The sequence below is a fragment of the Ovis canadensis genome, chromosome 22, assembly GCF_042477335.2.
Source record: "Ovis canadensis isolate MfBH-ARS-UI-01 breed Bighorn chromosome 22, ARS-UI_OviCan_v2, whole genome shotgun sequence".
In the NCBI taxonomy this organism is placed as follows: domain Eukaryota; kingdom Metazoa; phylum Chordata; class Mammalia; order Artiodactyla; family Bovidae; genus Ovis; species Ovis canadensis.
In genome coordinates this window covers 56,056,071-56,200,249 of record NC_091266.1, presented here as the reverse complement: position 1 = coordinate 56,200,249, position 144,179 = coordinate 56,056,071, and the positions used below count along the sequence as shown (strand labels likewise).

Sequence of the window (144,179 nt, the reverse complement as noted above, 5' to 3'; positions counted from 1 at the left end):
GATCAAATTGCCAACATCTGTTTTATCATTGAAAAAGCAAGAGAGTTCCAGAAAAAATCTACTTCTACTTCACTGACTACATCAAAGTCTTTGACTATGTGGACCACAACAACCTGTGAAAAATTCTTCAAGAGATGGGAATGCCAGACCACCTTACCTTCCTCCTGAGAAATCTGTATGCAGGTCAGGAAGCAACAGTTAGAACTGGACATGGAACAACAGACTGGTTCCAAGTTGGGAAAGGAGTACATCAAGGCTGTATATTATCACCCTGCTTATTTAATTTATATGCAGAGTACATCATGCGAAATGCTGGGCTGGATGAAGCACAGGCTAGAATCAAGATTGCCGGAAGAAATATCAATAACTTCAGATATGCAGATGACACCACCCTTATGGCAGAAAGTGAAGAACTAAAGAGTCTCTTGATGAAAGTGAAAGAGGAAAGTGAAAAAGTAGGCTTAAAACTCAGCATTGAGAAATCTAAGATCATGGCATCTGGTCCCATCACTTCATGGCAAATAGATGAGGAAACAATGAAAACAGTGAGAGACTTTATTTTGGGGGGCTCCAAAATCACTGCAGATGGTGACTGCAGCCATGAAATTAAAAGATGCTTACTCCTTGGAAGAAAAGTTATGACCAACCTAGACAACATACTAAAAGGCAGAGACATTACTTTGCCAACAAAGGTCTGTCTAGTCAAGGCCATGGTTTTTCCAGTGGTCATGTATGGATGTGACAGTTGGACCATAACAAAAGCTGAGCACCAAAGAATTGATGCTTCTGAACTGTGGTGTTGGGGAAGACTCTTGAGAGTCCCTTGGACTGCAAGGAGATCCAACCAGTCAGTCCTAAAGCAAATCAGTCCTGAATATTCATTGGAACGACTGATGCTGAAGCTGAAGCTCCAGTGCTTTGGCCACCTGATGCAAAGAACTAACTCATTGGAAAAGACCCTGATGCTAAGAAAGATTGAAGGCAGGAGGAGAAGGGGATGACAGAGGATGAGAGGGTTGGATGGCATCACCGACCCAGTGGACATGAATTTGAGTAAGCTCCAGGAGTTGGTGATGGACAGGGAAGCCTGGTGTGCTGCAGTCCATGGGGCTGCAAAGAGTCGGACACGACTGAGCAACTGAACTGAACTGAGCGCGGTCGTCTTTTGTTACGGCAGCCCTATGAAACTGATTGTTGTTGTCATTTAGTTGTTCAGTTGTGTCTGACTCTGTGACCCCATGGACTGTAGCCCGCCAGGCTCCTCTGTCTGTGGATTTTCCAGGCAAAAATACTGGAGTGAGTTGCCATTTCCTCCTCTAGGGAATCTCCCCAACCCAAGGGTCAAACCTGTGTCTCCTGCATTGGCAGGTGGATACACTACCTAAAGAGTAAACTGTAAGGCCACGCACACCTTTCAGAATGACAAGAAAGAAGGAAAATGAGCAGACAATTCCAAGTGTTGGGAAGGAAGCAGGGCAACTGGAATTCTCATGCAGTCCTGGGGGGAACCACAGTGGTGCAGCCACTCTGTAAAACAGTTTGGCCGTTTCTTATAAAGTTAAATATACCCACGTGACCCATCCATTCTACTCTTAGGCTTTTACCCAAGTTAAGCAAAACTTACATCCACATAAAACCTTGAACATAAATGTTTATAGCAGCTTGATTCACCATTACCCCCAAATGGAAATAACCCAAATGTCTTCCACCTGGTTAAAATTCTGTACCAGTCTCTGGTACATCCATACTATTGAAGGCTATGCAATAATAAAAAGGAGGGGGTGATTGGTTCATGATGTCTTCGATGGATCTTAAATGCATGATGCTAAGTAGAAGGGGACAGCAGAGGATAAAACAGTTGGATGTGACTTAATGGACATGAACTTGAGAAAACTCCAGGAGATAGTGAAGGACAGGGAAGCCTGATGTGCTGCAGTCCATGGGGTCAGAAAGAGTCGCACACATCTGAGCAACTGAACAACAAGAGGAAGGAGCCAGACTTTAAAGGCTATACATAATACGAGATTCCATTCACATAAACATCCATTTATGCAACATATAATCATACTATATGATTCCATGCATTAACATTGAAGAAAAGGCAAAGTTAAAGAAATAGGACAGACCAGTGGCTGCCAGAAGTTGGGAATGGGGAGAGGGGTTGGTTACAAAAGAGAAACCCGATAAAATATTTTAAGATGTTACACCCATTCTGTATCTTGATTATGAAAGTAGCTACATGATTCCACCATAAAGTTGCATTTAATTGTTTGTCAATTTTTTAAGTGAATGAAAAGAATGTAAGGTTGACATCAGCTCCCTTCATCTGTGTGGTGCTTAACAGTTTGCTAAGCCTTTTCTATGCACTCTCTTTTTGATCTTCTAGAACGCTGTCAGTCAGGGCACTGACTAGAACTGCTTCACTTTATAACTGTGGTTCAACGACCAATCTCAGGATTGGTAGCATGGCAATTCTAACCCAGCCCCTCTCACTCAGCCCCATTCTCTTCATCAAGGCAGACCTGGCACCCCCATCTCAGGCCCTGGGAGAGACATGGAAGACAGAGGGGGTGGGACTGTGCCTGGGATAACCTACTCCTCTCAGGGAGGGGCTTATATGAGGCTGCTGGACCCTCGGCTATGCTCAGTGGTCATAGGCTGGGTATAAAACTGCATAATCATGGTTCATCTGGGTCTTTATGGACTCGGGCAAGTATTTTCTGGAGCCAGGAGTTAAATTGTTTTGCACGGTCACAGGTCTCTGTTAGTATGCATTGTCTCTGTATTGTTTAGGATAGGAACAATAAAGTGTGTTGGTTTCAATAACAGCAATACTTACCTCATGGGATCGTTGGGGAAGTTATGTAGCAAATGTGTTTAGCACAGCCTCTACTCAGTTATTAGTTTGAAGGAGGTGGGAAATAACCAGAGCCACAGATGAGAAAGCAATTTGAATAAGTTGCTCCCGTTGGTCAAAGACTGAGGATGTTTCAGAGATGCGGAATTTTCAGTTTTATCACTCAGACAACCTCCACTCCCACCCTCCCCCCAGCCCCTGGTAATTAATTGCCATTCTACCTTCTGTTTCTATGAATTTCACTATTCATGGTTCCTCATGTAAGTGGAATTATTTAGCTTTGTGGGTTTGAGACTTAGCATCATGTCTTCAAGCTTCTGGGTTCCCTGGTGTCTGAGTGGTTAAGAATTTGCCTGCCAGTGCAGGAGACGTGGGTTCCATCCCTGGGTCAGGAAGATCCCCTGGAGAAGGAAATAGCAACCCACTCCAGTATTCTTGGCTAGGAAATCTCAAGGACAGAGGAGCCTGGCTGGCTATCGTCCATGGGGTTGCAAAAGAGTCAGACATGACTTAACAACTAAATAACAACACCCCTCAAACTTCATCCACATACCATCTGCCTATGTCAGAATTCTACTCCTTTTTAGGACTTAGTAATATTCCATTGTATGAATACACCACTTTCGTTTATCCCTTCATCCCTTGCTGAACACTTGGGTTGCTTCCACCTCTTGGCTGTTATGAATAATACTGTCATCAACATGGACATCCTTAAGCACCTGAAGTGTTGAACAATGTTGCAGAGTAGAATGGGGGGCCCTTAGTGGGTAGGGAGTAAAGCTTCCAGAGTGGCAAAGCTCTATCCTTCAGAACCTTTGCCAGCATCCCGCTTTGCAGCCTCTGCTGAGGATGCTAAGACGGCCCTTTGGAAGCAGCCCAGCTCCTCTCAGAGACCTCTGAACTGGAAAGAAAGAAGCCCCCAGAGGATCAAGCTGCCAGGGAGCCCGAGATTCTACACCAATTAGAGGTACCCTTGGAGTAACTAGCAAAGCTCCATCTCTTGCTCTCATACCTCTCTCCTGTTCAAAGGGAAAAAAACTGAGCCTGAATGGAAAAATGCCCAGAAAAGGGGTTAAAAATCAAGCAACTGGGTTCAAAGTTAGGACTCCCCTTTTCCCCGCACCCCACCACTTACTGATCTTTGATGCTAAATGCTGAGCTGGCTCCTCCCATGCCTTCCCACCACTGCCCTCCGAGGGATGTATTACTACCTCCACCGTGCACACCCGGAAATTAAGGTTGGGAGGGGTTAAGGGAGGTCGTTCAGGCAGGAAAGGACAGGGGGCTGGGATTCCAGGTTGGGTTTGTCAAGAGAGCCCAGAGGCCTTTCTTCTCAGCCTCCTAAGTATGAGCCGTCAACTGCTGGGTGATCAGATCTCCAAGATTAACAAGTCAACAGGCTCTCAAGCCGATATCTGAAGGTAAACAAGTCAGTATCACCTCCTGAGGAGGGTTTGCAAGTGACATTTTCCCTCTTCAGAGACAAAGGTGGAAATCTACACCTAATCCAGCCCAGGGCAGGGGCTCAGGTTTCTCTCGAGCAGAGAGCCTTTGCTGCCAGTCCCTTGGAGATCCTGGCCGGGCGCTGTTTCCAGGAGGGTCTCCCCTTCAGCAGAGAAACTAGAGCAGAAGTCACAGAAACTCCAGATAGAGAGCCTTGGCAGGGGGCGGGGGAGGGCACTCGGCTTAAGCCATGTCTGAACTATTTCCCTCTATCTCGCTCCCCAGGCATGTGGGCCCCCTGCAAGGCCCTAACTATACTGATCTTATCTCTTCCTTCGGAATTTTCCCACAGGGAGGCGAGAAAGGTCAGCAGTGTGTCCTGGGAGTCCTGGAGCAGGCTCAGTCCCTTCTGCTGTAGAGGGGCCGTGGCAGAGGCCGAAGAACCCACACACACAGGCGCTCCACAGGTCCCAGCGTCCTTCTAAGACACAGTAAGACTCTCTGAGTAGGGACCATGATGCCTGGCCTTCAAGACAGCTGAAAGTCAAACGCATTGGCAGGTTATAATAAGCTCCCATATGATGGGGTTTAAAACTGACCCAATCTGGGCATGGGGCAAAGGGTCAGAAACTCCATCAGTGAATCTCACAAACAGAATGCTGAGTAAAAGAAGGTGGGCCTGGGGAATTTCATTTATTTGACAGATGGAAAAAACAGGCAAATCTAACATGCGTGATCAAAAGCCAGGAGAGTAGCCACACTTTGGGAAAGGGGGCAGTGATTAGAAAGGGACAGGCAGGAGGGGCTTCTGTTGTTGTTCAGTTGCTAAGTTGTGTCCAGCGCTTTGTGACCCAATGGACTGCAGCACTCCAGGCATCCCTATCCTTCACGGAGCTTGCTCAAACTCATGTCCATGGAGTCAGTGATACCACCCAACCATCTCATCCTCTGTCATCCCCTTCTCCTCCTGCCTTCAATCTTTCTTAGCATCAGGGTCTTTTCCAATGAGTCAGTTCTTCACATCAGGTAGCCAAAGTACTGGAGCTTCAGCTTCAGCATCAGTCCTTCCAATGAATATTCAGGACTGATTTGCTTTAGGATGGACTGGTTGGATCTGCTTGCAGTCCAAGGGACTCTCAAGAGTCTTCTCCAACACCACAGTTCAAAAGCATCAATTCTTGGGCGCTCAGCTTTCTTTATGGTCCAACTTTCACATCCATACATGACTACTGGAAGAACCATAAGATACTATCTATTAAATCCTGGGGAGAAGCCAGGGTCTGCTAGGGCTACTGCTGGGGTGGTCAAGAAGGTGTCACAGGTGCCCAAGAGGGGTCAAAGTCCTGTTCCTCTTCATCAGAAGTTTTGGGGGAGAATTACTCTCATTGTGTGATTTCAGGGTTGTCCAAGCACTTGGGAAAACTTGAAGGAGGTGACTTATTCCCAGCCCCAGGTAAATGATTAAAATGAGCTAAGTGTAGAGAGTCGGGGGTTGGGGCAGGGGGCAGAGACAGTTGTGGGCTGGGACGGGTGGGCAGGCAAGAGGATGGGCAATGGGGGACCAGCAGAAGTCCCAGTCCAAGGCCTCGGTGCTGAGGATGAGCCAAGTGGGTGCTGGGAGGAGTCTGGGGATGCCCGAGTGCCAACTACTGGCAGAAGGAGGAGACACACAAAGGATACTAGACTGGCAGGGCCCTCGCCCCCAGTGTCGGGCTCTGGGCTATGTACCCATCCAGACCTCAGGTCTAGTCTAGAATGGAAGCCAATGCCTTTACCTTCCCGGCTCGAGGTGATCCTGGGGAAAAGATCCAGGTCCTTAAGTTGGGACCACCTAGGCATCCCCCATTCTCCCTAGATTTTCAGGGGCCCCTGGGAACTTACAGGATGCATCTGCCTGCTCTTTCACCCAAAGCTTGGTCTTCAAAGGTGACCCCAGGACCCCAACCTCACCCACGGAAGCTGACCCACACAGTCGAGCCCAGGAAAACCTCCCAATCTGCCACCCCCCACCCTCAAAGGCTGAGCCAGAGCTTCCCGGGCGCCTCCACAGGCACCTAGGGGGCCTCCATGGGCTGCTTTAGTATTAAGCGTTAATGATTAAATCCGGGTTCTCCATTAACCTCGCCGCCGGCCTTTGTCTCCAGCCGCCTCGGAGCCTCCTCCTTTGAAATGCCACATAAAAATGATAGATGCCCTTTCCTCCCTCGATGGGATCGACGGGTCCTGTTTCCCTTTAAAGTCTGCGTGGGCCGCACAGGGCGTGCCCCGCTTAAAGTCGTGAGCCAGCGGCTGGCCTGGGTTGCAGTTGCCATCCCATGAGATAAGTGCACGGCCCTGGGGTGCGGGGATGGGGCGAGGGGCGCAGCGGGGGCCACCGACTCCCGCTGGCCAGCCCAGTGCACTGAGGGCAGCGGAGGATTTGGAAGGACTTTTGGCGAGGATCACGTGAATGGAGTTAGCGGCATCAACGGCGAGAAGGATGTTTCGGCTTGTGCACAGGGCGAAGCTTGCAAATGAGACTTGAGTGAGAAGGGATGTGGGCATGGTTTGTAAATTCCAAATTCTGTCGCCTCCACTACCCAGAGCCGGTGCCTGGACCAGAAGCATCCCCCTCACCTGGGAACTTGTTAGAAATGCGGAATCTCAGGCACACTGGGTCAGAATATGCACTTTGTTTAGACTTCCCAGGTGACTCACGTGCACATTAGAGTTTGAGAAGTCTGGTCTACATAACCAGTGGCTCTGGTAATAATAGTGACAATCTTGGCTGATGTGTACTGAGTGCTTATCATGATCCAGCATGGTTTCAAGCACCTGATATGACTGTCCTGTTTAACTCTTACAACCTGCCAGGTGTACCATTTTGTAGATGAAAAGGTTGAGGTCCAGGGAGATACTGGTGCCTTGCCAGATGTCACACGTGTAGGGATTAGAAGCCCAGGTGGGATCAGCTTCACATACAAGCACCTTCTAGGTTAGCTTTGGTGGTTAGGCATGCAACAGGCTGGGGACTGTCCTCTGGAATAACCAGGGGCCAACTTTCCCTGGTGGTTTGATGAGCACCCAGCTGAGATGGGCTAGTAGCAAGCACGCTTGATGGGCCTCTCCTGTCGCCCACCTCCATCTGCTGGAGATAACCCGACACGTCTAGCCCCCACCCTCCAGCTTTTAGGAAGAAATACTGGCGCTGAATATAAGCAACCGCGACTGAACACATAGCCCCAGGTCCTCTGTGGCACCATGAAAGGGTTAAGTTAGGGCTCAGCCACTACATAAATCTGTGTTTATCTGCTGCAAAGTAAGCTATTTAGGTTTCTGATTTACAGTCCTTGGTTTTCATAAAAGTCAGTCATTCCCAGTAAAAGAATGTGGGTTAGATTTATAGGATCTGCGTTAGTCTTTAAAGCCCAAAGCTGGTCTATGACTCACCCTTCGTAATGTTTTTGCTCTAGTCCGGAGATACTCGTGCGCAAAGAGAAAGATTCAGATCTCTGCCCTTAAAATAAGACTTTGGGGGGGAACTAATTATAATGGCGTCAATTGTACTATGCTTGTAAATTTGCCGTCCTTGGAGCCCCCTAGAGCCTGTTTTCCAGGGTTTTTATTCCTCAATAAAAGGCTCTCTGGTTTGCAGCTTGGCATATAAGACCTCCACTGGTATGAATGAATGTTTTTTCCTACCAAAGTATTAGAAATAAACAGCCCACCAGTGGGAAGGCAGAAAAAAATTATAAGTAACGAAAATAAATCTCGGAATGTTTGCACTTGGTGACTTCAATAAAATCGGTCACTTAGTCCAACAGCTCAACTGGCTACATGGAGCCAGCCTGGTATTTTTATTTTAATTTGCGTTTGTGTTCTGCCAGTGTGAAATGGGGTCAAGGCAAGACACCGTGGAAAAAGACTTTGATGTTTCCTTGAAAAATATTTTGCACTGTGACTTATGGTATTTAGTGTCCTTCCCCCTTCCAAACACTGGCCCCCAACAAGCTGCATGTCTAACCCATGACCATCACACGTGATAAAATATAGCCATCATCAACAGTCCTCCTTTCAACTCTCCCCGCTTCCTCGATGAAGTCAGAATTCAAGGTAGAATGTCTTAACAATGCAAAGTAAATGTGCTGATCAAGATAATTGAGAATGATTAAAGGGGTCAGAGAAAACCAAACTTTTAAACTTTCTCCAAGACAAAGTCAAGGTGAGGGGCCGAAGTGCAAGGAGGGTGGGGGGAGAAGGTCCTCTGGGCTGGGCTGGCAGTCAGTTCAAGTAGAACTGGGTTAGGAGGGAAAGGTTTGCCAGCTGGGTAAGAAGCAGAGAAGGATGGACTGAAAAGGATAGCAGAGAGCAATGAACCCAGAGTGAAACTGAGTTCTTCTTCACCAAATATGAGAAAGACTTGGTTATGTTTGCAAGAGCTTTAATTCCGTCTCAACACAGTCTGAGATTGTGCACGGGAGAGTGAAAGAGTCAGTTAGGAGAGGTTTGCTGTGGACCTACCAGGTGCAAGCTGAGCCCCACCCCCAAGCCGGGACAGACAGATGAATAGGATTGGCTCTTGACCTTTTCCCAGACACGGGCATCTTTATTAATTCATCATCACCTTCACCTCAGTGCAGGGTATGATGATAAGAAGGTCTTTGGGGGCTTTCAAAAATGAACAGAATGCGGTCTCTGCCTCCAGAGTTCAATGGCACAGAGAAGAACTATACAGACGGCTCCAATGTGCCATATATACAGGGACTAGGGCAGTAAAGCAATCAAGGAAGGCTTCGGGGAGGAGGTGGTGTTTCTGTGGCTCTTGAAGACTCAGTAGTAATTTGACATATAGAGATAAGGAACAGGGATAATCCAGAGAGAAAGAAAAATGAAAAAAAAAATGTTTAGGAGGGTGTTGGTCTGTGTGGAAAGAGGCAGGAGCCTTGTGGATGCTTCATGGCACATGAGACAAGAGGTATAGGCCCGGTATGGGCAACCTTGAACCCTTACTCAGGAATCTAGCTTGATCCTTCAAGTAATGGAGGCCTTCCCTGACCCACCAAGTCTGAGGTCTGTGGTCCTTTTGTGGCCCAAGGCACACACAGCCCCTCTTCCTATTACAGCACTTTTTCACCCTTACAATTTAGCTTCATGGTTCTCTCCTCCATCAGGTCATGAGCCCCAAGAGTCTTGTTCACTGTTGCAATCCCAGCCACTAACACAATGCCTGACACATAATAGATAGTTAAGAAACACTGGATGCAAAATAAACGAGATAACGGTTTTCACAAAAATAAATTAAAAGCAAATAAATTAAAAGCTTGTAGCGAGGACAGACAGCTTGGAGGCAGGCTTCAGAGAATTTGGATTTGGGGTCTAGGGTAGACTGGAATCCAGAGAACCAGTAGGCAGAGATTCTGAGAATTGGCAGGCAGCTGGGGGTACGGTCTGCTAGGGGTGGGGAAATGGAACGGATAGGGGAGCCAGGATGCTGAGAAGTTTAGAAATGATAAGAGAAGCATGGCAAAGGAATGAATCAATGGATGAGTTCCATCAGAGATATACTGCACTTGAAGTATGCTGTTGACTCCAAATGGAGGGTTTGCAGCCATCAGGTAGAAACGTAGCACAGAAACATCTGCACAGCGAGTTCCAAAAGAGACAACGCAGAGAGAAAGCCAAAACTGCAGCCTGAGAGGTTGCCTATTTTTAGGAGCTGGTACATCAGACACTAAACCTGAAATTCCCTTTTCTACAATCTCTATCTTCTCTGCCTGTTTTAGTTGAAATCACTTTGGACTCACAGTGCGTCTGCCCGTTTTCCCCCTGACCTTGTTTTGATCTTAAAGCCTCATAAATCGGAGGCCTCTCTAGGCATGCACCCCTCCTCCAGCAACTTGGGAAACAGCCTGGCTGGCAGCATCCTTGAACTTTGTATCGCATTGTGATAAACGGTCCTGGACAATGAACTGCCCTTCCCTTCCCTCGCCTTAGCTCTTCTGCTGTCCCTGGACACAAATTATCTGCTGAGAGAGCAGGTGTTTTCAGCTCACACATTGGAGCTGGCTGGGAGGATCCTTGTGTCATGAAATAAGGCATTGGCCTCATAGCCTGGGAGCAAGGAAACAGAAATGTAACTGACCAAGGTCAGAGATGACAGTGAGGGAGAAGAATGATGGCCGGGATGGAGAGATGGCCAGGAAGTGAACGTCCTAAACTGGGAGAGATTGGCCTGAATTTGAGTGTTCATGAAAGAAGAGTATTTGTGTGGATCACAAATGTGAGGATAAGGAAGGAGGGATGACAGAGGGGGCAGTGCCTGGGGAACCATGTCAGCCTGCAGCCGGGGCCTCCACCTGCACAACCAGCCAGGAAGGGCCTTTGGCGGGGTAGGGAGAGAGTGAGGGGAGTTCAGGGGTCCCACGTGACTAGAAGAAAATACAGAGCTGGACTCTGGGCCAGTGGCAGCTTCCTAACCTCTGCCAAGCTACGTCTCCAGCAATATAATCATTTCTCTGGGCAGAGTGTTCGGGGTAGTTTGGGAACACTGGAACACTCACCGCCCCCCCACCTCCTGCCACCCCTGAAGGCCAACACAAAACAGAAGGTCCTCAGCTCCCCAGTGGAGCTGTCAGAAGTGCCTATGGTGGCCTTAGGTGGTCCCCAGCACTGCTCAAAAAGCTCCTGTAATCTGTGCCTCACGCTCCCTGCTGTGGTCTCCATGCCATGCTCTGGTCAGCAGAGGCTGCTGAGAGGAACTGACCTTCATTCGCAGAGAATTTATTTGCATTTCTAGAAGCAGGCATGCTCTTACAGGAAGGATCCTCCCACGGGTAAAAACAGCAGTTGCTCTCGTAATGTGTAGGATCAGCCGAGACTTAGGGTCCAGTTGTAGAAATGGCGACACCTTGGTGGAATTGTCAGAGTCTGGGGGCTTAGTCCTGGCAGGAGTCTTACAGCACATTTAAGGTAATTTTAAAAGAAACTCTTGTACATGTGGTATGAAACAACATTTAAGCCATTTTGATGTGTATGACTCGGTGGCATTCGGTCCATCCGCAGTGCTGTGCAGCTATCATCACTATCAAATTCTAGAATATTTTTATCGCCCAAAAGGAAACCATGTGTCCATTAAGCAGTTCTCCCCAATCTCACCTCCCCTGAGCTCCTCGCAACCACTGATCTGTTTTCTGTCTCTGTGGATTTATCTATTCTGGATATTTTATATAAATGAAACCTTACAGTATGTGGCCATCTCATTGGACTTCTTTCACTTTGTATAATTTTTCAAGGTTCATGCATACTGTAGCTTGTAGCAGGACTTCATTCCTTTTTATTGCCAAATAATATCCACTGTATGCATATATATTATTTTGTTTATCCACCTATCCATTGATGTGCATTTGAATTCTTTCCACCTTTTGGTTATTGTGAATGATGCTGCTTATGAACATTCACGTGCAAGTTTTTATTTGAGCACCTGGTTTTTTTTTTTTTTTGGTCTATACCTAAGAATATAATTGTTAGATTGTATAGTAATTCTGTGTTTAACTTACTAAGGAACCGCCAAAATGTTTTATGCAATGGCTACACCGTTTTACATTTCCACCAGTAGTGGAGGAGGGTGCCACTTTCTCTACATCCTCACCAATACTTGTTATTTTCACTTTTGTTTCCTTTGTTGCCATCCTAGTTTGTGCGAGGGGAATCTTATTGTGTTTTCATTTCCATCTCCCTATTGACTAAGAAGGTTAAGTATCTTCAAGTGCTTGTTTGTTATTTGTATATCTTCTTTGGAGAAATGCCCGTTTAACCCCTTTGCCCATTTATAAGTTATTTATTAATTGGGTTGTTTGCCTTTATTATTGAGTTGTATGCATATACCACATGCATTCTTTATATATATATATATATACACACACACATACATATATATAGTGTGTGTGTATGAGAGAGAGGGAGACAGAGAAAGACTTGAAGATGCTACTGCCTTGAACATGGAGGAAGAGACCACGAGCCAAACAATGCAGGAGGCTTCTAGAAACTGGAAGCGGCCATGAAACAGATTCTCCCCTAGAGCCTGTGGAAGGAGGACAGTCCAGAGGACTTCCTCATTTTAACCTAATGAGCCCTGTTTTGCACTTATGCCCTCTAGAACTGTAAGATAATAAACCTGTTAGGATTTAAGCCATGGAATATGTGGTAATTCATTGCAGCATTGTGTGTGTGCTAAGCTGCCTCAGTCGTGTCCAACTCTTTTTGACCCCATGGACTGTAGCCCACCAGGCTCCTCTGTCCATGGGATTCTCCAGGCAAGAATACTGGAAGGGATTGCCATTTCCCTCTCCAGGGGATCTTCCCGACCCAGGGATAGAACCCGCAGCTCTTATGCCTCCTGCATCAGCAGATGGGCTCTTTACTAGCGCCCCGCCCCCCACCAGGGAAGCCCAGTTACAGTCCCAGCAGGAACCTAACACAGGAGGAGCAGGTGGAAGAACCCCCTACCTCCCTCTGCATGGGGAAACCTGGGGTTAGATCTAAGAAGAACTTTGTGTGACCACATTTGCTGTCTCTAGGAAGACCACCTTTCAGAAATCCCAGGTTTCTCTAGATGGGGAGGTAGCATAATTGCCTTGTGATTTACTGTCCAGGATTCACTCAGAGAAGGAGAATCAGGGATTTATTGTAAGAACTGAGTGTTACCCAATACTGGAAACTGGTAGGACATTCTCTGAAAGGCTGTTGCCTCTGGCGTCAAGTCTGAGGTTGATTAGGTTTGCAGAGCAGCAGGTTCGAAAAGGCGGCTGTTGTGAAGCAGAGGAGAGCAAGGGTCAGTTGGGATCTGCCTGGGAACTGGAACCGAAAGCTATCTCCTGTGCAACCTTGATGACGTAGGTGACCTGCTGGAGAAACCGTGTCCTGTGCCATAGAAGTCATAGGCACCTGGCCCAGGACTTGGAGAACTTGAAGCAGGAGACCCAGCAGAGCTGCTGAAGCTTCTGGTACACGTGCTGCTGTGTCAACAAAGTGGGTCTGAAGCAGTGCCACAGACATGGGCTGCCACCGTTCCCTGGACCAACCTTCAAAGCCTGAAATGGCCACTGCACCACCTGTGCTTTGCAGTAGCTGTTTCATGCTCTGCAGGTCAGTCTAGGGAACGGTGGCAGCTCACCCATACACTGGTATATCCATGCAATGAAATACTACTCAGGCATAAAAAAAGAATAAAGCCCTGACATACGACAATGTGGGTGAACCTTGAAAACATTGTAAATGTAAGAACCAGTTTCCTATTATATGATTCAACTGATACGAACACTTAAAATAGGCAAATGCATAGAGACAGCAAGCAGATGAGAGATTTATTAGAGCTGCTGCTGCTGCTCAGACACTTCAGTCATGTCCAACCCTTGTGAACCCTTGGACAATGACCCACCAGGCTCCTCTGTCCATGGGATTTCCCAGGCAAGAATACTGGAGTGGGTTGCTGTGCCCTTCTCCAGGGGATCCTCCCAACCCAGGGATCAAACCCAGGTCTCCTGTGTCTCCTGCATTGCCGCAGAATTCTTTACCACTGAGCCTCTGGGGAAGCCCTTCTTAAGGCTAAATGGTGAAGAATAAAAGGAGAGTGACTGCTAATGGACCTAGAGTTTCTCTTTTGGTGTAATAACAATGTTCTACAATTGACTGTAGTAATGATTGTGCAACTCTGTGAATGTACCAGCAACCACTGAACTGTAGGTACAAAGTATAGGATCACATTGCATGGTGTGTGTATGACACTTCAATAAGCTGTTAAAAAATCATGCCACTAGTAAAGAGTAAAGCACATGGTCCTGCTAGGGTGTATTTTTTGACTCCCAAGCCATCTCCCTCCTTAGTATTAGCAGATCCCCAACCTCACAAGGTAGAAGAATCACATGATGAATTTGTGAAACATACAGATTCCCTGGTCCCCGTCCCAGAGTCCAGTTCAGTAAAGGCAGTGAGGTTCAGGGAATCTTTGCGCTCCACAAGATCCATGTGAGTTGAGTGCAGGTGGTCTGAGAAACCGATATCCTCTGCTTGAAATAGTGACAGTACCGGCATCTTAGAGCCAAACATGCCTCCCAACAGTCAATAAGATTAGAGAAAGTGGAACTCCCAGAGGTCAGGTTTTTTAGTGGTTTTTTGTTGTTTTGTTTTCCAGAGGCTGGGTAGACGTAAAGGAGGGACGGAAAAAGGGAGGGACACGGATGCTCGTAGACCAGGAGATTGTACTGGAAGAAGATACTGAGTCAGAGGGCTTCCCAGGTGGTGCTAGTGGTAAAGAACACACCTGCTAATGCAGCGGTACCCCACTCCAGAACTCTTCTCTGGAAAATCCCATGGATGGAGGAGCCTGGTGGGCTGCTGTCCGTGGGGTCGCTAAGAGTCGACACGACTGAGCGACTTCACTTTTGCTTTTCACTTTCATGCACTGGAGAAGGAAATGGCAACCCACTCCAGCGTTCTTGCCTGGAGAATCCCAGGGACGGGGGAGCCTGGTGGGCTGCCGTCTCTGGGGTCGCACAGAGTCGGACACGACTGAGGCGACTCAGCAGCAGCAGCAGCAGTCGATGCAGGAGACGTAAGAGACACATATTCGATCCCTGGGTCGGGAAGATCCCATGGAGGAGGGCATGCCCACCTGCTCCAGTATTCTTGCCTGGAGAATCCCATGGACAGAGGAGCCTGGTGGGCTACAACCCATAGGGTCGCAAAGAGTCAGACACAACTGAAACAATTTAGACACACGCAAGCACTGAGTCAGAAACCCATCCGAGGGGAGGCATACCAGAGAAGAAAGGAGTGCCAACAGCATGTGGAAATTACCCCAAAGAGGTGAGAGAAAGCAAATACTCACACACTAGCCAAGTTGACCACCTGCCTGAGGCTTTTAGAAGACTGGCTTCAAATTCAAGTATAATCCTTGAGAGAAAGAGAATTTCAGTGAACTTGAGGTAACGTCAGTTCTCTGGGGCTTCTTTTTGAAGAACTAATCTGAACAAGTTTGGAAAGCACCCAGCGGTGGAGGTTAAATTTCAATCTTTTTGTGCACTTACGTCTCTGTTCTCTTTACCTCTGCCTTGAAGTGGAAATGATTGATGCCTAAGTAACTTCAACTAGTGAGTAATGTTTACTCAGACTGCAGGGGAACAAGATAGGGCTTAAAAATGAGGTGGACATTTTTCCTTTGAATGGCGCAAGTTGAGCCTTTGAAAGTCAAGTGTATTCCCCATTGCTCAGTAGAATAAAGAGCAAGGGGCCAGCAGGCGAAAGGTCTCCTGCAAATGATCAATGTACAGTAGTTAAGTGGAACTCAAATAGTCTCAGAAAGCCACCTGAGTTGAGGCCCCAGATGATAAATATTGACTCATTTGGGGGAATATCTTAGGTCTTGTGGTGAGCCCTTTTGACCCAGGAACTGGAGGGCTTTGTAAATAAGCTTCTAAATTTCTGAGGAAAGAGGCAAGTCATGTTCCCGTATTCTAAACTCTCTCTAGATAACGCCCATGCCCCCTCAGAGGCGAGGGAGCCTGGCTAGGAAAGGGAACCTCCCTCGACACCAGTGATGGGGTGATTGCCGCTAGGGAGTCCAGTCTGTCCTATGCGTGGGCCGCTTCCTCCCAGTTGGTGCGTGTTGACCTGTAGAAGTCAACAGAACTCAGACCAATCCAAAACACACCCAATGATTAGGCTGCGTACACTATGATTCAGTCTGAAAACACACAAGCAACAACAGGAGGGACTTCCCTGGTGGCTCAGATGGTAAGGCGTCTGCCTACAATGCAGGAGACCTGGGTTCAATCCCTGGGTCAGGAAGATCTCCTGGAGAAGGAGATGGCAACCCACTCCAGTCTTCTTGCCTGGAAAATCCCATGGATGGAGGAACCTGGTAGGCTACAGTCAATGGGGTCGCAAAGAGTCAGACACGACTGAGCAACTTCACTTTCTTTCTTTCGTTTGCAAGGATATTCTAACAATTGACTTGGTCATCTTTGAACCTATGGATTGAAGATTGGGCAAAGGACCTACACTCTCCTGGGAAGTAAAGTTATAATTCTTTGGGCTCTGAGTGATAGGTCCAGCAGGGTGAGGAATTAGCCCTCTCTTCTCCGTCTGTGTGGTGAGTTTGGAAGAAGAGCTGGGGGGTCTCTGTTCACACTGTCTCCCACCTACCTTCCAATGGTCTCTGGATTCGGAGGGCAAGAAGGTGGCAATCTATACTGAGAGGACTAATGAGTTCATTGCCACCATTCTCATCACACCGTGACCAGCTGGTGCTCGGTCCTAATGTGAAAGGGAAGGAGGGATGGAGGAGACTCCCAGAGCTTCTAAAGGGGGCTTCAGTGTTGGTTTTCTTAGATGGAGCTGAGTGGGTGGGAAGGACTCCAGATCCATGAGTTAGCTTGTACCTCTGGCTGTTATACAGCAAGGAATCTCAGCTCCAGAACACTTCCATCTTTAACTCCTTCATATTTTATGCATTTATATTTTTATTCCCTACTCTACTCCTGTTAAAATTTTTAATAAAGTTATCTTTGAAAAATCTTAATCGTTTCCTTCGAGTTAAGCAACAGGACGATTTTCCCCTTGCTTGAGCATATGGTGCCAGCAGAAAACAAGAGAGATAAAGTACCATATCTTTCTCTGGTATTATACTACCATGTGCAAAGATGATTTATAATGGACGGGGTCAAGTTTCAAATGATGGGCTCATTCTTCATGATCACTGATCATAAAAGTTGGGAAAAAAGCTTTATATGTTGCTGTAAAAATTTGATATTGTGTGAGTTTCTTAAGATCACACCACTTGTAGGTGGCAGAATCATGATCTCCATTTGGGAGAAAGGAAAGATGGATGTGTTCTGAGACATCTAGTAAAGATGTCTATATTTGTCAGAGTTTGTTAAACTCTGCAGTAACAAAGATCCTCAAATCTTATTGGCTTTCAGCAACAAGAGCTTCACTCTCACTCGTGTTGAGAGCTGCAAGGCAGCCGCTCTGATTCCACTCCATGTCTTTTCATCCTGGGACATGTCCTGAGAGGGGACAACCATACTTGGGATATTGTGTCCTTTTGGCAAAGGGGAAAGAACAAGAGACCAGGTCAAGCCACGTAACTACCTTTAATGCTGCTTAGATGTGGCTTCTGTCTTACCCATTCACATTCCATCGGCCACAGCAAGTCACACAGCCAAACCTGGAAGCAGGGCAGGGAAGAATCCCCTGCAGTCGGTCACATTTCAATGAATCGGGATGTGGGTTCTCCTACAGGGAAGGCAGTAGATGGGAACATTAATATCATCAACCATAGCTTCCAGAAGGCAAAGTAGTTACTTACAATCTGTAAGCCTTGGACTACTGGCAACCATTTCTTCATTTAACAGGTTTCTACTAAACATCCCCTAAATGCCAAGGCACTAGGGAGCAAAAACAAGTATGTTTTCTGTCCTCATGGAGTTTACAGTTGAGAGAGAAAGACAGAGATTAATTATAGAAGTACATAAATCATGATGGAATTCTAACAAATGTATGTGGTGTGTGTGTATACAGACCTAGTCAAGGGAGCCAAGAGCCCAGAACCATGTATGCCGACCCACAGAGAGAACCTGACTTCCTGGGCTCCGTCATGATGCCTGGTGGTAGCAGTGCATTCCCCTGTGACACCGCTTTCTATCAGTTACAGGGTGCCCATGAAGCTGCTACAAGGATGCGAGAATAACCAACCCCACAGGAGGACAGAAGGGACCTTGGGCTTTATGGAAAGAAAAAATGAGGCCCATGGCTAGAGGGTCAAGATGGGTGATTATCCCAAGAGGAGGCTGCTAAGATGTAGCAGTGACAAGACAGGGAGTTACAAGAACGCAGGTTCACCATTACCATCTAGGAGCCCGTCCCTGGGTGGGCGTCCATTTTCTCATCTATGGGGGTAATAATGCCCTTCAGATTCACGCGACTGTGATTGGAGATGGAATAAAGGTTCCCCCCAGTTCAGTTCAGTTCAGTTGCTCAGTCGGGTCCGACTCTTTGTGACCCCGTGGACTGCAGCACGCCAGGCTTCCCTGTCCATCACCAACTCCTGGAGCCTACTCAAACTCCTGTCCATCATGCCAGTGATGCCATCCAACCATCTCATCCTCTGTCGTCCCCTTCTCCCGCCTTCAATCTTTCCCAGCATCAGGGTCTTTCAAATGAGTCAGTTCTTCAAATCAGGTGGCCAAAGTATTGGAGTTTCAGCTTCAGCATCAGTCCTTCCAATGAATATTCAGCACTGATTTCCTTCAGTATTGACTGGTTGGATCTCCTTGCAGTCCAAAGGACTCTCAAGAGTCTTTTCCAACACCACAGTTCAGAAGCATCAATTCTTCAGTGCTCAGCTTTCTTTATAGTCCCCAACCAAAGATTAAGTTAAGGATTTTCAACTGGGACATTCTCCTGGTGAGTCCAGTGTAATCACAGGGTTCTTAGATGAGGGAGAGAGAACAGAAAGTCAGAGGAGGAGACATGAGACAAACAGATCTGAGAGGATTCGAGGACGGGACCACAAGCCAAGAAAAGTGGGCACCTCAAGAATTCCAAAAAGGAAACAATGGATTCCCAGCAAAGCCTGTCGAAGGGGCACAGCCCCAGGACCCCCTTGGTTTTAGCCCCACGAGCTGATTGACCTCCAGGACAGTAAGGTAAGAGGTTTGTGTTGTTTCAGGCACATTCACTACATTTGTGTTGATTGGTTACATCATCAATAGAAAACTAGTACATGCGTTAAAATAAAATCATAGATGTTCCAGCTTTGCAAAGGGCCTCCTATATGAAAATTGGAAATGTTTGGGCAGCCGGGAGACGTGGAGGGGCGGAGCTGGCCTCTGGATTGGTCAGACTACCCTCCTTATTGATTCTGGCCCTCTCTAGGCGGATAAAACTCCCAAACAGCATCATCCTTCCTGCACCCACAGAGGCATGTACTACTGAAGCCACCCCACCGCCAACAGAAATTAGGAGCCCTCCCTTTCCCTTTCCACCAGCTCCTGAATCTTCAGCAGTTCTCAACCCTGGTGTCACACCAAAATCTCCTGAAGAGCGTTGAAAATATTGTTAAGAATGATGTCCACCTTCAGAGGATCAGATGGGCTCAATCTGCAGCACGGCTCAGGCCTCAGCATTTTTGAAACACTCCCATAGAAGCATCCGGTGTGCAGCCGGAGCTCGGAGCGGCTAGCCAAGAGGGGCCACCGCGCGGGTCCTAGGGAGGGTGGCCCCCCCTCACTCACAGGGACGCTGGTGTCCAATTTCTCCCAGCCCCTGCAGCCTGCCTGGCGTCAGCCTTGCCCACTAAGTCAGCTCCTCCCAGACAGGGCAGGCTCAACCACAAATTTTAATTCAAAACTTTTCCTTTTTATTATTTTCAAAGGCTCAAGGCCCTACACGAGATGAAAAACTTTTCTCACGCTGAAACCTGCAGAAAAGAAAACTTCTCTGCAAGTTCCCCTTTGACAAGATGCATCGTATTTCAGCAGCCCCACCCCCTGTACATACACATTCATATGCACGCACACTCACATGTTAAACTGGTTATTCTTTGCATCTGTGGATACTGTTCTATCCAAGTGCGAGGCCACTGACTTTGCTCTGCTAAACTCTTTGTGTGGCAGCTCCTTCTCTGGGGCCAAATGGAAAAAAAAAATCCAGATAATCGCGGATAATATAAGTGCTGACAGGTCCGGGCGCACGGCTCCACCTGTACAGGCTGCCTCCTCACTGAGACCCACAAACGTGCCCCAGCACGACTCACCGCAGCTCCTTGCTGGCATGAGCTCACCTGCATTCCCGAGTTGTTTTGTTTCTTGATTCTACACCCGCCCGACGCCCTGTGCCTGAGACTGAGCCCCTTCTGGCTGGCCTCCAGGCTGGAGCCTTGAAAACCCCGAAAACCCGAGGCTGAAGCCTTGCTTAGCACCTGGAGGGCAGTCTTGGTCCTGCTCAGCCTCCCTGGCCTGAGCCTGGGAGTGGAGGGACCATCCTTGAGGTCATGCGGCCCCAGGAAGTGAGCACTTGGTCTGGGAGCCCTCAGAAAGACACAGGGCCCTGGTAAACTGGAGAAGCCGGATCCAGTGGGTCCAGTGCGGGCCCGAGGTGCTGTATTTCTCACGAGCTCCCAGAGGAGGCCGATGAGTCTGATACCTGGACCACACCTCAAGTAGAAAGGCCTGGGGGTTTCCAATGGGCTTTGCATCTAGGACCAAACTCAGCTGGAGTTTTAACAGAAACATCACTTGCTTATAGGCAGACAAGCTCCAAAGGGAGCCATGAGGGACATTTGAAGGTCAGCACAGCAGGGTGACCTATTTATGGTTGTAGCTGATGTATGGATGTAGCCGTGATGATGCTGCCCCCAGGCAACCAGTGGAAGAGGCCTCCCATCTCTCTTCCTTCCAGCCTGTACCCCACAGCCCAGAAGCTGAGACAGTATCCCCTTGTTAGATTACTTCTGTAGCTCCCTTAGACCAGGCGAGACCTTCTCAAAGTCTGGGCCAGCACGTTGGGTCTCTCCCTTGGGTCTCAACCCATCTGTCCAGCCTGAGCCTCCTGCCCCACATCCCTGACCCTGACCCCTGACCCCTGTCCTCTCTCAGGCCAGGACCCAGGACACCCCATCCTGGTCGGAGGCTGAGCTCGGAGCCACCTCCCCTGTGAGGTCTCCCCACCTTCCGCTAGAATGATGCCTGTGTCTCCAGGGCTTGAAGCACCTTGTTCAGACCTCTCCTCTGCAGCTTTCCTTGCGCTGTAATTGTCTCCCCTGCCGGCCTCTGAGTACCTTAAAATAGCACCTGCCAGGCATGCAGGTCAGTAGCAGGCAGTCAATGCCTGTTTGAAACATAAATAGGGCGAGCTGGCTCCCCTCTGTGCACAGAAGAAATCTTTCCCTAACAATATAACAAAAACGGAGCCCAGTTCAGAGCCCAGGAGGCACAAAGGGCATTCTCAGTACAAGCTGGGCAGAGGACTGCGCTGAGATAAGAGGAGATGGATGAAAAGTCATCTCTCACTCTGACACTCCCCCTTAATCTTCTTTCCTAAAGAAAACGCCCCAGGTCTGCAACACGGGCCTCCTCGGAACCAGCAGGTGTATGGAAACCTCGTGGTGTGAGCGCTGAGGATCCCTTTGACAAAGAAGTTCATCCCCCACTAGGGGAGGGTCGGGTTCCGGTCCAAGGCACCCGCCAAGACCAAGGGGCCGTTGTCTCTGAGGCCTCAGCCTTTCAGTGATGAGATAGGCTCAAACGGCAAGCCAGTCCAGTATTCTTGCCTGGAGAATCCCAAAGACAAGAGGAGCCTAGCAGGCTGCAGTCCACGGGGTCGCAAAGTGTCGGACATGACTGAGCACACACGCAGGCTCACAGCTTTTCCATCTCTTCTTCCTTTCCGGGGAGGGGTAGGTCTTTGTTAAGAGCTTTGTAGAGTTCCCAGGGAACTTGTTTTGGGGGAAGCAATTCCAGGAAAATACAGGAGATGAAAGAGACATGGGTTCGATCTCTGGGTTGGGAAGACCCTATGGAGTAGGAAATAATGGCAACCCACACCAGTATTCTTGCCTGGAAAATTCCGTGGGGTTGCAAAGAGTCAGACACGAGCGCGCGCACACACACACACACTTCTTATTATATCAAACATACTAAAGTACATCCCTGGCTAATATTCGAATGTTTTCATACAACAATTAGAGTGGCAGTTGACTCTTGGATGCAGCTTTATGTTTTGCAGACATTAAATTTTAGATTTGTTTTTCACTCCCGCCCTTTCAGGGAGGGGACGTGGCTTAAACCCTTCTGTACAGTCTGGGTCCTAAGCAAGCCCCATGCCTCTGGAGCCCTGGCAGACCTGCCTGGCTAGGCCTTGGCCTTGGGAGAGGGGATTAGGAGGCAGGGAGGCATCACTTTTCTCTTCTCCCATTATCTTCTTGGACAAGCATCCGAGTCCAGCTCATGGTGTCTCTTTTCTGCCTTCAAGCAGGATTCTACCTCCAAGGAGAGATCCTTTGCAGGAGCGAGAGGAGTGAGCGTCCTCTCGAACAGAGTAATTCACCTTGAGCCAGGAACTCAGTGCCAGCCCACTCCTTAAGCCAGCTAAGTCATGAGGACCCAAAAGTCAACCTATGTGCTTCTATTTTTCTTTGAGAGGTACAGTCTCCAAGTATGATTGTACAGTTACTTTTCTTTGATGTTGCCCGGCCCAGGGCCCTTTCTAGATGCCTGCTGAAAAAGCACTTCTGCGGCCCAAGGGCCATAGCGGCACTCATCTCTGGCCCTCCCTCCCTACTCTACATTTTTTCTAAGTATGAGTCCCTTTAACCCCAGGTGTCTTCACTGCCCTCCCTGCCAGACGATCCCCCCCACACCCCGGAAACACAGCTGCAGCCCGAAGCCTCCTGACCTGGGCTGGGCCAGGCAGGTGTGCTCTCCACATTCCACTCCATGCTGCACCTCGCCTCCGGGCTGGCTCAGACAAGCACCCCTCCCCAGCTCCGGATGCACCCACAGAGGCCTTTCCCACTCTGTGGCTGGGCCTAATTGCAGCAAAGCCTGGATGCGAGCGTCAGGAGGGACCAACCAGAACAGGTGAATGAACAAGCCGGGACGCTCCCGCTCTGAATTCTTCACCAGTCAGGATGCCCCAAGCGTGAGACCCAGAAGCAGAGGCAGTGCAGGGGACAGGAGCTAATTAAGCTGTAAGCCAGCCCCCAGAGTCCCCACTCATTTGTAATTATGCTCTCTGATCTCAGAAGCAGCCTGGGGCGCTCTGGGAGGGCGAGGTGAAGGGGAAGCGGATGATTGAGAAGTTGATCGGGCCTTTTAGAACAGATTTTCATGAAACTGACATGTACACCCTTCTCAGAGACTCCAGCTCCCTGAAAAGAACCAAAAACCGTGCCTAATTCTGCCACGTGATCTGAGGAGCTCCAATCGGCCAGCCCCAGGGGGTGCTGGCTTGTTTTATGTAGGTCAGGGGACCCCTGTGTGGTGTAATTTTGGAAGCCCCCCGCCTTGCTCCTGCCCACAGAAATACCCCGGTTCAGCTCACTGAGGCTGGCAGTTGAGTCATGCAAGCATTCTAGTGCTTTGGCATCGCAAAAATCCAAGCACTGTGCTTGCTCTTGCAGACGCTGACTTCAGTAGGCAGGAGGCGCACCTAGTCTCTATGACAGGACCTGGCTACTGTGTACCCCAACCCGTATATTTTGTAAACTGTCAGCAAGTCAAAACATGGTCTAATTTTTAGACCCAGTTTTTCAAATGCGTAAACTGAGTACCAGAAAGAGCTAATGACTTAATTAAAGACCAAGGAGGCAGAATGTAGCAGAGCGGGACCTGGCCTCCAGTCAAGTGGACTCTGCAGTTCATAAGACGTGGAGTATAAAGAACAAGCTAGAAAGCTAACGATTGACCGAGCATCACTGCGGAGGCTGGTATTGAGTGGGGAAGGGAGCCTGCAGAAAGGGTTGGAGCCCAAACTTGGTCCCCGTTATCACCTTTGGTTACTTTTTGATTTGTTGACTGTTAGCAAAATCCAGGTTGAGAACACAGCCATGCTGCAAAGGATAAATTGCAAGCAGAAGCTCGCGAGCTGATGCGCCTCCATCTGTTAAGCTCATCCTGTGTACTAACGGGTCCTGCTGACAGCTGACTCGGGTCTGGGCCCCTGAGCACAGGCTCCCCCAGACCCTGCCGCTCCCCAAGCAGCCCCACAGAACCAAATAGCAGCCGCTCATCTTCGTGTGCCTTTGAAGAAAGCCAGATAATTCTGGGCTCAGCCTAGTTTAGGCAGTGGCTATTTCTTTTAAAAACAAAGAAGGAGACAGACAAAATTCCTGCCTGAATCCGTTTGCCCTGGCCCTGTGGCCAAGCCCCAGGAATTCTGCCCTGGCGGGGAAGACTCCAGCCTCAGCACTTTTCTGAGCAGACGTGGGGACTTGGGCCAGAGTCTCCGCCCATGCCTCTGGTTCCCAGAGTGGCAGCAAGGCATGTCAGAGGGAGCTGGCCTTCCAGAGCCTTCCAGATCTGTGGCATGAAGCTAGGGGATCTTGAGACTTTTTCTATTTTTGTTACAAATTGTAAACAAAACTTGTTTCGTAGAGTTTTAACAAAGACTCCAAAGTTAAGGAACTTAGCCCAGTACCAGGCAGAGAGTAAGCACCTCCAAAATGGTCATTATGAAAATAATACATTTCTAGTGATAAAGGTAGCTGTCTCATTATAAACAAATTTAGAAAATACTGAGATGCACGAGGAACAAAATGAAATTTATTTACAATCCAAACTCACATACATGGGACCTTATAAATATATATTCTTCCAGAGTTTTTTCATAAACTCAATATATCTGCATTATAAACTGGATTACAATATAATAAACTATATTATAAAGCTGGGTTTAGAAAAGGCAGAGCAACCAGAGGTCAAATTGCCAACATTCACTGGATCATAGTGAAAGCAAGGGAATTCCAGAAAAACATCGACTTCTGCTTCGTTGACTACAAGAAAGCCTTTAACTGTGTGGATCATAATAAACTGTGGAAAATTCTTAAAGAGATGGAAATACCAGACCACCTTACCTGTCTCCTGAGAAACCTGTATGCAGGTCAGGAAGCAACAGTTAGGACCTTACATGGAAGAACTGACTTATTCAAAACTGGGAAAGGAGTATGACAAAGTTGTATAACTCTGGTGCTGGAGAAGACTCTTGAGAGTCCCTTGGACTACAAGGAGATCAAACTAGTCAATCCTAGAGGAAGTCAACCCTGAATATTTATTGGAAGGACTGATGCTGAAGCTGAAACTCCAATACTTTGGCCACCTGATGTGAAGGGCCAACTCACTGGAAAAGACCCTTACGCAGGGAAAGATTGAGGGCAGGAGGAGAAGGGAGTGACAGAGGATGAGATGGTTGGATGGCATCACTGACACAATGGACATAACTTTGAGCAAACTCCAGGAGATAGTGCAGCACAGGGAAGCCTGGTGTGCTACAGTCCATGGGGTAGCAAAGAGTTGGACAAAACTCAGTGACTGACCACCAACAACAAATGAACTGGATATGTCTGTCTCACACAGCATAAACGGAATGTATTTATTCACACAAAAAATTTATTAATAAACATGGTTATATGTATTGTTTGACTATATTTTCACTTTACAGCATTTCATGAGCTGCTTTTCATATTAATATTAACAAATACTCATTTAATTATTATTCAGAAACACAGTAGTCCATTATATCATAAACAACGCTTGGGTGAGCATCTTTGCACGTAGAGATTCACTCACTTCTGGATAATTCCGTGCAGTTAAAGAGCTTAGGGCCACATGACCCGGCTCCTCTCTAGAATGAGTGGACCGGTTTTTATCCTGAGATCCTCTCAGGTACTAACAATATATTGACACGAGTCTCTCATCATTATTCATGGATTCTGTGTTTGCAAATTTTCAACAAGCTTTCCCCAAAGTGTTCCAGAAGTCTCTATGAAAAATAGGATTCAAATGTTGGATATTAGACTTTTAATGCCCCTGGTATACATAATAACTCATTGGAAAAGGCTCTGATGCTGGGAGGGATTGGAGGCAGGAGGAGAAGGGGACGACAGAGGATGAGATGGCTGGATGGCATCACCGACTCGATGGACGTGAGTCTGAGTGAACTCCGGGAGATGGTGATGGACAGGGAGGCCTGGCGTGCTGCAGTTCATGCGGTCGCAAAGAGTCGGACACGACTGAGTGACTGAACTGAACTAAACTGAACTGATACATAATAAGCATTCATTAAATACGCCGTGTGTTGAATGAGTGGGGGGAATAGCCAGAGGTGGTTATACAACTTGGACGGCAAGGCAGCATAATGAACTCTCCAGCTTCCTCCTTTGGAACTGGGGTGTGCTCCCCTACCCCACCGCGCTGGGTGGCTCTCTGTGGGCCTTTCTCTGAGGCGCATGCACCCACCTTACACGTCCCCTTGCGAATCAAGGTCCAGATCCCCCCCTTCATCACCCCCTGAATCACCAAGCATAGTGGTAGTGCAGCATGGATGATCCTGTGTCCCAGACAAAAGAGTCAGAAACAAGGATGTTGTCTGATTTACAAATCTGCTTCTGGGGAAGAAGGAAAACACTTGCAGAAAAATAATATTTTGTGACATGTGAAGATTACACAGCACTCAAATTTCAGTGTCCATAAATAATATGGTTGGAACCTAGCCACACCCATTTGTTCCCGACCATTGTTGGCTGATTTTGTGACCCTGTGGTCGCGTGGAGTAGTTACAACAGAGACTGTACAGCCCACAAAGCCGAAAATATTTACTCTCTGGTGCTTTACAGAAAAGTTTGCCAATCGCCGGCCTGGAGGTAGGAAAGAATATTCAGTCACAATGGACTACATATCACAGGCACACTCAGAGGGCAAATGTCCTACTGTTGAAAGCCATGATTCTCAAACTCCTTGGCCTCGGAACACTCTTTAACACTGGAAATCATTGAAGGGCTTCCCTGGGGGCTCAGTGGTAAAGAATCTGCCTGCCAGGGCAAGAGACATGGGTTCAATCCCTGGTCCAGGAAGATTCCCTGTTCTGCAGAGCAACTAAACCCATGCACCACAGCTACCGAGCCCGAGCTCTAGAGCCTGGGAGATGCAACCACTGAGCCCTCGGGCTGCAACTAGCAGCCCATGAGCCTAGAGCCTGTGCTCCTCAGAAAGGAAGCCACTGTAATAAGAAGACCGGGCACCGAAGCTAGAGGGTAGCCCCTGCTCACCACAGCTACAGAAAAGCCAGCACCACAGTGAAGACCCAGCAGAGCCAAAATAGACAAAGAGAATTATAAAGAAGCAAAAAAGAAAATCATTGAAGACCCCAGAGAGCGTTTGTTGGCTATGAGTTGCACCTATTGATATTTGCCATACTTGAAATGGAAACTGTGAGACGTTTAAAGCATTTATGTATTAGTTTGTCTAGATTAACTCCACTCATCTTCCCACCAGCAGCCTGGCTTTTCCTGCCTGAGGTCCCGTGAGGATTCCTGCTTAAATAAAACCACTAGGCCAGCCTTTAGTGAGCCAGCTCATGAGCTGGTTCTTTTGTTGTAGATCATTGAATTAGTCAGGTTAGGCTCACTACACTATAATAACTAATTAACTCCCAGACTTTAGTGCCTAACATAACAAAGGCTTATTCCTCACCCAGTGTGGTTTGGGGAGAGGCTGAAAGGGAGTCAATGAACTTGTTCTCCACGTAGTCACTTAAAGACCGAGGCTAATGACAGCTCCTGCATCTTGGAGTTACACTCTCAAGAACAGGTGTCCTCCATGATTACCATGGAAGGGGAAGAGAGTGTCCCCTGGGATAGCCCACTCCTCCTGTCTTATATTTTAACCCAGAAGTAACAGCTCACTTCCTCTCACAGCCCATTGGCCAGAACTAGTCACATGGGCCCACCTATCTGCAAGGGGACTGGGAAACATGGGAAATGAACACCGTATATGGTGGGCAGGAAACATCTCTGCCCTCCCATATAAACCCCCACATGTTTACAATCAGGTCCTACTGAAAAACATTCTTGAGCATGCATGCTTAATCCGAGCAACCCCATGGGGTGTCCATGGCTCCTCTGTCCATGGAATCTTCTAAGCAAGAATATGGGAGTGGGTTAGCATTTCCTACTCCAGGGGATCATCCCGATCCAGAGGTCAAACCCACATCTCCTGTGTCTCCTGCAGTGGCAGGCGGATTCTTTACCACGGAGCCACCTGGGTCGCCAGTCCTTTCCTTACTAAGAGGGGACAGGTGAGATATTTTAGGCTTCAGCTGGGGGAAAGCATGATGCATAAGGACTTTCCTGGTCTCTCTGTCCCAGTGACAGAACAGGTGAGAATTTGAAGAAATATTTGATGGCTAAGGAGTGATTGATGGCTAAAGAGGACTTCCCTGGTGGTTCAGATGGTAAAGAAATTGCCTGCAATGCAGGAGACCCAGGTTCAGACCCTGGGTTGGGAAAATCCCCTGGAGAAGGGAATGGCTACCCACTTCAGTATTCTTGCTTGAAGAATTCCATGGACCATGGAGCCTGGCGGGGTTACAGTCCATGGGGTCGGAAAGAGTCAGACATGACCGAGAGACATTTTCACATTCAAGAGTGATTACTCAAGCAGAGCCTGGGAACTAAAAGAGGACATTTGGTGGCCAGAGGAGAAATAAGCCAGTTTTCCCACTGGTGTCTGCCTCACAGACCATGAATACATCTGGGCCAGGACCTGGAGCCCCATCTATTCCCCCAACTTCTCTGATCCCCTCCTAAAAGGATGAGGGGAAATAGATACACAGATTTGTAGGCTTTGAAAAGAGATAAACTTAGGAGTATATATCTAGAGAAATATACATTTTTATTTACACCCCATGTCCTCCAGTCTAAACACATTAGATTTTATTTCAGTTCAGTTCAGTCACTCAGTTGTACCCAACTCTTTGCGACCCCATGGACTGCAGCACGCCAGGCTTCCCTGTCCATCACCAGCTCCCAGAGTTTACTCAAACTCATGTCCTTTGAGTCAGCAATGTCATCCAACCATCTAAATCTCTGTTATCCCCTTCTCCTCTCACCTTCAATCTTTCCCAGCATCAGGGTCTTTTCAAATGAGTCACTTCTTTGACATGAACAGTATGAAAAGATTGTATTTAAGAGGTTTCAAAAAGAAAGAGTTAGCTTCTCTTTTTTTTTGCAGTTAGCCAATTCCAAGGAGCGCTTAAGGACCTTGTGGAACCAGAGGCTGTCTCAGTTTTGCTCTGAAATGTAAATCAATCACTCAGGTATTTACTTTGTCCCTCTCATTTGCCTGGTGCAATGCTAAATACTTTGATGAAAAGAAAAGTACAGTGTGCTATATGGCAATGAGACTGGTTTTGTGTAAAACATGCCATTTTTGTAATATTTAACCTTAAAGAATGTGTCCTTTGAAGAAGTCCCTTTAAAAGGCTACTTAGCAGTAGAAGAGAAGCAACGCCCGGTGAATCCGTATCTAGAAAAATGTGCTGTAGCTGCTGAAGCCAAACTCCAAAGTGCATTTTAAAACTTTGTGGCAGATTATATTTTCCAAAACCAGTATCTCTAACGATATTACTCATTCTATATGTTTTTGAGAAACCTGACACCCACTCATTAAGACGTGGGCTCTAATTCCCCTCCCCTTGAAGCTAAGTGAGCTTCTGACTCACTTGTAACCAACAGAATGGGCGGAAGTGATGCTGTCTGACTTCAGGGTGAGGTCATAAAAAGCAGTTCAGCTCTGCCTTATGAGCCGAACACTCTCCCCGGAGCCGTGATCCACCCTGTAAACACTCTGATGGCTCCGAAGCCTCGATGCTCTGAAGAAGCCCGAACTCCCCGACATGGAGGCACCGCATGACTGTGAGGAGCGGGAGATTTCCAGCCAGCCACCAGCTGCTCTCTCCTCGCCCAGCTCCAGCCATCATCCAACTGCAAAATGCACAAGAGATCCAAAAACATCCAAACGAGTCCTTCATTTCCTGTCCCACAGAAACTGTGAGATAATAAAATCCTTGCTGTATTAAGCACAGCCAGTGATGTGTTGGTAGATTTTTTAAAAGATAATTCTAGGCTCTCCAGGAAAAAAAAAATCCAGATTTGTGCGTACTGTCCCCATGGTGTAAATCCTCCCACAATGGCCAACCTTCAGCTGCCACTGTGGTGACTGTCGAGCTGGGAGGAGATGCCCGCAGCAGGCTCAGCCAGCCGCATGAGCTGGCTCCAGTGTATCGAGCTGTATCCAGCGCCAAAGACAGACCCTCTGCAGGCCCAAATGGAGCCCCTGGACGTGTTTTAAAGTTCCTTCCCCAGTTTATGTGATCGAGCCCAGAGCCATGTGGTACTCGAATGTGTGATGCTCAACTGTGTTAAGGGGTTAAAGGGTCACATAAGGACCCCTCATTTGACAGCATCTTGTCCTGACACTGAAAAATGTAGTGGAGGAAAGGGGTAGATATTTTAAGGGGTGGGCAAGTGAAGCCATAGCTCTTTGGGGTTCTGAAGACTCTGCTTCCACAACCAGGCTGGGAAAACCTGTCCCGAGGGACTGGACAAGTGCAGAACAAACTTGTACACGAGAAGCTTTGGGAGTGTGGGGCCTGCTTCCTGAGACGTGGCCACATTTCTAGGGAGACAATGTGTTTCCCTAGAGACACCACTCCCACCATCACCGAGGAAAAAAATCTATCCCTGCTCATCACCATCCAAGTCTACTCGAGGGGTTTAGAACTAGAAAGTCATGCCATTTCAAGAACTTTTTTTTTTAATCATAAATTAATATACTCTACTCTGGGTGGCGGGGAACAAACCACACACACACACATACACACACACACATGAAAGGAGAAAATAAGTCACACCCAAACCCACTATCCCAACAGAAGACTTTGAGGTTTTGTTTTTAGTCTTTTATATAAATAGTATACACAGGTTCTATCCAAAGTTGTTCTCTTAGAGTTACACCATGGTCATTTCTTAAAAAATAATGATTATAGGGACTTACCTGGCAGTCCAGTGGCTAAGACTCCAGGCTTCCACTGTAGGGAGTGCAGGTTTGACCCCTCATCAGGGAAGGAACACCCCACTTGTGGTGCAGTGTGGCCAAAATATAATAAAAATTATTACTTTTTAATGTACCAACAGATCTTATGCCTGGTGAGATGCTGTAAAAAAAGATTCACTTTGAAAAAAAATGATGATAATGGCTATATAATATTCCATCATTTGGACGCTAACAATTCTAATTAACAGTAGAGGCCACCTCCCAAAACTTTTAAGCCTCTCCAAAAATAGAAAACCTTGTGATTAAGTCTTTGTGTTTTTATCTGACTATAGAGCATTTGTAGCAACAGGAAAATGTAATGAAAGAATACGACCACTTTTAAGACTCTTGATTAACGTTATTGTTTTAAGAAAGTTTCTATCAGTGTGAACACCCATGAGGAATGTGAAAGAGAGTCTGTCCTACAGTAAATTAATGCACAAGATGAATTTTCATTACTGGTTTGATTTACATTTTTGATTAATGTATTTGAGTGTTTTACATATTTGTTAAACATTTATATTCCTATACTTTACTTGTGTTCTTGGTCCATTTTAATATAGTTACCTTAGCACTTTTCTCATTGTTTTGCAATAGCCTTTCACATAAAAATAAGATTCTTTGCAATACTCATCACAAACACCTTTCCAGGGTTACAGATGTCTAGAAGTTTTAAGGTTTCTGTGGTCAAACACAATAATCTTTTCCTTTTTAACCTATGTCTTAAGCTTTTATATCTATAAAATTCTCCTCTCAAGATCTGAAATTTCCCCATGTCTTCTATTTTTATGTTATTTTTGCATATAACTGCTAACTGCATGTGGAATTTATTTTGCTATATGGGGAGAGCTAGGGATTATGTCTAATATTTTCCACATGGTTGGTCCTAACATCATTTATTGACTAATCTCCCTTTCCTCACGGATCTTTACCATGTACTAATTTTTTATCTCTACTAGGGTCTGTCCTTGAGACATTCTGTTATACCCATCCATCTGTTGATGGTTTGATTTGACTATTGAAGTTTTACAATATCTTTGTGTTTCTTCTTTTCCCTCAATGGTATAATATTTTTAATAGACTTCATTCTCAAAATAATCTGGGCTGGATCAAGCTACCAAAATTTGTTGAGAAGGAGCAATCCAGGCTACTGCAAGTCTTGTCTGAATATAACCCTTGTTGATCTAAGTAGCCATTGTCTTCTTGTGATAATCAACTTTACAGCTTTCACCCAAGAACCTACTCTTTTGAATTTTTTCCCCCTGCTCATCCCAGTGTTTTGTTTTGGAATTGAAAAGCAAACAAGGGCAGAAAGAAGACAGAGCTTGGGCCTTGCTGGGCCACCGTGATAGAAAACTAATATATGTGGTCACTTTTTTTTTTTTTTTGAGTGTCATGTGCCTATTGTTGCTAGAAAGCAACAGCTTCCATTTAGCTATGTTTTCATTGAGACTTAGCAGAGAGACACCCACAAACGAAACTAGTAGCTGCTCATTAGAGAATACTCAGCTAGAGGGAGGGGCTCTATTTGTAATGCATGCGTGCTAAGCCATTTCAGTCATTTCCGACTCTTTGTGACCCCATGAAACTGTAGCCTGCCAGGTTCCTCTGTCCATGGGATTCTCCATGGACATAAGAACATTGGAGTGGGTTGCCATTTCCTTCTCCAGGGGATCTTTCCTCCCCAGGGATTGAACCCATGTCTCACGCCTCCTGCATTAGTAGGCGGGTTCTTTTCCACTAGCGCCACCTGGAAAGCCCCTCTGCTTGTAACCTCACTAAATTATCCTGCGGGTGTTGCTGCTCCTGTCTGGTATGCCGTCACACCATCTATAAAATGAGTCTTCCAGACTGGACAGGCTCCAGCTCTAACACAGTGCCACTGGCTCTAACCAGCAGTGCCCAAATCTTACCATGAAATCCTCCAACTACCTTTATTTTCTGGAAACCAGCACAGGTCTGAACTTTTCAATAGCTCAAAATGTAGCCATCTTCCTGTTTTTCCTGAGCCTTTTTGCTTTGTGAATGATCCTTTCAAGATCCCAGGAATAAAGCTGTCCCCAAAGCATGAAGCAGATAAAAAGCAACAGCAGTACAAAAGAAGAAGAAATCTGTGGGCTTTTTTCCCTCCCTCTCATTAGTTTAACTTCTGACCGATTTAAACATTTGTTACACTTTTCCTGGAAACTTAAAAGTTGAATTTGGAATCCAGTCATGGAGAGAAAATTCTGCTGAGTATATAATGCAAAAATATGGTTGCTAATGAGTGGCACTGATTTAACAGGAAATACGGGAGAAAAATACAAATTTTGGAAGAAAATAAGCAGTTTCACAATGTTTCCATTTGCTCCATATCCAGCTTCATTGCTTCAGGGGGTAGTTTGGAAATTTTTCTCCTGAAAGCGCAGTAAATATTCCTGTAGACTCTCTATTTTTTGACCTGGAAGAAATGGCTAGAGATGACAAATTTTCTAGAACAACTCTGGGAAATTTGTGTTGATGGTACCTCTGATTTTAAAATCTTAATTCATTCTTTCAGTAAAAACACATTGAATCTTGCAACAAGGCAAAACAGAGCAAATTCCTGCTTCTTTAATTAAAAAAAAATCTTTTAAGCCTTGGTGGTTGCTTTGTTTGCATGTAAATCTGGGGGGGCGTGGGGACAGGGGGCAATGTTTTAGATGCCTTTTAAGATAGTTTAGGGAGATAGCACAAAGCAACCACCTCCCTCCCCATTAGAAATTCTGATTTTACACCATTAATTGGCATTTTCAAAACAACCCGTACCCAATTTGAAGTCTACAAATAAAATCCAAGCCCAGATGCTGTGTTCACACTTGCATGCATTTAACACTTCATAAGCAGTTCATTAAACTGATAACACTTTAAACGGTAACACTGCCTCTTTCAGACTCCCTCAGCCTGTAATTGTCCTGAGGCTCCGAATGAACCCTTCTCAGGCTGGAAACCGCAGGAATTTACATTCTTGACGTGTGTCTCTTAATTATGGACACCAGAGTCCCTGAGTCACAGAAGGCCAGGCTCGGGCCTGCACGCCCCAGTGACCATGCACATAGGGACAGGCCCCAGGGGCTGTCGCCAGGGAGGCGCAGGGACCTATCCCAACAGAGGAAAAACCAAGTCTCATAACTTTCCTGAAACTCCTCGGCTGGGTTTCAGCCAAGCCCCTTGCTTCTCCTAAACACCTTCCTTCTGACCTGAAGCCGGTTTCCCAGGCGTCAATCCTCCTGATCCAAAAGGATATGGGATGCGCCTTCACCACCTTCCTTCTAAGAGTCCTAACCCCACCGCCCAAGTTCTCTCCAGAACATCGGAGGCCTCCCACACTCCCTGCAAACACGCCCAGGATGCGGGGTGACTGTGGCTAGAGAGGCGACAGAATGTCTTGGTCTGCAGTACACCTCCTAGAACAGTGGAAAGGTTAATGGTCGTTGGCTATTCAGATTGTGCCCCCGGCATGTGAGCTCTGTATGCCTCTCATTCAAACTCACACCAAGCCAGAGTGGACACTGGCCCTCTTCCGTGGACGGCGACCCGAGGCCAGACTGGCCCGAGACAAGGGATGACCATGGTTGGTGAGTCTTCCGTGCGCTTGAGCGCAGGGGGCTGTGCTGGGTCTTTTCCTCCACCATCTCCTTCAATCCTACCAACCCATAGGGACTAATATTATCCCCACTTTGAAAAACAGAAAAGGGAGGTGGAAAGTCAGGGACAGTATTTGGAACTCAAGTCCTTTGGGCACTCCTAACAAGGCAATTGTGGAGAAGGAAATGGCAATCCACTCCAGTATTCTTGCCTGGAGAATTCCATGGACAGAGGAGCCTGGCAGGCTTCGGTCCATAGGGTCACAAGAGTCCCACACGACTTAGCGACTAAACCAGCACCACCACCACCAATAAGGCAATTGACTTCCAGGCCATGGCCCCTCGGTGGACACCGGGTGTGTACAGCGAATTAGAGGTTCTCAATGTCTGGCACCGGGGGTTTCACTTCCAGGGCGGCGAGAATCCTGTACCTCTTGCCTCTCCCCCACTCCCGCCCCCCTGCCCAGCTCGAGGCCGGGACCCCGGAGTTCCCACGCCTACCACCTGCCCTGGAGATAATTTCCAGTCCCCTGGAAATGATCGGTAACTGATGGGCAACTGATGGGTAACTGATTAACCTGAGTGGGGCTTCTAAGACGCTGGAAGCGACCCGCGAGCCCCCTTCCCAGGCCCGGAGCCCCGCGGTCTGTGGGAGCCAGGAGAGGAACCCCGATTTCCCTGCGCGGAACCCGCCGTGAGCGCGTGCGCGTGGTTGGAGGAGCGGCAGCTCCGAGGCCGGGCCCACAGCGCCATCGTGTGGTCTGAGACGGCAGCACGGCTGGGGCCGTCGGCTCCCACCTTCTCCAGGACCGGAGTGGGTTAGGCGATCCCTGCGGATGGGGAAAGACCGCCGCGTCCTAGCGGAACATCACCTGGGCTCCAGCTCTGGGCGTGGGCGGACTGCGTGGCTGCAGCATCAAAGGGAATGGCCCGGTGGAGTCCTGCTGGGTGAGGACTCTTTGGTCAGACCTGGACTCTCCGGGTGGAGAACAAGCAAGCCACCCAGCCTCTCCCCGTGGGGCACCAGGTTTGTTACAGAGAAAGGTGCACTGGTGACAAAGGCTGCTGGGAGCCTTTTGCCCCTTCGAGGATGCACCAGACTCTGGGCAGGAAGCCGGGCAAGGTTACATTAAGGCTTCTGCTAACATTGATCCATTTGTTATATGGTTCATCCAGTAAATCCGTTCACAAAAATGTCATGAATTCCTACTATTGCCACCGGGACTCTATGTGGCTCTTGATACAGAAAAGACTAAAAGCGATAGCTTAGAGCGGAGTGGGTGCCTTCGCTGGTCACATGAAGCCCCTGGGATCCTTTTAATTGTGGAATGTGATAATATATGTGTTAATATATGATGTCACAAGAACTACAGATCTTTATGTTAACTACCAGTTTTTCAAAATAGCAATGAGCACAAATGGTATTTCAAGATAACTGCCAATTGCAAGGTGATATGAAAAGAGCTGAGATTTCTTGGTTAGGGAGCCACAGTCACTGCTAATACACTGTGACATAATGCACATAATTCATAATTGAAAAAAATGTTACATTTCTGTTCGAGCTTACTCAGACAAGTAATGTAAATGCTTCCCTAGGCAAGTTCAAGAACCTTCTGGATTCTATCCACAGAACACTTGGTTAAGAAGCCTGGTAGGTGAGCAGACAATAAGTAAGTAAACAGGGTGAGTATCGATGGTGCTGAAGGCCCTGAAGGAAATCAACAGGGTGATTTTGACAATAAAAACAGAAAAGAGAGCCTGACTCCAGTGGGATGTCACAAAAAGACTGGAAGACATGTGATGTTACAAAGCCTCCTACAGAGGCAAGAAATGGCCACCAGGGGCCCCATGTGGCCTAAACCCTGCAAGGTGAAAAATCTGACTCTCCAGTGGAAGACCTGTTTTTACTTTCTGACCACTGTGCTCCCCCAGTTCCTAAAACCCAGACTCACTTACATCCTGTGGCTTAGTGGTAAAGAATCCGCCTGCCAATGCAGGAGACTCGAGTTCAATCCCTGGGTCAGGAAGATCCTCTGGAGGAGGAAATGACAACCCACTTCAGTATTCTTGCCTGGAGAATCCCCATGGACAGGGCAGCTTGGTGGGCTACAGTCCATGGGGTCCCAAAAGAGTTGGACACGACTCAGAGACTCAACAACAACTAGGCCCTAAAGGCATTTGATTTTGCAGCTTTACTTGTTTGCGGCGAACCAGTCAAACAGCAGCGATCTGCCCTGCAAAACTGAACCCCTCAGAGTTTAAAAAAAAAGCTCAGGATCTCTGAATAGTTCTAATTGGGAACCAGCCTCCTTAAGGCTTGGAGAACCCCTGAATCTTTGAGGTCTCTACCATCTTTCATTCAAACTGATGCCCCAGGGTACCCTCCCCTCAAGCTAGTGGATGTGGGACCCCTGGGTTCTCATCCGCGGATTCCCAGTCCAGAAGCAGCATGTGGGCAGTGGGGGGCAGCATTTGGGGCGAGGGGAGAGTTGGTGAGCTCAGGGTGGGTTGGAAGCAGCCTCTGTGGCTGGGTATCAACCACTGCAGCAGGTTTGTGGGGTGATGTCAGGGTTGGCAGCGGTGAAGAACAACTTTGTTGACAAGAAGATTAATTAGACAAACGTAGTGCCCATCAGCTATTACCGCCCCTCCTCGGGGTCAGCTCTACTCAAGCCTTTGCAAGAGACTTATTTTGTTCATCTTTTAAAATGAAAGCCTAATCTCCTCACAAGGCAGCCTGAAAACAATTCATGGTGTGCCAGAGAGCAAGTACCTACAAGCAAGGACTGGAGAGCAAGGGTTCCTGCAAACTGCCAGGCCTCAGGCTGGCCCCGCCTGGGAGCGACCCGGCCTCTTCCTTCTGCCTGTACAGACCCGGCCCCAGGAAGCATGTTGAGCCCTGAATCCCTCCTCACAAGGGAGGACTCCCCGCTGGTGAGCTCTCTTGATCTCGCTTCCTCTCTCCCTTTCATGGGAGAGAGTCCCTGGAGTGGGGCTGGCAGCCAGCCACAACAGGTCTGCAGAGCTTGGGGCCTTCCGCCACCTACACCTTCCCTCTTTTCAAACGCCCTCTTTCTCCCAACAGGAGCCTACCCCATTGTCCTATTATTAGAAGAGACAATGAATCAGTAAGTCGTCATGGCCTCATTCATCATCTGATAACTGTTCCTTGAGCCTCTTAAGTGCTAGCAACACCAGGGAGGAAGGGGCGATTGTGATATGTCCCCTTGCTTTGGGGGCAGAGGCTTATATTCTGGAACGAGAGACACAGCAGTGAGTAATATAAACGCACACAGGTACCTGTGGTAAAGGGCCAGATGGAGCAAAGTGAGGGGATGTGGTGGAGAGGGCCTGGAGGTGGCAGCCATTTTGGCAAGGGTGTCCCAAGGAGCTGAAATTGCAGGTGAGATCTGAGGAGGGAGGGAAGATGTAGGGGAGAGGTGGCATTCTCTCAGCTACAGGGGACAAGAGTCCGGTGGTGCCAAGGGAAGGGACTCTCTGTAAATACCTATTGACTGAATGAATTAAAAAATGTTTCTGAGTTAACATTTTAATGTGAATTAAAACCTTCTGGGGACTTGCAGCCCCGTCAGTCCTGTCAGGTCTCCCTGAGGTTCTGGAAAGCCCTCACCGTCAGGCTGTGCAGGGCTGGGCTTAATCGCTCAGTAATGTCTGACCCTCTGTGACCCCATGGACTGTAGCCTGCCAGGCTCCTCTGTCCATGGGGATTCTCCAGGCAAGAATCCTGGGGTGGGCTGCCATGCCCTCCTCCAGGGGATCTTCCCGACCCAGGGATCGAACCAGGGTCTCCTGAGCTGCAGGCGGATTCCTTACCAGCTGAGCCACCATGGAAGCCCCCAGAGTCAGGCTATGGACACCCAAAGCTCATGGACTTCAACAAGCCAGTCCTGGCAGCTTGTCAGAGCCCAGGCGGGCCTAGGGGGAGGCCCAGGCCCCAGGCTGTGCATGGTGGGGGCGGCTGAGCGCATGGAGGCTCCAAGGCCCAGAGGTCTCCTTGGTGAGGCAGATGAGTTGGCCTTCTCTTTCCCGGGCCTCTGAAAGCCTCCTAGGGCTGGGCACGGCTGATGGCACTTGATGGCTTTGTCAACCATTTTCTTATTAGACTCCCCAAAGCTCCATGGGTCCCCCAGCAGCCTCCTGAAGCCATATCTACTTCCTTTTGGACAAAACTGAGAATCCTGCCTGCAGGAATCAGCTGAAGGTCTACATTCTGCTTTGATAGCAGATGGGAGCCTGGGACTGATGGGCGTCTGCACCCAGGGCGATCCTGGGAGCCCAGAGGTGCGTCCCGCCCTTTGAGGAACAAAGCACAGCGGTCATTGCACAGTCCTCCGTCTTCCACGGAAGGAGGAGCCGGTTTGCGGCCTTGAGGCTGTCCTGTTGGAGACCCAAGTGGGAAGGGGCATCTGCGCTGCCTCCTGGGGCCACGCCCCTCTGTGGGCGGAATCTCCCACCTGGGAGCGGGGCCTGCGTCCTGTCCTGTTAAGGTCACCTTGAGTCCGTGGAGCCCTGAATTGGCCCCAGGTCTGTGTGCCTGATCCCCCCATCTGTTTTCCTCTGGGTGACACAGCAGCTGGATGTGTGTGTGTGTGTGTGTGTGTGTGTGTGTGTGTGTGTGTGTGTGTCGGGGCAGGGGGGCAGACAGAACTTGGACACGTGAGGCTGATGGGCACACACTCATGTGCCCTCGCACACACACAAGGCCCCTTCAGTGGGCCCACAAAGAGCTGGGGGTGGACCTCCAAGGCGTGGGCTACAGCCTGGCTCCCCGCACCACTGTGTCCTGACAGCCCACTCCTGTGCTTCGTAAATTCAAACCTGGCGGAAGATGTTTATCAAGGTAGAAAAATAACACATGTTATCTCACAACTTACTATCTTGATTAGGAATGGCAATCGACACATGGCAGGGGGTCCACATTTACTCTTCTCCTGGCCTCCAAAATGTCTGGAAGTCTTGGAGGAATTTATCAGAACCAAGGAATCCTCCTCCTGGGGACAGCTGAGTCCGTGCCCCTTTTCTTGCATCTTCCCTGAATGAGCCTCTGCACCCTGATCCTCCGGGTGAGGGCCAGCCTGGGTTTAGCATGAGGTCCCAGGGCCGCCCCCAGATCTGATGAACAGGGCCTCGGGGGAGGGTCTTGGGAAGCTGTGTCTTTTGCCCCCGTTCCCCTTCCTCCATCAAGTGGCTCAGAAGTGTGAGCCCTTCGTGGGGAAGGGGACAGGAGTTCTCTGTTTAAAGCCCAGCAGGGGGCTTGCCTGCTGTCTCTGAATAGATGTTTGGGGGCCCTGGGGTCAGATCCTTGTAGGGAACCCCCTTTTCCAGCTGCACATGGAGGGGGCTCCAGACTCATGGGGCCTGACTTAAGAAACCACTCATGTCTGTCGTACACCCCGTCTGGAGGCCCGCAGCGCCCCACTTGGCCTGATTCTCCTTCAGGAGGGTGTGCAAAAGTTAGAACAGGAGGCAGTGAATTGTCTGTGTATTATTCTGACCTGCCACCGACGTGTGACCGTGGGCTCTTTTTCCCCCTCTGCAGGCCTCAGTTTCCCAGGGCTATATAAAGGTGATTTCCTTCCACAAAAGGAATCAATTCACCTCTCCTAGTCACAAGAGAGGGCAAATGGATTAGAAAGTTTTTTGTCGTTTGGTCTAGTGGTTTTTGGAGCACTGAGTTGCCAGAGGAAATGAAGCCACTTAGTCTTGTCAGACTCTTTGCGACCCATTGGACTGTAACCTATCGGGCTCCTCTACCCATAGGATTTTCCAGGCAAGAGTATTGGAGTGGGTTGCCATTTCCTTCTCCAGGGGATCTTCCCAACCCAGGGATCAAACCTGTGTCTCCCATGTTGCGGGCAGATGCTTTATTGTCTGAGCCACCAGGGAACAGATGTTCAAACAGAAGACTCAGTGCCCACACACTGTTCAATGGGCTCATCCAGCTGCCCCACTCTTCTCGGTTTCCTGGTCTCTGCTGCCCTCTGCTGCCCAGAGCAGGCTGGGCCAGGCCGATGCAGTCAGCCCGCGTGGATCCCAGGAGCCCTTTCTAAAGGCTTCTCTTTTCACTTGCAGGAGACCTGAGGCTCAGAATGGACAGCGTCTTCCTTTAGGCCACACACCAGCTCAGCAGGGCAGAGGGTCCTCTGCCCCATGGCCCCTTCTGGAGCCTGGACCAGCCTCCAGAAGGGCAGCTTCTCAGGCCTCATTCCAGACCTGACTGAAACAGGTGGCTGCCGCTCAGCTTTCAGCATCTTCATAAACCCTCCACATGATTCTCATGCATACTCCAGATGAGAACCTTTGCTATGGCTCTGGACCTGGAATTTCAGAGGAGGAATAGACTTTTAAAACAAAAATCATATTGTGCATCAGAGGAGCCTGGCGGGCTACAGTCCTTGGGGTAGCAAAGAGTCAGACACAATTGAGTGACTAAGCACACACACACACACACACACACACATCTTTAAAATTAAAATGATACATGAAAATGCAGAAGTTCAACTGCTTGGTTTTTATTTCATCCTTAAGTTCAGTGCTGTGAGAATGTGGATTCTCGTAGCACACAGGTGGGTTTCGTTCAGGCTTTTGCTGAGACTCCTTGGGGACACATAGAAAGTTTTCTCTGATCTGGGTGATGCGTGTGTCCCTCCAGTGAGTGACAGAGAGCTTCTGCTATCGAGCAGGATTTCTGAAGTCTGGAGGGAAGCATGTGATGATCGGCAGCATCAGGGGAAAGTCTTTGGACTTGCCAAGACAGTCCCGATTTGAATTCATTCGTCTATATATTCACCCCTTCACTTACACAACAACTGTTTATCAAGCGCCAGCTATGAATTCTGCAGACTGTGCTGGTTGTTCAGCCTTTGGTCTCTACCCTTACTGATACAGTCCAGTGGGAAAGACAGACGGGAGGCCAGAAATTACACAGAAAAATGAATTCCACTGAAATTAATTAGTCATAATGATAACGAACTCCCTGAAGAGGACCTTCTGGGTGTCCTGATAGTCAGGAGGGCACAGCCTGGGGAGAGGATTATAAAACAGGGTGACGATATGTCTTATGAAGAAGGTGGTCCTGAGGGCTATGGGAGGGGAAGGGATGCCCTCTTCCCATGGGAGCTGCAAGGGGAACCCAGAGAAAAGACCTCACGGAGGTTGAGGGTTGGTGGGCTGAGTCTTTTTACTATGAGAATTTAAACTTGACTTTTATTATGAGACAACATTTTATTCTTAAAAATGTTTTGAAAGTAGATAATACAGTAAATGTCTTAAACCACAGACAATCCCACTATGTAGACATGACCACTGACAAGAGTTTGCTCTAGAGACTTCTGAATAGTTTATGTCAATCTGTGTGATACTGGGTTATACTATGTGAAAGTGTTAGTCACTCAGCCATGTCTGATTCTTTTGTGACCCCATGGGCTGTAGCCCACAAACTCCTCTGTCCGTGGGATTCTCCGGGCAAGAATGCTGGAGTGGATTGTCATTTCCTTCTCCGGGGGGGGGGTCTTCCTGACCCAGGGATCAAACCCTGGTTTCTTGCGTTGCAGGCAGATTCCTTAGTGTCTGAGCCACCACTAGCCACCATACTATGTATTGTTTGGTGAGTTGCTTTTTAAATGAACAGTGTGCATGGGCATTCTTTGTTCCTGCCTGCTCTTCATGTGTGAATACCTCTCTGCTACTAGCTGGCTGTTTCAAGTGCATCCAGTGCTGCTTTCATTTTAATACCTGTCCAGTTGTCCCCCCTCCCCTAAGTGTACCCTGAACACGTCAGGCCACTGGGAGGCGATTTTTCTTATGAAAAATGCGGTAGCTTTGGGACTTTCCTAGTGACCCAGTGGTTAAGATTCTGTGCTCCCAATGCAGGGGATCAGAGTCTGTTCCCTGGTCAGAGTAACTAGATCCTGCATGCTGCAACTAAGACCAGGCACAGCCAAAAAAAAACAAACAAAAACCTCAAAAATAAACATGTGGTAACTTTAAGATAGCAGTGGCGGTGTTCTGGGGCTTACTGTGGAAAAAATCGTTACACACTCACAGAGATAATAATCCCCCAAGGGCCAGAAGAGCATAAAATCGGACCAGAAGCTCCAAGCAAGAGGTGGAGGGGTTCCTCCCAGGCGCAGACTAGGAGGGAGGAGAAGGGAGACAGCGGTGTGGGTTTGGGGTGTTGGGGGTCACACTGGGAAAGGCAGAGCCCGCTTGGGAGCAGAGAGATCGGGGCTGAGGCGCTCACTGCCCACTTGCTTTTCTGGGTGGACACTGAAGGGACCAACATTGTAACAAGGATCAAAGTCTCCTCCCCACAGACTGCCAATCCACAGTGGAGCCGTGTGCCCTCACGGTGCCCTGGACCAGACGTGGCCCCGGGACTCAGCGCCTGAGGGTGACAGCCTTCCACAAGGTTCTGGTGACAAGAGGCAGGAGCCGGGGTGGAGGGCGGGGAGAGCTCCCAGCACGCGGGTCTGCTCGGGGCAGCGTGGGGGTGCTCATGCAGAGGGCAGGGTGAGAACTCAGGCACACAGAGAGACTAGGAGCAGGAGAAAGCTCAGAGACGGATGTATGCACGTGAGCTGTGTTCACAGCAACCGGCTGCTCAGAGCATTCTGTGTCAGTGTCAGAATGATGACTGCGCTTAAACTGGGAAAAACCAGATCACATGGCGAAGCGCTCCAGCCAGCCAGCCAACGATGGAGGAAGCCCCTACCTGGGTCTTCACCCATCTCTGAAGGGTCCAGAGACTCAGCCAAGGGGAAGAGGTGGACACACCCCTGTGCTGAGAAGACAGTCCTCTGTAAGCCATCGGGGTCTTTTATGAAGGGGGTAGTCTGGCAGGCATTTCAACTCTTAGTTGCCTTCACTGTGATGGGAGGAGAACAGAGGCAAAAGCAAATAAACTCAATCCTGGCTGCATACTAAAGTCACTTGTGGGCAGTGTGCAAACCTCAGATGTTCAGACCCCAACTCTTGAGACTCCAACTGAACGAGGCTGAGTGGTTATATGATTTTTTAAAAAGAAGTTTATACACACATATCTGATAGCCAGGAGTGAGGCAGAGTAGCCTGGAACGCTACTCTCAGAGCCCAAGTGTATCAGGGAGAGGCCTCGGTAGTTCAGAGAGACCAGGGTACTCCAAACAGCTGCATATCTTTCAGCTTTTTTTTTTTTTTTTGCCTTTTAACATAGTAAAGCTAAGAGATGAAGTGTGGTGCTGATTGTTTCTTATTTTTATGCTTATGGAGTCACAAACTGTCGGCACAAAAGCTGATTTTGGCCCAGAGTTGTATTTTGTTTGGCATGCACTGGATTTTTTTTTTTTAAACTCAAGCCAACTTTAAAAATCTGGATATTTCATGGAGTTATTTGGACTTGCAGCTTCTTTTGAAAGATCAAAAGGTCTGACACTTGGTGCCCCAATGGCACTGTCTCTGTGCCAACAGATAGCAGGTACTGAGTAGTGGCTACTGCTTACTTCCCTGAGCCTGTTGCCCTGGGACCCTCTAATACAGGCTGGGCTTCGGCACTGCGGTAAGACTGCAGTAAGACTGCCAGTCTTACTGGCACTTATGGTTGACATTCTGATTTGTTCTGGAGCATGTGGATCCCAGAAAAATATTTGGTGCATCAGAACCTAATCTGTACTAAAATCAAGCAACAAAAATCGAGTTGCTCACAGTTCTTTGTGCAACACCAGAAGTGTATACACTTCGTTTTGCCCCAGGAACCAGCCAAACAACACTAGCCAACTAGCCAAAATTACAGCAACACTGTAATTCACTGTGAAAAATTAAAACACTGTTTTCATTTTTAAAATATCATAACCACAAACATATCTAGAAAAAAAAAAGCTGCTGACTTTGATGTTGTTGGTCATTTCCAGTTCCCTGTTGTACCCTGTGTCTGCTCCTCTGCTCACTAATGCAAGCTAAGCGTTATCAAAGCCAACAGGAGATTCGACAGTGACGTGCTCTCTCTGGCTGCCTTTGGGGGAGGGTGCCTTATGTGGCATTTACACTGCGCAGTGAAGCCCGGAGACCATGCAGGTGAGGCACCAGGGCTGCTCAATCTCATCGTTTTCTTCAAGCAGCCAAAATGTTTTTTTTCTGGGTTTATACCTGGAAGGACTGATGTTAAAGCTGAAACTCCAATACTTTGGCCACCCGGTGCGAAGAGCTGACTCATTTGAAAATACCTTGATGCTGAGAAAGATTGAAGGCAAGAGAAGGGGACGCCAGAGGATGAGATGGTTGCATGGCATCACTGACTCAACGGACATGAGTTTGAGTAAACTCTGGGAGTTGGTGATGGACAGGGAGGCCTGGTGTGCTGCAGTCCATGGGGTTGCAAAGAGTCTGAGCGACTGAACTGAACTGATACCTGGTGACAGAGAGGCTGAGAACCAAAGTGAAGCTTTCAGCAGACGAAAGGGGATTGAGGGACTCTGAGAGGCTTGGGAACCTGATATAATGTGTGGGGCTCAGAGGTGGGGCACCTGATCTGGGTGGTGGGGGAATGGGACGCGTGAGGTAGGAGAGGTTGCTCAGCCTTGAGGATGTGAGGATGGGTAGATGTTCTCCAGGCAGATGAGGCAGGAAAGGTGTCCCAGAGAGCAAGGACCAAGCTGTGACTATGTCACGTGATCAGGAATCACAAGTGTCTTGGGTTGGTCGCGTTGTAAGGTGCAGAGAACAGATGCTGAGTGAGAGACGTGGCCTGACCCTGGATGATGGAGGGTATTTCATGTCATTTAACCTGAGCCTAGGGGGTTCAGTGACATAGTTACACTGATTTATGGGGAAGACTGGAGGAGCAAAGTGGCTTCCTAAACTTGGAAGAGAGAGCTCTGGTAGCAGAGAAGGAAGGGAGGGACATCTTCATTGTTGAAATTCAACAAAGCACAACTGTCTAAAAGCAAGCAGAATGTAGAGAGAACCTGTGATCAAGCAGGTTTGGGAACCCTGAATACTGTGTCCTTTGCTTGAAGGGACTCAAAGTCCCAAGAAGGTCTGCAGTACGGTAATCTGCTTAACTATGTTTATTTTGGCAGTTCCCAAACTTATTTGACTATGATGTTTAAAACATATTTATTAATATTTTTGCAGGGCATTACAGTTCTAAGGAACACGTACTGGGATAAATTGGCAAAATGGATTTTCAGTTCCAGAAGCCTGGAAAGCTAAAACCACAGAGAATCCTGGACTCTAGAATCTTCCCCAAGCCAGAATCATGGGTCTGGATGGCTTTGACTACCCAGGGCTTCCCTGAGCTGTGGGTGCTGGAACTGTTGCTGTCCATGGTTTTCCCTGATCCACAGTGGGCCTCGGAGAGAAATGCCAGCAAAGCATCACGAGGGCTTCTGGAAAGATGGAAACGGAAGGCTGGGAGTCTGGTTATGTCAACCTGGTTGACAGTGAAATTTCTAGTCCAGAAGAAAACTGAAAACCATTTCTCTGTTTCTGGAACCGTGGGCTCTTCCCTGACAAAGCAGATTCAGTAAAACAAACATAGGCAGAAAGCCTCCTCCAGCTTGGCCAGGAGACGAGGACGGGGAAATGGAGGCAGAATTCTTAACCGTTCCGGGTGATGAAGGGGAGCATTGGCCCTACAGCTTGAGGCCCCTGGGGAATTCCTGGTCCTCCTTTTTGCTCAGAGGAGGAGGTGTCTTATTTGGCCAGGATTGCCATTAAAAAAATAAATAAAGCACAAACTTAGTGGCTTGAAACAAGAGAAATTTGTTCTCCCAGGGTTCTGGAAGCCAGATGTCTGTAATCAAAGTTGGTAGGGCCATGCTTTCTCTGCAGGTTCCAGGGAAGAATCCTTCTTGCCACCTCCCGGCTTCTGTCCTTCCAGTGAGCCTCAGCGTCTGTGGCTGGCAGCTACATCACTCCGATCTCCATCTGTCTTCACAAAACCTTCATCCCTGTGTGTCCTCTCCTCCTCCTATAAAGACACCATCATTGTCTGATGATGTCATCTCAAGGTCTAATCACTTCTGCAAAGACCCTATTTTCAAATAAAGTCACATTCTGAGGTTCCAAGTGGAACGTCAGAATTTAATGGGAGGGGGATACCATTCAAGCCCCTACAGGGAGCCAGCAATTACCCAGCAGTCTCCAGCAGGCCTCCCCCTTGGCAGAGGCTGACATATGTGTCTGTGGTGCCCTCTCTTTCTATTTTGATTTGGACTCGATCATGGCCTGAAGGTCTGGGCGCTCGGAGGCAGGACTGCAGCCCTGAAATTGACCAAGCCTCTCTGTTACTCTGTGAAAAGGCAGAGCCCCCACCTCTCAGACACAGCAATACCATTCACATCCCCACCAGCCGGCTGAGGCACGAATGACTGAAATCTCATGGGGAGTCAAGTTTGGCTCAAAAACTTGAGTGGGCAGGAACTTAGGGTAGTGATGGAGCTTAGAGGTTTTCCTTTGTCTTTTTGCTTTTTTAACCTGCCATCGTGTTCTTAAAGTTGTGAGCTGGCTCTGTTTCTAGAAGTGGTTGGAAACTCCATAATCACCTTGGGGATGGACTTTCTTTATTGCTGGACAAAGTGGCTCCAAGTGTCCTGGGGAGCCCTTTGGGGTATACTGTTCCTTCCCCAGGCCCTGAACTTGGAAGCTCAGGGGGAGAATTTAGGAGAGGCTTTGAAGCAGATTGGGGGAGAAGTTAGGAGAGGTTCCCCACCATTGATAGCTACAAATGCACATAGGGTCCCAAGAAATGGGGAGGCTCATGTCCAATTCTGCAACCCCATGGACTGTAGCACCCCAGGCTTCCCTGCCCTTCACTATCTCCTGAAGTCTGCTCAAGTTCATGTCCTTCGAATCAGTAATGCTATATAACCATCTCATCCTCTGTCTCCCCCTTCTTATCCTGCCCTCAGTCTTTCCCAGCATTAGGGTCTTTTCCAATGAGTCGGCACTTTGCATCAGGTAGCCAATGTATGGGATCTTTAGCTTCAGCATCAGTCCTTGCTATGGATATTCAGAGTTGATTTCCTTTAGGACTGACTGTGGCTCAGACGATAAAGTGTCTGTCTACAATGTGGGAGACCCGGGTTCGATCCCTGGGTCAGGAAGATCCCATGGAGAAGAAAATGGCAATCCACTCCAGTACTATTGCCTGGAAAATCCCATGGACAGAAGAGCTTGGTAGTCTATAGTCCATGGGGTCGCAAAGAGTCGGGCACTACTAATCGACTTCACTAGTGGAGGGTCCTAGACTGCAAGGAGATCAAACCAGTCAACAGCCCTAGCGGGGGAAGTATAAGTCACCATCTCCATTTGGCAGGGGATTAGACTGAGGCTCAGAGAGGCGTAGCTTGCGGCCCGTTGGCACACAGCTACGATGGAGCTGGGATTCTGACTAGCCTGTTTGATTCAGAGTTCAGGTTCTCACCTGCTACACTGCACTGCAGCTGCCACGAGGGGCCTCTGGAGTCATCCCGCTGCCACCTAATGCCCATTCTATTGGCAGAACTTATAATTAATCAGGGGACAGCCTGGGAGGCAGTGAGCACCAGTCCCTGGGGGCCTGTGAGCAGAGGCAGGATGGCCACTTGGAAGAGACCACGGCAAGGCTGGCTTCCCACCCCCGGGGAGCCTGGGAAACGAAGCGGAAAGCAAGCTGCGGTGGCATGAATTATTCAGAAACTCCAAGGGCTAAGCAATCTCTTTAAGTGTGTTCTGTTCTCAGGGTTTGTTCTTTGGTTTGTGTTTTATTTGAAGTGTTTTTGTTTTCTTTCCTTCTCATGAAACTTCTGGACCTGGAGGAAATTGTTTGATGATCTCAATCCTCGCTTTGTGTGTGTAAAAGAGTTAGTCTCTCTCTGGGAAAAAGACATTAAATCCTTTTGCTTCAACTGAGGGCAAATCAGTTCAAGGGGAGCCCTGAGGCTTGTTCTGGGAAGGCTCCATCTGTGTGGCTCAAGGGCCAGCTTCCTGCAAGTCCTTGGGTCACCCTTGGTCCCTTCGCATTGGAAGTCCCAGAAATCCTGCTGAGAGTGTGGAGTCATTGCTCTGACCCCTGAGAATGACATCCCATAGCCTGTAGGTCTCCATGTATCTCAGGTGACCAAGTCCACACCAGTCCCTAGCACAGATTTCAAGTGATGCTTGGAGACAGCAGAGGAGAAAGAGAGGATGAGCAAAGAGGGGAGACAGGCATTCCTGGTTAAGTGTGTTTAGCTATTATTGGTTGAAACACAGTTATGCAGGATTCTTTACTACAGGACTTCTCAGAGCCTTTAGGTGTCTGTGTGGGTTGTGACAAGGAGACTTTAGACTATCTTGTTTTCCTGAATTATTTAATTCCTGCCTCCTTTTTAATAGACTTGATATTTGGTGCCCCCATCCCCTGCTGAGTTTTTTCCTGAAGGATGAATCATGGGACTATCTCTTGCACGTATTCCTTGGCATTGCCTTTTGGAGGAAATAACCTTAGACTGTCATCTCTGAATTAGGAGCTTTGCTCTCCACAAATGTTTTTCTCCACAAATATTTATGGATTCCCTATGGTGAGCCAGCAAGGACACCATTTGCTCTGGGAACATCTCAGGGGAGGATTCATCTCTCCTGTGGTTTTCTGAGTTCGGTTCAGAACTCAAGGCTAAGGCTTCTCATGGGCCTCTTTGCTCAAGGAGGGGGCACGGCACCCCTTCCCTCCTTCCACAGGGGCAAAATGTGGAGCTCCGGGCTAGACCCAGGGAAGGAGGGCCCTTTAAAGGTCCCCTCCCTCCTCTTTGGCCTCCTCCTTCTGTCTTCCCTCTCTTCCCCGACTCCACTTCATTCTCAAGCGTCCAGGCCTCCAACACCTCCCCAGGGCTGGGAAGCTTTTTCAGGGCTCAATGCCGTGGGGCGCTCCAAGCCAGATGGGGTGTTAAGACTTGGCTCTGGCTGTGGAGGTGGCCCCGGCAGGCACCACCCCAGTGAAGCGGGGAGAGGGCTGCAGGGCTGCGGGGAGCGGAGACCCCCGAGGGCAGAACTGGGTCTGAAGGCGGGGGCTGTGTGGCTCTCACTGCAGACCAGTGCGTGTTATGGGGGAACGCTGACTCCCTGCCGGTTGTGCAGGGAGCGGAATGAGCATGTTGGTTCTCTCCCAGCTCCTTCCTGATGATTCGTGAGGCCACTGAGAACCTGAGGTTCCTGGGGCTACACAGGCAGAGTTACCCCTGCTCACGAAACACAGGACACCTCCTTGGGCTCCGCTGACGGAGAGGAAGAGGAAGTTTTCCAGGGACACTTGGAGGCTCACTAATCAGAATGTTAGGGATGTTCTGATCCTCACTTGGCTCTTTGTGGGGAGAACGCAGAGGAGACGTGGTGAGTCTTCTCAGAATCCTCAGGTAAGCTAAGCATGCAGCTCCCCTCTGGAGCAGAGGGGCTCCAGACTCTTGCAAACAACCGTCTCCCCCGAGATAGGGCCAGAAATGAGAGCCAATATTCGTCAGTATTCATCCTGCCAAGCTATGTCCCAAGAGCTTTTCAACTTAACGAGGGAAAGACTATCATTGAACCCATTGTACAGATGAGGAAACTGAGGCATAGGGATGCTAGATTTACTGGTCAGGGATAACAGAACTAGCAAAGGCAGAACCAGGAGTCAGACATGGGGTGGGGAGTCGGGGGACAGGGCCAAGAGTCCATGGAGGAGCAGCTCGGGACAGAGTGGGCAGAGCCAGCACACCAAGGTGGCAGGTGACAGCACTCAGGGGTCACTCCGCCTGCTCTGCCTGCGCCCCCTCCCCGCTTCCCCCACTCCCCACAGTAGAGAGTGAAGTACTGGCTTTCCTGGACAGATTGCATCTTGGTTATCTACAGATTTCAGAGAAGAAAAAGCAATGAGCATCATTGTCCTCTCAAAAGTGCTTTTTTTCCTGGACTCATCAACCACAGTAGAGATACTGTTCAGTTAGTGACTACCCTTCAGTTGGTAAGTTTTCAGATAACCGCATTTAAATAAGATACCGTGTGCATTTGCTAGAGGAAATTAAATGTGAGACAAAGATGTGTGAGGAGGCTTGTCCCGCTGCAGGTGCCAGGGAAAAATGGAAATTTTTGGAACATGATTGCCCAACACCTGTCGGGAACATTTCTGGAACACTGGAGAATGTGGGGCCCACCCCAGGGCACAGTCAGATGGGAAGGCCTTTGGTGCCCTAGGGGTGAGGACCAGGCTGGTCTCAGAAAGCTGTCCGAGCCCTCTGGAAAGGCCCTCTGGGCAGCTGGTGTGGCTGAGCCCCCCCCCCAGTCCAGACCCTCTCTGGGGACTTTAGTGTGAGCCTGTCCCCGTCTCGTGGGCCAAGGCTGTCTCAGTCCTGTACCAGCCTCCACTCAAATCCAGCCTCCTCCCTGACTTTTCCCAAAAGCCTAGTCGCATCAACCACAAGGTGAATTTCCTACTTTTATTAAAGATTTGTGGAGTCGCAGGAGAGAGCGCATTGCACACGGCATTTCTGAGAAAAATCCCCATTTCACGTGTCTTCTCCCAAATCATCTTGATGACAGCACTGCAGATGGGGCTCCGGACAAGGCTGGGTGAGCCGGGCTGCTATCTCCAGCTTGTGCTCCTGGAAAAGCAGCGAGGCCGGCCTGGCTCTGCCTCCGGAAAGCAGCCCTCTTCATCGTCCCCACCCGCCTCTCCCCCTGCCCCGAGGCAGTTCAGTTCAGTTCAGTTGCTCAGTCATGTCTGACTCTTTGCGACCCCATGGACTCTGTCCATCACCAACACGTGGAGTTTACTCAGACTCATGTCCAAGTCTATGACGCCATCCAACCATCTTATCCTCCGTCATCCCCTTCTCCCGCCTTCAATCTTTCCCAGCATCAGGGTCTTTTCCAATGAGCTGGTTCTTTGCATGAGGTGGCCAAAGTACTGGAGCTTCAGCTTCAGCATCAGTCCTTCAAATGAATATTCAGGACTGATTTCCTTTAGGATGGACTGGTTGGATCTCCTTGCAGTCCAAGGGACTCTCAAGAATCTTCTCCAACACCACAGTTCAAAAGCATCAATTCTTTGGTGCTCAGATTTCTTTACAGTCCAACTCTCACATCCATACATGACAACTGCCCCGAGGCAGGGACGGTGATAAATAAGCCGTCCAGGCTGGCTTCCTGCTGTGAAGGCAGGGGCTCCCAGGACCCTCCCCTCTGGTATCCTGACCTTTCTCCCTCAGTGGCCCACTCTGCCCTTGTGGCTGTCATTTCTCAGGCCCCTGGAAGACTGAGGCCGGGGCCTCCACATCCTTTCCTCCGGGATGACAACAACGATGAGATTTGGCACATGTTCATACTGAGCAAAGGCTCATTCACAGGAGAGGAGACTTTGATGGGCGTGGGTTTCCCGCAAGGGCACCGCGCCTCCACCTGCTTTGGTTGGAAGCCAGACAGGGCAGGCCAGCCCCTGCCTGGAAGGGGAGTCGCAGACCTGACACCGAGATGATTCTGCAGACCTCTCAAGGCCCTTCCTGGACACGGCTCAGGTGCCACTAAGAAGCACGGGCTCCTGGACAGGGGACCCAGGACAGAGACCCAGGGGGTATCTTAGATGATGGGGGGTTTGGGGGGAAGAGGACAGGAAGCAGGTCTCAGGGGCTGCCAGGCCCCCCAGAGGAGAGGTTCTCTGCCGGCTCTCACCAGGACAGCCCAACCCTCTGCTTCTCTTCCAGCTCCCCCAGCCCCCTTCTTCATGCATCCTTTCACTCAGCATTTATCCATCAAGGACCTTCTGTGTGCTCAACCCTCTGCTGGGATCTGAGGGTTCAGGAAAGCACAAGACAGACCTAGCCCTGCCCTCGAGGAGCCTACAATCTCATGAGGAAGCCAGGACCCTGCTTGTAAGAGAGGAGAGTGGCCCAGCTGAGGTTGAGGTGACATCTGAGCAGAGGTCTTGGGGAGGGAAGAGTGAGCCCTGTGAGCAGCAGGGGACGAGAGATCTGGGCAAAGGGCACAGCGAGTGCAAAGGTGCTGAAGTGGAAGGGATTACATTCAAGGGTTGGGCTGTCCCGGTGAGAGCCGGCAGGGAGCTCTCCTCTGGGGGGCCTACATTCAAGGTCAGAGGTGAGTGGGCAGGGCTAGGCAACACATCTCCTGCCACTGCTTGGTCACTCAGCTATGTCTGACTCGTCTGTGACCCTACGGGCTACGCCTCGCTGGGCTCCTCTGCCCATGGGACTCTCCAGGCAAGAATACTGGAGTGGGCTGCCGTGCCCTCTTCCAGGGCATCTTCCTGACCCAGGGATCGAGCGTGCGTCTCTTGTGTCTCCTACATTGGCAGGCAGATTCTTGGCCTCTGCAACACCTGGGAAGCCCTTAGATAAGGCAGGGCCTCCCTCGCAGTGGCAGGGGCCATGGGAGGGATGTGGCTGGGGCGGCACTGACAAGACTCTTGTGCCTCAAGGATCACTCTGGCTGCTCTCGGGGCTTCCCGGGTGGCAGCAGTGGTGAAGAACCTTCCTGCCACTGCAGGAGACACAAGAGGCCCAGGCTCAATCCCTGGGTCGCGAAGATCCCCTGGAGGAGGGCATGGAAACCCACTCCAGTATTTTTGCCTGGAGAACTCCATGGACAGAGGAGCCTGGCAGGCTACAGTCCATAGGGTCACAAAGGGTTGGACACAACTGAAGTGACTTAGCACGCACGCACACACGCTCTATGACTAGACCTCTGGACTAACATGGAAGCAGGGAGCTGGCTAAGCTGCTGTTCTACCAGTTCTGAACTCCCCTCTCAGGGGCAATAGGCTGGCCCCGCCACAGTGGTCAGACAGACCCGTGGCCTTGCAGGCCAGCAGGCCAGGAGCTTCTGCTCTTTCCTCTTCACCCCTCTGTCAGAGAAGCAGATATCAGCTGCCACCTGGAACAGCTGGTGGGAGCTGCTGCCCAGCTCTCTGGTGAGCTGGCCCCCAGCTGGGCCCTCATGGGCGTCCAAGCAGCTGGTCCACACATTCCTCCCACCCAGCCCTGGGGGAGGTCCCACATTCCTGAAAAATGGAACCATTTGCTCGGTTGTAAGCCTGCTGTCCTGACCACATCTTTCCTTGTGCTTTTTATCTGCCTGGAGGCCCTGGGCTTACCCTTGCTCATCTTTCAAGGCCATGATGACACCCCCCTCTTTGGGACCCCCCAGTGAGTCACCTACTCCCTGTCCTTTCTGAACCCCAGTGCAGCTGCTGTGGGCCTCCCCGGCTCTGGTGTCCACTGTTTGCTGTGTGTCCTTTCAAGGCCACTCCCAGTGGATTCTGTTCTGTCCTTCTCTGGTTGGGGGTGTTCTTCCCTCTTGGGCCTGGGGTTGCTCTTCACGTCCCTGCTCCATCCCAGCCTCCCCCAGTTTGAGGGAAGTGCCCCTGTCCCCTGACCAGTTGTGTTGAGTCGCTGGCAGAAGGTGGTGGCTCAGTTGGTACTTGGAATTTGGTGGTTCCCATAGTTAGGGATGTGGTGGGAGATGGGGAGGCATCAAAGGGCTGGGGTGCAGGAAGGGGAGGTGAGTGTCAGGCAGGAGCAGGCTTGCTGAGTGTCCAGGAGACAGAGAGGAACCGCTGGAAGTGGACAGAGCAGGTCTCTGGAGGTGCCTCACGGAGAGGAGGAGGTCCACCCTGGCTCCAGACCAAGTCCTTTCTGCCCAAAACAAGTTTTCCACGATGCCAGTGGGTGACGTTAGGGATGCCCAGAGTCACTTCCCTTCTTCCTTTTCTCTCTCCCTTCCTCCCCGTCCCATTCTGATCTCTGCTCCTGGTCTGCGTCACACAAGCAACAACTCTCAGTCCAACGACTCTCAGTTCTGAGTGCAAGCTGACAGTCTCATCCATCTTCTCACTAACAGTGACGCGGGCAGACCACACATATCCCTGAAGAACTTATAAAGACCTGAGCAGCCTCTAGACTAGTGAGCCCTCACATCTGTCACCTGTCATCTCCGCTCAACCATCTTGGGAGGCAGGCAGTATCATCCCCCTCTTACAAACGAGGCTCAGGTGACAGCTTGTCCAAGGTCAGTCCGTTAGATGGCAGGGACACACCATCCCCAGGCCACGCTTTCCTCTTTGTTCCACACTGTGGGCACTGGTGTTCAGAAGCACGGCTGAGCAAGTTTGCAGAGGCAAAAAGCAAAACTCAAGCTTGACTGACAGTTACTTTGCTGGCCAGAGCGTGGCTCCAGTCAGCCCTCTGCAACATGCCATGGCATTTCCAAGAACACAAATAGATCAGATTCTTAATATCCTGAATTAACTATCATTTACACTTTTGCTAGAATACTATCCTCTAGGACAGCTGTCAAGCTGCTTCATGGGACACAGTCTATTTTCCTTGTCCTATTCTTGCCAAACATTAGCACCTTTAGCAAGGGCCTATTGGTCAATTACATTCCCAGCTGATGTGAGCTCTAGACCACGGGGCAGTGAACTTAATCTGTAGAACTATATTTTGTCCTTGGACAGCTGGTTCTTTAAGAAAATAACCTGAGTGACTTCCCTCCAAATCAGGAGACCCGGCTTCGATTTCTGGGTCAGGAAGATCCTCTGGAGAAGGAAATGGCAACCCACTCCAGTATCCTTGTCTGGAGAATCCCATGACAGAGGAACCTGGAGGGCTACAGTCCATGGGGTCACAAAGAGTTGGACATGATTGAGTAACAGACACTTTCACTTTCACCCTGCCTGAAGCACTAAGGCTCTAGATGGTAGAACGTCAAAATATTGGAATAAAGCGAGCTCTTACTATAGCAGAACACATTAGGAGGTGCCTGGAGTAAAACAGATTTATTTTAAAATGCTGATAATGAAACTGCTCCTGGATTTAAAATTTTCTATCACCTGTTGATGTCAGCTATCATCACCTACCATCTGTTTGCTCAGAACTGTCAAAAATAAGACTAGGTCAGCCAGAGTGATGCATGTTCTAGGCAGTTTCCCAGACCCACTGCCATGGGAATTGGGGTCCGTGAGTCAGATGAAAATGAAAGTCACTCAGTCATGTCTGGCTCTTTGCAACTCCAAGGACTACACAGTTAACGGAATTCTCCAGGCCAGAATACTGGAGTGGCTATCCTTTCCCTTCTCCAGGGGATTTTCCCAACCCAGGGACTGAACCCAGGTCTCCCGCATTGCAGGCGGACTCTTCACCAGCTGAACCACAAGGGAAGCTCAAGAATACTGGATAGTATTCTATCCAGTATTCTGGCTAATAGGGGTAACCAGATAGGCTAATATTGGGTAGCCTATCCTTTCTCTGGGGGATCTTCCCAACCCAGGAATCAAACCAGGATCTCCTGCATTATAGGCGGATTCTTAACCAACCGAGCTATCAGGGAGGCCCTGGGATGATGCTAATAACACCCTTCTGAAAAGAGTGAAGTTACAGTGCATCAGGGCCTCCCTGGTGTCTATAAAGAATCTGCCTGCAGTGCGGGAGACCTGGGTTCAATCCCTGGGTTGGGAAGATCCCCTGGAGAAGGGCATAGCTACCCACTCCAGTATTCTTGCCTGGAGAATTCTGTGGACAGAGGGTACAGTCAGTGAGATCGCAAAGAGCTGGACACGACCGAGTGACTAACACTTTCACACCTAGTCAGAGGAGGACCACTGATCTGCACCCACAGGGACAACTGGGTGCCGCTGAAGTTTCATCTCAAGTTGGCATTATGGACCTAGAGTAGCAGTGGGTGAACTTTTTCCTATAAAAGGCCAGACAGTGAAATATTTTAGGCTTTTTAGGACATACAGTCTCTGTCCCAAGCACTCAAATCTGTCCAAGGAAAGCAGCCACGGGCAAGGAACAAATGGGCATGGCTGTTCCAGTAAAACTGTTATCACGAGTCAGGCAAGGAGTGGGGTCAGCTCTGCAGGTTGCAGTTTGCAGTCCTTCACCTTGAGGGTCTTGATGAGAGGTCTCTTCCTGTGCAGCCCCCCACCGTCTGCCCACACCAGCCCACCCTACTTCAGTTTCAAAAAGGCCATAAACACAAGGGAAAACTGGTCCAAGCTACATTTTTAAGGCAGTGACTGGAGAATATCCTTTTATCTCATCTTAAATTCTTAACTATTTGTTCAGTCCTTCTGAAGCTGTACATCACAGGGTTTTTAACAGCCTTCTTGCCTAATTGCACTTGGCTTTGCTAAAAATAAACCCAAATCACCTATGGAACCTAGAATATCATTCCTTCTCTTGTACTTGGAACAGGTACTTTCACCTTGACTAAGTCGTAATTCTCAGTGTCCCGGAAAAAAATAAGGAGGGTCAGTAGTGTTAGTTGGCCTTTTTAGGTAAAAGAGCCAAATACTGAAGCAAGATGCCTGCAGAGACTCATCTGAAAGCCACAGTCACAGAAAATCTCAGTGGGAGAGAGGTGGGACTTTCATGGTGTTATTTTGTGTGGGTCTTAATGTGACTGACGGAGCAAACACATGCAACCTTTAAGGACAGGAAAGACAGCGGGGCAATATGCTCATCCAAGTGCCCACTGGACCTGCCCATCTAATTGGATTCCAGTAGTTCTCAGGAGAACTGCATTCCTAAAGCCTAGCTCCTTAGCTTTTCTTCTTAAAAACACCAGCACATTCAAGTATTGATAGAGCTAATTTAACGGAGAAGGCAATGACAACCCACTCCAGTACTCTTGCCTGGAAAATCCCATGGACGGAGGAGCCTGGTAGGCTGCAGTCCATGGGGTTGCAAAGAGTCGGACACAACTGAGCAACTTCATTTTCACTTTTCACTTTCATGCGTTGGAGAAGGAAATGGCAACCTACTCCAGTGTTCTTGCCTGGAGAATCCCGGGGAGAGAGGAGTCTGGTGGGCTGCCGTCTCTGGGGTCGCACAGAGTTGGACATGACTGAAGTGACTTAGCGGCAGCAGCAGCAGAGCCAATTTAAAATGCCTTTACATTTTAATTGAGGGACTTCTTTCATTCACAAAATGAGAATGAGTCATTTTGAGTCAGTCAAATCAATTGTAAGCAAGATTCCAAAGAAATAAAGCCCTACTGGCTCAGAGAATATTTTCACTTGTCTGTCATTTATTTTTACCTTGCAGAATTCTTTTCTTCTAGTACAACTGCCAGTGTGTACCTGAATACGTTACTTCAATTGCAAAGTGCTGCTGAGGAGAATGAAATACTCTGGGTGATCACAAGCTCAGGAATCACAGACACCTAAGACTGTCCTCATGCAAGATGGAATCTCCAGGCAATCAAGAGCCGAGAGAGGCACCGTTCTATGGAGGTGAGGGCTACTCTGTAGAGAACTTCTGATCCGGTGCACATGGGAGGGACGTGAGGCTGGTATTGACACTGCTCCACTATTGGTTTTGGGAGAACAAAATGTCCTGCTCCCACTTTCAAAGTGATGGAAAAACCTAAAGCAAGAGTGCGGGGAGGCTCAGGGCTGGTCACCATCTGCGAAACAATCAGCATCAGAACAGGGAAAGGTAACAGTGAGCGACTCTCTGGTGAGCTGCTCTGCCCGGTCCTGCCCGCACTCCCACAATCCAGCAAAGGACCACCGCCTATCTGCTGGCCTCCAGTCTCGAGCACACTGAGCTTTCAAACGCCCTCTGCTGGAATTTCTACTTCTTTCTCTGTGCTTACTAAGGCCAACATTCTTTCCTCCCTTAGCTAGTTGATGGTTGAATTAATAAAGTCCATCCTGACAATCATTTTACTACTAAACAATATAAAGATAGATGGGTTTGCCTGTGGCCTTTAAAAATTTGGTGGAACCTACCCAGGCAAAGGGCAGGCAAGAAGGTGACCAGTTACAGGACCAATGAATGGATTCTGGGTTTCTTCTAGGACATTTAGCAAAAGCACTGGGCTGGGAACAAGCATTCCTGGGACAGGCCCTTCCTCTCCATGGACCTCAGTTCCTTGTTCAAGGGGGGTTGATATCTAAGGGCAGGGACTACAACTCTATCTAAAAACACCTCCCAGTGGGTGTTAGTACAGATGTCACCCTGGACATCCAGGGGAAAGACAGGAAGGCCATTTCCTCTCCTCTCAGAGCCACAAGCTGAGCCTTGCCCACCCAGGAACCCTGGCGGCAGGTGTTCCACCCTGCTTTGTGTCGCGGCCCTGAGTTCCTACAGGCCGGTTCTGGATTCAACAAAGCAGCGCTGGAGGGTGGGCAGCTGAACCAACTCCTGAGGCGCCAGCACAGCACCCAATGTGGTGCACAGCAGCTCAGAGGACACAAGGCCTGGCTGGGATTAATTCCCTTTTTATTTATCATTTTTGTAAGTTACGCACATTTAAAGTTTTAGCAATAATTTACAAGTCACATCTCATATAGTTCAGTCATTGGAAGAACACCAAGACAGAAAATTATTAGAGCACTGAGCCTTCAAAGAGGAGGTTACTGTAACACATCACAGCAGGAGCTAAAATCTCAAATATCCAAGACTCCACAGACAAAACCTAAAGCTTAGAATTTCTCTAAGAGCCTATGCACTTGAAATTACAAAATTCAGCAACTGCCTAAACCAAGATATGAACAGCTCTGTTTCCAAGGTAAGAAAACAAGGAATGCTGTGGTAAGTCACCTTGACTGTTTAAATGTTTCTGCTCTGTTTATACCTGGAATGACTGTATATACACACAGGCACAGTACATATTTCGCTCTCACAAACTGTGTTTACTACATATTTAAATCTAGTCCATGAGAAAAGCAATTCAATTGCTTGGATCTTAAGTTTTAAAAAAATGAAAAGTATTTCTAGGGACTCTTAAAGCTGTCTCCAAAGTATAAAATGTTACACTTTAAATATCTGAAGTGTGCCTGTCTTCCTCTGAGATGGATGCAGGTCCTGGCTTCTTACAGCATAAACGCTCATATAGGGTTGTGCATACATGGTAAAACAGCCCACGAGGGCCCTGGAGAGGACGGCACCCTCGTGGGTCCGGGCTGTGACTGTCCACAGCCAGACCAACACCCCGGCTGCTGCTCTTGAGGCCGGGTGCCCTGGGGCGCAGAGACTGGCCCCTCTTCAGTCAGTCAGTTCTTGCTTGGGGGATTCCAGTTCGTTCAATAAATCTCTGCCAGCTGCTCCAGCCTTTGAAGCAAAAAGAACTGCTCCCTGTTTAAAACCGAGGTTCTTTAAACTTCGGGCATAATCTGCGTATATAGCAGAGATGAGCTTCTGTAAACTGCAGTTAAGGAAGAGAAGGGCAGAGAGGGCTCCAGCAGGTTCCCACAGGCCAGAAACAAGGTCCAGCTCTGGAGAGTGTCCAGGGGAGGGCAGCACAGGAGGAGCACTGGGGGCTCTTCTCAGGGAAGGCAGCTGCTGGGGTTGGGGGGCGGGAGCAGGGAGGCGAGCTTTCAATCTGCAATGTCCCTGCACTGGCACCAGCTGAGCCCAAAGCCCGACCTCCTACAAGACCCAGCTAACATCCCCTCAGATGCTCCAAGGTCTAAATGCACTTAAGGAGTGGAGAGGGAAGGATGACAGAAGAGAAATACACGTGCAAACCCTTGGGCTATTTGCAAATCTGAGAGGTTGGCGTTTAAGGGGCAGATCCAACCTCACTGAGTGACTCAGACGGTTAAGAATCTGCCTGCCATGAGAAAGACCTGGGTTCGACCCCTGGGTTCGACCCCTGGGTTGGGAAGATCCCCTGGAGGAGGCCATAGCAACCCACTCCAGTCTCTCGCCTGGAGAATTCCATGGACAGAGGAGCCTGGCAGGCTACAGTCCATGGGGTTGCAAAGAGTCAGACACGACCGAGTGACTTTCACTTTCACTTTCGGGATGTTAGACAGCCCTGTTCCACTGTGTTCTGATATCCAAAACAGAGCTACTGAATCAGAGCTAGCTTCACCAGTGCCAAGGTACATGACACTGAGTTCAATTTTATGTTAAAAAATATATACAGAAAAATTAAAAAACATGACATGTAGATATGAGGCCACAACGTAACAATTCAAGAAAAAGTGCAATGAGAACAACAAAGCCTCTGCAAACACAAGGACCTGAGAGGAGGATTCTCAAGCTCCTTCTTTTCCAAGGAAAACATGTGACTCAAGTGACGGGTGGCGGAGCTGAAACGCTCCTGGGCACACGGGGCCACAGTGACCTGCCTCCGTGACACGTCTCTCTGAAGCGCCGCTGCGTCTTGTTCCACGTTAGCCCGTCCCTGTGGGTGACAGCCAGTCTTTCTGTTTAATCTCTTCTGGTATGCATTTATTCCAGCAGAGCCTCCTATAGCTTTCCTATACTAGCTCCTCTACTTTCTTTGTAAGTTCGAAGAAAACATTACAAAGTCTGGGCTCCCTCCACTTCACAGCCCTTCCTGGCTCTCCATTTCTCTCACAGCTGATGCCAGTGGGGCAACAACCTTCGTTCTGATTTGTACCCCCCACCCCCCCACCCCGTTTCCCCCTTTTTCCTGGCTCTGGGCAGTCAGAACACGGATCTTCCTCCATACAATAGTTTCCTCCCATGCAGCACAGCCAATGGGGATGCTTAAAACCCACTCACGGCATCTGGTTCCCCCTCAGCAAACACGTCCCAGTAAAGGATATCTGTGTCCTCGCTGACTTCGATGGCTCCGTACTTGAGACAAGCTTCCACAAACAAGGCCGCTCTGTCGAAGTACCTCATGCTGCTCAATAGAACACAAAGCACATCAGGAGCTGTGACTTTCATCATCTGGAGGTAGGACCATCCCAGGGAGCGTTTCTTTACAAGGACGTGTACACACTCTCCACAGAAGCCCGAGGGCTGTGTGAGGCACACCAGCGCTGTTCTCTGCCCCAGCTTAGAGGAAGGGGGATTCTCATGCCCCAACCCTTTGCTCTTTTCTATTAACTCATAAAAATTTTTGTTAAATCACTGAAATAGAGACAGGACAAAAATCCACATACCCAGGTCCAGATTTCACAAGTAACTTTCTGTCATATCTGCCTCAACCTACTTCCCTTAGTTTTAAATAAATAAAATAAATAAATAAATAAATCACTTACCTGTGGTAAGTGATAAGCATTAATTACCCTTCAAGGTTCTCAGAGGGGACACCTCCAACTTGCCACACTTTCTTCCCCCTTCCTACTGCTTTTCTGCTTTTGTCTCAGTTGTTCTACTCAAAGCTAAATTGACCTCAATTCTTTTTAAATATTCTTTTTAAACAGGTAACTATTAGGTTTGACTAGCCCATTGGCAGAGAAGTAGCAAAGTTCCTAGACCAAAAGAAGAATGAATAAGCATGGACTGTTCCACTCCCTTTAGGTTTTTTTCTAAAAACGAAACCTGAAGTATATGCTTCTCCCTTCACTCCCAACATCAAGGACTACCAGCCTCCTGGCAGAGCCTCCTGAGCGGTGATAAATCCTGGGTGGTTCTGACCAGCCACTGACAGTGGGCGTACCTGTGAAGCGTCTCAGCCACGCTGGAAAAGCAGCCCAGGGAAAGGAGAACCAGGAGGGCCTTGGACTTCTGGTTCACTTGAGGGGAGCAAAGGTGGTCGACCCACCGTTTCAAAACATCAGCGCACTCTTCAGAATTTAAGCGGACCTGAGGAAGATGCCCACGTTAAAAAGGACACCCTGCACTACACAGAAGGAAAAAAGAATTCAGCTGAAATGGGATCTATTACCATGAAACAGAGCTCATCTCTGCTTTGCAACACAGCCCCTGCTGCTGCAACACCGTGACCAGAGGTGACGGGGATCCACACCTCGGGATCAATGGGCCCGGGACCACCTCTGGGCTGTATGTAGTCCGGACTCACACCCCAGCAGGGACAGGAGGCAGCTGCTTTCACTTAATTGCTAACCAATGCAACCTCCACTTTACAGTAAGAAGAAATGTAATTTATAGGCAAAGAAGAAGATGAAAGTTGCTAAGAAAATATTTGTAAAGCCGCTTTGCAGCCCCCCAAAATACCTCCAAATCATGAGTCAAAAATTCAAGATTGAACTTTCTCGCCCGAGGTTCCAGGCGCCTACTAGAATCACCTACTTTGGCAAGCCACGCTGCCCGGTTCCACTCGCCGTAGGTCTGCAGGTAGCGGCAGGCGTCCGCAGCTTTGTCTATCAGGCAGAGCAGCTGGACGCCCTCTGGAAGATAAGACAGCAGCCCCGTGAGTGACGCTGGAGCTGTCTCTCTGGCGAGTCACTGAAGGGTAAAACCACCATTTGACTTCACCTGGTCTTGGACATTTTATACCTACTGGAGACATGACTGACTTAAATTTTAAAATGAAGTATTAAAATAGGGTTTTACAATGTTATCACTCAAGTAACCTGGGTTGGCAATACAAATACAGTCCAGAAAACAAACAAGTCAAGACTATCTCACTCACTGGTTTTAACGTTTAGGGCACCCACGTTTGTCCAATCTATGTCTATTATTTCAGCCATTATTAAGAACACCCTTTTTACTCTTTAAAAATGCACTGGTCTAGATGACTAAATTATGTGGTCATCTTATAATATGAGGGCTTCCCTGGTGGCTCAGATGGTAAAGAATCTGCCTGCAATGCAGGAGACCCAGGTTCGATCCCTGGATCAGGAAGATCCCCTAGAGAAGGGAATGGTAACCCACTCCAGTATCCTTGCCTGGACAATTCCATGGACAGAGGAGCCTGGCAAGCTATAGTCCATGGGGTCACAAAGAATCGGACACAACTGAGTGACTAACACTTTCATAATATAAACTGCAAGCAATAATTTATTTTTCTCCAGGGTATATCAAAAAGAAATATTTCTAATAACCAAATAGTTTCCTAGGAATGGGTCTGATTTTTCAGAGTACTGACAAATATATGCAATTTTTCAGAGTACTGACAAATATACCCCCAAAGCATGCCTCACCTGCCAGTTTTCCGTTGGCGATCATATTAGTTGCCACGAGCTTGATGGTGCTCTGGGAGGGGCCTGATGAGGTGACGGTGGTGACCAGACAGGCTTTCAGTGAATCACAGTAATAATGCTGGTTGTCTGCGCTGGTTTCCAAAAGCAACTGCACAGCTCTGTCTGTCTAATAAGGGAAACAGTTCTAGTTATGAGGCCATTTTCCTCCAACATAACCTTTCAAGATTCATAATTGGAACACTGAAGTTTTCAGTTTAAAGAAGATTTTCATTGTCAAAAATTATCCATAAACACATTGATTACATGTATACAAGCTGAACAAAAGTGCAACACTGCTTCTTTAGGACAAATGTAAAACCACAGATACACCGGTTTACACAGGTACTTATTTAAGCTCTGTACTAGTCAGAGACAAAACCAAACCAAAACAAAACAAAACTAGGCAGGCCTCATGTGACCTTCAGTTCATTTCAGGTCAGTCCCTCAGTCGTGTCCGACTCTTTGTGACCCCATGAATTGTAGCACGCTAGGCCTCCCTGTCCATCATGTGACATTATGGAAGCCAAAATTACAAGTTGGTTTACCATGTATTTTTGCTTTCTCAGAACGTCTGTTGGCCTTATTTTGAGGGAAGGCATATATTTACACCTATGCTTTCAGGGAAATGCTATAGTGTGTGCACAGTGACTGTATGTGATATAAATGATGCTGAAAAATACTACTCAACTAGCAACTCCCTGAAACATGAGAAGAGCTATAAAAACTGACATACTTGACCCAAGAGAAGCAGCTGGTCTGTACATTTCCTTGTATGATCATAAGTTGACCGTTTTACTTCTTGGAGATTAACCCTTTCCAACTGAAATTTCTAGAGCAGAAAAAAAAAAAAGAGAAAACTGAGCCTGGATTTTAAAACTTTTGAATTATTTAACTATTAGTAAACATTACTTTGACTTCTGAGTCAGAGAAGAAGTCCAACAATTTAAAAAGAATTTGAGAAGGAAAAAATGTTGAAATGTACTACAGTCTGTGCGTAAGTCTGCCTGTTTACAGAAACTGGCACTTTAGTAGAGCTGGAAGAAAAACCCCTATGTGTAATTCAGTACTCTACTGGAGGTTAAACAAATTATGAAACTACCTTTACATATATAGAACAGCAAATTCAAACCAAGTAAATTAAATATTTGTTATTTATAGAAAATTAATAACATGAGAAAATTCAAACGAACCAAGTTAAAATTTTTTAAGACCCCCTCCCAAAATTAAAAGGCTGTTAATAATAAAATTTTAATGTCTACTAAAAACTCAGTAAGCGTTTATGAGCTTTTCAAGTCCTGAAACAGGCCTTTTTTATGTGACTGTGCCAAGGGACTCATTTCTGTTATGTGGACCTTTACTTAGTACAAAGTTTCCCAACTTTAAGATACTTACAAAGAAAGACATAGCTTTAAAGGTTTTTAATATATGAAACATAATACCTGAAAATAGGCGTTTTCACAGAGGACGTCGTAACATATATCTAGCGGGTTGTTCACTCTGTCCCGAGGAACAGCTTCTTTAACCACTGGCGTGCTCTCGGCCTTTTCCTGGGACAGGCTGTGCAGATAGTGGGCGGCGACAGTCCAGAAGTGCAGCTCCGATTCATCACCGTAAAGCCTGGCCAGGGTGAGACCAGTCTCCACTGACCTCACGCAGCAGCGTGGGGCCTGGACGGGGACTCCCCAAGGGCAGCCTGAAGTGCTGGGAGCATGGTGCTGGCCCATGAGAGACCAACGTGCCAGCTGGTGGAAGAGCTGAAGCTGGAAGAGTCTCCAGCCCTGTTGCTGGGTCTCAAACAGCACAGGGCCCTGACTGCATGGGGCCCCTTCCGACCCAAGCCTCCCTTTGTTCTATGTTAAGAGCCACACTGCGGTGCTGTAGCCTGCTATTATTTACCTGGCTTGCCATCAGCACATCTTTCAATTTGCACCAGTTAAGGAAGAAGTTCCTATGGGATCACTGACTAGATAAGGTGTGGAAATAATATGCTCTTTATTCTCTGGGGAGTGGAGGGAAATGTCTTTCTTATAAGGGATGGCTCTACTCTAAGTAAGAATACATAGGTTATTACTTCTAAATATAACTTATGGGTATACTTAGGATATGCCCCTTGTAGCTGACATTTTAAAAAGCTATCTGTAGAATGGAGTCTTTTCAATAGAGAAGGCCTAGATCTCATGCCTTTTCCTTCTTCCTGTTTGTAATACTACTTTCAAAACGATCTGTAAGCCAACTATAAAGGATGAACTGATATATTTCCTAAAATTCCAAAGAGTTTGGTTTTAACTGACAACTCTTGATGAAAGGAGTGAGTTAGCCTGAAATTCCCTGTCTCTTACACAGAACACTTCAAATAGTGTTACCTTGAAACAAGCAGGCATCTCTGCAGGAGAGTAAACTCTGGATCGAGCAAGAGCTTCTTTATGTCACTGCAGGCAGGAATCCAGACAGAGGCAAGACAAAATTTTTGAATCCAACAATAAAGGAGATAAATCAATACACTCTTAAAATGGAAAATTCTACCCAAAAGATGTGATAAGAACCTACAAAAGAAGTCACTTTGCCACGGCCCTGAAACTGCAAGAGCTTACAGGGTTTAGACAGTATCTAGGCTTGGAGAAGTGGAACCCATCAACTACCACAGCTTAAGGTTCTAATTCTGATTTACCTTCTTGAAGCAGCTGAACTCCCATTCTAAAAAATATGAACAGCTACCTAACTACAGGAATAAGAAGGTCATTGTTGATAAAATGATTTTACTAAATGATCATCAGGAACACTCTATACTTCAGAGAAGATGCACTCAGAATTTATTCTTCAAAGTACTGAAAAATTAAAATATATAAGGAAGAAAGGATAGTGTTTCATAAATTGATATTTCTACAATAGCCCATTATAGACTATTTATAAATCAGGAAGAAGGGGAGATAGTCTTTAAATCTATTCTTTTCCATTTAAACATAAATGCTAACCTTGGGACAGAGAAGAGAAAAAAGTAATTATTTAGAATTCAACATCAATATAATATTCCTTTAGCATTAATTTATTAAGTATTAAAATATATGTGATGGATTTTAGATTGCCAAGATATGTTTTCCCAAGAACTCCTTGTGGAGTCAAATTCTCCTTCTTCCTTTCCAGTGTTATTCACAGCACCTATCTGTAAATGTTCTTGACTCTAGGGAGCATATTAATTTCTTAGAATTGTGCACACACAGCACCTGACACAGAGAACCTATCTTAGCAGAGAGAAGCTGACACACAAGAATTGCCCTGTGTACATCCATTCTCTAACGTGAGGCTTTGCAGGGCATTTGTGCTGGAGGCAGGCTGGCTACAAGGCGGCTTACCCCACTGCTTCTTCTCCTGCCCTGACATGAGGCCACAGCAATCTGAAACTTATTTCCACAAAACAAAGACTCTAAAGGGAAACAAACCGAGGTAAAGAGAAGGGTCTCTCCGTGAGCCACTAATATTTTCCAAAACAAAGCTTAATTTTTAAAAGTCTAAATAATTATGTTTTTCTTTTTCATAGTCTTATTCTCTAATAAAACACAGTCAGAGTGCTTACTTAGACAATGAGTTCAACTGCTCTTGAAGGAGATTCTTTATTTCTTCATTTTCTGGATAATCACTGTACCAAGAAAAGATTTTTAATGAGTTAATCTTCTCTTTATTTACCACCATTTATTTCTTCACCAGGAAAAAAGTTGTGTTAATACAGAAATAACTTCTTTGTAGTCCTTGGTTAAAGCAACAGACCACTCAGGAACCGACCAATTATCTTTAATGTCTGCTTTTATCTCATTGAGGCAAAACTGAGAAATGAGCACCGAAAGTTTCTCTGGCTTTCAAGAAACCAGAAAATTTATTAGTGAGCTGTTTACTAAGGAACTTAGCAACGACTATAGGACTCTGCTAGTTCTGCTCTGCAAACTTAACGTTCATTTCTCTGAGTAGATACTTCTTGGAGAAAGAACATCTCATCACATTTATTTTTTTAATTCTCCTAACCCAGGGCTTCACTGGTGGCTCAGTGGCAAAGAATCCATTCGCCAGTGCAGGAGATGTGGGTTTGATCCCTGGGTCTGGAAGATCCTCTGGAGAAGGAAATGGCAACCCACTTCAGTATGCTTGCCTAGAAAATTCCACAGACAGAGGACCCTGGGGGGCTACAGTCCATGGGGTCACAAAGGGTCAGACACGACTAAGTGACTGAGCACACACACAACCCATGCCTATCTGTGCATTCCACACAGCAAAGGTCCCATAACACTTGTGGAGTTTAACTAACAACCACCAGTAATGGTTTCTGTGACTATTTTTTGCAAGGAGGCAGGCTATAAAACATAAAACACTTCTGAAGTAGATTCCTTTATGCTGCTTTTAAAAAGATTTAATCTTGTCCCCTGACCCTGATGCTGGGAAAGCTTGAAGGCGGGAGGAGAAGGGGATGACAGAGGATGAGATGGTTGGATGGCATCACCAACTCAATGGACATGAGTTTGATTAAGCTCCAGGAGTTGGTGATGGACAGGGAGGCCTGGTGTGCTGCAATTCATGGGGTCACAAAGAGTCAGACATGGCTGGAGTGACTGAACTAAACTGAATCTTGTCCCCAAATTCCTCTTGGCCTCAACTGGCCCTCTTCACACTCAGTATGCCATGCCCAGGGTTCAGACCATAAGAGGACCACAAAGCCACCTGAGAGACCCATGTGTACTCACAGCTGTGCCCAGGTCTCCAGAGTGGGAAAGACAAGAGGCAGATCAGTGGCTCTTTCAGGGTCTCTGCCATCACTGCTTTAACTCAGTGTTAAGGTTCCAATCCCTGTAAGCCCTGGAGACCAGCTACTAATTTTTATGGAGTGTCCTTCAATCTTAAATCAATTAAGAAAGGAAAACAACAATGCAAAAAAACTTACACATGAGAAATGTCCAAAGAATATTGTCCATTCCAAGGCTGATGTAATAAGAAAGCTTTCAAGGCGAGAGCAGCCCTGGGAACAAGGAGATATGGGCACCACACAGGCTCTAGACAAAAACACAGATTTTGCTTTTAACAAGTAGAATTGTATACAACTATAAAGTTTCCGCTGTAGACAGTTCACAGAGAAGTCAGCAGAAAATGATGTATAAGTCTGGTGGTGGCAACTCAGAGAGTGTATTAGTGTAATCACTGCTTAAGACACAGGGGCTAAGTGTCAGGCAGAAAGTTAGAGTGAAGAGTTTCTGACCCCACAGAGACAGTACTGAAAGTTCTTGGAAACAGCATCATATGAAATGTTATTAAACAAGTCTCATAGTTCTGGATTCCTTTTAGACACTGCTAAAAAGAATATTATTTTATGCCATTTTATGCCCCTGATCTAGGCAGCAGGTAAGAAGGATTCTCCAACTTAAAAACAGGGATTCCAATTTTCTACATTTGTCTGACTTCCCCTTTTACTGGGAGAAGAGGCAGTGTCAGAAAAATGTAAATAAGGGGTGGGGGTGGAGGAAGAAGACCAAGCTATCCTAAGAAAACAGATTTGAATCAACATATTATGATCTTCTCTACTTTTCATAAAGGAGAAATGAAGCAAATATACTAAATATTATATCAATGCATATGACCTCAAATGATTTTATTATCCTACATCAGTAAGGTCCAAAATACATTTCTAATTCCTCAGAATAGAAATATATTACATCAAACATATTTTTCCAAGCTCAAATCAGCACATATCTGGCAGCAAACACACAGAAATCTTTATTCTAACTCCATGTTTACACTCTCACCACTCTCTATTCTTTAACATTTACTGAGTGTTGTTCTGAGTTTAAAGTTCAATTTGGGGGAATATACGCACAATTTCATTGACTTTCCCCATTATTATTTTAAAACTTGCCCTTTTTGGCTGAGGTTGCACCACTAGAGAGTCGATAGGATTTTTTTTTTTTTAAGGAAAATTTTAAAAGAAAAATGTAATCTAAAATCTGGTTGAGAGTCACCTGTTCATTCATGGTATTAAACAGTCATGGTACTAAACATGGTAGCCCATTAAGCTAACAATGGGTTCTCATTAATTATATAAATAGTTTAACTTAAAAACAAGTACCTTGGCTTTGGAGACTTTTAGACTCAAATTTTAAGATCAAGGTCAAAGAACAGCTTCTCAAACATCTAGATTATATTTGCATACTTCTTTACCTAGAACTAATAACTAAATTAAATTAAATTAAAAAATCATTCTTGAAATTCCCTTAATTTCCTCAATAACTTTACGTTTCAAGTTAGTATCTATGCTTGTCCTTCCCTAGAGGGAGGTTCTGCTACTTCTGCAGAGCTGGCAGGGATCTTGAGGACAGATGTGGCGATGCAGTGCTCAACTGCAGCTCACCAGACAGCACTCACAATTCCAGAGTAAGAAGTGATGGTTCCCAAATACAGTGGCAGGGGTGGGGCAGTGGCACAAACAAAAGCACATTCAATCTAAGTTAAAGGCAGCCCAGTCAACACACAGCGACTCGGTAGTGCCTCAAGCACAAACGCAACAATGAAGGCTCAGGTTTTTAAAACCCTACTGTCTCTGAATGTGCCAAGGACTGACTCTGGGAAGGTACAGACAATTCCCAGAGCCGACAGTTTCTATGATGAAACTCTGTAAATGACTAAACAATTCTCTTATGACATTTTTTTACAGATCAGATAGCCCAGTGTATATGACAAAGGTATGCCTGGAAAAAATTTAATGTAGGGACATCTCATTTTCAAATAGATTGATGAGTGCACTCACAAACTTCTGATTCATAGCTACTTTTTACTAAAACAGCTTTCATTCTCAGAAAAAAAAATCTCAAAACCACCATACAAAAAAGGGCAGGGTAGAGCAATCATCTAATTCTGTTTTGACTGGCCATTTAACAAGTCATAAGACAGGCATCACAATTCATGATACTTTCCCAAGTTATTTTTCCATGATATATGGTTGCAAAAGACACAAGACTCACTATTAAAAAACCAGCAGCACTTTATCACTAGATCCGTGTCCTCTGATGACCTCTCCTGAAGTCTGAGGAAGTCATTTTTATTCATGTAAACATCTTCGATCTTTTGACAGAGCACTCAGACAGGGGTCAAGGAAAGGGCACTGAGTAAATCAGCCTTGGGGAATGACTGACATCTAATTACAGAGTCTAGCATCTCAATAGTATCAACATTCACGCTTTAAGTTAATATACATTCTTAAACGTAGATTCCTAGAAAGAATGAAATGAAACAGAAGCAGCTCTCTCCCATGAAAAGAACAGCTGATGCAAAATAAAGACACTTCCAAGCATCCTTCCCTTAGAACTCCATACCGGTCAACTCCTGCTCGTCCATCCTAAAGCACGTGGACTTCATGGACATCTCCAGGACCCTGATACACCCGTCATCGGAAGCCAGGATCACTTTATCTGACGTGCACCAGTCCACGTCCAATATCCGAAAGGTTACATTTCTTCCACTTCTTAAACTGCTCACCATCTGAACCTTCAAGAGTGAATTTGGTTGTCACTTTCAGAAAGAAAAGGAAGATGTTTATCATTCCAGACTAAACGAGCAAGAAAGATAGTGCCTGTGGCGAAGGTCCAGTTCATGTTTAACACTGAGCAGTCGTGGGCAATCTATCTTCCACATGCAGACTGCATTTTGAAGGTCCCAGAGATGGTGATAACATTAACAATCTGTTGAGCTGTCACCTTTAGAACAGAAATACTATGAAAGAAAAATTTTTAAAGGAAGAAAACTGCTCTAAGAAGCTTGACAAACCCATTTATAAATCAGAAGGAAGGAAAACAAGTACATAGTTCCTGTGACCAGCAGCTTCATTTGCAGTGAACCCATGTGGAGCTGGGCTTACCTCTTTAGAATCCCACACTTCAGCTCCATCATTGTACATTGCTATTAATTTTTGGTTTCCTTTACCAGGGGCGAAACGAATCTTCTTCACCCAACTTCGGTGTGTAGGTATTCCTCTGAGGACCAACAGAAACCAAAACACCAATATGAAGTAGAGTAATATCTCGTCATTGAGAGATATGTCCAATGTCTCTTTCTATTTTTGCTTTTGACAAGGTCTAGTGACATGACAGGACAACCGCTCTGCTTTCTGGGACAGGGGTCACATACGACAGACATGGTCTGCTCTTTAACAGCAGATGGAATAGTGCCCCAGCACTTCTGTGTGAGCCCCCTGCAGGTAAGGGTCATCTATGAATATTCCAGAGTTTAGCTCAAGGCCGTTCCTCCCAAGTTCTATAACAAGAGACCCAAGGATCCAACGTGCACATGACTATATTTAATGACACTATTGCCAAGTGGCAAGCCTCTAATGGAACTATATCAAGACTTTTTGTTTCAGCCAAATAATACACTTGAATTCTTGACACATACCTGGATACTCTGCCTTTCAAATCCCAAAAATTTAAATTTCCATCCATATCTCCAAGAACTAACGTATCACCTTTCCAAGCAATGCAAGTAATGCTACCCATACTCCCCTAGAAAAGAACAGCAACAAACACACATCAATTTTACCACTTATAAGCAGTCACAACAGAGGAATACTTTTATTTAACAACTGTGCTGAAATAATAAAGATATCTGGCTGGTGGTTTAGTCACTAAGTTGTGTCTGACTCTACGACCCCATAGACTGTAGCCCACCAGGCTCCTCTGTCCATTGGATCTCCCAAGCAAGAATATTGCAGTGGGTGTTATCTCCTTCTCCAGGGGATCTTCCCAACCCAGGGATTGAACTTGGGTCTCCTGCATTGCAGGCGGATTCTCTATAGACTGAGCCACCAGGGAAGCCCCAAAGACATCTTAATAAAACCTAATTATAGTATGAACATCATCAAACACTAACAGAGTGTAGTCACTGAGGGCTACCTAGCATTTCAATTTCAACTAAGAAGAAACAGAAGATTTCAATTCAATAGACATTATTATCTGAACTAGATTAATAGAGAAGGGATGTCTTTTGAGGAAGAACTACTTCAGAGAAAAGAAAATTAAAAGAAGAAAAAAGAGAAGGAAAGGACGTCCTTTCAGGAGCTCCTGTCTCCGAGTTATCCCGTACTGCTAAAGGATGAACACACTTATTCTGGGGGAACTCAGAGCTGTCTCACAACTAACTGTTCAGCGATTCCTCTACTGAGGATCCATCACTACGCAGTATACCTGAAACTATCATAATACTGTATACCGACTATATTTCAATTAAAAAAGAAAAAAGATTCATAGCTTCACTGATACCTTCATGAATAATGAAGAAGAGATACTATGCACTGAAGGCATCTGTAAAATCTGAATTCACAGAAGGTTCTGCACAGAAGTTACACAGGGAAACACAAATACAAGAATGAGACACTTCTGTAATAAATCACAGTGGGTTGGAAGGAGCATGCAGCTCTAACACACGCACAGAGGTACCGTGATGGAGAGACATGGAGTTGGGGCTCTCAGAAAAGCTGTGTGGGCCTGAATCCCAGCTGCATCACTGAATCTGCTGTGTGATGTGCAGCATGCTTCCTTAATCTTTATATGTCTGGATTTATAGTCGATAAAGTAAGGCAAGCTCATAAAATTTGAGGAGTTCCTATTAGTGTTAATAAATTTTTACAGGTAAAGGCCTTATGCCAATGTTTGCCACAGAGTCAATATACTGCAGCTATTCAATAATATTTCTCAATTACTTTTCTACTTAAATTCTTATATTCAAAGAAATCTTATTTCCTCATTTATAGAACAATATTAAAAATTCACATTTGGTTCTCACAATATTGCTAGTAAGGAGTAGGAATACTCCAGAGTTTTGCTAAATTGGCTGTTAGAAGACTTGCACATACACCAAATACTGCATAAATCCTAGTGGTAGCCAAGAAACAAAAGACAAAATTGGATTTAAAATGATTATTTTAATGATTCAATTAGTAAAAAACTTAGAAAGCTATGTTAAATAAATAGAATTCAGTACAGTACAAAGCAATAGTCCAAGATCTTATTTTTATTCTTCTGACCATATTAACAGAATAGAATGTTTAAGAGTTTGCCTTTAAATTTAACTTTTTTAGTTCTTCGAGCTTTTTTTTTTTTTTTTAACATTTTTACATCACTTTCTAACTTCTAAAAGTTAGAATATTAAAAGCTCAGTCTAGAAATCTGTCACCAGCTTAGAATTACAAGTGATGTATTAGAACTTTCTACCTAAGAGTTTGTTGATGGGATACAAGCCATATGAAGATTCTAAGGTGCTTTCGGAGAAATGTGGGACAAACTCCCTTTCTGACTCCAAATAATCCCAAGAACAAATGAAAGATTTAAAACTCAGTAGAGTATTATTAGTTGGCACTGATATGTTGCTTACATGTAAAACACGATGTTCAAAGGATCGAAGTAAAGCTGGCAGCAAACAGATAATCATTCTCTCCCATAGTTTTCTGAATAAAAGCAGTCAGTCAACTATAAACTCTCCATGGGAATTAATTTAAAATATATCAGGCTTCTTTTTTTTATCATTTTTATATGCTCTATTGTTGGGGGCCAAAATTTAAAGGTAAAGTTCCAACTCAAAATAAATGGCTTGGTGGCTTAGTACTTTATATTTGGAAGGAAGGTAAAGAAAAATATTAGATTAAAATAAACAAAACCTCTGCCTCAATTCTACACACTGGTCATTGAAAAAATTTTGATTGCTAAAAATAAACATAATGAACCCACATCAATCATTCATGTTTTATACAGTAGATACATAACTCTCTTCCTAAAATAATCTGCTCTAAAATATGCACTAATTTCACTGGAGGCTGGATCCTTATTAGGCTGGTCATTCTTTGAAGAAACTGCTTCCAGCTGTGGAATAAAAGGATCTGGCAGGCAGAATTAAGACTTGCTATATCCTGACCAGACCTCCATAAGAGGAGGCAGAATCTTAAAAGCTGTGTTGTGCAAAAATCCTGAAAGCAGCAGGACTTTTCCTTCTCCCTTTCTTCCTTACAAGAAGGAAAATTCATGTGTCTAGTGTTCAAAAGTTTTAAACTTTTTTTAGAGTGGAGGAATCTAGAATCTCAGAAATTATTGGATTATTTCTATTCTAATCTCAAAGGTGATGTAATCAGAAAACAAAGAGAATGAGCTATTTGCAAGTGGCACTAGAGGAGCTAAGGTGGGGCCTTCTCTGAGGTCTAGAGGAGGAGCTCTGCAAGCAAACTGATTTTCCAGAGTAGAGCTCTTTACACTGCAACTCTTATGGCCACGTTCTTGAACTGCAGTTTTTCTTTCTACGCACTTAAAACTAGGTTACTGCTCCTATTATAATGCCAAATATCAATCTTTCACATTTGCATTATTTTTATCCTTTCAAACTAGTGAAAACTTTTGGCATTATTAAGAGTTTAAAATAGACATTACTAAATCTCAGATATGACTCATTCTATATGACAGTAAAACTGGAATTACTGCTTGAAAAGCACTTTCACATGCTAGTATATATAATAAGTTATATATATATATAATCTCATTCTCTACTTAACAGTTATAGTAATATTAGCAAAAACATTTTCTTCATCCACTCAGTAAAAAAACCCCATGAGGTATATGCTGACACAAATAATTAACTATAAATCCTTAGAGAATTCCACAAGGCCATGAGGGATATATATGTTAGTAAAGATTAATAAATACCTTTACACTTACAACCTGATTACTGTTACCTAAAAATAATACTAGATTTTAAATAAAATCTTTCAGGGTAATACTTGAAATAGAAAGAGGAGAGACTATGAGTCCAACACATAGACCTGGGTTTAAACGCTGCTCTGGCATGTCACGAGGCTGGGCAACCTGGGGAAAGTTACTCATTCTCCCTCAATCCTATTACAGATAAAATGGAAATAGTTCCTCATGAATTATTATAATGACAAAAATGAGCAGCACATGATATGTCATCAAAATAGTTATAATGCTATTCTCTAAAAGTATGAGACAAATTTAATCGATGGTAATATCTCCTTAATAAAGTTTATTTAGATTAAACTTTTCTGAAATAGTTTTCCACCTTAACTGTGGCTTCAGTGGATATAGAACTAATGAGGTCTATGGTAAGAAATCTTCATGCAGGTTTAACCACAGTTTGGACTCACGTCTGGTGGGATCCGAGCACTGTCTTTCACTGAGTTTCCTTCAACAGTGAGATGATAGACTTGGCCGTCATTATCAGTGAACACAAAATGCTCCCGGGCAGAGATGTTCTGACTGAGTTCAGATTTACTTTCAGCCTCCTGCAACAAGCTTTGGGATAGAGGAAAAGAAGATGAAGATTTTTTTCCCCTAGAGTGACATAATTAATTAACTCACTCAAAATACAGATGGATTAACAGGAGGTCAAATCATTTAAAAAAAAAAAGGCTGAAACTAATCTTTGCCCGGCAATAATAGGAAAACACAAATTATTCTTTATACCACGACTGAATGTTTACCCTGTACAGAAGAATGTAGTTATCTAGACTTCACATGGGAAAGAAGCCTCTTTGCTGTTTCTGCTGCAAAACAGAGGCCTTACCTTGGCCCATCATTCTCTCAAGTTTTTTATTTGTAAATCTGGTGGGGATGGGGCAGTACAAAAGTTAGAATTCCTGATACATTTTCTGCAGTGAACATAGATGACAATAGGGTCCACCTGGGTGTTCACGCTATGTTCATTTGAACTTCAGAAGCTCAAGTCCATGCAGCCAAAGGGCACTGAGAATCGATCATGCTCACTAATAGGCACTGACATGTAAACTGCACACTGCTCCCAATGCAATTACTAACTAACTCTTTAGTTATCTGAGCATGTACGGAACCATCAAAGTCTGCTCCAAAGCGGACTAGAGATGCCTAAGGATGCCACCCATCAAATTCCCAACCAGGACTTAGCAAATTTCCCAACCAGGAAATAATAAATTCCTGGTTTTCTGTAATAACCAGGTTATTACAAATGGCAGTGGCGGAAGCAGGGCACCTGATCACAGATGACTCGACAACACTCAGCTCTGTATCTGAGACCACGGTCTGGCGGGCCATGGCCTCTCGGGTGGCCAGCTGTTTCTTCCGCAAGCTCTTCAAGTTGTGAGAAGGTGACCATTCCTGTGAATCAAAGGCAGACACACCCACAGGTGCTCAGTCCCTCTTTCTTCCAGAAGAGTGGGTCATACTCACCACTGCCCAGCATCACTTCTTGTTACTACACATGAACTCACAACTTGTTCTTAGGTTTTACTTTAATTTTTAGAAAGGCTGAAGGCATGCATTTTTATTAAAGCTTATGACAGAAGGTTTCAATAATCCATCTCTTATTTCCTTCCCCCTCGAATCTTTAATTAGAGCTTAAGGGAAAAGAGCTTGATGACAAACTCCTAAAGACTTAAACTTTTGATGCTTTCCATTTTTCAAAATCAAAATAATACATTTAGTTATGGTACCTCCCACTCCTTACCTCCCCACCTCCCCCTTAGATGAGCTGATCACACACTCCTCCAGTCATCGCCCATTATCACCTATAGGCCCATCCCCAAACTCTCCTTTTATTTATTTACTCCTGTTTATTCTAAAGCATTTAATCTAATACCCTCTCATATGTATAAATTCTTAAACATGTAGTTATTTTACATGAAGGTATCTGTGGTCTGCATGAACAGCAGTGGATAATGCATCTCATCCCATTGCTCCTTTTACTGGGCACAACGTATTCAAGTCCCACCTCTGTTGTTTCTGTATGTTACAAAGTACTTCGTGGGTACATCTGCCAATTTTTAGTCTAGTTTCTAGTTTAGTTGTCCTAGGAAAGGACACTCAGATTGTCTCTATACTCTCATCATGGGAAATTACACTGCACTAAAATTTCAATGTCCACACAGAAGTTCCTGTATGACCAGAAGCTGACCAACTGGGGCAAAGAGGATGTCTGTGTTTGATTAAGCCAGCTTGCTCTGCAGAATGGCTTCAGTGGTCTACATCCCTACCAGCAGTGCCTAAGAATTCTTACAGTCGATACTTCACCCACATAGGATGCTACTGGCATTCCAATTTTTGTTTGTCTAAAAGGTTTATCATAGCCATTTTACTTTGCACATCTCAAACCCAGGATTCTGAATATTTTTCACATGCTTGTTGGCCTTTTAGGTCTCTCTGACATTCATCAACTGGTCACATCTTTCATTTTGTCCATCTTTCCACTGGGGCTACTACTCCTTCATTGCAGGAGTTCCCATAATACTAACCCCTTAGAGAATTAGTTAGCCCTCTGTCCATCTTAAGACACTGGAAAATTTCTTTTTTTAAAGTTGTCTTCCATATTTAACTTTGACAGTGGTATGATTCATTGAATAGAAAGCACCAATCTTGATGTAATCAAATTCATTAATTACCTTTCTGCCTTTTGGTTTGAGCTTCCGATATTCTCTTCTGCCCCCAGAACAGAAAAATATTCTTCTGTATTTGATTATATTAATTTTATAGCTGTAGTTATTTTCACATTTAGGTCATTAATCCTGTGGAGCCCACCTCTGAATATGGGAGAGGTTCCCCAATACTTTCTACTAAACAGGCTGTTCTTCCCCTTAGGTTTGTAAGTTACTTTGCTGTACTGTAAGTTACTTTGCTGTACATTAAATTACCAAATACTTATGGGCCTATTAATGAGCTCTTTATTATACCGATCCATTTCTCTTACTTGGGCCAGTATGACATTACTTTATTTCTATGGTTTTATATCTACTGTATGGAGTGGGAAGGGGCCTACCTCCCCCATACCGCCTACATTACTCTCTTTTTTCCAAGGTTAACTTAGCTACTAGAACTTTTATTTTTCCATAAATATTTTATAATATGTTTATCATGCTCCTCAAAATATCTAAATTAAATTTTAATTGGACTTTAACATAATATTAGCTTAACCCATCCAAGAAAATTAGAATTATCTCCATTTGTTTAGATCATCTTCTCTGAATATACATTTTTTGCAATAAAACATATAGCAGTAATGATTTTAATTTGAGCTAAAGAAAAATATTCACCATGTATATACATACCCAAATAAACTGTTTACTTCTTTAAAACTGTAACTTACCAAAGCAGTTATTGCAGGGAAGTTTTTGGACATTTCTCTAAGAATGGTGCAAGTCCTAACATCCCATAACTCCAGGGGTTTATCTTTGAATACAACTGCCAAATACTGCCTAAAATAAACAAAATTACTAAATGAAGCTCTTTTTGCAGTGTTTTCACCATAAGTAGTACAAATAAAAAGTTCATAAAGCTCAGATGACACATTCTAAATGAAGAGAATTTAAACTAACTTTTAGCCCTCTTGATTAGTAGTTCTAAGAAGGTAAAGCTCTAAGATGACTTGTGAGAGTCACACACACCATCAGGGCAAGGAGCCTAGCTCAGAATGAAGAATGAGAAAAGGCATGAATTCACATCCAAATTTTAAAATAACCCTCCTGAGGCTCAATTTTCTCATTGAGACATGAAAATACCACTACTTGCATCAATGGGCTGATTGGTATGCAGGTTACGGGAAAAACTAAATGAAAAAGTGAGTAAAGTTTCTATCATGCCGCCTGTGAGGAACTGTGACAGAGTGGGAAATGTGACTTGTAGCTCAGTGTATCTCAGGACTTAACACGTGAGAGTTATATGACCTCAGACAAACCATGTGACCTTTTGAGTTTTAGTCTACTTACCTTTAAAATGGTGTTAATAATACCTGCCTCATCAACCTCACTAAATACTACAAGGATAAAGAAAAAGGGACAGCACACATGAAAGGATTTTATAAATCACAAGGGATTATGTAAATGAAATATGTCACACTTTTATTATATCTAATATAAAAACAAGTAGAGACATGCATGTAAATAACTAATATAAACAAAAGAGAACCTAGTAAATGCTATAAAGATTCACTATGAAAGCTGATATTAACTTTGACAATAGGGAAATGGCATTCTAGGCAGAGGTACAAGTGTGATAAGTGGCAAAAGACAGAAAAGGAGACAGGGTGTGTGGGGGAAATGTGCTACTTGAAATGCAGAGTGTGTGAGATGAGAACAATCATCGTTGAGAAAGAAGATTAACATGCGAATTTTGGATTCACATGAAAAGCCCTAAGACATCCTAAATGCAGTGGTATCGTGAATACAGATTCATTCTGTAGAGAACAGGGGATCCTTGAGTTTTGAGGCAGTGGTGATAATGGGACCAGACGTTTAAGACGTATTAATTTAGCAGGCTTGTGTAGAGTCAAGACTGACGAGAAATAGAAAAATCTGGCATCCAAATATTTTGAACAATTATCAGACTTTTTCATGGCAGGACTCCCTTACATTTGAAAAAATTATTGATTATCTCCCCCAAAGAACTTTTGTTTATGTGGGTTTTACTGATATTTTGCCTATGAAAAATTAAACCTGACATAATTATAAACTATATTCATTTGCTTAAAATGAGAAAAGAGAAAACAACTACCAAAATGGCAGATGAAAACATAAGCCATGTTGATAACTACATTAAATATGAATAACTTAAACACTGCAATTAGAAGCAGAGATTATCAGATCAAATAGTAAAATAAGTCCCGTTATATGCTCTCTTTCAGAAATCAACTTTATATACAAAGACAGAGGTAAGTTACAAATAGGAGGAAGGAAAAAGATACACCATGCAAATACTAATCAAAAGAAAGCTAGAGTATCTATACTAAACAGACAAATCAGATTTAAGCTTCTGAGAAAAGACAAACAGGTTATTTCAGTAATAAAGCAGCCAGTAACAACAAGATATAAGCATGGCAGTCAGTGGAACAGAAAACAGAAAACCACAAAGAAAATGAAAGAAGCCCAAAGGATTTTCTTTGAAACAGTTAACAAAATTGATTGACATAATTTGCTGATATACAGAGAACAAAGTAGTGATTACAATAGGGAAAGACAGGGGAGAGGCTAAAATGGGTAAAGGAGATCAACTGTATGGCGACAGAAAATAAAATCTGGATGGTGAGCATATTGTAAAGCATAGATAATAGAAGTAGAAATATAGTGCTGTACACATGAAGCTTATATAATGTTATAAACAAATATGTCAAACTATTTTAGTGTATGAATAATTGAAAACTGAAATTAACAGAAGAAAATATATAATTTATAATAGCATCAAAGAAAAAGCAAAAAATAACTCACAAATGATGCACAGGACCTGTATACTGGAAACTATACAATATTATTGAAAGAAATTAAAGAAGAACTAAATAAGTGGAGAGATAGACCATACTCATGAATCACTAAACTTGCTAAGATGTCAGTTCTTCCCCATGTTGATCCACGGATTCAATGCAATCACAATCAAAATCCCAGTAAGTCTTTTATGATAAAACTGGTTAAGTTGATTCTAAAATTTATATGGAAGTGCAGAGATCCTCAAAAAGCTAAAGCAATGTTAAAAACAATTTCATTCTGCTTACTAATTCTTTCTTTGTTCTTCTGATTAGTTTTCAGTCAATCTCTGTTGTCAATGATTCTGCTTTACATATATTTTTCCTTGGAACAAAAAACTTCTAGAATTAGAGCTAAGTTATAAATAAGGAAAATGAGTTCTTTCACTCAATAAGCACATACTATGGTAGAGGCTGAACAAAGAACTTCACCAAATAACTAACATTTCTTAGTGAGTAACAGGTACTTCCATCAATATAGCTATAGTTGAACAAAATGGGGTTACTCATTTTACCAATCTGATGAAATGTTAAGATTCAGATAAGTCATCTTGTCTTATGGTGACTTATCTGAATGGAGAATTAAAAGCAACAGCAACTTAATTTTGCAATTAAAATATTTTCTGTGATATAGCTGCACATCACAATTTGCTGCCACTAAGAAATTCTATGCACATGCATGCATATTCTCATTTCCTTAAAGATAAAAAAAAAAGAAAATGCTTGAGATTCCTTTGTGATAACACCAGATTTTTTTTAAGTTGACACTTACTTCAAATGAGATACTTTAATCATTTCGATGGGCGACTCATCATTACCTCGTTCACCACGGAAAGCAATGCTCCTGCCTTTAATTGTAAATATTAAACAAAATGTAAAAACAACACATGAAATGCGTAAGAAACTAAAAGCTATACCAATGTAATTTGATCAGTGGTACCTTCTCGTCTCCTCCTCACTCCTCCATTTGCTTTAAGCTGTTTCTAATGATCTAAATTCAAAACTAAATCAAAAGTATTAAAAGACCAACACTGTATTACTTGCATTCAAATATCTACTTTATAAAAGGATATTTTCATTTTTTATAGAATTTCTTAACGCCCTTCTGTGGTACCTTTCAAATAATTTAATTTTAGAAATTTAGAAACATCAATTTCTAAAGTTCTAAGGCATTTATGGTAAAGCAATTATCTACTATAAAAACTACTGGTACATTCAAAGTATTATAAACATTTTCCATGTTTACAAATATTAACTAATGGGGAAAACACTCTTTGAATAGATATTTAAGATTTCTTATCCCACGGGCAAAATACTCAACTACAATATTTTGACATGTTCCTCCAAAGGTCTCTATAAACTGAAATTGGGGAATATTAAGAATGAGTTAACAGCCAAAGAAGTTAAACAGTTTTCTACAACTAAAAAAAAATAAACAAGTTCTACCTTATGTTTGAAAAAATATTTTAATAGCATCTCCTAGATTTGCATTTACATTAAACAAGAGAGAAGAGACTCAATTCAAAGACAAATGGATGCCTACATATCTCCCTGCTCTTCAAGGCCATCACATTGAATCTCACTAATATTATTCGCCAAACACACTGCACCCTTTCCTGGCTCTGCTAGTCTGCTGGTCTCCTTAGAAGACAAGGCTGTAAAAATCTGTAATTTATGAACTTAAATGTCCTACCTAAAAAAAGTCCGTATCTTTTACTTAGAAATCTGTTCTTCATAAAGAAATCTGTGAAAGACAGATTTTGAGTTATCTAAGAGTTCTGAACCTGAGCTGATGGGAAAAATGCACAGGCATGTTTTTAGTGGATGATACTATAGGACAGCATTTATCCCTGGGCTACCACGTGACTGCAGTGACCAGTGTCAGTTTACCGACAAATCAGGAATGCAGGGGTACGGGTCACCAGGCAGGTCATTTCCAATTAGACTGGAGCAACACTGGACTAACAGGAGCTAAGTCTCTGAGGCTTAGTAACATACTCTTATACGTAAGAACTATAAATTGGAAACATGTATTGACAATACAAGGAAGCAACCATAAACATGATTTACTACACACACATATAACTTTTGGTTGAAGCTACATACATTCATATTGCTAAGCCATTAAAAAAACTCCCCATAATTTTGTGGAAAAAAAATACTTGAAATCATTCCATGTGCTGCATAAAAAATAATATAAAACCTTCACCTTACTCTGCTTTTAAGTTCTTATTTTGAAACTCACTGGGTTGCAGGTTTTTAACAATTGTGAACAAGTTACTTTATTGGAATATTCCCTATTGTAATGCCTTTAAACTTCTAAATTAAGTTTTCCTACTAGTCAGCCAGAGAATATCAAAAGTTTCATAGCTGAGCATTTTACAACAATCCTTGTAAGATTTTTAAGGGTTTCCTGAAAAGGCCAAAATTTTTTTAAAAGATTCGAAAGAAGTGTAACTACAAAGATTTATTTTAAAACCGTACTTCTGGTTATCTGGAACAATGTACTTGGAAGTAGAACTGATATCCCATTTATGAATCTGTCCATTTGGGCTAATGGTACTCCATGGACTTGTGTTAGCACAATTTGCATACAAACAGTGATGAGTCTTTTCTAAGGCAATTATTATAGAGCAACCAAAAAATGAGTACATAAACATAAAATATATAAAAATGAATACATAAGAAAAAAATTCCAAGGTGAAAGAACTTGGAACACGTCTTCTAAATAGTAGCCTCTCTGATCAACATGATGGTACCATTTTAAATATTTTAATAGTCTAAATACACAAACCTGTTGGAAGATCAACCAGTTGAAGTTCATTTCTCACTAATCCCATGTTGTGTGGTGTTGAGGTAGCAAAAGAAAGAAAACCAGTTAAACTCGTCCATTCAATACCCCTATATAGAGAAATTAAACAAAGATTAAAATTCTTCATTTGAAAATTTTATTTGAAAATTAAGTTTTTCTATGTCTTAAATTTTATTATATAAGTTAATCAAAGAACAATATTAATATAATATCTGAGAATTATATATTTCCAACATGTAAAAAATTATTTCTAATTAAAACTTTATCTCCAAAAATAGCTCAGCTATCAGAAGTCATGGCATTAAAATGACTATTAAAATCTGGCAAAGAAGAGCACCAGATCATTGCCAAGAACTCCACTGTTTAAAACAAGTGGTATAGAAATATTCTGAGCAGACTGCTTAAAGTTAAGGACATGAAGGAACTTTATCAAATTTTATCAAAATTCCTAGCTGGTTAGGAAGCCAAAATTCCTGAAGAAATACAGACTGAACTGTTAGATTGGAAGTGGGTGAAAGCTCCAAACAGTTTATCAATTAAAGAATAGCACAAAATAAAAAAAAATAAACATGTATTACAAGGCACTAACCTATCAACCTAATGCCCTGTGAGTCCCATTTCCTTGGGACTGGCAGTGTGAGTCCATGTTTTTTTTCACTGACATAACTGGCTTAACCATCAGTGGAAAATGAGGAGACTCAGGACATGTGAATTCGTCACAGTAGTCACAAAAAGAAGGGAGAAACACTATTATTACTCTACACTACTTACAAGGTAATGGGGTTTCCCTGGTGGCTCAGCGGTAAAGAACCCGCCTGCTAATACAGGAGACGCAGGTTTGATCCCTGCCTTGGGAAGACCCCCCGGAGAAGGAAATGACAACTCATTCTAATACTCTTACCTGGGAAATTCCATGGACAGAGGGGCCTGGTGGGCTACAGTTCATGGGGTCACAAAGAGTCTCTACTACACAAGGTAGCAGAGCTGGCTGGGAGACAAGTCTAAACCTCTGTTCTATATGCAATTGCTCATCAGCACTTACAAGACAATATAATATCAATGGCTGCTTTCACAGTACAACGGCAGGGCTGAGGAACTGTGCCAGAAATTTTATGGCCTACAAAGCTTAAAATATTTGCCTTCTGTCCTTTATGGGAAATGCCTGCTGACTGATCTAATTTTTCCATGTCTACTCTAATTTGGAGGCTACTGCTTGAGTGAGCATGATTGCTCTGGCAACCTCTCACCTGCCCAAGAAAAGGTGTGATGGCTCCTGCGTCACATCCACGCTGCTCTCTCTGATTTTCAAAGCTACTCAGCAACACAGGTACCTCTCAGTCATCTGAACCTGTCTGCTATTTCAATAAGAGTAACTTTTTCTCACTGACCCCTCTGTATCTTATCTGTCTACTTGTCTTTTCTCAGAGAAGCAAAGATAATCCCAAGAGAACTGAAAATAACATTTGCAAGAGCTGGGAATTCCTGTTGTTATCAATTCATACCTCTTTAGATGTAAACCTGTGTTGAAACAATCAAATTAGAGTGCTGAAAACTGAGTATTCTTCAGGATTTTCATGCCTGGAGTGGCCCCTTCTCCTCCTCTCCTCGATCACTACCTAGTTCAAGTCCCAGCTCCAGCACTTACTGGCTCTCTGCTCCTCTACACCTCAGCTCCCTCCTCTGCTGTGCAGGGGTCCCAACAATGGGTGCATAAAGAAGGCCTAGCACAGAGTCTGTGCTGTACGGACTCATCATCACCATCAATTACTCTTTATTTTGAGATCTCTAACTCAAGCCGTGTTTTTTTTTTTTTTTTTCATTAAGCCTCTCCATGAACTACACTCAAGCCACAGCCATAATGCCTACAATCTAAGTTGGCTAATCGTTCACTGGAAGAGTCCCTTTGTCTCTTGTTTCTCTTTCTTTCCCCTAATGTGGAGTACTCATTAATTTTTCTATTTAGAGTGAGCACAATGAGAGAAGCAGCATTTTGGACTTCTGCTCTCTACATAAGTCTGGTAGGTACAATCAGATCTGTTTACCCACAGAAGCCTTAAGATATACTTTTCAAGTCTTGTTGATGGAAATCTGATACTCTGGTATAGTGATGCCACTATCTCTAGACAGGAAAAATTTCAGTCCTCTCACTTTTCAATTATTATGTTAAGGATACATCTGTTAAGTACCCCATAAATGCTGTTGCCATTGCTATTAAGTACCCAGGACATGTGACCAACTTGCCAGGCTAGGGAATACAGCTGCAAACGAGGCAGACTTAACTGCTGTCCTTCAAGAGCCCTGCGATCTAGCAGGAAAGAGAGATTATACAAGTGCATCTGGAGTTATCTATCACAAAAGGGAGCACTGCCAAGTTTAATAGGAGCTTGCACGAGTCACACAGAAATCTGGTCTCACGGGCGACACAGGGCTTCCTGGAGAAACATTAAAGCTGAGACTCAAAGGGCAAATAGGGTTTTGCTCAAGAGCCTGAAAAGCTGAGGAAACAGTGCAACTGATGGAGAAGCACTGCCCTAGACTGCGCTCTCTCAGGAGGGAGGAACCTGCCCTGGCAATCCAAGCACATGACAGCTACTCAGCAAATTCTGTCCGATTAAAAGAATGATGTCCAAAAAAGCCTACCACGCCTCCTTATGTTTCTAAGTGCCGTTCATACCCAGAGAAGGGCTTTCCCCACTGTTTACAGGCTGCCCCAGTGCTGAGGAGATAACAGAACATGGGGGGCTGCTTATTTATAATTGAGCACCACAAGTATATTGCTTGTGAACAGATTCCAGCAGCAGCTTGTATATCTGACTCCTATTGATCGACTAAAAAAAATAAAAATCACGTTGGACTTCAAAGTGTACGAGATAAGGAGGAGATTATTTCTCAAAAGAAAAGAATGAAAACTCTTGTTAAACTGCTAAGCACAACACTGCTCCCAGGATTAGAAAACCACTGTCCATCTAGGTTTAATCATACACTGAGCTCTATTAAAAATAACTTGTAAGAACTGTAGCTCATGTTCTGACTCAGATAATCTAAGTTGGTTTTGTAGCATTCCTCACTACTGAACAACTATAACCTTAAAATCTACCAACAGATGTTCAGGCTCTGGCTCTTACAGAGTCCCAAGTTCTACCTGCACTGGGGATGCTACACTGGCTACCTCCCAACACCAGGTAGTCTGAGGGGAGCACACACTTCCTGAAAAGCTTTGAAGTTCTATAATGATATGAAACTAACGTCTGCAAATTTACAGATGAACAAAATGGAGATCATTTTACTTTCCACAAATAACTCAATGTACTCAAAGCAATACTGAGTCCATCAGTGTTCTGATACCCATATACATTTTAACAGTTTTTGACAGTGAACATAGTATTGGGCTATATTATTGTAATTTTAGTCTACAGGACAAAGATACCAACTAATAATGTAAAAACTCTAATAATCTAAGAAAACCTATATGTACTACTCCACATTGTTTACTTCTAGGTATCTTCCACTGGATTATAAGCCTCCAAGATTTTGTCTGTTTACAGGCATAGAGAAGAGATTCAATATAGATTTCATATTTATAAAGTGTAACTGGTTAAAGCACCATGGTTTTGACAAACACACAGATATAAACTATCTATAGTTAGGTAGTCCCAGGCCATGTGTATGTGTAAGACTGAAGTACTTAAGATTAGGTGGTTTTAAAAAACACATTTAGTACAGGGTAGAAAAACCACCTTTTAAAAGTTGGCCTTTAATTTGCATATGAGTATCTAGAATGTTTTGGGTTTATTGCTAGTAAGTTGAACAATTTTTATAACACATCTGTGAAATTTTCATAATGGTTTTAATTATAATACTATAATTGCATTAATTGAAACACAAAGACACCAGTATTTTAGCATCCTCTTGAGCACCATCTCTGAATGTAAAATGTGAATTATCTTTAAAATAGCAATTAAGAGGAAAATTTATATTTAAAAAATGAGCATATTTACGAGATCATTCACAACACTAGCCGGACTGAGTAGCATACCCTTGAGAGTTATTTGGTACTCCAAGCAACACTTTATAAATAGTTTTTGTGTCAATAACAAATACTACCATAATGTGTTAAATCATGTTCTTAGTGACATCTACAACCTGAGCAATCCAGAATAACCATCTTACTTATAGCAAACAGCTCACTGATTAACTAGCTATTATGTCTTTATTAAAGGCTTCATATTGTGGTGATCATTTCACCACACATATAAGTATTATTACACTGTACATCTGAAACTAATATATCTTACTGTACCTCAATGTAAATAAATAAATAAGATTTCAGTGTTCAGAAAAAGATGAAAATGTGCTTGATTTCCCAGAAGCATGTACCAAATTATTGGTATTAATCTTGGCTTAGTCAACATTTTTATCTTACTGCCAAACTGTTTACAATTAATCTATGTGAATTTTTTTATCTGAAGACCCAGCACAAGGATGCTACAAGCTCAGTTCTGAAGCCTAAAAGGCCTAGACTGAATTGCATATACCTTTTTCACAGATGACTCTATAATACTGTTTCTTCTTCTGTAAATTGGGAATAACAATAGTGCCTACTGCATAGAGCTGTAGTGAGCAATCAATAAAACAATGAAAGCAACGTATTAACATTTAACATAATCCTCAGAACAAGTATTGATTAAATGATGAGTTTTAACTCATTGCTGTTTGCCATAAAAGGGAACAATGCACTCAAAATCCAAGAGTGAGAGGAAATGTCAATACACATGGGGAAAGAAAGGGAGAGAGAAGGAATCAGTGGCAGCAGAGACTACTGAAAGGAGAGAAGAAGATGACCAACAGTCTGAAAGGATCCCAACAGACACCTGATGCTTCTGAAGACATTATCCCCCATGTAGGTGTATTTAGGGAGATACTGGGGGGTGGGGGGAATAGCATAAAGTGGCGATAAACAGTCACTTAGGCTGTACTGAAAGATCATGCATTTGAAAGATTAAATCAACATTAACTCTCAGAAAGTGAAGAGGAACTAAAAAGCCTCTTGATGAAAGTTAAAGAGGAGAGTGAAAAAGTTGGCTTAAAGCTCAACATTCAGAAAACGAAGATCATGGCATCTGGTCCCATCACTTCATGGGAAATAGTTGGGGAAATAGAGGAAACAGTGTCAGACTTAATTTTGGGGGGCTCCAAAATCACTGCAGATGGTGACTGCAGCCATGAAATTAAAAGATGTTTACTCCTCGGAAGGAAAGTTATGACCAACCTAGATAGCATATAAAAGGAGAGATATTACTTTGCCAACAAAGGTCCGTCTAGTCAAGGCTATGGTTTTTCCAGTGGTCATGTATGGATGTGAGAGTTGGACTGTGAAGAACGCTGAGCGCCAAAGAATTGATGCTTTTGAACTGTGGTGCTGGGGAAGACTCTTGCAAGTCCCTTGGACTGCAAGGAGATCCAACCAGTTCATCCTAAAGGAGACCAGTCTTGGGTGTTCATTGAAAGGACTGATGTTGAGACTGAAACTCCAATACTTAGGCCACCTCATGTGAAGAGTTGACTCACTGGAAAAGACTCTTATGCTGGGAGGGATTGGGAGCAGGAGGAGAAGGGGACGACAGAGGATGAGATGGCTGGATGGCATCACCAACTTGATGAACATGAGTTTGGGTGAACTCTGGGAGTTGGTGATGGACAGGGAGGCCTGGCGTGCTGCAATTCATGGGTTCGCAAAGCGTCAGACATGACTGAGTGACTGAACTGAACTGAATTCAGAAACTTCCATCACAATCAGAAATTGTGATACTTCAAGCACTGACCCTTCCCATTTAGAAAATGCATTTATTCAGAATAATGTGTACGCTAAGGGTTCACTAAGAATTTTAATATATACATGAGGCCTATAATTTATATAATGCACAGAAGTAAGAAAATAGCCTGATACATCTGTTCCAAAATCATCCAAAAATAACCGAAAACTAATAAATTTATATTTTACATGTGTAACTTTATAATCCATCATTACCAGGGCAAAGAAAATAATATAGTCATGTGATCAGAAAAATAATGCTATGGAGCAGGTAGGTATGTACTTTTTTATTTTTATTGGAGTGGTATATAATACTTTAAAACATGAAGCAAGAGGCTTCCTTCTGTCCTGTTAGCCTTCCCTCAAATACCTCTGCATTCAAAGAGCTCATGAAACAGCTCATATATCAAATGAAAGAATAAATGAGATTAATTAAAAATTAAAGTGACTTTACTCAAATTTTTCATCAGAAGTCCTACTATAAGATCTTTACAGAAATGGAAAAAAACTATATAAACTGGAACAAGGGAAGAGAATTATATCCAGTAAGAAAATAGCCTAGACCTTAGGAGAAATAAATACGATGCAGAAATAAAGTGAGAAAAAATTCTTCACTGAATTAAGGTCCTCTATGACGTAAACAATTAGTACTCATCCTTGATGAACACAGCCATTAGTTGGACAAGAATATCTATTATTCAAAGCTTTCAGTCAAATAATCACTGCAGAGTATTCCGTGTAGAAAAGTCCATAAGAACTTTTTTGATATTACATATGTTTATGAGCTCAATATCCCAATGACAGACTCACTTGACTTCACATGAATGGATGCTTAACTCCTTGTGCAGCAGCCCACTGGTGAGATGGTACACCAGGATGGAACCATTGCTTGTACCTATCAAAATGACATGATAGAGGAGATTTAATCTAGTGGAAGTTTCATATCTAACAAAAGTCTTCTCTCAAGATTTCAATCATTTTAAAACATCTATCTTTTATAAAAGGAACCTAAGGTAGGTGTGAAGGAAGAGTATATTTCTCTGTCTTCCCTCTTTTCAAAAATGGGTCTAATCTCACGGACTCTATGCTGTGTTGTAATTAGTCACTCAGTCGTGTCCACCTCTTTGCGACTCCATGGACTGGAGCTCTCTAGGCTCTCCTGTCCATAGGATTTGCCAGGCAAGAATACTGGAGTGAGTTGCCATGCCCTCCTCCAGTCTTCTCATCCTATGGATCAAACCCAGGTCTCCCACATTGCAGGCAGATTCTTTACCATCTGAGCCACCAGGGAAGCCCAAGAATACTGAAATAAGTAGCCTATCTCTTCTCCAGGGTATCTTCCGAACCCAGGAATCGAACCAGGGCCTCCTGTATTGCAGGCAGATTCTTTACCAGCTGAGCTACTAGGGAAGTTCCATGGACTCTGTAATCTTACCTAAACCCAGAAACAGCAAAATCTAATTCAATACACACAAAATTTGATGCACTTTCTTAAGCTTTTTGAATGTTTATTATAACTGGTCCTCAAAAACACAACTGTGCAGAACTCTTCTTTACAAAGATTTTTTGCTCTGTCTTTAACATTAAATACATCATAAAGCGATGATAAAGTACAGTGGCTAACTGTGGATTTTATAGTTAAAGAAGCCAAAGTTTAAGCCCTGGCTCTGCCCTACACTCTTGCAGTTTTCTTGCATGCACTGCAAATCTACTTATTCACTGGGGATTAAATGAGAAACGTATGTGTAAAACACTTAGTACAACACTCAGCACCATGTAAGGATATGATTATTATTATTACTGTAATCACTGTATTATGATTTGTAGTGATCATTATACCTAAAGCTTTTCACAGTCTCATGTAATCGGTCTAAAATTTAATTAGAAGGGACATGGCCACTTGAGAAAGTAATATTTTCTTCAGAAATTAATGTTTCAGCCCTTAATATGTTTTCATAAGTGAAGCAAGAAAAGTGAACAATGTTAGTGGTTGCACAATCACTTTCTCATTACATATGACTGAAAGAATTAATGGATTTATACAAAGCAACAGATTGTAGAAATAATAATATAATAATGTGAAAGTGAAAGAGAAAGTCACTCAGTTGTGTCTGACTCTTTGCGACCCCATGGACTATACAGTCCATGGAATTCTCCAGGCCAGAATACTGGAGTGGGTCGCCTTTCCCTTCTCCAGGGGATCTTCCCAACCCAGCATTTTTAAAAATGCTAGGCAAATTCCAATCTTGGCTAACTTGCTGAATAAAGCTTCAGAAATTTCTTGTAAAACTATTTGAGAGAAATATGGTATTATAACTTTATATTTATTACCTATGCCACAATATCTTCTAGTTCTAGTCCTGAGAAAATATCTAAATTACTCAAACTTTTCAATTAGCAAATGTTCAAAATAATTATATGATTTCTATATTCTGCACATTTTGATGTTGAAACTATGATTTACAGGCCCTAGAAGGAGAAGTAAATCCAGCTGAGCTCTGTTTGTGTTTCCTAATGACTCTGCAAGACTTCAGGCACATATATTTTTCGCTTTTACTTTGCTATTATACTAAATTCAATAAATGACTTGCTATTCACTATATACCACTATAATATAGCTTATTCTACAATGGAAATCTCAGATTCTGATCAACTCTTATTACCTCACTATCTCAAGACATAATTTTCACCAAGAAATTAATAAAATCCTAATTGACAAATTAGGCATAATGACATTCAGAGACATACATTCTATATACATTGACAAATTCCAACTGAAATTTCAATAAGAGGTTTAATATGAATCAATAGTTTCTAGAGCAAAAATTAAACATCTATCTGTATTTATATAAATCTGGATACCTATAAGCACAGATCACCAAATCTTAAATTCAAATCACTTTCAAAAAATGATAATGGAAAAAAATGTGGAAATAACAGTACCACCAAACAGTAATACTCAAATGAGCCATTAGGTCTCACAAGCCAGCCACTGAGCTAAGACACAAGGGCTGCAAGATACATGTGATCAGATTTTCATTTTAGGAAAAAAAACAAAAGAATCACATATCACTTGTTTAGAGAACTGGGAAAAAACAGAAGTCAAACCAATAGCATCTTAAGAAAAGTAATGACAATTTCAAACAAATATTCTATTTTTCAAAATTTCAGAGAAATGAATTTTTAACCTTATATACTTAAAAGCAAATTAAAATTGGGTTTTCTCTGTAAAAGAAACCAGGTTAATCATATTACCATGAAATTACTGTGACAGTAAGCTGAAACCCAGACCAATTTTTAAAAAATCTAAAACATAAAAATTGCAATTTCAACCCAGAAGGCAAATTTTTAGTTTACAAACACAAGAGCCACTTTGAACAAAATAAAACCAGATTTAACCTACAATTCGTAGCAAATATAGATTCTTGCTGTAACTAAATATTAACTTTGACCACATTATTAGTTAACAAAAACTCAAAACAAAATGACGTGTACAGGAGAGCTTGAGATGGTCCAAGAAAAGACAAGCAGTCTGGTTTCAGCATCACACAGGAACTACCCTCCTGACCTTTCAGAAACACATCCATGGTGTCAGAATCTCTGTCATCTGCCACCAGTGAATGAGTGTTGTGATTTAAAAAGATTAACAGGAGAGGGGAAAAAAGCATTTCAAGATGAGTATTTACACAATTTCATGGAGCTTCTTCCTCCATTTAAAGCATTCTAAAGGAGAATACAGGCTTTTCTAATAATCAGGAAACTTTAATGTATTAAAAATGTAAAATAGACATTAAGAGTTAAAACAAGAACTCACCAACAGCAAGCAACGGCTGATACATCTTGATGTTTTTTGTGGTCAATGGGGGGCACATCCGGATAGCGAACTGTGGGGAGGGCAGTCCTGAGAGCAGACCTGTTAGCAGGAACTTGAGCTGCACTTCCTGCAGAACGGAGCCTTTGGGATGTTCTTCCCCAGCAATTGCACTCTGCCCTGGTTTGTGATAAAACAAACAACAAAAAAATACATTAACTGCAACATATGCCGATCTTAAAATCTAAAGGAACTTCACAGTGGAAGTACTCTTCAGATGTCAAGTAACACTCTGGGGGCGTAGCTATACACTGGGTCTTATTTAGCTACGGGACTTAATTTGCATCATCTAATATCTCAAAGGTTAAATTACTCCAGAGTATTGCTATCCATAATGCAGGGGCCTTGGTCTTCTAAGAAACACTGTTTTAGCCAAAGTTGCTGGCTTCAGGGCATCAAAGGCAAATCGAGAAGGACTAGGGTTAGAGAACAGTTTCTGTACATGACAGATTATAGCATATTCCTGTCTCACTGCCTTCCTTAAGGGTTATGTTTTGATTTGATGCTCTTTAAAGTGCACATAAAATTGGTAATCACAAATAGGCTCAAAGAGCTCAAACCAGTCAAACCTAAAGGAAATCAACTCTGAATATTCACTGCAAAGACTGATGCTGAAGCTGAAGCTCCAATACTTTGGCGACCTGATGCGAAGAGTTGACTCACTGGAAAAGACCCTGATGCTGGGAAAGATTGAGGGCAGGAGGAGAAGGGGATGACAGAGGATGAGAAGCCTAGGTGGAATCACCAACTCAATGGACATGAGTTTGAGTAAACTCAGGGAGATAGTGAAGGACAGGGAAGCCTGGCTTTTTGCAGTCCATGGGGTCACAGTCAGACGTGACTTTGCAACTGAACAACAACAAAATGTGACAACAAAGAGTGCAGCAAAATTGAAACTTTAACTCACTGATAAGGGTTTAAAATATTTCTTCCTTTGTATGTGTTAAGTTGCTTCAGTCCTGTCCAACTCTCTCTGACGCTATGGACTACAGCCCACCAGGCTCCTCTGTCCATGGCATTCTCCAGGCAAGAACACTACAGTGGGTTGCCATGTCCTTCTCCAGGGGATCTTCCCACCCAGGGATCGAACCTGTGTCCCTTTTGTCTCCTGCACTGGCAGACAGGCTCTTTACCACTAGCACCACCAAAAGCCTGGGATAAAGTTATCACACAAGAATACGTGTGAGTGTATGTGCATGTGTGTTTATCACAGGTGGTGCTACTGGTAAACAATCCACCTGTCCATGCAGAAGACACAAGAGATGCAGGTTCAACCCCCTGGGTCGGAAAGATTCCCTGGAGTAGCAAATGGCATCCCACTCCAGTATTCTTGCCTGGAAAATTCCATGGGCAGAAAAGCCTGGCTGGCTACAGTCTACAGGGTGACAAAGAGTTGGACAAGACTGAGCACAAGCACATATTAGAGCATGTGTGTGTACATATATATATATACATATATATATGTACACACACATATACACATATTGTGAAAAGGAAAAATGTAAATAATTATTTAGAGTGGGTGATGGGATTCTAAACAAACCTCTTAAACCCGTCAAGTTGTTTTAGTAAAATGCTATTATAAAATCAGTAAGATATACACAAAAAAAGGATCAATCTGAATAAACGATCCCTTAGGATAAGCCATACAACCGATACTCATTTTTAGTAACAAAGATGGGGTCTAAAGCAATGGCAACAAGTAGGTGCCATGTTTACCAACTTTTGGCAGCTTAGAGCTGATTCCAGGAAACTGCATATTTCTCATCCAGCATTTTCTACGTGAAGTGATTCACAAAGTAGGGCAGATTAGGCCTTAATAAGCAACAGCCTTTATTCAATGAATATCAATCAGACCTCTGTACTTAACTGAATTGCTTTCAATTATCACTAAGTACATAGTGAATTTCAAATTGAAAGTTTAATTTAAAGTTTTAATTAAAATGTTTTCAAGTAACAAAGATTTAATTATTTAATACTTTCAAATCAACAACATTGTCAAGAACTGCTATACAATCTGTACCATTCTGTCCCCCCAAAAATGTAATTTATATCACTTAGATACCTAAACAGCATGAAATTTCAAACTCCTATGGGCTTCATATTACTGATTAGTTCTGTGCATGTGTGTTCATAATTCTTTTCACTTTAATAGTTTATATTAAGTGAAGACAGGGTCAATTAACTCAGAAAATTATGTTACTGATAAAATAAATTTTGCAAAACAATTATGTATCTGAACTTCTTCATAGGGATTTATGTTTGAAAGGCGAAAAGAAAAAATTTTAAGTATGTAAGTTAGCATCAGTGAGCACAAAGAGTCCAAAACTGGCAGGAATTATGAGAATACCAGGGTATGGAGAGGTCAAACCTTGCTTTGGTCACAGTGAAGCAGCCAGGATTAAAGGCCATGGCCAAGAAGCAGACTCCAGACTGGGATGATTATGACCACATTTCCACTGACTGGCTGTGTACTTTGGGGCAAGTTTTTTAATCTCTCCTGGTCTTAGTTCCCACATATATAAAATGGAAATAATAATAATAGTACCTAGTCCGCAGGGTTGTCGAGGTATTAAGTAGAGAATTTGGCACAGCATTTAACATAGTACTAAGCCCCCAATAAGTGTCATCTCTGATTAAGATCAATAAGCTAACGCTCTTCTTTCTAGTATATCATTTATCTTCATAGCATTTAAACAAACAAAAAGAAACCTAGTAAATAATGTCCATGTTTAATTACATTATGGAATAACAAATAATGGTAAAGAAAATCCTTTATAAACCACTGGCCACAATTTTAAGTGAATTACATGTCAACTCTGTTTGTCATATTTATAATTCCTAGTTGTATAATATTTGAAATCACCAACCCTCATTCTTCCTTGACTATATTCTGGCTCTATAATAACTAGATAAGTTTGAAATAATATTTTATTTGCAAATAAATATTTGGTGAAAGTAAGAATTCCCAACATAAATATAAGAAAATGTAAGTCAAGAAGATGATTTTTTTCTAATGTAGCTCAGTTAATTATTTCTTCAATAACTATTTATTGTACATCTAGAATGGGCTACACCCTGTGCTGAGTGCTGGGGATGCCAGGCCGAGTTAAGCTCTGTCCCACCCTTGTGGTGCGTATAACCTACGGGAAGAAACAGACAAGTAAAATCACGATGACAATCAGCAGATAACTATTAGGGACCACATAAATTTTATTTTATACCCCTCTGGTTTATTCAGAAAAGAACGAAGCTACATTTTAGTTTTCTGAAGTACTAACTTTGATTTAATAGTAACAACAATTACTGACTATTAATTTTGTCCTTCAAAAAGTATACCTAACATGGAAGTCAGAAGGGGGAAAAAAAGTGGCTTACCAATCATGTTATCTAAGGAGAGGTCTGGGAGTTTATTCTGTAGGATTCCTCCAGGAATTCCACAGAAAGACACTGGTGAATACAGAGGTGACAGGCCAGAACTGCTGCAAAGATATAATAATTAGACAGTTCTTACATGTTTACAGTCTGCATCATATGTTAGTAACTCAAACTACTAACTTTCGATCATAGTATTCTATCCATTTGTTATACTAATCATTAATCTAAACCACAAGTGAAATATCTCTAGCAGGTTTACATAATCCACTTATAATCTAATGTCTAAATATTTTTTACAGAAAAAGGCCTTGCTATTTTTATATGATTCTGGCAATCTTAAAAAGGCAGGGGGGAAGCAAAGCAAAACAAAAAAGAGATCCTATTGGTTCATTTACCTGCTCCGTGAATTCCGATTACAAACAGCCGACTTCAGTTCCCATATCATGACCCTCCCATCGCTCACTATGAGGGCAGCTGCATTCTCATTGACCGGACAACACACCATACTGAAGGGACGGACAGTTTTTGTCACCCTGATTGCATCACACTGGCTTCGTAGGTCATAGGTAAGCTCCTGGACAGGATCTGGATCTTAACAAGAGTATTGTTTTCTTTAAATATTAGAAAGCAACCATATTCATGTCACTGCTACTTGTTTCAATGTAAATAATACCACAATCAAAAAGAACATCATCCCTTCAACTAAAGCAAAGTTTGTCAAAAATGGCTTCCCTGTGTTTACAATTACTAATTTCTTCAGGATATAAGACAATTAACTTAGTGACTGTCCACACCAAGTTTAGTGTCCAAAACAGCAATTATCAAAATAGATTTAATATTTTTTAAATGAAGAAAATCTTTCAAAAAAAGACCAACAGATATATGATTAAATAATGAACAGCCCACTTGTAGCCTATCATAATTTCCTGTGCTCTACATCACAATGGTGTGATCACTCACCTAGAGCCAGACATCCTAGAATGCAAAGTCAAGTGGGCCTTAGAAGGATCACTATGAACAAATCTAGTGGAGGTGACAGAATTCCAGCTGAGCTATTTCAAATTCTAAAAGATGATGCTGTGAAAGTGCTGCACTTAATATGCCAGCAAATTTGGAAAAAGCAGTGGCCACAGGACTGGAAAAGATCAGTTTTCATTCCAATCCCAAAGAAAGGCAACACCAAAGAATGTTCAAACTACCACACAATTGTACTCATCTCACACACTAGCAAAGTAATGCTCAAAATTCCCAGGCCAGGCTTCAATAGTACATGAACTGAGAACTTCCAGATATTTAAGCTGGATTTAGAAAAGGCAGAGGAACCAGAGATCAAATTGCCGACATCCACTGAATCATAGAAAAAGCAAGAGAATTCCAGAAAAACATCTACTTCTGCTTCATTGACTATGTGAAAGCCTTTGACTGTGTGGATCACAACAAACTGTGGAAAATTCTTAGAGATGGGAATACCAGACCACCATACGTGCCTCCTGAGAAATCTGTATGCAGGCCAAGAAGCAACAGTTAGAACCAGACATGAAACAAGAAACTGGTCCCAAATTGGGAAAGGAGTACATCAAGGCTGTACATTGTCACCCTGCTTATTTAACTTATATGCAGAGTACATCATGTGAAATGTTGGGCTGGATGAAGCATAAGCTGGAATCAAGACTGGCGGGAGAAGAATCAATAACCTCAGATATGCAAATGACACCATCCTTATGGCAGAAAGTGAAGAGGAATTAAAGAGCCTCTTGATGAAAGTGAAAGAAGAGAGTGAAAAAGATGGCTTAAAACTCAACATCTAAAAAATGAAGATCATGGCACCCAGTCCCATCGCTTCATGGCAAATAGATGGGGAAACAATGGAAACAGTGTCAGACTTTATTTTCTTGGGCTCCACAATCACTGCAGATGGTGACTGCAGCCATGAAATTAAAAGAAGCTTACTCCTTGGAAGGAAAGTTATGACCAACCTAGACAGCGTATTAAAAAGCAGAAACATTACTTTACTGAAAAGGTCCATCTAGTCAAAGCTATGGTTTTTCCAGTAGTCACGTTATGGATGTGAGAGTTGGACCATAAAGAAGGCTTAGCACTGAAGAATTGATGTTTTTGAACTATAGTGTTGGAGAAGACTCTTGAGAGTCCCTTGGACAGAAGGGAGATCAAACCAGTCAATGATAAGGGAAATCAGTACTGAATATTCATTGGAAGGACTGATGCTGACACCAAAGCTCCAATGCTTTGGCCACCTGATACAAAGAACTGACTCACTAGAAAAGACCCTGATGCTGTGAAAGATTGAAGGTGGGAGGAGAAGGGGAGAACAGAGGATGAGATGGCTGGATGGCATCACCGACTCTATGGACATGAGTTTGAGCAAGCTCCGGGAGTTGGTGATGGACAGGGAAGCCTAGCATGCTGCAGTCCATGGGGCTGCAAAGAGTCGAACATGACTGAGCGACCAAACTGAAGAGTAAGCCTGAAAATAATTGTATTTTACAAAAGATGTGAAAGTCACTTTCAGCTTTACATAGCACATCATTCCATAAAGACATCAGTTTTATTCTCCAGGATAAGATTGGAAAAGACAGCTGAATGCCCTGAAGACTTATTACCCTCTGTCACTTTACCATGGAAGTGACATAGGTTTAAGATATTCCTTGCTAAAGCAGAAGAAAAGTCAAAGGGGTGTAATAATAAAGGTATATACAAGGTTGGACTTGTGTAAAAGAAATAGTCACAAAAGATAACATGTGCTTGGCTCATGGATACAGTCAAAAAGGGATTACAAAATCCTACTATTTTTGCTGCATACAGGAGGTGCACTGTTATAATACCCAGAGATTATCTTGGGTTTGTGCTTTCTTATGTCTCATACTATAACTGGGATTATCATTAACTCCATGCTTTGGCTAGTATTTGCCACATAAAGCTTTAAAAAATAATTCTAAAAAAAAATAAGTGAACATTATTGTGAGATATAAACTTACCTGGTTCCTCATTTGAAGTGGTGAAAATACTACTGTAAGATCTTCGAACACGTAAGGTTATACAACCATTTTCATGTAGGCAAAATAAACCATCACGTTGAAAGCAGGGAATTACCTTTAAATAGATGATGTATTTATTTTTTAAAACCATAGATTTTAAAATTATATATACAGTGAGACTCATAAACTCATATTTACAGAATATGGGCAAAAAAAACAAAAACACAAAAGCACACATATAATCCCCTAATCCATCAATCCTGAAAAATTTGTCTTTATTCGTGTAACTTAAATAGTTCAGTATCTATCTCCAGATCTGTCAGAAGGATTTCTAGGGTTAAATCAAACCAATCAGAAGTCCAGAAAAATAAGGAATGTAAAATAACATTGTCAATCTTTAAATAAAAAGAAAAGAAGTGAAACTAAGGACTTTTGCAAGACTATGCAAAAGTATAGATTATTTTCTGTATATAATTCATAATCAACTTTTGGTGATGTAATTTGTAAGCTGTAGATACCTGCAGAAAAGGAACTCCTGTTCGCTCTATTGCAATCACACCCACTGTCTGATTCACCTCAAGATCAAGGATTAAAATCTCACGAGGATAGAGCAGCAACATGTGATTCCTTTTGGAAGGAAGGTATGCCAACTGAAGGCAATCATTGAGAGTTATGAATTCTGCACTGGAAAAAGTAAACATTTACTTCAGGCATCAAGAAATGAGTCAGACTCACACATGAACATATGTACAAAACAGATATAGACCCACAGACACAAAAACAAACTTATGGTTACCAAAGGTGGGGTGGCCGTGAGGGAGGGATAAATTAAGAGTTTGGGATTAGCAGATACAAACTACTCTATATAACATAAACAAGGTCCTACTATATGGCTCAAGGAACTAGATTCAATATCCTATAATAAACCACAATGGAAAAGAATATGAAAAAGAATAGTAACATGTATAACTGAATCACTTTGCTGAGTGTGTGTGCATGTGTGCACGCACGCGCTGAGTCACTCACTCAGTCGTGTCTGACTCTTTGCAATCCCATGAACAGAGGAGCCTGGCAGGCTATAGTTCCTGGGGTTCTCCAGGCAAGAATACTAGAGTGGGTTGCCATTCCCTTCTCAGGGGATCTTCCCAACCCAGGGATAGAACCCATGTCTCTTGCATTGCAGGCAGATTCTTTACTGTCTGAGTCACTAGGGAGGCTCCATATAATATAATATGTATAAGTGAATCACTTTGCTGTATATCAGGAACTAACACAGCATTGTAAATCAACTACACTTCAATTTTTAAAAATGAATCAGATTTTATTCATATCAGAAAAAGCTAAAAAAGGATTGAATGTTGTACTTTTCATATAATAACCATCAACGAGAATGTACAACTGTCTCCTGAAATAACCAACATGAGCTAGCATCTAAATATTAGATCTCTCCTTTGTGCCAAAATCCAAATTATAACACTAGATAGATAGGCTGGAGAGATATGTTTCTAAATCACTGAAAGTTTAAAGTAAACTAGTAAGTCTATGATATGAGATGGTAAGTGACAATACTAAACAGCACTCATAAGGTAGTACTGTCATTCTTATTTTGTAATCGGAAGTACTAGACGGACTGCTGAAAAGAAGCCTTGGGATTAAAACAAAAGCATTGAGAGTAATCAGGGCCAGAGAACTGGATCAGGAGTCAACGGACCATCTGTCTGGCCTTGAGCAAGTCACTCCCTCTACTCTGCCTTCCTTCACTCTTCAGCTGTCTTAAAGATTTTTTGGAACGAAGTTGGGTATTTTATTCACTTACCACAGAATTTTCTTCTGTGTAAATAAAAGAGATGAAACAATATGAGGATTGTAAAGACTGTTGAAGAGTCTCAAAACTCATTTCAGTAATTTGTGATTGTTGTATATACTTAATCACAACTTTGTATTTATAATAAATTTACATATTTATTTCAATAGGAATGGGCATATAATTATGTACCATCTTCTTTTTACATAACAATTTTATTAAGGTTTTGAAATTTAAAGTAAAGTTAGATCAGAGGACCATGGAGAGGGATGTGGACTGCATTAAAATTCTGGCTCTGCACTTCCCAGTTGGGCAAGCTTAAGTAACAAATTTAAAACAATGTAAGACTCAATTTCCTCACACAGATGAACATATGATTCATGAGAGAAAATACAGTATGTAGGTCATAAGTTATAAAACTATGCAGCTTAAAAACAATTATTTATGATACAGAATTACTGAAAAAGAAATAAGTTCTCAAGATACTTAAGGAGTAATCTTCAATCGTTTCAGCATAGGGTGGGGGATAAATTAGGGATAAATTTAACCAGCCTATGGTTTAATATATAAAACTGATATTTACATATCAACTCAGAATTTATAAGCAATTTGTATTTTACTACATTTTTCAGGTAATTACCCACAAAGTCTAGATAGAATAATCGTAGTATATTAAAAATAAAAGCATTTTTAAAATGAATTCCAAAAAACTACCAAAGCAATAAAAATATAAGAACCACAGCACTGGGAAAAAAATAGAAATCTATTTTTAATGCATAAAATTAGTCCTTCAAAATAAAATTTTATTCAGTTGAAATTTCTGAAATAAACAAAAATATAGCATTTACCAAAAGAATGCTTAGTAAGTATCAGATACTATGATAAGGACTTAAGTTTCTGAATCTATTAATCTTTATAACAGCCCTATGAAACCCTTTAACACACTATCTTGGCTGTTGGAAGAGTGAAATCTGAGAAAGATTAAAATATACTCCAAGTCACAGAGCTACAGTTCCCCTAGAATCTTGGCCCTTAACCACTATGGGAAACCATCTTTACATGCAGAAGAAAAACATTTATATTTTACTGGCTAATGACATTACACAGCATTTAAGTCAGGAAAATGTATTTAAAATCATAATCCAGCTTTTGCCCCCCAATTTTTAATGTGTTCAGTGGCCCCCACCTTAGAATCGTTCTCTCTCACTTTCAGGAGTCAAAGATGTTCACTGAAAACTAGTGGGGGTTGTTTACTGCATTACTGGTAACAAAGGAACCATGCTAAGTGCTAAATCTCTTCTTAGAGGAGGAAACAAAAAATATTTTTCCTTTTTACAAATTCAAAATTAGAAACAAGAAAGGGTAACATGAAGAAGAAAATCAATCTTAATACATCTCCAAAAATGATATTTTCAATGAATAGATGAACACTGAATTACACGAATGTTGCTGCTAGTTTTATACTTGCAACTTACCTAGGTTTCTCTTGAGTGATTAAGATTTTCACTTTATTAAGAGCCTTCTTGGCCCCTGTGGCTGCAGCCAGCTTGTTGTGAGCTGGGCTGGAGTGCGGACTGGATATGTAAACTTTTTTCCCAGGGCCTGAGGGAGGCTTGGATGGAGAGAAATCTGAGATGAATACAATGCCCTCGCTGGTGAGTACTGTACTGAGAGAAGTGAAACTCTGATTAAAGTTTAATCAAGTTTAGCATAGAGTTTTATTCCAATACATTTTTGAGAGCAAGGTAATGATAATTTTAATAATAAGGAACTGGCAGTGTTATGCAGACATAACATAACGGGAATGTTCTCCAAGTTAAACGGAAACAGGTGGTCCATTACAATTCATCAGAGGCCTCCAAGCTCAGCACTCAAAATTAATGTTTTATATTAAAAAGATATCAGAAGGTTACTGGCAGAAAGAACAAATGTTTGTTCTTCCAAATAAATTCAGTGTACAGACTTTCATTAGAAACCTTTCCTCATTATATCTCATAACTTCAAAATCCAAAGACTTTCAGAACATAAAATTCACAGAAGAGAGAAAAAAACCCATATACGAGGTTCTTCATATCACACTTGGCAAATTCAAATATTTAACTTGTTGATACTAATTTTTTCTCATTATCATGAGTTGCTCTGTCTAAATTTACTTCCTTTTTCTTCTTGAGTGTCCAACTGAAGCTTGGGATGTGCGAAGAGTGTTTTCACTTAATATCTAGAGTAAAAGTGCCAACAGTGGCTTACTAAGTGTACAGGAAACAGAAATATTTTATGCCTTTTTATGACTGAAAAAATAATCCCCCTCACAACTGGGGCCAACTAACATCTGCTGCTGCTGCTGCTAAGTCGCTTCAGTCGTGTCCGACTCTGTGCAATCCCATAGATGGCAGCCCACCAGGCTCCCCCGTCCCTGGGATTCTCCAGGCAAAGACACTGGAGTGGGTTGCCATTTCCTTCTCCAATACACGAAAGTGAAAGTGAAGTGCTCAGTCGTGTCTGACTCCTCGAAACCCCATGGACTGCAGCCCACCAGGCTCCTCCATCCATGGGATTTTCCAGGCAAGAGTACTGGAGTGGGTGCCATTGACTTCTATCTGATCATAAAAATCTTATCTACCCTGGCTCTTGGCAATGAGTGAGGCTGCTTTAAAGACAGGGGACAAACCATTCAAGAATTATGACAACCCCAGCACATTCAATGAGCAAATCAAAGATGTTAGGTCAACTGATGCTTTGAAATTTCGTGCTTTCATCAACTAAATTACAGAGATGCAGTAAATTAACCTGAAGCTTTGTCTCCATTTCAGATTATAGAAGGCATCCTTCAAGGTCGAAGTCTGTCCCCTCCTTTTGTGATGTCCTCACTCCCTGACTCTGTCAGCTAAGCCTGCTCTCCTCAAAGCACATAATGCCTTCACAGCACTGCCTTCCATAGCAACCTAGTGAGTGCACACATATGTTCACATATACACATTTACACATACAAAGCCTAAACACACCCTATTGCAGTTATTTATACAGCTGTGTTTCCCATTTTAATTTCTACTTGTCTGACCTTCTGTCCCTCCATCAACTCACATACCCCTCAATAAATATTGGAGGATACAAGTTGGAATTTTGAGTCATTCAAATCCAGGGAAAACATTCTTTACCATAGTAGATTCCCTCATCTCTTTGAAGTTGTTTATCAAATATCAAAATGAAGCCTACCTTGACCACTTTATCTAATACAACAAGCCCACTCCCACTCCCTTTATCTTGTTTTATTTTTTATACCATTCATAATACATTGCAGTGTACTAATTCATTATGCTTATAGGTTATCACCTAATTCGTGCTCACTAGAATGCAAACTTTATGAAGGCAAGAATCCTTGTCTTGGTTTACTGATATATTCCAGGCTCCCAGAACACTCCTGGCATACAGTAAGTAAAAGCTCAAGAAATATTTGTTGGATAACTGAATAAAAAATATTTTCTAAATAATTTGGTCACAAAAATATCTGGCTAGAATCTAATTTTTAGATCAGTGGCTCAGTAAAACATTAAAGTATATTGGCAAAAACAATCTCTGCAAGAAAAAACTCCCTTGGGCTTAGTCTATTCCTGACATGCATCTGTTTATGGCACTCAAAAGGCTTGGAATGAATTAGAACAATATTTTGAAAAGGAAGAAATGAATTTGGCCACAGACTAAATGAAACCCTTGACTCAGATTCTTTTGATGTTCCTGGAAAAAAATTTAATTAAGTCTGACTTAGAATAACACAGCAACTCTCTCATTCTCTGACTAATCTAATTCTGATCACAAATTCCATACACTGAAGGTCTAGCTTGCTGATTTAAATTTCTAATCATCAGAATACTTGCAAAATATATGGGTTATGATTTAGTAACTGTCCTAGGAGCTGAAAAGATATGAACTAGATGTGCATCTAGTTTTAAGATGTATGATGGGTGTGTGTGTATCTTATGTATATAGCATTAACCATATATATTACAAATACCTCAATCCATTTTCCATAAGAAACTAGTACTCACAGGTTAAATGTGAGGGATCAAAAGGATCAAAAGAAAAAGAAAGAATGTTATCAGCATAGCTCTTCTTCCAGAGTTTGGTGCCAGTATCTGCATTCCAGAGCACAATGTAATTTGGCGGATGGATAGCAAGCAATAAATCCCGGGAAGCATCTTGATTCCATAACCACTGAACATCTGCAAAGACCAGATAAATAAAGACAAAATTCAGAAATCACCCACTTTAAAACACTTGGTTAATGTATCCTTTATATCTAGTTGTGTATGTGTTTTCATAATCCTTAAAATCTTAACTTCCCCCCTTGTCTTCAATGTTGCATCCAAGTTTATGTGTCAAGATTGACAGGGAAAACTAACTTTACATAAAAATGAGCTGCTTGAACATTAGAATCTAGAGGTCAACATTTCCAAGTACTCTGAAATATTACCTCAAAGAAAACACAAGGCAATTTACACTATTCATTAGTTAAAACTTTATGTCAAAGACTTGTCCTAGCCATGATCAATGTCAGATTCTCCTAATGTTTTTGTGGAGTTACTTACTGGGACTTTACAGAATTGCACGTTTTTTCACAACAAAAGAGAAGATAAAGATCTAGTTCAATAGGTACAGTAAGTACTCAATAAATATCTTTTAAACAGTCATTTAAAAGATTCACCCAGTCAAGAGAGCCACTCAGTCAAAGCCAGGAATACTGTATTGATTAGGTCAGTAACATAAGCAAGCAAACAAATGATCTACTGATATATGAAAATGATAATAACATTTTATCTCTATTAGCAGAAAGTAAGCATTGCGGGCTAATTCAAAGGAGCAGTTCAGGGGAGTTTACTGGTAGCTTAGATCTACAAGACCCTTTATAAGGAGCTTAATTTTTCTCATCATGCTCAACTGAAATGAATGCATTTTACCAAAGCACAAATCAATTGAGATCTGAGGAAATAAGCCCAGGAGCATATTGATAGGGAAAAGAAAGCTAGATTCGGATCCACAGAACTGGCTACACACAATCAAGAGTTAACTGAGAAGTGATGAAAGTAAATGAAAGGGACAAGAACCAACCGCTCTAACAGTAAGTGTATTTACACAGACGCTCAGTGGAACGCCGACTTTCCTCACCCTGAATAGGCTTGGCATGCTCTTGGATCTCACACTGCGCTACTCCTGCAGCTACATCCCAAACGATGATCTTTCCATTGACATCAGCAGAAGCTAAGCGCAAGGAATATGGTGAGCCAATGTTATGATGATAATTTTCCCTGGCCCATTTAACCTAGTATCAAGAAGAAACCAAATCAAGTAAATATTTACATTGGATGTAAACCATACATAATTTTCATAAAACACTGACCAGAACTCAAGCTACATTCTACACTTATATTACAAAAATAGGAAATTAGCTTCCTCAAAAGTCAGACATTTTTATTATTATTTTTTTTAAGTCGCAACTAAAATAGTTTTGAAAACATCACAACTTTCTTGCCTTTAAAATATCAGAAATGAGACACAGCCTTAATAATCTGCAGAAGTCAGGTAAAAATTCCAGAATACCATCTCTTAAAATGGTATGATCACTGGTATATCATCTAATCACAGTAAAGACCATAAAATCTAATTCTGACATAACACATAAAATCCTAAATTGTTAAGAAGAATCTTCTCTTGCACTCTATTCTTCTAATTAAAAGGAGACAACTTTGAGCTACCAAAATCTTGCAAAAGGAAAACACAAAAGCAAACAAAAAATCTGGGTATCCCTCTCATAAAATCGGAAAAAAATTGCAGCAGTTTTTTCTCTTAAAAAAATAAATTTATGCATCATACATTTATAATAACATTAATAGTTTTTAAAATAAAAAATATGAGAATCCCAGCACAAATCAGGTTAACTCCTGAGCACTGACAAAATAAGGAATGAAACAGAGTCCTTCCTCTGAGCCAAGGTCTTCCCTAGCCACAACCTCCCTTTTTTAGCTCCTACTTGATTACTTTGGATCATTTCCCACGTAATACTCTGTAATTATTTTATTTACTTCGTTTTGACCTATCACCAGTCCTGCTCCATATGGTAGGATCATGGGGGCCTTGCTCACATTTCTATTCCCAGACCCTAACACAGTGCCTGCAGCTGACATTCAAGTATGTGTTTAGTTAACAAACTTAACACCACAGACTCTTCAAACATATACCTATATTTGAATATATAGGCATATACCTATGTACACAGACACACACATGTATGTACACATAAAAGTAAACACATTCAGAGAAAATGCTGAGGTAGGGAAGCATGCTAATCAATTCTAATAGCATTCATGAAAAAGATGGCTAAAAAGTGTTCCGAACTTCAGTGTTAACGAGACACATCTTTTCCTCAGGCAAGAGTTTTTTTAAAATGAAAATGTGTGTCTGCACATATGCATGTATATATGTTTGAATGTATATATATGTTTACTTTATACATGAGTGAAGGTATGTATACTCTCCCTCCTCGTTATTTACAGAATCTGTATTTGTGAATTTGCCTACTTGCTAAAATGTATTTGCAATTTTATTTGTAGAATCAGTATTTGCAGTACTTTTATAGTCATTAATGGACACATGCAGAGCAGTGAAAAATCTGAGTCACTCAACATACCAGAGCATCCCAGCTGCGGCTGAACAAGGTGCTCTTGTGTCAGTTCTCATAATGTAAACAAATGTCTTTTCGGAGGCCTACTTACTACTGTGTTTTTGCATTTCTGGGCTTCCAGTTGTGACTTCACTGTTTAAAACGGTCCCTGGCACAGTGCTCAAGTGCTGTCTAGTGCTCCTAAGCACAAGAAGCTGTGCCATGCATTACAGAAAAAACACATGAAATAAGCTTTGTCCAGGCATGAGTTATGGTGCTGTCGGCCGTGAGTTCAATGATAATAAATCAACAGTATAAAATAAACAAGATGTCTTTTAACAGAAACACATATAAAACAAGGTTATATATCAATCAGTTGATGAAAATATTGCAACTAGAGGCTCACTAGGAACCAACTGCATTATTTCCCCTAGGAGCAATCAATCAGTGTTTCAGTATTTGCTAATTCAGTGTTTCCAACAACTTTACAGAATAAAACTACCACAGATAAGAATTATTGTAGGGTGTGTGTGTGTGTATGTATGTGTAGTACTTGAATTCCATCTCTGAATATATATATTTTAAAAAATCACCTAAACACATCATAATCAAACTGCTGAAAATCAAGATAAGGAGATGAGAAAAGATACAATGCATACATATTATGCATAATTTTCACAACAAAAATTACTTTGGGAGATAATGGAGTGATCTTTAAAGCACTACAAGAAAAAAAAAAAAGGAATGGTGAAACAGTTTCTCAGACAAATAAAATCAGAAAGGATCAACCAATACCAGATACATGCCTCAAAGACTTGAAGGAAATTCTTTAGCCAAAAGGAATATGACACCAGACTGAAACACAGATCTATACTAAGAAATGAAAACTCCAGAAATGCAAAAAAGACAGAAATGGGAGGAGAGATAATATTTCTTCCCAAAACACAAAAAAATTAAAAAACAAAACCTATACCTAACATTAGACTTGATGATGAAAGACTAAACGCTTTTTTCCTAGGCTCAGGGTAAGACAAAGGCATTCTCCCTCAGTCCTAAGCACTGTAGTAGAGGTCCCAATCAACATAAGGGGACAAGGAAAAGAAAGAAAAGATATCAGATTATTAGTGAAAAATCCAAGCTGTTATCTTCAGATAACATTACTGTCTATGTAAGAAAAACAAAACAATAACACTCAAGTTACTAAATCTAATGAGTTTAGCAAGATCATAGGATACATGTAGATATTAAAAAAAAATCCCCTGTATTTTTCCCTATTGCACATTAAATACGAAAATTAACTCAAAATGGATCTGAAACACAAATACAAGAGCTAAAATCATAATATCCTTAGACAAAAACAAAGGTATAAATCTTCTTGACACTGGGAAAAGCAATGGTTCCTGGTTACAGCCTACATCAAAATTTAAAACTTTTGTGCTTCAGAGGGCACTATCACAGAATGAGAGAAAATATTTGCCAAGCATATATCTGATAAGGGACTTGCATCTAGAACCATAAAGAATTCTTTCAACTCCAAAATTTTTAAAAATACAATTTTAAAATGGGCAAAGGAATGAGTAGACATTTTTCAAAGAATATCTACAAATGGCCACTAAGCACATGAAAAGATGCTACACACTATTAGCCATTAAGGAAACACAAACCAAAACCACAATGAGAACCACTTCATTCCCCCTGCTGCTGCTAAGTCGCTTCAGTCGTGTCCGACTCTGTGCGACCCCAGAGACAGCAGCCCACCAGGTTCCCCCGCCCGTGGGATTCTCCAGGCAAGAACATTGGAGTGGGTTGCCATTTCCTTCTCCAATGCATGAAAGTGAAAAGTGAAAGTGAAGTCGCTCAGTTGCTCAGACTCTTTGCGACCCCATGGACTACAGCCCACCAGGCTCCTCCATCCATGGGATTTTCCAGGCAAGAGTACTGGAGTGGGGTGCCACTGCCTTCTCCTAGGAGGGCTCTAATCAAAAGGACAAGTAATAACAGATGTTGAGTTTGAGGAGAAATTAGAGCCCTCATACACTGCTATGGGCATGTAAAATATTGAAGCCTCTTTGAGAAAAAACAGTCTGGCAGTTTCTCAAAAGTTAAATATAGTTACCATGTGAGTCAGCTATTTTACTTTGAGGCATATACTCAAGAGAAATGAAAACCTAGGTTCACACAGACAAACTGTGCACAAATGTTCATGGCAGCATTGTTCGTAATATCTAAAAAGTGAGATATGCCAAATATTCATCAATAAATGTTGTATCAGTGGAATATTATTCAGTGATAAAAAGGAAGAGTACTGACACAAGCTGTGTGACATGGATGAATCTTGAAAAACATTATGCTGGGCGAAAGACGCCAAGCACACGCTGCACCATCTCACTCATCTCAAATGTCTAGAACAGACAAATCTACAGAACAGAAAGCAGATTAGTGACTGCCCAGGGATGAAGTGAAAGGGGCTAGGTGGCAACTTCTAAGGCGTACAAGGTTTCTTTGGGGGGTTATAAAATTGATTGTGGTGATGGCTACACAACTCTGGATATAATGAAAGCCATGGAACTGTATGATGCTTTATATGGGTGAATTTTATGGTATGAGTATCTCAGTAAAACAGTTCACAACCAATAAAAGACCCCAGATCTCCATCTCCAATAGTAATGTCTTTCCTAAAATTTCAGATCAGTATAATTCAATTGCCCCAGATGTCTCAGACTTTGCACCTTAAACACTGACTTCACACACTTATGTCATCAAAACAATACTACCATTCAGTTACTCATACAGAAACCTCGAGTCATTCTGATTCTCCCTTAAGACTGTTCACTGTAAAGTTCACCTCTAAAGTGAAAGTTGCTCAGTCACGTCCAACTCTGCGAACCTATGAACTATTGTCTGCCAGGGTTCTCTGTCCATGGAATTCACCAGACCAGAATAGTGGAATAGGTAGCTGTTCCCCTTCTCCAGGGGATCTTCCCAACCCAGGGATGAACCCAGGTCTCCCATACTACAGGAGGATTCTTTACCTTCTGAGGCACCAGGGAAGCCCCAAAATACTGGAGTGGGTAGCCTATCCCTTCTCCAGCAGATCTTCCTGACCCAGGCATCAAACCAGGGGCTCCTGCATTGGAGTCATTCTGCCGATTAAGACTGTTTACTATAAATGCTATCAAGTTCACCTCTTAGAGAGCTCCTAAATCTGACTCCTTTATGTCTCTTTATTTTAGGCCCTAAGGATTTCCTGCCCAAATTACTACAACTGTTCTACATGATCCCATTGCATTGTCTTGCCCTTTTCCAAGAGATCCTCCACTACTGCCAGAGTGTTTTTCTAAAATGCAAATATGATCAAATCAATCTCCTACTTAAAAATCCAAAGTCCATCTTAACCTTATAAACCTTTCAGGGTAGGTGACTTTCTCTGGCTGCCTTCTTTCTTCACTTCTACTGATTACATGTGTATTCCATCTTTTAGCCATCTTTTACACACACCGCTTCCTTTCGAGTCTATTCTCCTTTTCTCCTGCAGTGCACTTCCTAATTTTTCACCTAGCCAGCTACTGTCTACTAGTCCCTAAAATGAAGAGAATTCTGAGCCCTCCTCTGATCCCTACAACCAGGTGACCTGTAGTTCCTTTGTCTTCCCATAGCGTATGAAAGAGGTCTCACTTACCACACTGTATTTGTGAGTTTTCTTCTCACTCTTCCTCACTAGACAATGAATTGCTTGAGGGCTTTCATCTCTATACTCTTAGCACATACTAGATGCTCAAAACTAATGAGTGAAATGAGTGGTGCAGTACAGGACAAAATTGGTGTTTTCCACTAGCATTAAAATGACCTAAGAACTAGCAGTTAATAGTTCAATACTGATGCGACATTAAGTATATATGGAGACACTGCATATGCATGCGTGCTTAGTCTTGTCCAACTCTTTGTGACCCCATAGCCTGCGGCGGGCCAGGCTCCTCTGTCCATGGATTTCTTCAGGCAAGAATACTGGAGTGGGTTCCATTTCCTCTTTCAGGGCATCTTCCTGACCCAGGGATCAAACCGGAGACTCCTGCATTGGCAGGTGGGTTTACCACTGAGCCATTCGGAAAACCCGATATGGAAATATTAGGCTACCCCAATTAAGAGAATCAGAATGTAAAATCTACTCAACATTTCTACATATGACTTTAATGAGATTCCAGCGATATTTAGAACAGACAATTTATGATAGGGTGCAAGTAGGATCTGACTTACCTTGACAACATCCACTTTATGCTTTTCTAAAACTTGAAGCGTTTGAGCAGTATTGGAATCAATCACTACCACAAGCGAATGACATCCATAAGCAATTAAACCTTGCCAGCCCCTAACAAAAAGTGTTAACATTTAAAAGCAAAGCAAAACAACTTCTTTCTTGCCAAAAGGCATCCTAAAGAACAGATAAATCTAACCACTTGGCACCACCATTAATAAAATTATTATGTAAGCCCAAAGACCAGCACTTTACATTTTACCATTTAAATAGAAAAGGTCTAGCTAAGCTTTAAAAAACAAAACTTGTTGAAATTCCTTTTTCTTTTTTCGGATTAAAAAAATTAAGTTCTGACAGATATGCCTGTAGAGGTGTAAAGACATACAAAGCGACTCCGGTCGTCTGTTTGTCTTCGAGAGCTTATCCCTCGTCTTACTCAACCCTGAATCCCGAGCATCCACAGAGTGCGTGGGATCACACTCCACGCTCTGTGATAAGCACTGGTCCCGCCAACCAGATAAAAAGATGAACACTCAACAGGAAGTTTCTGTACTCTTGCCAACCTTCCCAGGAGCCACAGCTACAAGTAGTCTGCTTTATATTTGCCTGGGTTATTAATTATCGGTGTCATTTTATAGTAAAAAGATAAAGGTGAAATGAGCTGGCGAGAGCCCAGGGTCCTGGCACAGCGTCCAGCACATTGTTGAATGGATACAGGTTAAGAAACGGGGATGAGAGAAAAAGAAGACAGAACTGGGGAAGAACGGAACTGACATGGGGGCTAGAAGCCCGGAGACTTGGGAGGAGAGGGTAAGAGTGGGGAACGGGGACGGTGAGGAAGGTGAGGGGAAACAGCGAAGACAAACAAGAGATGAGAGAACGAGAGCAAATATATCCACCCAGGGCAAGTTCCCACATGGGGGGTTTTTACAGCTTTTATAGTAACAACAGAAAGCCAGCATTTAAAAATGAAAATCTCTAAAGTGTGAAGGCAGCGTCCAGTCTTGAAGAGAACAAATTAAGCAGGGGAATGAAACCTCTTGTTCTTTCCCCCTTCCCCTCACAGACTCCTGGCCGAGCCTGGCGGCCTCGGAGCCCGGCGCCCTCACCAGTCCACCGCCGCTTTGTTGTGGGCATTGAGGGCCCCGGTGAGGGTGCGCGCCGACACCTTAAAATTCACGGTGTAGGGCAACATCGCCACGGCTAAACTGGGCCCTTAGAGCCGCCGCGCAACCAGGAAGCCGGCGGCCACTGGCTTCCGTTCCAAACAGAGTCCGGGTAGCTCCTTGGGCGCCGCACTTTGGTTCCGCTAAATCCGAGGTTCCACCTTTCCCTATTCCGTTGCCTTCAGGTTCCGGCACTCCTGTGTTCCGCCTGCTTTAGGGTTCCGCCACCTTGGGGTTCCGAGGCTCTGTATAGGATCTGGTTGTGCCTTGAAGGAAAAGGTGTTGCCTGGGGTCACATCTGATTTCTTAAGACTGAGACTGCGTAAGCCTATGTGTCCTGATGAAAATGGTGAAAAGCAAGAGCTAAAAGTCCCGATTAGCCTTCTGCCTTCTATCAGTTAACTTAGGAAAACTACCAATGTCTAGTCAAGGCTATGGTTTTTCCAGTGGTCATGTACGGATCATAGAGTTGGACTGTAAAGAAAGCTGAGCGCAGAAAAATTGATCCTTTTGACCTGTGGTGTTGGAGAAAGCTCTTGAGAGTCCTTTGGACTGCAAGGAGATCCAACCAGTCCATCCTAAAGGAAATCAATCCTGAATGTTCATTGGAAGGACTGATGTTGAAGCTGAAACTTCAATACTTTGGCCACCTGATGCGAAGAGCTGACTCATCGGAAAAGACCGTGATGCTGGGAAAGACTGAAGGCAGGAGGAAAAGGGGACGACAGAGGATGAGTTGGTTGGATGGTATCACGGACACAACGGACATGAGTTTGAGTAAGCTCTGGAAGTTGGTGACGGACAGGGAGGACTGGCGTGCTGCAGTCCATGGGGTCGCAAAGAGTCAGACACGATTGAACGCAAAGTGTCACACACGATCGAATGACTGAACTGAACTGACCTGGACTGAACCAATGTCAGGCACTGTTGTAGGTGTTGGGGATATAGTGAGGAAGAGGACACAAAGTCTCCGCCCTTATGGAGTTTATAGAATAAATGAGATTATGGATTTAAGAATAAGTTTCCATGATCTGGGAAAAAAGAGTAAGTGAGTGTATAGGATTCACTGGATGAATGGAGAGAGTGAATGAGATGAATAGCCAGAATCTGAAAAATTTTCAGTGGCAACCATGCACTCTATGTGATTCGTTAATGATTCCTGTAATGAACTATTACTAATACCAGATATCATTTGTTGGGAATTACCGCATGCTACGGAGAAGGCAATGGTACCCCACTCCAGTACTCTTGCCTGGAAAATACCATGGACGGGGGAGCCTGGTGGGCTGCCATCTATGGGGTCGCACAGAGTCGGACATGACTGAGCACTTTCACTTTCACTTTTCACTTTCATAGGGCTTCCCTGGTGGCTCAGAGGTTAAAGCGTCTGCCTGCAATGCAGGAGACCTGGGTTCGATCCCTGGGTCGGGAAGATCCCCTGGAGAAGGAAATGGCAACCCACTCCAGTATTCTTGCCTGGAGAATCCCATGGACGGAGGAGCCTGGTGAGCTACCGTCCACGGGGTCGCAGAGAGTCGTACACGACTGAGAGACTTCACTTTCACTTTTCACTTTCATGCATTGGAGAAGGAAATGGCAACCCACTCCAGTGTTCTTGCCTGGAGAATCCCAGGGACGGGGGATCCTGGTGGGCTGCCGTCTATGGGGTCGCACAGAGTCCAACACGACTGAGGCGACTTGGCAGCAGTAGCAGCAGCAGGCGGTAAACTAAGGACTTTCCTTGTTAGCTAAGCCTTTTCTTTGATCCGCACACAGTATTTCCTTCTTTTGGTCCTACGTGTCTTGAAAGGTTAGTATCAGTAGTAGAAGGGCGTTTATTGTGACTTTGGGCAGATCACTTGAGTTCATTAAGCCTCCTTTTCTTCTATTATATATAGAGGGAGGGGTTAATTATCCTTAGATCATTAAAAGCATTACATTAGATAATATATTAAAGAACCTAACACAGCACTTAGATTCCTAAGTGCCTTATAATTTACTGACAGAGCTGGAATATAAATATAGGTCTTTTGGGGGAGTAGGGGGTGGGATAGCACTGGCCCTCTAAGCTGTGCTGGGCTTAGTCACTCAGTCGTGTCCAATGCTTTTCCACCCTGAGGACTGTATAGCCTGCTGGGCTCCTGGCTCCTCTGTCCATGGGGATTCTCCAGGCAAGAATACTGGAGGGGGTAGCCATGCCCCTCTCCAGGGGATCCAACCCAAGAATCGAACAGGAGTCTCCTGCATTGCAGGTGGATTCTTTACCAGCTAAGCTACCAAGGAAGCTTACCTACCCCCACCCCCAACTAAGCTCAGTCAGTTCAGTCACTCAGTCGTGTCCAACCCTTTGTGACCCCATGGACTGCAGCATGCCAGGCTTCCCTGTCCATCACCAACTCCTGAAGCTTTCTCAAACTCATGTCCATGGAGTCCATGATGCCATCCAACCATCTCATCATCTGTTGTCCTCTTCTCCTCCTGCCTTCAATCTTTCCCAGCATCAGGGTCTTTTCCAATGAGTTTGCTGTTTCACATCAGGTGGCCAAAGTAGTGGAGTTTTAGTTTCATCTTCAGTCCTTCCAATGAATATTCAGGACTGATTTCCTTTAGGATAGACTGGTTTGATCTCCTTGCAGTCCCAGGGGCCCTCAAGAGTCTTCTTGGGCACTCATGGGGTGCCCAAGTCCCTCTGCTGCTGCTGCTAAGTCGCTTCAGTTGTGTCTGACCCAGAGACCCCATAGACGGCAGCCCACCAGGCTCCCCTGTCCCTGGGATTCTCCAGGAAAGAACACTGGAGTGGGTTGCCATTTCCTTCTCCAATGCATGAAAGTGAAAAGTGAAAGTGAAGTTGCTCAGTTGTGTCCGACTCTTAGCGACCTCATGGACTGCAGCCTACCAGGCTCCTCCATCCATGGGATTTTCCAGGCAAGAGTACTGGAGTGAGTTGCCATTACCTTCTCCACAAAGTCCCTCTAAGCTACCTTAAATTTGAAGAAAGATCTTCCCTCTCTAAGTTGTATCCTGCAAGAGAAGAAGTAATGAGAATTTGGTTAAAAGTGGAGTTGGATTTACTGAGTCACTCACAGGGATACCAAAACCACAGTGATTTGCTTTAAGACCAGGGCTTTAAGGGATCCCAACAGTGAACATATCAGACAGGGTTTGAGGAATTGCAGTTCTGGATGGACCATGATGACCTTGGCCCTGAGGGAGCTAACTCAGCTCTTTCTAAAAAGCCAGTCTGTCTGTACTCATAGCCAAAGACATAGGCTGTTTGAGCTGCCAGGCAAGCCCTAACCAGTGCTCCTCTGACCATCCTGCAGTCATATTATGCTTACACTGCCATCTGGAACTCAAGTCTGTAGCCTCAGGAGTTAGCTTTAAAAGACTGCGACTTGTATATCTTTCAGAATAACGATGTCGCCTTCTTTTCCAGACTTGGGTCTCCTGAGCTTCCCTTCTCAGGCTGTGTCCTTACTCAAGCCCTTCTCCTGACACTTGGTCACTTAGCCTCCCACTACCTCTAGCATCAGTATGGGCCATGACGTTGACTACATTAGTTAGATTATTTTTCTTATAACACTGCTATTTTAAATTGGTCAATCCTGTCTTATTTTAAATGAAAGCATTTGAACTGCAAACCAACCCTCTTTCATCAGTGGTAGGTATTGCCAACTCCAAGTTCTAGATGAAGAAACTCAGCCTCAGAAAGGGGAAGTGACTTACCCAAGATCACTTCTGGCCGGTGAAAGAAGTGAACTTCCACCCACTCAGGGCTCAGTCCAGGATACAGAACTGCTCTCATGTGAGGCTTAGGTATGGCTATGCATTGTCGCCGGGGATGAAATTGGGACCACGTGTGCACACTTTGTGCAGTCAATGCATTTTAAATGAAAGGAACCCAGTAACAGTAACACCCAGGCACCCAGTAACACCCAGTAACCAGTAACAGGCACCCAGGCACAGTCAGCAGCTGAGTGGGGGACTGGATGAACAGAAGGGAGTGCTAGACTGACAGCCTAGACTTGGCATTTATTTATCTTTCCTGGGTTTTTCCTTAAATACCTTCCACCTACCCTTTACTTCCTTGTGGATGATCATCAGTCCAATTTATTGTCTGACTACTCTTGTTATTGATCTCTTTTTGTGTCTGCACATATTATGGGTAATTATTACAGTACAATGGATCAGTCACTGCACTCTATGACTTGGGGTTTATTAGACTGAAGGAGGTTTCTGAGAAAAGCAGTCATGGTGAAATGGATTTCTCTGGAGGAAGCCGTGTGAGGAATGTGTTTTTCTTACATCCTGAGCACAAGGAGAGGCAGTCAGGTGTTGCTGGAAATGGCAAGAGCTTTGGTCAGACAGACAGACAGACAGACAGGTGGGAGTCCTGCTCTGGTCCAGCCACCTCCTAGCTCTGTGACTTTGGGCAAATTTAGGGTTTTAAATATTGTATGTAAGATTCTCCAATGTGATGGTTGTCTTGGGTATTAAGGACAAGGAGCCAGGTGTGTACCCATTCGGGCCCCTTCTCTCTTTCCAGCTGATCCACATAACTGACCTGCAGGCAAAACTAATTCCTGGGGTCACTGGGGCTCTGTCAGTGTGTGTTTATCCAGTTACTGGCTGTTTTTCATGGAAGAATAAGCTAGAGGACATCCTTATTTGATTCATTCATCAGAATTTTATTAGTCCAAATAAATAATGTCTTAATACTGAGCTCATGGAATAGCATTTCATAAATTAGATTAGCTTTACAAACTTGTGGCTGGTGCACAAGCATGCTTTCTTGAGAAGAAGTAATTCTATTGATTACATATTCTTAATGAGCTTGGATTTTGGTAGACATAGACTGTGAGCAGCTCTAACAGGCTTAAGGGTTTCTGGTCTTTCACAGAATCTTCCAGTTGTTGCAGTTAAAAACAAATGCCAATTTGACACTTCTAAGTGTCATATTTGTGTCATGTTTGTGTTCCTACTCAGGGTATATGGCTGGCTTGTAATTCAAAGTCTGCCCTAGAATAAGTCTTGAGTGTAGACAGACTAAATCCAGAGTCCTAGAAGCCAGCATAAGATAAAAAAGTGAACTTGTAAGCCCCCTGGTATATCCTGAAAGTGTTTATCTAAGAGCATCTCATTTTACTCTCTTGAAATATTAAGAACAATATCAGTTTTTAAAAAGAGAAAAATGTGTCCATAATCTTTACTTGCTAATGTGAATTTTATATTTAGTTAAGTTCAGTCATTCAGGCGTGTCCAACTCTTTGTAACCCCATGGACTGCAGCACACCAGGCCTCCCTGTCCATCACCAACTCCTGGAGTTTACTCAAACTAAAGTCCATTGAGTCAGTGATGCCATCCAACCATCTCATCCTCTGTCATCCCCTTCTCCTCCTGCCTTCAATCTTTCCCAGCATCAGGGTCTTTTCCAGTGAGTCAGTTCTTTGTATCAGGTGACCAAAGTATTGAAGTTTCAGCTTCAGCATCAGTCCTTCCATGAATATTCAGGACTGATTTCCTTTATGATGGACTTGCTGGATCTCCTTGCAGTCCAAAGGACTCTCAAGAGTCTTCTCCAACACCACAGTTCAAAAACATCAATTCTTCGGCACTCAGCTTTCTTTATGGTCCAACTCTAACATCCATACATGACTACTGGAAAAACCATAGCTTTGACAAGACAGACCTTTGTTGGCAAAGTATTATCTCTGCTTTTTAATATGATGTCTAGGTTGGTCATAGCTTTTCTTCCAAGGAGCAAGAGACTTTTAATTTCATGGCTGCAGTCACCATCTGCAGTGATTTTGGAGTCCAAGAAAATAAAGTCTGTCACCATTTCCATAGTTTTCCTATCTATTTGCCATCAAGTGATGGGACCAGATGCCATGATCTTCATTTTTTGAATGTTGTTTCAAGCCAACTTTTTCACTCTCCTCTTTCACTTTCAGCAAGATGCCCTTCAGTTCCTCTTCACTTTCTGCCGTAAGGGTGGTGTCATCTGCCTATCTGAGGTTATTGATATTTCTCCCTGCAATCTTGATTCCAGCTTGTGCTTCCTCCAGCCCAGCATTTCTCATGATGTACTCTGCATATAAGTTAAATAAGCAGGATGACAATATACAGCCTTGACATACTCCTTTCCCGATTTGGAACCAGTCTGCTGTTTCATGTCCGGTTCTAATTGTTTCTTCTTGGCCTGCATACAGATTTCTCAGGAGGGAGGTCAGGTGGTCTGGTATTCCTATCTCTTTCAGAATTTTCCACAGTTTGTTGTGATCCACACAGTCAAAGATATTGAAATAGTCAATGAAGCAGAAGTAGATGTTTTTCTGGAATTCTCTTGCTTTTTCTGTGATCCAATGGATGTGGGCAATTTGATCTCTAGTTCCTCTGCCTTTTCTAAAACCAGCTCGAACATCTGGAAGTTCTCGGTTCACATACTGTTGAAGCCTCACTTGGAGAATTTCGAGCTTTACTTTGCTAGCGTGTGAGATGAGTGCAATTATACAGTAGTTTGAACATTATTTGACATTGCCTTTCCTTGAGATTGGAATGAAAACTGACCTTTTCCAGTCCTATGGCCACTGCTGAGTTTTCCAAATTTGCTGGCATATTGGGTGCAGCACTTTCACAGCATCATATTTTAGGACTTGAAATGACTCAGCTGGAATTCCATCACCTCCTCTAGCTTTGTTCATAGTGATGCTTCCTAAGGCCCATTTGACTTTGCATTCCAGGATGTCTGGCTCTAGGTTAGTGATCACACCATCGTGGTTATCTGGGTCACGAAGATCTTTTTTGTATAGTTCTTCTGTGTATTCTTGCCACTTCTTCTTAATCTCTTCAGCTTCTATTAGGTCCATACCTTTTCTGTCCTTTATTGCACCCGTCTCTGCATGAAATGTCCCCTTGGTATCTCTAATTTTCTTGAAGAGATCTCTAGTCTTTCCCATTCTATTGTTTTCCTCTATTTCTTTGCATTGATCACTGAGGAAGGCTTTCTTATCTCTCCTTGCTATTCTTTGGAACTCTGCATTCAAATGGGTATATCTTTCCTTTTCTCCTTTGCCCTTAGCTTCTCTCCTTTTCTCATCTATTTGAAAGGACTCTTCAGACAACCATTTTGCCTTTTTGCATTTATTTTACATTTTTCTTGCAATCCCATTCAAATAAAGATATATTTCATACTTTCATAATGCACATACGTTTTATTAATCTTTTTTTGACCCTTCTGTATTAAGTATGGGGTTCCCTAGTGGCTCAGACTGTAAAGAATGTGCCTGCAATGTGGAAGACCTGGGTTCAAAAATATCTCCTAGAGAAGGAAATGGCAACCCACTCCAGTACAGTTGCCTGGAGAATTCAATGGACAGAGGAGCCTGTTGCGCTACAACCCGTTGGGTCGCAAAGAATCAGATGTGACTGAGCGACTAACACTTTCACATCATTAGTATACTAATAATACTTATATAGTCATCATAATTATCATTCAAATTAATTCACAGTATTTCATAGAATAAACAATTATTTATTTAGCTATTTCACTATCTGCTGATATTTATTTCCATTTTAGTAAAAACAATACAGCTACAGTAAAGATCTTCATGCTTAGAGTTGGTTTTAATTCTGTTATTTCCCTAAAATAATCCACAGGAGTGAGTATAATTGTCTTTTATTTTAGTATTAAATTTTTTCTAAATTACAAAATAAATAAGTGCTTATTGTAGAAAATATGCGACTTCCAGAAGAGCATAAATACAAAAAAATATTATTATATGATTACTGGTAATATTGGCTTCTTTTAAGTGACTAAATATTTCTCCCTTTAAAAAATGCATATTTTTTTATAAAATTGAGGTCCTCGTCTAAGAACTAATTTTACTCTCTTTTCCACTCAGTAATGAGATGTAATCATTTGCAAATATTTCCCTAATTTAATATGCCCTTTATTTGGTGAATTTGGGGAAATACAGAAATTTAACATCTTCTACGGGAATCAAGTGCATCGCCCATTGTATGCCCTATTCATACAACAAAAGCAGGTCTTCCATTGCTTAACTACGAGACTACCATCTGGCAGTTCTGTGCTTGTCATGACACACCCAACTCTAGGCCTGGTGTCAATCAAGGAAGCTGAAGAAAAGGAGCCCTTTCTGAAGTCCCCAGGTGCTTCCCAGTCTGGAGCTGAGCCAGGCGCCAGGACTGGGGGTGTCGTTCCTCCTTCCCGCTTATCCTGCTCCCCTCACTGGCCTGCTCTTTTTCCCTGGGGAACGTTGGTGCAGCAGGAGCTGTCTCCCAGAATCTGCACTCACTATCTACATGGTCCCCATGGGGAGCCTGGGATTCCCTGTCTTTCCTGGTCCCTTGGGTGTCACTGAGCTCAACACCTGGGAGTCTGGTCCAGATGGCAGGAGGCAGCTGTCAGACCCATGAGTCTGCCTCAAGACAGACCTAGCAGGTGGTCACCAAACAAGCTGATTATTGAGAATTCAGCTCCTGCCTTTGAAGGATGCTGTTTTGAGGGTGAAGTTAATGCCTAGGGTTCCAGCCAAATTCATTAGGAAAGTGACACCTGACTATTTTTGGGGCCATGTCTCTCATATCTGTCTCATTTGCACAAAGGGTTTCAATAAAGAGAAGGGAAAGTCAGAAATCTTCGTACAGTATGCAGTGGTCATGAAAGTTAATTCTCTGTAGGACAGAGGTTTAAACTTCACTGAAGGTATTTTAAAGGGAAAACCACTAGGATTCTTGCATAATTGTACAAAGCGACATTTTATAAATCTTGATGAACTGAGTAACAATGCTGTTTATTGAGAAGCAGTACACTAAAAATTGTATTTCTGACTATGTACATGTACATAGTTACAAATACAAATATTCTCTCAAAGTTACTCAGTAATGTCCAACTCTTTGTGACCCCATGGGCTATAGGTCACCTGGCTTGTCTACCCATAGAGTTCTCCTGGCAAGAATATTGGAGTGGGTTGTCATTCCCTTCTCTGAGGAACTTTCCTGACCCAGGATTGAGCCCTGGTCTCTGGCATTGCAGGCAGATTTTTTACAGTTTGAGCCACCAGAGTGTAAGTGTTAGTTGCTCAGTCGTGTCTGACTCTTTGTGACCCCATGGACTGTAGCCCACCGGGCTTCTCTGTCCATGGAATTCTACAGGCAAGAATACTGGAGTGGGTTGCCTTTCCTTTCTCCAGGGTATCTTCCTGACCCAAAGATCAAACCCAGGTCTCCCACATTGCAGGCAGGTTCTGTACCATCTGAGCTACCAGGAAAGAATGTAGTAAAATGGCAGTGATATTAAAATGTTCTCCTACTGAGTCTTGCCTGTCCTGGCTGAGCTCTCTCTGTGGGCTTGGGAAGCAGAAGATGTGAGTTACTCCTGAAGCCAAAACAGGATGGGCCAATAGAGCAGCCATTATTGAAGACATTTGTGGTGTCTGTGATTGAGGAATCCATTAACTCTCTGCTTTATTCAGCTCATAAGAAGAGTCTTTCTATGGTAATATATTCACATCAGGGCTTTATTGGTATTGCAGGATTTGTATTAGGGCTCATTAATCTACAACAGGAGGTAGGAAGTACCTTAATATAAACTTAAGTGATTCAAGGAAGTGATAATAACACATCAGCTTTTAAATTAAGGGGAAATTGTCCATCCCTGAACAGTACCTATTCCTCTAAAATGGAGTGTGTCAAGTGCAATAAAAATTTCCTTTATGTTCTGAAAACTGCACAAGCCTTCCTGGTGGCCCCCATGAATCAGATCTATCCTCCTGGGAAATCATGCTCTCCCCTAACTGCTGCCCTTCCCCTCCTGCTCCTATATGAGGCCCAACCTGGGCAGCCAAAATGACTAGGGGTTCCTTCCACAGGCCCCATCACATTGGGAGTGAGAATTCCTACATATGAACTTCAAGTGGATACAAGCATTCCATCCAAAACAGAGAAGTGGAAGTAAGAATTAAACTAGAAAGAGTATTTGTGTTGACAGTGCAGCCTGGAAAGGAAAGGGGGCTGTTCAAACTTTTAGCTAGTTAGCACTAGCTAGATATACAGCTGCCTGTCATGTAAGTCCCTTGAGTCTCATCTAATAGGACTCAGACCTGATTCAGCTGTGTAAGTGTAAGTAAGTGTTAGTCGCCCAGTCGTGCCCAACTCTTTGCGACCCCATGGACTGCAGCCCACCAGACTCTTCTGTCCATGAGATTTCCCAAGCAAGAGTACAGGACTGGGTTGCCATTTCCTTCTCCAGAGGATCTTCCCAACCCAGGGATTGAACCCAGGATTCCTGCACTGCAGGCATATTCTTCACCGACTGAACTACAAGGGAAGCCTGTATACCCCTTCCCAAATGATCCATAAACCTCAGGAGACACTGACTTCACTACCCTTGGCTGTAAGCTTGGGCCTGATCGGTTCAAGTGAGTCCTCTTCCTCTTTATCAGTGGTTGTTTCAGGAATTGACATGAACTATGCTTCTGCCTGGGCTTCCCAGGTGATTCAGTGGTAAAGAATGCACTTGTCAATGCAGGAGACACAAGATATGCAGGTTTGATCCCTGGGTCAGGAAGATCCCCTAGAGGAGGAAATGGTAAGCCACTCTAGTATTCTTGCCTGGAAAATTCCGTAGACAGAGGAGCCTGGCAGGCTACAGTCTATGTGATCACAAAGAGTCGAATATAACTGAACAACTGAACACACACACACACACACACACACACACACGTACACTTCTGGAAAGTAAAATATGAGAAGTGTTTTGCTGGAGATTTCTGAGAACATTATTCCTTGGTCCTCTGAGAGACTTTGAGAAACAACTCTCCGTTTCTCCTTTTGGATATGAACAAGGGAGAATTAGTCCTAGTTACTTCTAAAGCCACCCTATGAGCAGGAGGAAACCCCAATTTAGGATGCAATTGACTCTGGACATCAGAGGAGAGTCATGGAAAGAGTCTGGGGTCCAGTTATATCCTGAACCTGATGTCAGCTACCCTAAGGCTCACCCTATCTTCAGACTTTCTCTTGTGCAAGTGGATTTTCAGTTTAATCCAGAGTTAGTTGGTTTTCTGTTACTGAAGCCTAAAACACCTAAAGGCTGACATATTTTGACAATGGAAATAATACATACTCCAAAAGTTAAGTCATAGCAATAGAATATTGGTGCAAGTGGTGTCTGAAAGCATTCTTTGATAAGAGCCGATGAGCAGTCCACACTCCCCGTCAGGGATGTCATTAAATGCAGAAGGCACACCCTGCCTCCTATCAGGAAGCATCAAGCTCCTATGAAAGCAATTCCTGCTCTGTGGCATCTGAGTCTGGAAGACCCTGTCTTGATCAACATTTCAACCACTCAGCTATCATCTGGACACTTACCCTTGAGTTGTGCCATTGATTTTCTTAAGACTGCTTTCAGCTCTCCATTTCTCCACTACTAACCTAGCAGGCCCAGGACGGCAGCAATCACTTACCCTGAGAAGCATTTTCATTTATATTCATGATTAATTTGTGGGGAGCCAGCCAAGAGTCAGCAATAGAAATGCTGTTGCCTGGGAAACAAGATTCTTCTTGGAATTTTTTGAGAAACGTGCGGTCCTTGACGCTTCATGAAACACTCAACTTCCTCTAAGAGCTGAGCCACCAAGGTAACCCTGCCGATCCAGTTTAGAATGCAGAACTCCAGAGCCTGAAGTCATGGTTGACTTTTTACTCTGCCTAAATGTGGCATCACTGACTCAATGAACATGAGTTTGAGCAAACCCAGGGAGATAGTGAAGGACAGGAAAGCCTGGCATGCTGCAGTTCATGTGGTTTCAAAGAGTCACACATGATTTAGCAACTGAAAACAAGAACAAAAAAATAGGTCCAAATCTCCTGGAGGAGCACTTTGTACTTCCTACTCAGAAAGTTAAATCTACTCTGTAATAAACTCTACATCCTATAGGCATAACTGAAGATAACACATTCAGAGCCACTCCAGACTGATCTGTATTCTACCTGCCAGGCTGGTGGCGATGAGTTCTTTGTCAGACACTCATGGTGAAGATAGCTTTTGGCCCTGGAGATGGAGTATTATACACCTCCAAGTTTTCCCTGGACGTAATAGCATGTTGCAACAGAAGCTGAAATTCAAGAGTAGCATGCTAGCAGATTTAATAAAATATTAAAAACCATGCCATCCCACCAAGGTGTACTAAGGTTCCAATTTCTCTACATTCTTGCCAACATTTGCTGTCTTTTTTTTTTTTAAACAATAGCCATCCTAGTAAGAGCTGTGAGATATGAGAGTTGGACCATAAAGAAAGCTGAGTGCTGAAAAATTGATGCTTTTGAGCTGCGGTGTTGGAGAAGACTCTTAAGAGTCCCTTGGACTGTAAGGAGGTCAAACCAGTGAATCCTAAAGCAAATCAGTCCTGGATATTCATTGGAAAGACTGATGCTGAAACTGAAACTCCAGTACTTTGGCAACCCTTGCAAAGAACTGATTGATTGGAAAAGACCCTGTTGCTGGGAAAGACTGAAGGCAGGAGGAGAAGGGGATGACAGAGAATGAGATGGTTGGATGGCATTACCGACTCGATGGACATGAGTTTGAGCAAGTTCCAGGAGTTGGTAATGGACAGGGAAGCCTGGCGTGCTGCAATCCATGGGGACACAAAGAGTCAGACATGACTGAGTGACTGAACTGAACTGAACTGATCCTAGTAAGTGTGAGATGATATCTCACTGTGGTTTTGATATGCAGCTCCCTGAAGATAAATATCAGTGACCTTAAGCATTTTTTCATGTACTTGGCTATCTTAAAATTTTACTTATTTATTTATAAATAAAGACCTGCATCAGGTCTTAGTTGCCGCAGGATCTTCATTACGTCATGCAGATCATTTGTTTCAGCGCCAGCCTCCCAGTGTGGCTCATGGGCTTAATTGCTCCACGGCAAGTGAGGTCTCAGTTTCAAAACCAGGGATCAAACACCCATCCCCTGCATTGCAAGGCAGAGTCAACCCCTGGACCACCGGGGAATTCCCCATATACTTAGCTATTTGTATGTCTTTTTTTGGAGAAATGTCTATTCAAGTCTTTTGTCCATTTTTAAAATCAATTTATTAGGATTTTTTTTTTTTCTTGAGTTATAGGAGTTCCTTATACATTTAGAAATGAAGTCCTTGTCAGATATATGGTTTGCAACTATTTTATTCCATTCCAAAGGTGACCTTTTCCACTCCATTGACTGTTCCCTCTGCTGTGTAGAATCTTTCTAGTTTGATATAGTTACACTATATTTTTGCTTTTATTATCTGTGTTTTTGATATCGTATCCAAGAAATCAGTGTCCAAATCAATGTCAAGAAGGTTTTCCCCTGTTTTCTTCTCAGAGTTTTACAATTTCAGGTCTTATCTTTAAGTCTTTATTCATTTTGAATTCTATTTTTTTGATGGAATAAGATATAAGGCTCAATTTCATTGTTTTGCAAAGGGATATACAGTTTTCCCAAAATTGTTTATTGAAGAGACTATCCTTTCTCCATTATGTATTCTTGACACCCCTTTCGAAGATCAGTTGATAATACATTGTGAAAGTGAAATTGTTAGTCACTTCAGTTCAGTTCAGTTCAGTTCAGTCACTCAGTCGTGTCTGACTCTCCGCAACCCATGAATCACAGCATGCCAGGCCTCCCTGTCCATCACCAACTCCTGGAGTTTACTCAAACCCATGTCCATCAAGTTGGTGATGCCATCCAACCATCTCATCCTCTGTTGTCCCCTTCTCCTCCTGCCCCAAATCCTTCCAAGCATCAAGATCTTTTCCAATGAATCAACTCTTCACATGAGGTGGCCAAAGTATTAGAGTTTCAGCTTCAGCATCAGTCCTTCCAGTGAACACCCAGGACTGGTCTCCTTTAGGATGGGCTGGTTGGATCTCCTTGCAGTCCAAGGGACTCTCAAGAGTCTTCTCCAACACCACAGTTCGAAAGCATCAATTCTTCAGTGCTCAGCCTTCTTCACAGTCCAACTCTCACATCCATACATGACTACTGGAAAAACCATAGCCTTGACTAGATAGACCTTAGTCGGCAAAGTAATATCTCTGCTTTAGAATATGCTATCTAGGTTGGTCATAACTTTCCTTCCAAGGAGTAAGCTTCTTTTAATTTCATGGCTGCAATCACCATCTGCAGTGATTTTGGAGCCCTAAAAAATAAAGTCGGACACTGTTTCCACTGTTTCCCCATCTATTTTCCATGAAGTGACGGGACCAGATTCCATGATCTTAGTTTTCTGAATGTTGAGCTTTAAGCCAACTTTTTCACTCTCCTCTTTCACTTTCATCAAGAGGCTTTTTAGTTCCTCTTCATTTTCTGCCATAAGGGTGGTGTCATCTGCATATCTGAGGTTACTGATATTTCTCCTGGCAATCTTTATTCCAGCTTGTGCTCCCTCCAACCCAGCGTTTCTCATGATGTACTCTGCATAGAAGTTAAATAAGCAGGGTGACAATATACAGCCTTGACGTACTCCTTTTCCTATTTGGAACCAACCTGTTGTTCCATGTTCAGTTCTAACTGTTGCTTCCTGACCTTCATATAGGTTTCTCAAGAGGCAGGTCAGGTGGTCTGGTATTTCCATCTCTTGAAGAATTTTCCAGTTTCTTGTGATCCACACAGTCGAAGGCTTTGGCATAGTCAATAATGCAGAAATAGATGTTTTTCTGGAACTCTCTTGCTTTTTCCATGATCCAGTGGATGTTGGCAATTTGATCTCCGGTTCCTCTGCCTTTTCTAAAACCAGCTTGAACATCTGGAAGTTCATGGTTCACGTATTGCTGAAGCCTGGCTTGGAGAATTTTGAGCATTACTAGTATGTGAGATGAGTGCAATTGTGCAGTAGTTTGAGCATTCTTTGGCATTGCCTTTCTTTGGAATTGGAATGAAAATGGACCTTTTCTAGTCCTGTGGCCACTGCTGAGTTTTCCAAATTTGCTGGCATATTGAGTGCAGCACTTTCATAGCATCATCTTTCAGGATTTGAAATAGCTCCACTGGAATTCCATCACCTCCACTAGCTTTGTTCGTAGTGATACTTTCTAAGGCCCACTTGACTTCACATTCCAGAATGTCTGGCTGTAGGTGAGTGATCACACCATCGTGATTATCTGGGTAGTGAAGCTATTTTTTGTACAGTTCTTCTGTGTATTCTTGCCACCTCTTCTTAATATCTTCTGCTTCTGTTAGGTCCATACCATTTCTGTCCTTTATCGAGTCCATCTTTGCATGAAATATTCCCTTGGTATCTCTAATTTTCTTGAAGAGATCTCTAGTCTTTCTCATTGTGTCATTTTCCTCTAGTTCTTTGCATTGATTGCTAACTCTTTGCCACCCCAGGTACAGGCTCCTCTGTCCATGGAATTCTCCAGAGAAGAATACTGGAGCAGGTTGCCATTTCCTCCTCCAGGGCATCTTCCTGACCCAGGGATCAAACTCTCATCTCCTACATTGATAGGCGATTTTTTTTTTTTTTTTACCACTTAGCCACCAGGGAAACCCATGTTGTTATACTTAGACATTTGTTGAGTTAGATATTATTTTAAATGTCCTTATCATAATAAAATAAAATGTAAACACAAAAACCTATACAAAGAAACAACCCCATGTCATCGCAAATAAACACGAGGGATGTTTAGATCAAATAAAAATGGTGCTCCGAATCAGGAATTTTGGTTGCAAGGGACAGAAATTCAACTCAAACTAACTTTGGCCAAAAGAAAATTCTTTGGCTCATAAAACCCAAAGGAAGGAAATACCCAAACTATAAGGAGGAAAGTGATGCAGGCAGGCATCTGGTGGAACTGAATTAGAAAGTCAAGTATTGGCTAGACTCAGCACCCTCCCTGCATCTTTGCTCTCTGTTTCCCTCTCTGCTGGCTTTTTTCTTTCTCTCGTTGTAGCCCTTTTCCTACCAGATTGCTGGCAAGATGGCTGTCAGCAGGTTTGAGCTAAGTTTCATTGCTTCCTGAGGCTCTTTTTCAATTCCAAAATAACTGATGGAAATGAACTTTGTTTTGCTTTTTCTTTTGTTTTGATTGGAGCTGGACTTTGATTCACCTGTTTGGGTCAGGTACTAGGAAGAATCCCCACTGGCCAGGGTAAGCCAGGCTGTGTAATAATGTAAGGGACTCCATATAGTTGTGTGCATGGGGGAGATGTTTCTGGAAAAAAGGAGAAGTTTCATGCAAACGATCCCTGGAAGTTTCACGCTACAGAGCCTTGGCTATGAAGGCAGCAAATGACAGAGCTGGGAGGCAGTGTGGGGACCAGCTGGTCCGAGTAACCAGGAACCAGATTCCCCGGGGGGCTTATCAAGGATTACACAGAAAATAAGAAGTAAGAAAAAATTGAGTCTAATTCTCCTGGGAAGATCATACTTCTCAGCTTCTTAGAACCCTACAACAAACAGGAATGTGTAACCCGTGACAGTCTGTTATTGCTATTTAAAGAGGAATTAAGAATACTTTCCTTCCTCTGTATTAGAAAGAAGGAAAGGGGTGGGGACAACCTGCGGGAGCCAGAGGCTGCGTTGCTGTGTTCAGTGCTCCAGGTTCCTCATTTCATTCAGTCCTCGGAGCACATCCTGGGGAAGCATCCGCATTTTACAGACGAGAAAATTGAGGCTCAGTGGAACAAGAGAACTTGCCTAAGATCTCCTAGTAAGAAAGGGATGGAATTTGCTAGCAGGAAGCAGGTTAGAGACCCTCTCCATGGATCACCCTGGGGAGAAGGGGTGAGGATGGTGGTAGCTGGCTTAGAATCTGCTCAGCCCTGATATGGTGAAAATACACTTCTTTCATCCATCCTCATAAAGGATTCTTCTTCTTCTTTTTTTTAATAATAGTTGTCTGCTGTGGCTGAGACTATCACAACCTTGTTGATTGGCTATACCCCAATACAAAATGTTTTTGGTGTTAAAAAAAATAAAAACATTAAAAAATTTTTTTTAATAACTTGTATACATTCTATAAAATTTTTTATTTAGTTAGGTAGTTATTAGGATTTTTTTATTTTGACTGTGCTGGGTCTTCATTGCTGCTCGAGCTTTTGTTTAGTTGCAGTGAGCAGTGAGTAAGTACTCTTTGTTGCAGAGCATGGGGGGGCTTCAGTGGTTGTAGCTCCCGGGTTTGAGAGCTCAGGCTCAGTATTTGTGGTACATGGACTTAGCTCCTCCACAGTATGTGGGATCTTCCTGGACCAGGGATTGAACCTGTGTCTTCTGCACTGGCAGGCGAATTCTTTACCACTGAGCTCTCAAGGAAGCCCTGCAAAGGATTTTCAATGAATTTCTGAGGGATTTTTAGAGCTTAGGGATTACTTGCCCCCAATCTTCCCTGGCCCACTGGGTCAGGTCTGGATGGAGCATAAATACCCCTGCTTCCCACTTTGTTGTCCGGGTAACTAGAAGCCACCTCCAACACCAGGGCCCAGAATCTGCCTGAGAGGGCTCTAATCCAGCCCCGCACACTGCCTGGGCTTTGAGGTCAGCTGCATCTGTATAAATCCTTGTTTGGAAATTGTCATGTATATTTTCTCCCTTAAAATGAGTAGGACTATTTCATTGATTTTTCAGAGATTTGAATTTCAACCATAAGCACATCATAATGAAAGGAGCGGATTATCCAGGCTGGACCTTATTGCAGTATCTTCCAAATTATATTAAAATATTTATTTATACCCTGAATAGTCCACGGAGCTGCTAATTCCTTTCATAATGTCACCTCATGCCAAGGCTGACAAAGCTGATGAAATAATCTTCTCCAGTGCCCCCCTCCCACAAAGCAATCATTTCTTATCATCGAATCTCAGAAACTGTGCACACAAAACCCTTTGAAGTAGTTTTGGGGACTGTATTATAGAGATGGATTTCTGCTATGAGAGTGAAATTCAATTTAAATATTTTCAGCTGGCTGTCCAGGTATGGGAAGGCTTTCCCAGTGTTTAATGGAGCCATTTGTCTCTAGAAATAAGCACTAATGCAATGTGACATGTATAGACCCAGAGTTCTGCCTGTTTATTTTTTTCCCCCCTCTGGCTTGAGCCGCCAGTGGGGGAAAGAAAGACCCTAGTATCAGTGAGAATCACAAAAAGCTGCTTTTTCCTTGGAGAAACAGTGAACCTCCAGTGGACTCCAAGAATAGCTTAGAAAAGTGGGGCCTTATTTCCCCCATCAGGAATCAAACCCTGCATCTTGCAAGGCAGCTTCTTAACCCCTGAACACCAGGTGGTAAAGTCCCAAGAATGCCTGGAATTTAGACCTAGGAGAAAGGCTGGCCCAGAATATAGCTCCATCCGAGTACTCTTACAGCAATTATTGAGGCTGCCGTGGTCACTTCAGTCTCATGTAGAAATTGGCAACATGCTTTGTAGTCATTTTATGCCAAAAATCAAGAGCTGACGGGCTCTTGCTAAAAAACATTCAAAAGTTGCTGACAACTAAGGAAAGATCCACTCTGGTGAGGAAGTAAGTAGCTGGCACTCATTATAGAAATTTAAGAACAGATGATATGTGCAGATGATAATAACACTGTGCTTGCTGCTGCTGCTGCTGCTGCTGCTGCTGCTGCTGCTGCTGCTGCTGTTAAGTCGCTTCAGTCATGTCCGACTCTGTGCGACCCCATAGATGGCAGCCCACCAGGCTCCTCTGTCCCTGTGCTATGCTCTATCATTTAACTCGTGTGATCCTTATCACTTCCTGTGGGGACAGGTATGGGGAAACTAAGGCATAGAGACTAATTCAAGGTCACTCAGCTGCTTATTCAATCTCTTGTTTTTTGCCTAGTTGATCTCCATTGCTGCTTTTGGTAAGAATACTCCATTTACCCTTGGGGAGCCACCCACCCATCCCCTACTCTCACTGCCTGTGGTTTGCTTGAGGTTGTCAACTCCCTCTACCGGCTCCCAGTCTCCCCCTCCCCTCCCCACCCCCCAGTGAGTAGGATGGGTGGGTATGTGACTCAGGCTTAAGGCAATCAGCAAATTCTACTTCCGGCCACAATGTCTCATTCAGGGAAAAGGGCCACGGGAACAGTCGAGCCCTGAAAACTTCTCTGCAATGTTAAGAGAACCCGTCTTTGGGCTTGAGGCAGAGCACAGAGTAGGGAGGATGTGTAAGCCTGGGGCTGCAGGAATCATACTGCACCCCTCCCCACCCCGACCCTCCACCCAGTGAGAGGTGGTCTTTCTAAGTGTGGAACCACCCACCCAAAGCAGAGCAGAGCTACAGAAGGAAAGTGATGGGGCTTATGGATACTGTGGAGACTCCATGCATCCTGCCATTTCTAAAGTCTGCACTGGGCTTGTCCCACCTTCACGTTTTTTTTTTTAGTTCAGACGGTTTTTTTGTTTTGTTTTGTTTTTTAATATTTGCAAGATTGTGCAACTATCATCACTATCTAACTCCAAAAGTTTCATCAGTCCCAGAAGAAACTCATTAGCGGTCACTGCCCACCCTCCCTTCCAGCAGCCTTTTGCAGTCATGAATCAGTGCTCCAGTGCTCATGCAGTTTACAGGTTAGAACCATTGCTCACTTGGGCTTCAGGGCTTCCTCTCTCTGGCTTCCATCCCAGCCCAAGGAGAGCATTGGTCTTCATGAGGATCATTGAGGATGTCTACTGGGGATAATGCGCACCAGGGATGCCTTCTCTGTTATACATAAATACATTAGGAAGTAGAGACTCCACTGTGAAAGTGACAAGCAGAGAAGAAGGGGGATAAGGTGTTTGTGACATGTGACTCTGATGCTGGGTAGGACCACACCACCCCTTGTTGTTTGAATAAGATAGTCACTGAATCCCCAAATTTAGAGCCTTTCCAACCATTACCTTGAGTCACTGACGGTGCTGGGTCTCTAGGCTGCCACCCTGGTGCTGGATCCTCCTTTTAGACTGTGTTTCTGACTTGGCATCACTTGTGTCAAGCCGAAACTTGGCTCTTGTTCAGCTTCTTTTTCACTTAAACTCCACTTGCACAAAATTTACTAGTAGAATCAACTTCAGGATAAGTTGAGAGAGAAATCAGGAAAGTGATTTTGGGGCCCCACAAATAACTCCCAAATAAACATCAAGCCCTCAAGCCAATCATAAGGTCTTCCTGAGACCAACTGAATGCTGAGCTGTGAGGCAGGAACAGATGACTTCAATGTGCCCTCAGCACTTTTACTTTCATGGGCCACCTCATTCATTTATCCATCTTTATATATATTTGTATTTATGTATATTTATATATATGTAATTATTTTTACGACTGGGATTTTCCTGATGGTCCAGAGGTAAAGAATCTGCCTGCAGTGCAAGAGACACAGGAGATGCAAGTTCACTCCCTGGGTCAGAAAGATCCCCTGGAGAAAGAAACAGCAGCTCACTCCAGTATTCTTGCCTGGAGAATTCTGTGGACAGAGGGGCCTCGCAGGCTACAGTCCAAACAAAGGGTTGCAAGGAGCACGACACGACTGAGCACAGATTTATGACTACATTGGTATAAGAAAAATGTAATTTTAGTTGTATTGTTTTGTTTTGACTTTAAGAGAAATTAAAACTTGCTGAGGAGAACATCCCTTGTGGCTCAGACAGTAAAGAATCTGCCTGCAATGCAGGAGACCTGGGTTTGATCACTAGGTTGGAAAGATCCCTTGGAGAAGGGGATGGCAACCCCCTCCAGTATTCTTGCCTGGAGAATTCCATGGACAGAGGAGCCTGCCGGGCTACAGTCCACGGGGTTGCAAAGAGTTGGACACAACTGAGTGATTAACGCACACACAGGTCCTTAAAAGTTCCACTGGCCCTGGGCACCATTCCTATTGGCTAAGTTGGCCCTGCCGTTAAGATAATACCTTCTCCTTCCTGCTTTATATATGAGTGAGGTGGGATCTTCAATCAGTGGAGAGGGGTCTCCCACCTGCAAGGCCTCTCTCACAAATTGGCCTTCTTGGTGCTCAGGCTGGAACCGTGGTGAACTTCGCCCCACTGCCCCTTTTCTCTCTGCTCCTCCACTCACCTGGGAAAGGACAAGGAAGCTCAATCTAGGCACCCCAGGGTCCCCAGCAAAAGCCGCAATGAGGGTGTTAAACGAGTAAGGACCGAGGGGTGAGGGAAGGGGTGGGAGGGGCACAGTGGGCACTGGTCAGCGCTGCTTCATTTCACATCCATGAGCATCTGAGAGGCAGACAGACGACAAGTACGTGCAAGGCTTTACTATGTGTAGGTGCCATGCTGATGAGCTTGTTTAATATTCATGGTCACCTGAGAAGTAGGCAGTATCTGTCTTTATTTTGCAGGTGAAGATGTCAATGTTCAGAGAGGGTTAAGTAAACATTTATAAGCACAGCCACGTACAAAGGCAAAGTACAGGATTGGTCATGATAAGTTGAGTTTCAGAGACGCTCCTGGGACTACAAATGGCTGATGCCCTCTTGGCATTTCCCAGTCTGGTGTAGACTTTGATACAGAAGGACTATCACCTGGAGAATGAGACATTGTGTGTGACAAAGGGTTGACAGTTTAGTCCTGGCCTCAGGGTCTCAGTGACTGTCTCCCTGGTTGAGACTTAGGCTAGATTTTGGGAGAGGTAGGGTTGTGCCACAGGGACCAGGCTAAACTGAGGCTTATTCACCATGAGTCTCAAGAATCCTTTAATACAATAAACATGTACCCACTTGTTGACTGAATCAGATACCTGGAAAGCAGGTCTCCAGTAGACCTTTATGACAGGTCCAACTATTTAATGTATAATTATTTTTCTTTCAAAGGGCCTATTCCTAAGAAAAATTGCCTTGTCCACAGTGCCTTCCAGAATATATCAGCCCATTCAGCCACCCTATGACTGTCCAACATCTAATAGAGCTTCCCAGGTGCCACTAGTGGTAAAGAACCTGCCTGTCAATGCAGGAGGAGATGCAAGAGACGTCGATTTGATCCTTGGGTTGGGAAGGTCCCCTGGAGCAGGGCATGGCAACCCAGCCCAGTATTTTTGCCTGTAGAATCCCAGGGACAGAGGAGCCTGGCAGGCTACAGTCCATGGGGTTGCAAAGACTCGGACACGACTGAAGCAACTTAACAGCCACACAATGTCTAATAACAATAACAGTGAACAGCAACCATCATCACGGTTACAATATTATTGGGTTAAAATGCTTTGTATGTCATGTCTCTTTTAATCCTCCTAAGTACCTTGGGAGATAGAGTTGTCTTTTTTTAAAAATCTATTTACAGATGAGAAAACTGAGGCTGAGAAGGGTTGAGTAATTTACACAAGGCTACATAGTAAGTAGCAGAGTCACGTCAAATCCAATTCTGTCTGATTCTGAATCTTGAGTTCAAGATTCTTCTAAACCCTAAAGGTAAGTGTGTCTCATCCTCTGTTTGTGTGCTAGGTTGTGTCCAACCCTTTGTGGCCCCATGGACTGTAGCCTGCCAGGCTCCTCTGTCCATGAGATTTCCCAGGCAAGAATACTACAGTGGGTTGCCATTTCCTTCTGCAAGGGATCTTCCTGACCCAAGGATCAAACCTGAGTTTCTTGCATCTCCTGCAGTGGCAGGTAGATTCTTTACCGCTAGCACCACCTGGGAAGCCCCTCTGAAGTCAGTCCCTTCATCCTCTAAAGTCAGGTGCTATTTCAGCTAGTCATGACTATCTAAGGCTTGAATCTACTCAGATTTGTGCATGAAATCCTACTGTAAGAATCTTCACATCAGTGGTTTTCAAACGGGGGTGACTTTACCTCCCCAATGGCTTTGACAATGTCTGGAGATATTCTTGGCTGTCACAAACGGAGCAGGGGAGGAGGGTGCTGCTGATATCTAACAAGAAGAGGCCAGGGATGCAGCTTAATATCTTACAGTGCACAAGACAGACCCCACAGCAAAGAATTTTTATCCAGCTCCAGTGTCAACAGTGCTGAGGCTGAGAACTCCTGCACTTCTACATAAAGTAGCACTTGACTCTAAAATACACAAATCATCCTACTTTGTCCCTCTTAATACAGTGTGTCATTTGCCAAGAGTGCAAAGTACAGTCTTCGAAGCATCCATCAGATATGACTCTTAAATGAATGGTTTTTGAAGGGTCCCACTGGGTAGGATGACCAGATACGTTATCCTGCTAATCAGGACACTGACTATGAAAGACGATCCTATTTACAGTTACTCCATGATATCAGGTGTACACCTGGACAAATGGCCCCCTTCGTATTGAGTTCACTATTAAAACGCGCTTGTGGCAGAAGTCAGGGCAGCAGTAAAGATGAAATGCTGCCTCCTATGTCTTGGCAATAACTTCAGACCTCTGCCTCCCAACTTAAAGGTACATTTTCCTCCAAGATCTCCAGAACCCTTTGGACACCCAGAAGCCATTCTGGGTCCCTCTGTCACCCACACAAGTGGCATTCAGCACCATCCATTGTTTTTTCAGACACCACTCAAAAGCGTTTGCTCTGCAGCCAGTTTTCTTGCTAGTTTGGAAAGCCCATCACTTGAAACTTGGCAATTGTGTATCTTCTACAGGTCATTTTCTCTTGGCGAGCACCCTGTGAGGGAGGTCATGTGATATGGTCACCTTTAAGAAGTGTAAAGTGAGACACAGAGAGGTTGGTGGCTCTGGGGAGCAAAGCAAGGCCCAGTCCAGTAATTCTGTCATAAGACAGGAGACAGATGGGTTTACCTGGACTCCAAGAAAAACCTAAACAGCTTTTTTCTGATAACCTTATCTAACTACCATCTTTGTTGACAGGTGTCAGTAAAGGTATGTCCTGAGCCAAGGAAGAGCAGAGATGATGGAAGGGCCCTTGACTCTTTTCCCTTCCACTCAAGAGCACATATCAGAAATGCAAGTGAAAGCAATTTCTTTGGAAGGATAACTTGAATGCATTCTGTTTGTTAGAAAAAAGATTTAGTCACAAGCTTTAATTTGTCACAGGAATTGCCTGTGACCCATCTTACGTTCTGCCATGCCTCACCGACACACTGGGCTCCGTTCTCTGGCTTGGGGCTCTCTTCCACTGGGCTCCATCTCTGGGGAAGTGAACTTAAGAAGCAAGCAATAAAAGAAAACACTGTCACTAGTCGAGTTCTTATCTTAGAACCATTTCATCTCGATTTCTCTTTTGAATCCAAGATCAAATCCCCTGGTTAAAGCTTGTGGGTTTAGGGGGAAGATAACAGTAGATAATTCAGTAGATAATTTGAGGCATAAAGTGTCTGTGTTAAGACTCTTAATGGATAGAACACAGCTATGAAAGGTAAAGAAGCTACAATTCGAGGTGAGATCTTATGAAAAGAAGTGGACTCCCCCACCCCAATGGGGAGGATGTGATATTGATGAGGTAAAAAAATTAGGTTGTGAGATTCATGTAGGGCTTTATCATACATCCTTTTAATTCTGCAATTAAAAGAGGGAAATATGTGTGCTGTGTTTCTTTCTCCTTCAGAGACACGATGGAAGCTGGGGGCAGAGAGGCCCACTGACAACCAGAAGAGGAAGATGGATGATCCCAGCTCCTTGGAGAGGTCGTAATGGAGCTTTCTCCTCCACTGCATTCCATTTTTCCTTGCCACACATCCTGAGTTCTCCCTGTCCCCAGCTGAAATACAGTCCCTTCTGTTTGCAGATGGCAAATGTGACAGTGCAGTGAGCTGTGGGCCATCATCCAGTCTGACAGGCACCCAGGTCTGTGACGGGAAGCCAGAAACAGGGCGGTTGCTAGAGAGGCCCCGGAGAGCGCTGGAGGGTGGCTTGGCAAATCAGCTTTCTTCTTCTTGTCTTCCATTTTGTGGGGGTGGGGGGCGGTTCTTTTTCATCTCCCATCTGCCTTCCCCAGGCTATTCTGTCCCAGTGATTCGGAGCAGATCTGTAGCACTTCAAGAATCACCTAAATTAACTTCTGTTTGGTGTTTATGGGAAGAAGTATGTCTTTCCATAGAATCCGCAGGGTCACAGGAGGCAAGGTAGTTGGGAGAAGAATGGGCCTGGGAACTTCAGCCTGTTGGACCTCCGTGTGCAGGAGCTGAAAGCACAACTTGTTTGCATCGGTGGTGCAGTGGGTTTGAATGTTACCCTATATCCCTGCACATAAGAAATGTTACAGTGTGTTCTCCTAAATCAACTTTAATTGGCTCTGAGCTCCCACCAACCAGACTGGCAGCAAATTCAGTCTTGCTCATGGGACAGGGGCCCTCATTTCCTTCCTGTGGGTTGTACCCAGGCTCAGAAGACATGGCAGAGTCCAGAACATTCATCGGAGGTGTCTTTTGACTTTGAATTATATTCCTTATTTAAGGGGTGCACTGAGGTGCCCTTGAGGACAGAGCTTCCTTGTGGAGCTTAGTGCAGAGAACATTGCTGGGACCAGGAGGCTCACTTCTTTTTTTCATTCCCATGGGAAGTCCTGCCTAAGCCCCACCCACAACCCCAATACCAGTGTGCTTCATGGGAACAGGACTCAGGCTCCAACTGCTCATTCAGTCCTCCAAAGCCCCACCTCCTCTCAGAGCCTAAGGAAGCTCTAAGTGATCTTGTTCCCTCTCTGTGTCTTCACCATTCTGACTCCTCAAATTCTACCCCATCCCTTCCTTTGTCTCCAATCATCCACCATGACTGCAACATGAGCCCAGACTTTTGCCAAAGACCAAGCTGTCATCAGGTTTGATTTCTTCTGAGGGCTGGAATAGAGAATCTGCTCCAGGCCCCTCTCCCGGCTTTCAAGGGGTAACTAGCTAGCTTTGACTGTCTTGACACCTGCTGATGCCAGCCTTCTCAGCCTTCATCTTCACATGGTTCTCTGTGTGCTTCCTTGTCTCCAAATTTCCCCCTTTTATAACAACACTAGCCATATTGGATTAGGGGCACTACTCAGGGATGAACTTTTCTAATTACTGTTAACTGCGTGCTGCAATTCATGGGGTCGCAAACAGTCGGACACAACTGAGCAACTGAACTGAACTGAACTGAATTACAACTGCAATGACCCTATTTCTTAAAAGGTCACCTTCTGAGATACAGGGAATTAGTGTTTCAACATATGAATTTTGGGGGTACAGAACTGAACCCATAAGAGCGACTAGTTTGCCTCAGTTTTCCTGAGATTGTCCTGCTTTTGAAGTTCCAGGCTGGACTTCTCTGGTGGTACAGTGAATAAGAACCTGCCCACCAGTGCAGGGCATACGGGTCCAATCCCTGGTCTGGGAATATCACATGCCATGGGGCAACTAAGCCTGTGCATTACAACTCATGAGCCCGGGTATCCTAGAGCCTGTGCTCCACAACAAGAGAAGCCACAGCGTGAGAAACCCACACACTGCAACTAGAGAGTAGCCCCCAGTCTCCTCAACTAGAGAAAGCCTGTGCGCAGCAATGAAGACCCAGTGAGACCAAAAATAAGAAACAAAACAAATTATAAAAAAAGAATACAGTTCCCAGTCCTGGAAACTTCCTCATTCCCAGGCAAATCAGAAGATCTGGTCTGCTTATTTAGAGACAATGCCAGATTAGTAACAAAAATTGTCCCACCTCCCAGAATATTGGAAATAAAAGCAAAAATAAACAAATGGGACCTAATTAAACTCAAAAGCTTCTGCACAACAAAGGAAACTATAAGCAAGGTGAAAAGACAGCCTTCTGAATGGGAGAAAATAATAGCAAATGAAGCAACTGACAAACACCTAATCTCAAAAATATACAAGCAACTCCTGCAGCTTAATTCCAGAAAAATAAACGACCCAATCAAAAAATGGGCCAAAGAACTAAATAGACATTTCTCCAAAGAAGACATACAGATGGCTAACAAACACGTGAAAAGATGCTCAACATCACTCATTATCAGAGAAATGCAAATCAAAACCACAATAAGGTACCATTTCACACCAGCCAAAATGGCTGCGATCCAAAAGTCTACAAGCAATAAATGCTGGAGAGGGTGTGGAGAAAAGGGAACCCTCTTACACTGTTGGTGGGAATGCAAACTAGTACAGCCACTATGGAGAACAGTGTGGAGATTCCTTAAAAAACTGGAAGTAGAATTGCCTTATGACCCAGCAATCCCACTACTGGGCATACACACCAAGGAAACCAGAATTGAAAGAGACACATGTACCCCAATGTTCACTGCAGCACTGTTTATAATAGCCAGGACATGGAAGCAACCTAGATGTCCATGAGCAGATGAATGGATAAGAAAGCTGTGGTACATATACACAATGGAGTATTATTCAGCCATTAAAGAGAATTCATTTGAATCAGTTCTAATGAGGTGGATTAAACTGGATCCTGTTATACAGACAGAAGTAAGCCAGAAAGAAAAACACCAATACAGTATACTAACGCATATATATGGAATTTAGAAAGATGGTAACAATAACCCTGTATGAGAGACAGCAAAAGAGACACAGATGTATAGAACAGGCTTTTGAACTCTGTGGAAGAGAAAGAGGGTGGGATGATTTGGGAGAATGGCATTGAAACATGTATAATATCATATATGAAATGAATCACCAGTCCAGGTTCGATGCATGATACTGGATGCTTGGGGCTGGTGCACTGGGACGACCCAGAGGGATGGTACGAGGAAGGAGGAGGGAGGGGGGTTCAGGGTGGGGAACACGTGTATACCTGTGGCAGATTCATGTTGATGTATGGCAAACCAAGACAATATTGTAAAGTAATTAACCTCCAATTAAAATAAATAAATTTTAAAAAAGTGTCCAACATTTGGTCATTTCCTGGAATCTGTTTCTTGGGAACCGCAAAGCAAAGACCAGCTAGTAGCAGATAAATTTGGATAGTTCTAGATTCCTTGGATGACTGTCACTTCTTTAACTGTTGACATATAGCAGATATTGACTAAATGTTGATGAAACATGAAGGAGAGGTGCAGAGAGAGCTGGGCCAATGGCCAAATGAGTGTGAAGAAGGAGGGGGTGGAAGCTGAAGAATGGTGGAGAGATTACTCTTGTAGAAGAAGAGTCTGGATAGTTGAGGTGTCTGTTTGAGATGCTAGGGTGCGGAGAGGAGGGCCTGTGGGGTGTGTACACCTGAGCCCACCCCCTCACCTTCTTGAGAGTGAGCCATCGCGCCAAGGAAGCCCAGTTTCCAGTGGCTCTAATCTCCATGTTATCTAGTTGCTGCAGAGGAGTGGGAGCAACTCTTTAATTTTCCCATAAATTGAAGGTGATGAGGGTCACCTCTTAGAAGGTTCTGGTCACGCTTAGAACACATATATGGTTTGCAAGTAACCATCCAGGACTGATTACAGAGAAGAAGGAGAATTCAACTTTGAGGAGGAAATCCATTTTATTTTTAAATTTTTATTTATCTATTTAGGCTGCATCGGGTCTACATGGCATTGCCCAGGCCTTCTCTAGCTGTGGTGTGTGGGTTTCGCTTGTGGCATCGTGCAGGCTTAGTTGCCCCATGGCAGGTGGGATCTTTGTTCTCTGACCAGGGACCACATCTACATCCCCTACACTGACAGGCAGATTCTTAACCACTGGATCACCAGGGAAGTCCCCCAGGAAACCCAGTTTAGAAGAGCAGAAACTGCATCTTGGTAAGAGGAGGGTCCCCCGCCCCCAGCCTGCTCCCACTGTTGCTGCTGTTTACAAGTTAGGTTTTAGGAAGCTTCTGCAAATGCCTCCCAAAGGATCTGTGTGTTAATTTGGTGTGATATTGAAATAATCCCCGCAAAATAAGTTTTCTGATTACTGATCCAGCTTATAGAGAAATCAAAATAAAGTCTCTTTTGTAAAAACCACTATCATGGATATGCAAAGGTGTCCTGAGCACATAATTTCAGAAAAAGGTATGATTTTGACAAATCAGCAACTACTCTTGACAGATAATCATTCTCCTTTCATAAGATCAAAATTAAGTCACAGCTCAAGAGAGGCACAGTTGATTGGAGAAGGATATGTTCTTATTTATAGCCAGTCAATAATACTATAATCAAGCAACTATTAGGTACAGAGCAAAAATTTTAAGGATTTCAAATATTTGGCCTGGAATAGAGTTTCCCTACATTATCAGATATTTATGCCATGGTCCACATTATTAATGACTCAGTGCTAGAAGACAGTCTCCCTGGTTTAATGAAAATATCTTCAAAATTGCTCTGGGGCAACCCAGAAACCTATTTTACAGATGGAAACACTGAGGTACATTGTGCCTTATACAAGTATGACTAGAGAATCAACAGAAACAGAGTCATCTCTAAACTGAGCCTCAGAGTTCTGGGGACTCTACACCCCACTGATGTTGGGAGGGGTGTCTGGCTGGACAGTGTCTGTGGGCCTTGGTTTTAGAGGGGTTCACCCCATGCCATCTGTTCACTACTTTTTGGGGTCAGTGCAGCACGCTCCCCTTTCTGATTAGCAACCACCACCTGCTGTTGGAAGTCAACCCAGCAGCTCTGGCTGCTGTTCTGTGACAATCTGTCACCTGGCCTGACAGAAACACCTCCAGCATGGTAAGAGTTCTCCAGGCGACAGTCTCACCCTGTCTTCCCTTCCCTTGTCTCTCCTCCATGCAAGAAAGGATCACAGGGGGAACCCCGAGAAAGGTGAGGAACAGGGACGACCAAGAGCTGCCCTGTGGGAAGGCACACGTGCAACTTAGAAGCATCAGATTTCTCTTGGCTTTTGCTGCATCAAATGAAGGGTGCTTGGCCATTGGGTTTTATATATGTATCTGTCATCTGTCTATCTCTTATCTATTTTTATTGAGCTGTGAAAGTTGCTTAGTTGGGGCCGACTCTTTGCAACCCCATGGAATTCTCCAGGCCAGAATATTGGAGTAGATAGCCTTTCCCTTCTCAAGGGATCTTCCTAACTGAGAGATTGAACCCAGGTCTCCTGTGTTGCAGGCGGATACAATTCAGTGGGTTTTACCATATTCACAGAGTCGTGCAGTTATCACCACTAATTCCAGAATACTTTGATCACCCAAAAGAAAAACTCCATACCCAACAGCAGTCACTCTGCACTAGCTTCCCCCAGTCTTTGACAACCATTAACCTACCTTCGATGCTGGGAGGGATCGGGGGCAGGAGGAGAAGGGGACAACAGAGGATGAGATGGCTGGATGGCATCACTGATTTGATGGACGTGAGTTTGAGTGAACTCTGGGAGTTGGTGATGGACAGGGAGGCTTGGCGTGCTGCAATTCATGGGGTTACAAAGAGTCGGACACAACTGAGCGACTGAACTGAACTGAACCTACCTTCTATCTCCATGGATTTGAGCATTTCGTTATTAAAGTCCTGCTGACAGGGTCCTTGGCATCTGCTCATTAACAGCCAAGAAAGGGAAAAATTAAGGCCCACGATAAAAGATGGAAGGCCACTTTTCATGACCTTTCTTCTTGACTTCTGAAAGTAGCAACACCCCACTCTTCTCTTCGCTAGCAATTTATGTCTTTCTTTTGTATCCTCTGCCTGCACCCCATGGTGCTGCGTGGGGTTCAGCCCTGCTCTGGGCATCCGTGTGTCACACCCTTCTTCCCTGTCATCTACTCCATCCATTTCTGTGGCTTCAAGCATCCCTCGTGGCCGTGACCGCACCGCTGGTCCCTCTGAGCCCAGTCCCTCCTTCTGAGCTTTGGTTTCACCAGATACACTGATAAGTGCTTGAATCAATTTCCTCTTGCTGTAACAAATAACCACAAACTTGGTGGTCTATAACAACAAGAATTTATTGTCTTAAAGTTCCAGGAGTGAGAAATT

The 144,179-nt window shown here is 43.8% G+C and overlaps 1 protein-coding gene across 9 annotated transcripts; it reads right to left on the bottom strand.

The window, feature by feature from the left end:
- Positions 1 to 58,748: 58,748 nt before the first annotated feature.
- Positions 58,749 to 113,558, bottom strand: WDR11 (WD repeat domain 11). 9 transcript variants are annotated; one of them, XM_069567816.1, is made up of 29 exons: positions 113,357 to 113,558; positions 112,250 to 112,361; positions 106,504 to 106,657; positions 105,387 to 105,560; positions 102,819 to 103,005; positions 100,058 to 100,223; positions 99,540 to 99,654; positions 96,939 to 97,134; positions 96,544 to 96,647; positions 93,109 to 93,285; positions 90,105 to 90,189; positions 83,465 to 83,571; positions 81,443 to 81,518; positions 78,526 to 78,634; positions 76,420 to 76,544; positions 75,560 to 75,707; positions 71,812 to 71,918; positions 71,279 to 71,393; positions 70,737 to 70,908; positions 68,318 to 68,426; positions 66,965 to 67,027; positions 65,757 to 65,822; positions 64,833 to 65,010; positions 64,127 to 64,222; positions 63,355 to 63,520; positions 62,501 to 62,598; positions 61,908 to 62,053; positions 61,022 to 61,145; positions 58,749 to 60,677 (listed from the first exon to the last, which is right to left on the bottom strand). In XM_069567816.1, exons 1-29 carry the CDS (start codon positions 113,440 to 113,442, stop codon positions 60,465 to 60,467), a joined length of 3,774 nt encoding a protein of 1,257 aa, XP_069423917.1. In that variant the 5' UTR covers positions 113,443 to 113,558; the 3' UTR covers positions 58,749 to 60,464. The 9 variants fall into 9 exon arrangements, with proteins under 9 accessions (XP_069423917.1, XP_069423919.1, XP_069423918.1 ...); XM_069567818.1 differs by having other exon boundaries at positions 58,749 to 59,685; positions 61,066 to 61,145; XM_069567817.1 differs by having other exon boundaries at positions 96,544 to 96,644; positions 113,357 to 113,523.
- Positions 113,559 to 144,179: the final 30,621 nt, after the last annotated feature.

Coding starts and splice junctions, on each gene's coding strand:
- WDR11 (XM_069567816.1), bottom strand. CDS start 113,442: ATGTTGCCCTACACCGTGAATTTTAAGGTGTCGGCGCGCACCCTCACC. Junction 103,006..105,386: donor TGATCCCTCACATTTAACCT/GTGAGTACTAGT, acceptor CTCTCAGTACAG/TACTCACCAGCGAGGGCATT. Junction 60,678..61,021: donor CTGAGGGGGAACCAGATGCC/GTGAGTGGGTTT, acceptor TGTCACCCACAG/GGACGGGCTAACGTGGAACA.